The sequence below is a fragment of the Micromys minutus genome (assembly GCF_963924665.1).
Source record: "Micromys minutus genome assembly, chromosome: 14".
Lineage (NCBI taxonomy): Eukaryota > Metazoa > Chordata > Mammalia > Rodentia > Muridae > Micromys > Micromys minutus.
The window spans coordinates 34,188,690-34,332,868 of record NC_137983.1 but is presented as its reverse complement, the minus strand read 5'-3'; the positions used below and the strand labels follow the sequence as shown (position 1 = coordinate 34,332,868).

The window sequence follows — 144,179 nt, the reverse complement described above, 5'->3', positions numbered from 1 at the left end:
AAGGGTGAGCCAAATAGCACTCATTTAAAAAACAAAAACAAAACAAATCACTAGACCGGTGCTTTCATTATGGGAGAAGTGGTCTCAAGTACACTATGACCTGGGAGTGTAGCTTTGTAATAGAGTCAGCTTTGTAGCATGCACAAGGCCTTAAGTTCAATCCTGAGTAGCTAAGTGGTGATGGTAATGGTGATGGTGTTGATGGTGATAGTGATGGTGATGATGGTGATGGTGATAATGATGGTGTTGATCATACAAATTGATCTTTGATATAATTTCTGTAAATGTGTATGAAAATTATATCAATGCTATTGTGGCCAGTCTTGGGTAAGAATATGATGGGCCACCTTTTCTCCTCTCCTTTATGGATTTTTTACACTGTCCAAAAACGTCAGCGGCAGACATAAGAGAATGCTTGCATAGATTGACATGAAGAATTTGAAATAGAAAGTAAAAAATGGGAAATACAAATAGAAGAGTTATGGGAGAGCCTATGAGAGTGACTTGTATACTATTATAGAATAATTGCTTATAAAACAATTTTAAATTATAATCTCATAAATCATATAATTTCAAAATTACATAGAGGTGGCTTGAATGAATCCAAGCTGAACATTACCTGTTTAGAGAGTGTCCAAAGAAAAAGGATAAAGGTTGGTAATGCAGAGGGCAAAATGGAGAAATGTTTGCTAAAATCAGACTCCCAGGACCAGGTGTGGTAGCACACAGTTTTAATTTCAGCACGTGAGAGGCAGAAGTATTTGAATCTTTGTGAGTTTGAGGCCAGCCTTGTCTACATGAACGAATGAATGAACAAACATTTCTTTCACCATCTTCTCTTCCCCCATTCTGTTTGTCCTCCTGTATTAGGAAGCATCCTTGGCTTGCTCACTATCAAATATGTCCTATTTGCCCCGATCCTGTTCTCATAACTACTTGGAGATCATGTTAAATTCAATGCCTGGAGAACTGCATTAGGCTCAGGACTGGTCTCCCCACCAGTCTTTGTCACTTGCCAAAATATTGTATCAGAGATATGCATCTGATAAGATTCATGCCCAAACTTATACTTTTCACATTTAGGTGCCAAGAACTATGCTCAGTAGTGAAAGTGCATTAGTGGACAAAGCAGCTCATGTTCCTGCACTCAGGGAACTTAAATTCTAATAGAAATAAATAATTCAGACCCACACTTGGATGCCTTTTCTAAGTACTGACCTTTTTGCCTTTCCCCATAATGCTTTTACACAACCCATTTGCCAGGTCCCACTGTTTCCTTTCTCGTGCTTTTTGCTCAAATACAGTGCAGCTTTTTGTGGTTGAACTTAGGCACCACTTTTCCTTTTATGGACTTCAAACTGGACTTTGTGACTCTTAACAGTCCTTCCATAGCATCCAGTGCATAGCTTTTGCCTCGGAGTCTTCTGAACTCCGTTAAATGAAAATGTATGTGTGTCTCCTTCGTGAGATGTTAAGTTCATTGGAAATGGAGACATTGTCTTAATGATTTATGTGATTTCAGTGCCCCATGAAATGGAGCTAGGGAACGAAAAGGGAATTAGGATTAGTAGATTCAAACAGTTGGCTGTGTGATACTGGGTTCATCCATCAAAGCTGACAAAGCAGGTGGTACTGGGAGGCTTCCTTGGATGGTTGTGAGTAAGAAGACTATGAAAAGAAAAGCACTTGGGCTAGAGAGATAGATCCATAGGTAGAAGCTAGCCTTGAAGTGTAAGGATTCAAGTTCAATGCCCAGAAACTTCCTAAGAAATAACAAACAAACAGCAGGCATTGGTAATCTCAGCAGGCATTTGTAATGTCAGACATGGGAAGTGAGAGACTGAAACTGGCTAGCCGGTTTTAATGCACATTCTATTAGTATATTAGCATGGGTTGTTTGAGCTCACTGAGAAGCTGGTTACAGAAGCAGGGTATCCTAGCACCCCACAGCTTCATTTTAGACCCAAGAAGGGTAATTTCAACCTGTCTTCCAAGGTCCCTTATCTGGGAATGTAGCTGTTTATATTACGAATGCTAATTATGTTCCCCCTCCCCAAACTGTTTACATGAGAGGCTCTGCATGTGGCTTCAGGGAACCTGCCCTTAATTGGTTCTCAATCTCCCAAGTCAGTTTCTGAAAGATGCCTGATTTGGTGAAGGTATCTCTGCTTGTGTCCATTCTTTGACTTGGGCTTTCATCTAGGCGGGACATTCTGCTATGTTTGAGGCTCTCAGAAAACTCCAGCTGATTGTTTGTAAAAGGGCTCCCCAATCTTCTGTGTGTTTCTAAGCTCCTAATATGATGCTGTCACCTTCTTGCTGTTATTTATTCTTTTACCTGGAAGCTTTTACTCAAGGGGACACTCTGCCCTGTCTAGAGCTCTAGCAGGAACATCAACTGGCTCCTTTAAAGGTGCTTCCTCAGCAGATTTCTGATGGATATTTTGAGTGTCAGGCTCGTTAATGCTTGCTGTCTCTCTAGATGACAATCTACCCATCTATCTACCTCTTATTATTTATTTTTCTCCTTTGGCTTACTCTTGATAAACTCACTCATTGAAAGTGAAAAGTATGGCTATCATAAATCATTCTCTGTACCATACAGAACCCCAGAAAACCAAATTGATGAGTGAGATTTAGGACACTGAGAATTCTTACCTAAGAACCAACCAACAACCACCCACCCACCCACCCACCCACCCACCCACACACCCACCGTGAAGTAAACTGCGCTCAAGTTGAGGTTGTTCTCTAGTCTCTGCAAGTAGTATATACATTTGCATTTTCATGCACCTACACACACAACTCATACACCCACAATATACTCTTACACACATCACATGTGCACACACAGAAAGAGAGAGAGATAGATAGATGGATGGATAGATAGATAGATAGACAGAGGAGGGAAGGTAGGTAAGTGGGAGGGAGAGAAGAGTACATGGGAGGAGGAAGAAAGAAGGAAGGTGCCTTAATAAATAGAGCATGCAGTTGGCATGCATAGTATCTGGAGCTTGTTCATGAAGAATTTTGACTCTTCCTCAAAATTAAGCATATGTATATGATTATGGCAAGGGTGTGATTCTTATAAAGCAAGATATAACTTGTTCTACATAGACAATGCTTTGCAGAAGTTGGATTCTTTATTGTCTTCTTAATCTTTATCACTCAATTCCCAAGTTTCTAATTCCTGTTAAAGTTAAAGGGACTAGGAACCATGAGTGCACTGATCCAGAAATATGACCTGCCCCAAACCAGGATGGGGCACTTCTGCCTAATTTTCTCCTTTTCTTACCTTCTTCACATAATTGGCTGCTAGAACTTTTATTAAGTAATCGGGAAGCATTAAGTTATTAGCTAGGATCAGCATAGACACAAAGGCGATTATACTCAATCCTTAAATGGAGAGACATTAGTAGTAGAGAAACAAGGTATTATTTTAGTGAATGAAGGAAATGGGTAAAAGCATCCAATCAGAATTGCCAGTTAAGCCCTTAACAAAACAGGATCTCTGCTCTCAGAATGATGGCTTTGAATGAGAGGAGGGAACTGAATGAACAAAAGGAAAACCTAAAAGCCACAGTGCAACTACAAAGGTGTGGGGGGGGTTCAGAAAAGGATGGGGTGTCATGTTCTTCTCAACAACAACAGACAGCCCAACCCAAACATGTCCAAACAGTAAAAGTGCCTTTGAGGAAGGATCAGAGGTAAGAAGTGAATTAGTCCGGCAAGGTGAACATTGCGATCAACAGCCTCAGACTTTGAGCGATAATACAGTGTAAACTGACCTCTTGGTACAACTGATAAGTTCCTGCTCAAATGATGGTTCTGGGAAGATAGCTTTCATACGGGAATTTGGGTCCCCCACATAGCTCTATCTAATTCAGTCTTGGGAATCTCCACCGTTCAGCAAGCAGACACAGACACAGACTGGAAGGTCCCTTAGGACTCAGTCAGACTGGAATGGCAGGCAGCACTTTGGCTTACATTCCATTGACTAAGTCTCAGGCTGCATTGACTATTTTCTCCGTGCTGTGATAAAATAAATGGCAAATGTGAGAAAACCCAAGAAAGTTCTTCTTTGGTTTGGACCATACCTTAAGACTGGGCAGAGTGGCTGGGAAGACACAGAAGCTGGAGCAGGGGAATGACTGATGACATAGTATGATCAGTTGGGAAATAAAGATAGAAAAGGTTGTTGCTCACTGGCCTTTCTCACTTTTCCCTTTTACTGTGTACCCCAGGCTGTCCTAGAACCTACTCTGTAGACCACTAGCCTGGCCTTGAACTCACAGAAATCCTCTTGCCTCTGCCTCCCAAGTGTGGGGATTAAAGACCTGCACTACCATCACCTGGCTCCCACTTTGCCCTTTATTATTCAGTCCAAAACTCCTGCCTACGGGATGGTGTCACCACATTCAGTTAAACATATGTAGAACACTCTCACTAAAATGTCCTAGTGTTTACTAATCCAACAAGTTGTGGTGGAGATTAACTACCACAAATTGACTCCTTGTCAACTTGACACCCAAACATATCACTTTAAGCTATAATATTCTCATTCTGAATTCTTTTAGCCTCTGACCATCTCATAATGCAAAAATGTATCCATTCTAGCTTCAACAGTTCCTGTAGTCTTAAATTCTCAACACGGTTCAAAAGGTAGAGTTCAACCTGGGCATGGTGGTGCACGCCTCTAATTTCTGTGCAAATGAGGTGGAAGCGGGCAGATTTCTGTGGGTTCAAGGTCAACCTGGAGTACACAGTGAGTTTCTTTCTTTCTTTTTTTTTTTTACTTTATTTTAAAAAACTATGGAAGGCTTCATGAATTTGCGTGTCATCCTTGTGCAGGGGCCATGCTGATCTTCTCTGTATCGTTCCAATTTTAGTATATGTGCTGCGGAATCGAGCACCACAGTGAGTTTCAAGACAGCCAAAGCTACACAGTAATACCCTGTCTCAAATAAGAATGTTAAGAGTTCAAAGTCTCTTTTGAACATCAAGACAAATTATTGCCTATAAGCTCTCATAAAAGAAATGAAAAAACCATGCATTTATAACATACAACGACACAGAATCAACATTCCTATCTCAAAAGGAAGGAATGCAGGAACTATTAAGGAATACCTGGACCAAAATAAAGCCAAACTGCAGCAGGGAAAGCATCAAATCTTCTGGCTCAAAGGGCAGCATCCGGGATTCATGATGGCATCAGCTGTGCTCCTGTGGGCTTGGTTGGTCCTACCTTTCAAGTTCTGCCACCTGCAACACGTTCTGTACTTGTCTCTTGAGCCAGTTCCTCTTATGCCTATTTGTTCTCTGAAAATAGTGGGTAGTCTTGGCTAGCTTCAGTATCCTGGTGTTTTTACTGAAACTTAGGTACCACCTTCATAGTTTTCACAATGACCTCTAACACAACAAACGGAATGAACCTCTACTTATCTACCTATGGTCTATCTATTATGAATATATACTAGAGTTGCCCACAGCCATGGTTTCAACAAGGGGCGTCTCTCAGTGGAAAGCCCAAGAAGCCAATACTCATTCACTCCATAAGGCTGGATATCCCAGCTGATCTTCAGTAAATAATGAAATCCCAAAAAAGTAGGCTCTAATGCCAGTGAAGAAATGCCTCAGTGGCAGACTAGATGAACTTGTCTGCAAGAGTAAGGACAAGCAGGGAAAAGGCAAAATCTTCCTTCTTTCATGTCATTGGTCTGAAGGCATGAAGTGAATAGCTCTCTTACTTCACACACACCTAACACCCTAAAATTGTGTCTAAGCACATGGAGTGAAGTGATCATAGGAAGAATCCCTTGGAGCTATGAGTCAAAATCTAAGTCTTCTTCCTTAAGCTGTCCATGCTAGGTGTTTGCTCAGAGTGTTGGTGAAAGTAACCAATACAAAAGTGTAGAGAAGAAAAATAACACTTCATCCTATCCTCGGTTCATAGTGAAAAGTGTCTGTAACAGAAGACACATGAACATGAGAAAAGTTTACAAATTTTAAACAACTTTATATGACATGAGAGCCTTCTTAAGGAAATGGAGATGTGAAGAAATGGATGAATTTCTGTGTTTTTTTTTTTAATGCTGTGCTTCATTAAAAGATTGCTAGCCATGGATATCTGTGATTAGACAAAGGAGGTATGACCTAAAGGTAAGGTAATAAACTTGGGGGTGGAGTTTTGGTAAGGCTTGTTGGTTCAGATTCTTCTTGGCATGTTCAGAGTAAAGATCTTTCTTCTCTCTGGGAATAGGGAGGACACCTCTGAAGTAAGTTTTACAGTCTGTATCAAGGAGAAGATCTTGTGCAAGTTAAAATGGTAATCTTGATCCTACCATTTTTCAGATTTCTTCAGCTTAAAATATTTTGGGCTATCCTGAGCCCCACAAAAAGCCACTTGAGCACCTTGAGCACCAGAGCCCCGATACTGAAAAGCAAAACAAAGAAAACAAAAACAACGAACAAAGAACCAAAAATCCAGTACCACCACCACCAACAGAAGCCAAACAACAAAACAAACAAGCAACAACAATAACTAACAAAATACAACAAAGCGCGACACATCACCCTCTAGTTTTTATGCCAATCTACTCAAATCCTCAGTGGTAGAAGTTATGTTTAGCATGCCTAAGGCCATGAGCTCAGTCTCCAACACATGAGAATGGAGAAAAATAAAGGAGAGGAGGAGACTAAATAAATAAATAAATAAATAGTCAATGTTTTGGCGTTATGGTCTCGACTCTATTGTCTTTCTTGCTAGTACAGTCTTCTGAGTTTTTTTTTTTTTTTTTTTTTTTTTTTTTTTTTTTTTGGTTAGAAGTCTAGTTGTGTGGTTCAGGGAAAGATTGCTTATGCAGTATGCACGAGACCTTGGGTTCAATAATCAGTAACACACACACTACACATATGTGTACATAGAGTCCTTGATTTTGTGAAATGTTTATTTATTTAATATTCTCCGTTTCCCAGGGTTTCAATAAATGCTCCTCAGATTGCTACCTTCAGTCATACTTTATGTTTGGGACTGTACGTTCATTAGCCCTGGGAAAGAATGTTCAAGAAATTTGCCACATGAAATTGAAATTGTGAAATCGAGATCATGTTCCCAACCCACCATCTTGTGTTCTAGCCAAACCTGTTCAGTGATGTCGTTCACCTTTGCTAACAGCTTGGCTGGGTGATGACAGCCTAGGGGAAGCAGGACAGGGAAGGGGGAAGGATAAACAGAAGAGAATAGGCATCCAGGACTGGGGAGAGAATAGTGTGCTCTGTTCTCTCCTCCACCTCCTCAGGCAATCTTATCCCTGTTAAATCTGGAAACATAAAGCTCATGACAATGCACCAATTCAACAGACATTTGTTTATTTAGACTTATCATGTTCTGGTTGTGCAAAACATGCCCCACCTCCACCCTGAATATCAAACTGGAAACCATTGAAGTATCATAATATATAATGAATAGTGGATCAACTATTGAATTGCATTAAAAGATGAGAATCTTACACACACACACACACACACACACACACACACACACACACCAGAGAAAGCCCAGAAAGTAGGGTGGTTTGTAGAAGTAACCCAATGCTTGAGAGGTTAAGATAGGAAAATCCTGGGTCTTGCTAGTCAGGCAGTCTAATCAAATTTACTTGAGATACAGGTCAGTAGTAGAGCACTTTCCTAGTATGTATGGACCTATGTCTAACCCCCTAGTATCTCAAGGGACAAGGGGGAGAATTTTTTTTTGGAGGGATATAAAAATTGCATCGATTAATGCATTGAAGACAACCTTAGAGGCGCCAGAGTGAGTGTCTTCACATTAAGGAATGAAAACAGAGTGTTCTTGTAGAGTAATTGCACCTATAGCCCAAATCTCAATTCTTCACTTTTCTCACTGTACCTTCTATCTGTCTGGTTTGTAGCTACTGGCCTGTCTGTACTCATCTATGCGTATCTGATGACTGTTCAGGTTACACATCCGGTCTGCCTGTATCTCTTCTGAACCTGTGCCTGGATTTGGGCCTATCCATAACAAAGGGCTGTTCTGTGTTTATTTAATTAGCAGAGAAAACATGCCACGGGAAAGGGGAGAGAAGCTCTTTACAGAAATCTTTAGTGGATTTTTACAGGGAAAGAAGTCATTTAACCGATCCCAATTGGACTGGCTGATTTTGTGTCAACTTGACACAGCTGGAGTTATCACAGAGAAAGGAAAGGTCTCCATGAGATCCAGCTGTAAGGTATTTTCTCAATTAGTGATCAAGAGGGGAGGGCCCAGCCCAGGATGGGTACTGCCATCCCTGGACTGGTGGGCCTAGGTTCTATAAGAAAGCAAGCTGAGCAAGTCAGGAGAAGCAAGCCAGTAAGCAGCACCCTTTCATACCTCTGCCTCAACTCCTGCCTCCAAGTTCCTGCCATGTGTGAGTTCCTGTCCTCATTTCCTTTGGCGATGAACAGTGTAAGCCGAATAAACTCTTTCCTCCTCAACTTGCTTCTTGGTCATGATGTTTTGTGCAGGAATAGAAACCCTGACTAAGACACCAACTGACCTGGTTGTAAACAGTATCTCAAATAGACATTTTCCAGCTGTATCTATAGATTGCTTCTAGCATTTCTAGGGGATTATTTTTACTGTATAAGGGTTGTTTCCAACATGGCTGCTTTCAGTAAAATGCTTACCACAATGCACATGCGTACACATACATTATGTTGGATCAGGAATGTGGAAGAGTACATAACTTAAGATTAAAACTATACATTAGCTTAGGCTGTTATATGGGAAATCCAAGGCATAAGAAGGGTGGCTACACTGTTCTCTGTAAGGTAGATGAAATTTAAACAGGTTGAGAACACAGTAGGACAGCAGGTTAAGTAGCTAGTCCTAAATGTTCTCAAGAACTACTGTTAACTTTGCTGTGAGATCCATCAAATGTTAAGTCTTTGTGGGTGGGTGATATTTGTATAAAGATGTATCACTATAAGAAATATTCAGGGAACAACTACTCTTCCAATGTGAGATATTTCACCTTCTGAAATCTAGGAAATTGGTGCCAGACTCATGTGTCTGTGTACAGGACTGAATGCAAAGATCAGAACAAAGCACACAGCAGAATTCCTGTTTAAATAGGTATTTATATTTGTGCTGAGGAATAGATTAAATACATCTTTCAGTTTTTAATAGCTACAAGAACTCTCAATGAAGTGTTAGGGTGAAATATACAGTGTGTGAATTAAAAATAAAAATCATAGAGTGTTAAAGGGAGTGAATGTACTTATCATAAGAAAAGCAGAGCTGACATGAAACTAAGGGCAGAAGATTTGACAAAATGATGAGCAGAGATAGGCCAATTTTAGATGCAAGAGTTAACATATGTCCTGATGTGCCTTGTATCAGCATGTCCCATAGGGGAAGCAGAGATTTACCACCATTGACTCTGACTGCTGCAAGCAGACCTCCCACCTCATAATTGCCATTTCATTTCCCCATAGTAATTCTCTCCATTCTAAAGGCTTAGCAGTCTCTCAAGAATGTTTTTTATTGGCCCCGTGGTTTGGATATTGAATGGCAACCAAAGACCAATGCATGATAGGAGTGGCATGGGTGCATTATTGACAAGTGGTAGGGACACTGAGAGGCAGGGTTTTTGTGGAAGGTAAACTTTGGAGGCCAGCACTTGGAGGGGACTGTGGGACTTTAGAGCCTTCCTTTTTTCTTTTTCTTTTCTTTCTTCTCTTTTCTTTTCTTTCTGGCCATTAGATGAGGCTTTTGCTCCATCATGACAGGCTTTCTTACAGATCCAGAGCAACAGGCCAATTGATTATGGACTGGAACCTCCAAATCTATGGGCCCAAAGAGCCCTTTTCATCATAAGTTATCTTGTATACTTTTGTCACAACATTGAGAAGCTGGTTGGGATTACAAGGTCATTGGGTGATTACAGCATTAGTTCACTGAGTGCATAGTTGTCTCATTCATTCAAATATTTACCACGAGACTCTGTGAAAGAAAGTGTTAAGACCAACCAATCAGATCTTACCCAGAAACAGACAGCTGTCACTTTAGCAGGAGCAGACAGATGATGAAGTATATGAAGTGCTAATTTGGTAAGAGATGCTACTAGGACAAGCACAATGCAGTGACAGGGAGGAATGACAGGCAGTGGCACACGACTTGAATCCCAGCACTCGAGAAGTAGAGGTAGCAAGACCTCTGTAAACTCAAGGTCAGTGGAGTCTATATAGCAAGGTCCAGGGCAGTTAGATCTATGTAGTGAGAGCCTCTCTTGAGAGAGATAGAGAGACAGGGAGAGACAGAGAAAGACAGAGATGGAAAGAGATAGAGAAACATAGAGTCATACATACACACAGAGAAAGAAAGAGAGAGTGACACAGAGAGAGTGACAGACAGACATACACACAGACAAACAGACACATACACACAGAGAGAGGGGCAGACAAGGAAGGAGAAATTTACATCTAAAGTTCTTGATTACATCTAATACAAGCTATTTTTGATGAATGCAGCTTTACCTTCAACTCCATTGGTTTGCTTGAATTGCTTAGAACTATCATTCAAACCAGAGAGGCTTAGCAGAAACAACTCTAAGGCCCAGACTAGAGCCACCATTTTCCTGTAATGTCCATATACTGTAGATCCCTCTGTAGCCTACCAATCTCTTTCTTCCCTCAACAACAGTGATTCTAAAATTTGACTGTCTGTCCCACTGTCTCTACTTGTCATCACAGCTTGTACATCAGTGTTCTTATTGATAATGTTAGCAGTTCCAATGATGCATAGAAAAGAGCCATGAGCCAAGTCCTTATTAATTAATGCTCAGCCCAGTGCCTATAGGTGATGATGAAGGGTGGTTACATCGGCAGATTTAAAATCACTGGTAACCACAGAGCTAGAAATTATACAGGGAAGTCCCAGGCAGGCTAGCCAAGGGTGGAGTGGTCAGATTTGGTGTGCAAATCAAACTAACCGTTCCCATCTGCTAATTTGAGTTTCTTGCCCTGGTGGCTTTGGCTGGCATCACAGATTAGGAAGAAATAAGATAACAAAACCGAAAAGAAAAAAAAATTTTGGATTATTTTTTAGAGATATAATATTTACACATGTACATACACGCATATAAATAACATGCCCCAAATATAATGATAGATAGATAGATAGATAGATAGATAGATAGATAGATAGATAGGTAGGTAGGTAGATAGATAGATAGATAGATAGATAGATAGATAGATAGATAGATAGATAGATAGATAGATGAATTATCTTGAGTTCCTAGAATTCCTGGGAGATCTGAAAAAGTTAGGTGCTTAGGTCCTGCCTCTAGAAGTTACATGACTTTAGATGACCTCAGGTATGAATATGGTTTTAAAATCTCTAGGTAATTGCAATGATTAAAAAGATAGATGATCATTAGAGCAATGCTTGACCAAATACCAGAATTACCAAGAGGGATTTACATTTTTTCACTGACTGGCTTCCATTGTTTTGCCTCTGACTTTGCCCCATTGAAATGACGTTCTCCCCAAACTTATTCAAAGCTCTAGACTATATACTCTTTGATTTGTATACATTGGTTTTCTTGTCTCAAACATTAATAGGCATAAGAACCAGTTGTGGATCTTGTTGAAAATGCAGGTTCTAGGTGTATGCCAGAGGCTGGGGACGGGAGATGGAGACTTACCTAACAGGTACCAATTTTCCATTTCTGTATGGTAAAAGTAGTCTTGGAAATGAGCTGCACAGTAATGTGAATGCACTTGAACCTATTTATCTGTCTACTAAAAATGGTATCATGGTAAATTCTACATTGTATATATTTTATTATCATCATTTAAACTAAGGATTCAATGGGTACAGACACAGTCCAGGATTCTACATTTCTTATAAATTGCCAAGTGTGCTAATACCATCATCCAGAGACTACATTGGAAAGCAAGATGTCCTAGAAGCTTGCTTTAAGAACATTCTCCAGCACCCTCTACAAAATCCTGATCTAGCCGAGTGAGGCTTGGCGCAGATGTGGTGGGTACTCTAAATTCCCTGAGTCTAAGTTTTCTGTGAACTTTAATTCCAAAGGTGAGGTGGGTAGATGGATCATTTACAGAGGTGTCCTACTGCTTCTGACCTTTCACTTCTTGCCCAGAGTTCAAAGTTTTTGTATGCTTTGCAGCTCTGCAGATCAGGCCAACATTTCCCAGGTCAGCTCACTAGGAATAGAAAAGATCCTCTATTGAAAGAGAGAGTAGACTCCAGAATCTCATTGAGGCAGGGTTCATTTTGGCAGGCTGTGGGTTCATGGTTATCTTGGATTAGTTTGTGGTACTATAGACCTCAGTATCAGGATTCCGCAGCTGACACATCTAGACTTATACTTCCCAAGCTCCCTGTGTTTGACCAAACCTTCCCTCACCACAGTCTGGTTAGAGCAGTAGCCAGCAAATCCACACTTATGCATGCCAGGTCTCTGGAGTCCCAAAGGCACATTAGACTTTAGCTCTCACATCTTGAGGATTATTCTCTCCCTTTTATGGGTGAAAAATAAAGCACAACAGAAGCTTAGCTGAATTGGAGAACACCATGAAAGACAGATCAGAGCCAACAGATAAAAGAGCCAGCATTTGAAACTTGCTTTGTCTCACAAGGCTGTCCAGGATCTCCTCACTAAGGAGACTATGTTCCAATGGGTAAGAAACCAGGGCCAACAGTGGACTGATGTCCAAGAGCCCAGATTAGCATTTCAACTGTGTCAGTGATTCCTGGAAAGACTCCTTCATTCAAAGCACGATTCCTCAGCATCCACTGTTCCAGACAAGTCATTCTGCAGAAGGATTCACACTTAGAATAACTTGTGCTAATGAGCAAATCAATTCTAGACTTCCTAGGAAGCAATAGAATGTGTTTAAGAATACTGTGTAAGTTTAAATGAGTGCATGGTTACTAGAAGTATAGGAGAAGACCAGTGAAAAGGCTTGAGAAAAAAAGTATAAGAAAGTCATAGAGTCAAGGAGTGGGGTTATTGATGGACTTCATTTTTAGAATCATTTAGATCCTTGGAAAGAAAAGGGATCTTAGATTATTTGGTCTCCTTTTGCTTTGTTTCTAGATCAGTAGTTCTCAACCTTGGGTCTCAACACACAAAAGACCTTCAGAAAACAGGTATTTGTATTACAATTCACAACAACAACAACAAAATTACAGTTGTAAAGTAGCAACAAAATAATTTTATGGTTAGGGTCATCACAACATGAGAAACGGTATTAAAGGGTTGCAGCATTGGGTAGCTTGAGAACCACTGTTCTATATGAATTTCTGTCAAACCAATCTAAATACAAACATGGATGAATGTAACCCAACTACTTTATACATTCTTTTATCATTTGTCTTTCTCATTTACTTGTATTAGAGAGTAATTGGTAATATGATTATTAACACACATACATATATTCAATGTGTATCAAAATACTTATTTACTAAATTCTGGCTGAACACTTAAACTATAAAAACCAATATAAAAGGTTGGACCTTAAAGCACATAGCTCTTATGGGTTTATAACTGTCTGGGTGCTATAGTGGCCCTGGAGGAGCTGTTTTAGCTAAGACCTCAAAGGTGGTCATTTGAAAGTATTTACTAGACTAGGAAGCAGGAACAAGAATCTTCTGGGTACAGGCCAGGCAAAGGCACTCAGAATCCCACATCAAGTGGTTTTCTATAAATCAGTGTGCAAGGAAGAGCAGGGTGAACAGAGAATGGCATTAGGGTTCAAAGGAGATGATCATGGATCAGAGATGAACAGATGGTGTGATCAGGGGCCACATAGCAAGCCAAGCATCAGTTCAGAACAGGAGCTCTGAGGCCTGCAGGGAAAGGAGGCAGTGACTGGTCAGGATAATCCAGAGACTCTGGGTTTGGTGACAGTTCATCATTCATTGTCTTTGTGGATGTCAATTACCTTGTCTTTATTGATGATTTCTAGTCTGGGGTCTTAGAATCAGCATCCATGCCAGAGCAATAGAGAAGAATTATAAAGAAACCCCAGAATCGGATCTCAGGAATAGTAACTAAGTTTAAATATCATAATTTATTTATATAGTTAAATTTTGCAGTGCTAGAGATGGAATACCAGGCCTTTTCTTTGTTAGGTAAGACCTCTATCACCGAGTTACCATCTTGTGCTATAGTTTACTTACTTTTAAAAAGTATTAGTGAATTCACTAATTCACTCTGAAGTGAATGAAACTTGGATATATTTAGTGTGTGCATGGGCATGGCTGTGGTGCCAGGGCATTGCTTATTTGCTGTCTGGTTCATTGGCTCTTTTTGAAATAATATGGCCATTTCTGAAAGTGCTTGATAATGACAGGCAGGGGTTAATTCAACACTCAGACTCTGCTGTATCCTCATCTCTTTCTTAGCACTAACTCATCATGATGCCCTCTCTGTTTCCTCGCAGAGCTGCCAAGAGTGCTGTCTCAGCATTCAGAGGCTCTTCAGGCTTCCTGGCAGTCTCCCTGGACCACGAGGTCACAGTGCCCTGATTCCTGTTTACCCACACTAAAGGGAACACCAAGAAATCCTCAAACAGTTTTTTTAACTGTTGATGTGTAAAGAGTGGAGAGCTCTCGTCGTCCACCCAAAGGTCACCAACCACTTGCTGGTATTATACACACTGAGGTGTTATGATAGCATAACGTAATAACAGGACTTGGAAGCTCTGCCCTGAGATTCTCTTTGCTCTGAGAAGGTTACCTATGCCATATGTAAATTTTCTCAGTCATTTGCCCTCAGGTGATTTACCTGGAAGAGAAGAACCTTTGTTCCCTATGGAGTCAATATTTGATCTAGAAAAGACTTTGGACTCCACTTTGTAGGATATAAAACTAAGGCCAAAGTGAGTTAAGCAAATTGGATTTGGTCTGGTCATGCATCTGGTTTGTAGCAATGTTGAACTGGTTAGTCAAATTTTAATCTGTGGCCAGGGCTTTTCTATTTATGCTTCCTGTCCTGAAAATTATCTTAATTTTGTCTTACATATATGCTGTCTTGCTTACACTATTACAATTAAAATTAGCTTCTTAATTAATCTGGATTGTGGTATATCATAATTAACTGGTTGTTTGGACATGTCAAAAAGGCATTCATCATTTAAACAAGAATGTCTCAACTCTATTTATTTGCACTTCCAGGGGTTCATCCTAAGGAAGCATTTCAAAAGGAAAAAAATGCTAGTCATACAGAGATGTTTATAAATAGCTATACTAAGCAGAAAACAAAAATGAAGAATAATTTGGCAATGATTAAGCTGGTCTCAATTTAATTAGAGTAGTGTATAGTCACTACAAAACATACATAAGGAGGAATTCAAGAAGCAAGCAAGTAAATGGTATGCTTCATAATTATATACTATAGAGTCTTGAAATTGTTTTTATATTACATTATATACCTTGTTTTCACAATAGCCCTGTGCAATTAAAGCACCAGTCTCCACTTACTGTGTCTCATATCACTCATGAAATATTCATCACCTTGACCACAATGACTTAAAACCATAGGCAGAATAATCAAGATTAGAAATGCTGTAAGTTGCAAATATTTTCCCCATTAAAATAAGTGCTGGCTGTATGCACACACATGTACATGTGCTTTTTGTAGAACTCCTGCAAGCCCTGATTACTTTTGAGATTAGTTATCTTAACCATAGAAGCTATATCCTTCAACTTCTTATTAATTATCATAATCTTGGGCTTCTCTATCACATGGGTTCACTTTGCTTTGTGCAACCTCAGAGGAGTCATATTAGGGCTTACATTTCTCTGTAGAAAAGACTACTAGAGGTGGCCAAACTAGCAATTTTGACATCTGGTCTACCTACCATGTTATCAGTTCCAGTAATGTCTTGATCCCAAAGAATCTCATCCTCATTCTGTCTTGGGTGTCATTCATTTGTATAGGTACTAAAAAGTTCCTTTATGAAAAATAAAGGCCATGAGTCTATGGTGGAAAGTTTGAGAAAGATTTTAGGATAGCCCCCTCCCTGTATTAGTCTGAGTGACCTGATAGGTAAGTAGATATAATAAGACTTTGAACTTGTATTCATTATAATGTGACAAATCAGTTTTTCCCAATATTTTGTTGTTTCCTTTTGATCTATTTGAACCTCAATGTCTTTTACAATAAAAAAGCCTTCTACTGTAGAAATGTTGATTCTAATTTGAATAACTCTAAAGTTGGAACTGTTAGAGCATAAAACAAATCATGTGTCTCCTTGTCAACATGGGTATTCATGTTAATGAATGTCCTTCCTCCTCTCATGTAGCCCAAACAGCTTCTGCTCAGAGCTGATCTTTAGAGGATTGCCTCCTGGCTGCACATATAAACAGGGGCTGACAGCTGGAAACAGTATTCATATATGACTGGATACCCAAAGACACAGTGTGTGTGTGTGTGTGTGTGTATGTGTGTGTGTGTGTGTCTGTCTGTCTGTCTGTTTTTGTCTAAGTCAGCCAAATGTGATGATGCACACTTATAATCTCAGCATTTAGAAAGCTAGGTAGAAGGATCTTGAGTTTGAGACCAGGCTACAAAACAAGGTCCTGTCTCACAAAATAAAAAAAAAAATATCCCCCCCCACACACAACCAGACTATCCCAGCTCTTCCAGATGGAGAAAACTTTCAATAGTTTAACCCTGTTCTAATCGGCTCTCTCTGCTCTAGCTCTTTATTTCCCCAGAGCAAACTTCAGTGTGAAAAAGCTTTGGGTACCCATGACCTCCTTTTCTCTCTTTGAAGGATTCTGGCATTGGTCCTACCAAACTGCCCATGCCACTACATGGGAACTGGCCTTCCAGCAGCTCCTTTTGAGACTTCAGTGGAAACAGGCCAGGGCTCAGAATACCATTGTTCAGCTTTCTTTGCTCTCTTGTCTCAATGGGGAGTTGTTCCTGTAGCCTCTCACTGCTGGCTTTTTCATGCACTCATTCTGGAGAAAGCCTTAATAAAAGAATTGCCCACAAATATTCCCACATTCTATCCTCAAGTGGACCAACTCACTCTTCACCTCCTCAGATTTCCTCAGAGATCAAACTCTAGCTGGCCCTAAGGAAAACTTGCTTGACAATCTGCCTTTCCTTGGCTTTTCTATTTTCTTTCACTTTCTTATTTTCTCACCATGTTTTATTGGAATTGTCTCCAGAGTAAACAGTTTATATTCAAATCACCATTTAAAGATGGGATTTTAAAGGGCTCTAAAATAAAACACCAAATTCTTCTCCTAAAAGTTAGTTCTTCTGGAGGTTAGTGAAGCAGGACCATTGGCTGAACACAACCAGAAGACAAGGAAGTTGGTTGATGAAGCTGCATAGTAAACCTGGGACTTGACCTGCAGAAAGAAGCTCCAATGAACAGAAAGTGTGGAAGTAGACATCTGGTCTACCACACTGCTAAGATAAAATGCTCAAAAGCTTTGCAGCATGCCCTAGAAGATATTTTGAACCTCCATGGATTTCTTGATTTTTTTTTTATAATTTATAAACTTAATTTCAAACCAGAAAAAGTTAAACATCTATGTGCATATATTAAAAAGAAGAAATTGTGCTTTTAAATATGTTTCTATTTTTATTGGAATTTTTTTCAGGAAGTATATTCTGATCACAATTTTCCCCTCTTCAAACTCTTACCAGAACCTCCCTACCTCTCTGCCTGTATAACTTCATCTCATTTTGCTTTCTTTAAGAAACAAACAGAAACAAAAACAAGAAGAAAAAAAAAATCAAGAAACACCCCCGATATAGCCAAACACAAAAATGGAAGGAAAAAAGGTATAGGCAAAAAGTTAAAAAAAAAAAAAAAAAAAAAAAAAAAAAAACAACAACAACAACAGAAAACCCAGACTAAGCAAAATGAGACAAAAGGTCTACAGAAATATTGTTGAATTGGTTTAGTGTTGAATGGGCCTGAGGGCTATCCTGAAGTATGGTTAATATGCCCAATGAGACTCCATTTCAAAAACCTGCCTTTTCTCTTGTAAGTGGGGTGTCAATTGAGATTGTTCCTTGACTCAGGGTAGGAGTCGGTCACATCCACTTCTCCCTCCCAGTTCTGGACCATGACTGTCTTGTCCCTCTGCTGGCTCTGTGCATGCTACTACAGTCTCTGTGAGTTCGTTTTGGTCCTGTTGTGTCTGGAAGACACTATTTCTTTGAAGTCATCCATCACCTCTGGCTCTTACAATCTTTCCAGTTCCTCTTAGGCTCACCAAGGAGAGGGGTCTCATGAATACATCCATTTAGGACTGAATGTCCCAAAATATCACTCTACACATTGTCCTGCTGCAGATCTTCCTATTTATTAACATTAACTACAAGAAGAAGCTTCTCTGATGATATCTGAGTGAGATACTACTCTGAGTCTTAACCCTGTGTTGCTGCTTGGAATCCTTAGTAGAAAGTGTTTCTTGCTTTGGGCAACAGAAAGGAATGGAGATGGGCTAGGAAGGAGGGAAGGACGATAGGGTTGGTGAGAAAGAGCTAAGCTGAGTCCATACAAACAGGCAGAGTCCCCAGGGAATGGAGCAGAATCATGCTTTTTAATTAAACAAATCTTTCTGAAAATGACTTATGCAAAATTTGTGGCACAATAACCTAAAATTCCAATTTAATTTTTAATTTTTTTGTTTGTACACGTTTTATTTTGAATCAGGGTGTCCCAAAGCTCATCTGGCCTTGGAGTTGCTGTGTAACCAGGGAGAACCTGGAACTTCTTCCATTCCTTCCATTTCTGCCTCCTGAAATGGACATAACAGATGTGTCTGTACCACCATGCCTGGTTGTATGAAGTGTTGATATTTGAACATGGTTGTATATGCTAGGCAAGCACCCTACTTACTGAGCTATAATCCCAGGCCTCTGGTCAATCATTTATTTATCCATTCCTCTATCTACCTGTTTAATTATTTACTTATTTATGTGTATGGGTGTTTTGTGTGTACATATGTCTGTGTGCCATAGGCATGCCCAAGGAGACCAGAAAAGGGAATTGACTACCCTGGGATTGGAGTGCTTGAGCACCACTATGTGAGTACTGAGAATTGAACCATGGTCTTTTGGAAGAGTAGTCAGTGCTTTTAACCACTGGAGCAATGTCTCCAGCCCATAGTCAATATCTTTAGCCAATAACCCTCTATAAAAATGGCAATACAGTTTACCACACACACAGAAAAACATGAACATTTAGTTTTATAATCAAGATCAATTATAAAACCATGACTTGTTTATGAAAGTTCTGCTAAGATGTTATCAGAATCTCAGCAAGAATGAGGCGGTGATTCTGCTTCTCAAACACTGTAGTCCATCCAGCAACAGGAATACATAGTATGAAAGCCACAGTAGGTCTTTCTTTCCCTGTAATGTTATGATCTTTTAAAGACACATTCCAGAATACTGTAGAATAAGGAGGATTTTGGTGTGATCCAAATAAGTAAATTGAATTTCCTTTATTGTAGTAATGATGCATGGCATAAAATTTACACTTTAACCACACACTGTTGATTGGCACTGCCTGTTCACTTTGGTGTGCAGCTTCACTGTCAATCACTGGAAGTTCTCAAATCAAAACTGCACACCCATTACACATTTCCCCCGTATCCCCTCCCTTTAACACCTAGCAATCACAGTTATACACACCATAGTATCTTCAAGGTTCTTTTATAAAAGCATGTGTTAAATTTCCTTCCCTTTTAATAGTCTATCATACATGTTTGTTATGTTTATATTCATTTATACATATATATGTACACATTATGTGTGTATGTCACATTTTCTCATCCAGTTATCTGTTCATAGACAATTGGGCTATTTCCAGCATTAGGTATTATTCATAATTCTACTATGGAATTTGGTATAGAGAGTATCAATGTGAATTTCCTGAACTTGACTTTTTGTGGAAATTCCATTCCCAACACATCCAATCTGAGCAATAGGACTTTAACCTGACCAAGAGGCTCCAATTCAAAACTGCTTCAAAGAAACCATACAGATAAAATATTTGTTATGTTTTTCAACTATGGCTATAAAATGAGTATAGATAGGGAAAAGGGCTTAATAAAAGAAAGGTCTGTTTTAATGGCAGGCTACAAATATTACACATTTCAGCCACTGCAAATTATGATTTTATCCTTTTACAGATATTTGCTTTAGTTTCCTAGAAGTAACCAAAAAAATTGGGGACTTGGGAATTGTCAAGAGCTCTTCTTGAGTAATTTTTAAGTAGAAATTATTTGATTTAATACCTACTTCAACTTTTCTGACTCATTTTGTGATTTTAAGCAAACTCCTACTTTTTTTTTAACTTAAAAGCAGTTAAAAAAATCTACCTGTGAGTGACATAGTTGTTATGTTCCAGCATCTGGGAACTCTGAAAGGTATTTGCTTTGGCTCTATTTACTGTCAGGTTTCTCCCTCATAACCTGAGTGGTTTTATATCAACACAGCTCATTCACCTTGTCAGAGGCTGAGATGAGAGTCAGTCAATTGAGTGTCAGCCCATATAGCTCCAAAGGTAGTTCTGATTTAAAAACCATACACGTGGGACAATGGTTAGCAGACTGAGTGTGCAGCTCAGTCAAGCTTCTGAACTTCAGCTTTGATCTGAAACTGTTGCTAGGTAACCATTTGAACTGGACACCTAGCAACTATTAGCTGCTATCCTCCATTTTCACTCATCCTATAAACAGCAATCTGCATTCCCCAATCCAGAACAATATCAAAATCCTCAGGGATAGGGACAGAGAAGAGAAGAAATGAGGGAGGTATGCGTGTGCATGTACATGTATGTGTGTGTGTAAGAGAGAGACAGAGACACATATATTCAGATACACACACACACACACACACACACACACACACACTCGGAAAAACAGAGGGGGAAGGGGAGGGAGAAAGAGAAACCCAAGAATCTATTTTTAAAGTGAGAACGCCCATTTATGGATGATTCTTAATATTCTCATCATTTTAGACCCCAAACATACACCTCCCTAAACAAACCAACTATTAGGCTTTACATTAAAATATTTTTTTTTGTCTACAATTACTTGTTTTGTGTGGGTGAAGGTGTGGTGTGTATGTGGATCACCTCTCAGTGCATGTGTGCAGCTCAGAGGACAACTTGTGAGAGCTGTTTCTCTCCTTCCCTATGGAGGTTCCAGGGATGGATTAGTCAGTGATGGAGTAGTCTCCTCTTCTCAGTGAGCATCTCACTGGCCTGCTGCTTTGAATTTTTACAGCTTATACTTCCTGGCATTTCTTTCCAAGTTCAGTAAGTATATAATTTTGAAATAAGTGAAACAAAACCTAAATTTATACCATTGTTCTACTTTACTCCTAAACCACCTGTGAGGAAGGTATGGAAGCTTGTGCCTGTCATCCCAGAACTCAGGAGGCTGAGATAGGAGGGTCACATGACCAACGCCCAGCCTGGGCTACAGAGTAAGACTGTGTGTCAAGTACATAAATCCAAGCTATGGTGAGAGACTGCGTTCAGTACTCTGTTTGGTTCCACTAGAGGTGATCTTCAGTGAGATCCTACTTAATATCCATCCTTGTTACTGTCACTGTTGCTGTGATAGCATCATGACCAAAGCAAACTGGGGAAGAAAGGGTTTGTTTGGCTTACACTTCCATATCCCAGTCTGTCACTGAAGGAAATCAGAACAGGAACTCACACAGAAAAGGCAGGAGCTGATGCAGAGGCCATGGAGGGGTGCTGCTTACTAGCTTGCTTCTCATGGCTTCCCCAACTTGCATTTATATAAAACCCAGGATCACCAGCCCAGGGATGGCACCACCCATAATGGTTTGGGACCTCCCCCATCAATCATTAATTAAGAAAATGTTCTACAAGACTGTGCTCAGCCCAATCATATGAAAGAAGTTTTCAACTGAGATTCCCTCCTCTCTAATGAGACTCTGGCTGACATAAGACTAGCTCATACAAAGCCTCCACTTAGGTGCTTAGGAATCCTTAGAACATTTCACATGTATTCTCATGTTTTGAGGGGTACAAGGAGGATAAAAGGAAGGAAAAGATATAAATGAAATCTGTATTAAGTTCATCTAGATGGGGTAGAAATCCAACGTTAGTGTGAATTAAACAACTTAGGAGGTTCCTTTTGGTTCCGTTGAAATGGTGGCTCCTCATTGAGAGAAGAAAGGGGGCTTCTCTTCTTTCTTGTTGTTCCAACATGGTTCTACCCCAGTTCTACAGTCTATGAATGGTTTCTTTTGTCTTTAGCCTAACCGACTTCACTCTTCTTTAGGTTCCAAGGCTGACACCTTCTCCTAACGCCCCGTTAGCCAGGTTGTTGTCTCAGTTCTACATCCCATTCTCAGAGTGTTCCATCTTTTTACTGACAGAAATTTGCGTGTACTAGTTTCACTCTCTCTGTGCTATAAGTTTAATAGTTTTATCTTACATGATTTCTAATATCAATAGAATTTTTCATTTAAATACTAGTTCAATAAATTATACTTGATAGTCTAATACCAGTTTATAATGCAACAAATATTTTCCCTGGGTTTCCAAAGTTGTTAAATGACAGAAACAGGCTTAGATTCTTGTGGGTGAGTTTCCAAAACCTCTTTGCCATGGTGCTTGCTGTCTAGAACCTTAAATTTTCAAGGGTCAGGGAAAATAGTTCAAGTCTTGGATTTTATTCCCAGCATCAAAAAGTAAATAAAAGAAAATAATAAACTCTTATAGCATACATAAATAAAATCTTTGTATTTTCCTGTGTAGAATTATGTGTTCCATGTTCTTTCCAGATATCTGGTCAACTTTTCTCAAATGTGCATTGATTTGATTTTAAAGAATTGCCATTGAGTAGGAGTACTGATTGACATTTGATTTAATAAAGAGATTTTTTAAAAAAAAGACACTTGATTTAATAAAGAAAGGCATAGACTAGTGGAGTTGTGGACCTCACAAAGGGTGGGGTGGGCCACTTTCTCTCCCACACTTTTTTCTTCCTCTTACATATTAAGTCTTAAGTCAGTCAGTGTCTATGTGCTGACCATCCCTGCTGTGCCCTCTGGCCCGTGCAACTCATGATGAACTCATTAAAGTTTCTCCTCTTGGCCCTGTGAAGGGCGGGTAATGGCTGAGTCATCAGAGCGGGTAGGGAAGGAAGTGAGTATTGTAGCAAAGACTGCATTTCAGGGAAGAAAAAGTCCCGAGACAAAATGTTCCTAGAAACTGAGCTAAAATTCTAAACAAATAGACTGCATTTTTCTCTGCCAAGGCGTGCCCCTGCAGCGCATGCTGTGCAGAGAACACTGACTTTTCTTCTTCATCTCTTAATGAATGGGTGACAGAGTTATCCAGTGATCCCTGGCGTATGGCCATACTGAGTAAAGTCTTTGAGAAACTGCAGTTAATGACCACAGTTGATCAAGCTGCCTTCCATCCACCAACACTGAATTTCATTGCTATTCTGGGTTCTAGAATTGCCCAGCTAAATACATGGGTAGTTGAGAGTGGGAACAAGGTGTGCCCCTGGGAACCAGAGAAAGAACCTAGACTGGTGGAGGTCATGATAGCAAGTCTCAACTCTATGACTGTATGTTACTATGAAAGGATACATGTAGAAATATTAGTCCAGATGTGTACTACTTTGTGTATGTAAATTTCCTTTCATTTCTCTCTGAGGCAAGGACACTATTTGACCTCCAGGACTTCTCTCCAGGAAAAGATCAAGGATCCTTGGACAAAAAAAAAAAAAAAAAAGGATTCTAGGACTGGGGCTGCTAACATATAAGAATGGAGCACACGTAGAAGAGACTAAGGAAGTGCTCTCCTTTTTTTCCAAGGAAATTTGTCAAAAGGCCAAAACAGTTGAAAGATTGTGAAGCTGAAATAAGTACTGGATTATGATTCAATGTAATTTTTTTAAAGTTTGAGTCCTTAGTTATAAGTAAATGACAAAATAAATAGAAATTTTATATAGTTTTTATAAATACCTTGCCTCAAGGAGGTATGCCCAGCTCCTTACAACTTAAGTGTGGGCTACGGAGTGGCTTCCTGTCCAAGAATTAAAACAGAAGATTGACAAACACTCCGTCAGCCAAGTGACCAGAGGTCACTGAGCAGTGTCAGCTCATGTGGATGCTAGGTTACCTTTCTGAGATGGGAAAGCAATGGCATCTTGCCTCTGGGCCTTCCTTAGAGAAATACCAACTATCTAATGAGAAAAACACCAGACAAGGACCACTGAGGGACAACCTTAGAAACTCCTTAAGTCCCTCAAAAAGAAATGTCACCGAAATCTACAAGGTGGCAGGCAATGCTTGTATCCCAGCACTTGATGGCTGCGTCTGAAGGATCAGAGGCAGCCTGGACTACAGAGAGATAGTCTTTAAAGAAGGACCAAAAAAATAAAAAAAATAAAAAAAGGAAAGACTACATCTGTCAGGAGAGATGTGGAAGCATGTGGAAGAATCCTCTATCACAGTTGACAGGATCCTCAGGGGATGCGATGACCATGTGTTTAGGGGTATATTAGTCACTTTATATATTGCTGAGGTGAAACAACTTTAGGAAGTAAGGATTGTTTTGGTTCAGTTTGAGACAGATTGGGGCACCATGGAGCGTTGGGGGTTAATGGCAGCAGGAGCACCAGGCAGCTGGTCACATTGCATAGGCAGTGAGGAAGCAGGGGGGATTTGATCTGGTGCTCAACTCACCTTAGTTTGGGTCCTCTCACCCATATTAACTCAGTGGAGAAACTCCCTCACAGATATACCATCAAATTGGCAATCAAAATGAACCCTTCTAGAGGGGATCCCAGAGCAGAAAAAAAAAAAAGAAAGAAAAAAAAAAAAGGCAAAAGCCAGAGACATAAACATGAAAACCTGCACTGTGAACCACACTGCGTGGTTACTGATGCACCATCACACCATTGCCTTTAATGTCATGGAGGTTCCACTGGATACAGGATATATGGAGACCTTCATACTGTCTGTGCGTTTTCTGTAAAAGTAGACATAACTCTAAGTAAACATTACTTGCAAATTATTATTATCATTAGCGTTATTGTGTGTGCGCGCGTGCATGCATGCGTGTGCAGGGAGGTTATAGGACCATTTTTAAGAGTTCTTTCACTCTTTCCCTCCAATGTGGCAGAGCTAGGGCTTGAACTCATGAGCAGGTCATAAAGCATTCTTACCTGTTTCGGTAAATAGTAAAAGGGAGGACTTACGGTTTTATTAGCCCTCTCACTCCATAGATGCCTCTCTAGTGTGGAGCCGAATGCACAGACTCTCACTCGGCCTGTAAGCTACACTCTCCACGATATTCCTTCCCTAGGCAGTTCACTCTGCCCACCCTGTTACTTCTGTCCCGGGTGGATATGACTGACCCTGGTGTTTGTTTTTTCTTCCACTGCCTGGCATAAATATGACTCTAAAGCCTGACTGGTTTTTTATGTAGGTTTATATACTAAATTCTCAGTCCACAAACCCTGTACACAATAAGATTATATCCAATGGACAAGGATACAAACTGTCCTAAAAGAGATAAAAAGATCTATAGAAACCCTTAAAAATATTCATATCTACCTAATGCCAGTTAAGTCCACCTGGATCCAGACCACCCTTCTTGAGCTCCATCTTTCTTTTCTCCTTTCTCTCTGCTCCCTCTTCTGTTTTCCTACCTTTTCTCCACCTACCTCTCCACCGTCCAATCATGTATCGCCTTAACATCAATCCACACTTACCCACAAGCCACTTCACTCCCCCTCCTCAAACCTTAGACTTAGAAGCTAGAAACACGAAGCCTATCTGGCACATTGCAAATATTCCCTCTGTGAGTGATGGCCTGACGTTTTGTTGCAGGGAACAAAGGGCTTCCCTGCTTCGGGTGTCTCCATAATTGTGTAGTATTTTGGAAACATTTTCAAATTCTCCTGTGGTACGAGTTTCACTCTTCCAAGAGAATATATAATGCATCTGTAGAAATAAAGCAAACAACTTTATAAATGGTCTCAACTGTGCAGCAAATACAAATAAGGATGCCAAAGAGCAGGGAGGAACAGAAACACAAACTCACAGGAGACTCGTTTTCCAGAAGATAACTATGGTGCTGCCTGGCTGGCTGATTAGTCATGAGCCTGCTCTAATGGTGATTACAAAAGCCAAATTGTTTTTATGGGCAACACCCAATGAGCCAGACTAAACAGGAGGAACTGAGGGAGTGCTTAACTAGGGGTGTTGAATGATGACACCAGTCTGGTTGCTTCTAAGAACCTATACCAAGTATAAGCCTGAAGTCAGCAGCCAAGCAGGAGGAAGTGACTCCCCCAAATGGCCTAAGCAATCTAATTAATAGCAAGGAAGAAGAAAGATCTATAGCCAATATAGGAGAGTGGGAACCAGAAAGTCCAAGAAGATAAAGGTTGAATCATGGGGTGTGGCAGTTTCTAGTCTTAACTCTTACATAAGTGGCTTCATTGGCTTTTTCTTTCTTTAAAAAATTTAGATACTATTGTGTTTGTGTGTGTGTGTCTTTTGTGTATGTGTGTGTGTGTGTGTGTGTGTGTGTACGTGTACATGTTTAGAAGTCATATACCAACTTGTGGGCATGAGTTTTCTTCTACCAATGGGGTTTTTGGGCATTGAGCTGAGGATGTTGTTAAGGGCAAGTGTCTTTACCCGATAAGCCATCTTATCTACCCACTGTGCTTTTTCTTACTGACTTCTAAAAAAGTCTTCATTTCTACCTAGTTTTCCATGTTGTCTGGGTTATAGATCACAATTAAGCAAGTAAACCAAATGACAATCAGGTGGGGGAAGTTAATAGGAAATCAGGCTATTTATGGTGGCATCCTTTGTACAGAATCTGGCTCTGTTAAATGACTAACAGTGAGTTGTAGGGCTCTGTGGCTCTGTGGCTCATGAGGATCAGAACAGGGAGCACTCTCAGACATGAAAGATCACGTTATTTGTCAATGAGTGATTGATTGGCAATGAAACCATGTCTATGAAATAAATGTAGACATCTTTGCATGTGTTTTGTTCGGAGTTATTTTGGTGTAATTGATGTCACGCAGATAAGCACCTCTATTCCTTTGCCACTGCCATATCAGAGTTTTGGGTAATAACAAATGCATTTCACAATTTTTATAACTTGTCACATTTTAAGGGCATGTCATTCACCTTATTCTGGGTTTTGTCTGTCACCATGGCATGTCTGTCTATGCCTTGCTTAGCCTAATTTAGCTTGTATCTTAACCTCTAGAAAAGAAATTCTTCTAAGAAATAGCCTGGGGTGAAGTATGACAGGAAGTAGTACTAGTGATGCCACTGGAATGGTTTAAAATATTTAGAATTACAGAGAAATCCTGTAATCATTCTACCTGGATCCTCTGCTTTTGCTTTTCCTCGACTTCATCTTGGGTATTGGGTTGAGATATTCAAGAACTATGTCACTTTTATGGTGTCCTTCTTCTTGGTAGCATTTTACAAAGCTTCACACATCTCAAATCAAATACACGAGCATTTCTGGGGATGCCCCTGGGATTCACTTGGTAAAGTAACCACAGGACTGCAGGCCATAACTGAAGTTTCAAATCACTGTCCCTAAGAACAGAGAGTTCCTGCCAAGTTGTGAAGTCTTGCTGGGGTCACTTCCTTTCCAGCAATGTTAGGAAATCCAAAAATAAAATCAGACTTTAAATACATCTTTTATAGGTAGAGCACAAAGCCTTTCCCTTTTATACAATAGAATATAATCTATTTTTAAATGAAATGAAGGCTCTATATAAAGCTAATGAGCAAACTACTTGAAAACCATACATTTCTGTTGAGGCAGCAACCTTGAGACCCGCTTCATTCAGATGGAGGACTGAGTTCTTGCAGTTTCTGGTGAGTGAGCCACCTGCTGCTTCACCAACCAGCTTTTCTCCTGTGAGGGTATCAAGTTTGGATCTCTATGTAAGTTGTAATGCGCAGAAGAAAGGGCCAACCTACTTAAATACTCCTAGTTTTTCTCTTTACATTTAGTCAGTCCACACATATCACGTTGGTCGACCCTTGTCTTTCTTTACCCAGTTACCCTGAGGGACGGGTGGATATTGTTCCACTCATAAATATTTCATTATGAACTACTGAAAGGTAGAGCCTTTAAAACATCCCCATTGAGTTATTGTTACTACGTGTCTCATGCTTTTTTTCTCTCCTTTTACCTCCCATTCTCCTTCCTTTTCCTTTCCTTCCTCCCCTCCTTTCTCCCTGTCCCCCTTCCTTTCTATACAGCAGGTTGCTTTTGAGACAGGGTCTCATGTACCCTAGGTAGACCAGGACCTGGTTGAGGCTGAGGTCGACCTTGAACTCCCAATCTTCCTGTTCATACCACCTTAGTGGCTGGGATTACAACCTGTGTGTCACTACCCTAACTTAACAGGTTCTAGGGATGGAACCCAAGAGGTTTGGTATGCTATACTGAAACTATATCCGTTGATTTTTTTTTTTTTTTTTAGTTTTTTTTTTTAAGGGTTTTTCAAGACAGGATTTCTGTGTGTAGTCATGGGTGCCCTAGAACAGTCTCTGTGGACCAGGCTAGACTTGAACTCAGAGATCTGCTTGCCTCTGTCTCCAGAGTGCAAGGCTCTTCAGACAAGGTTCTCTAGTGTCCAGGTTGACCTCGACCTTCAGGTCCTCCTACTTCTGCCTTCCAGGTGCTGGGGTCATAAACATGAACCACCAGGTGTATTTCTGACAAAGAGTATAAACCCAGGGATCCCTCCATGCCGAGCAATTTGGTGGAATCTACCAACTGGACTTCATTTCCAGCCCCCTTTTTACCATGTGTAAATATATAACTCCACGGCAGTAGATCCCCCTGTGCCAACATTGCTTGCTACCTCTAGAGGTGGGTACCTCTAGACCTTACCTTTTCATTTTCTCAAACCAAGTCTCTGTGCCCACTAACCATCAACTCCCACTCTACCTTCCTCTCATGGAATATAATGACCACTACTATGCTGTGAGTGTGAACCTGGTACCCCTGGGCAGCTCATATACAAGGAATCATCCCAGTAATTGTTCTTTTATGACTGGCTTACTTCACCTGCCATGGAGTTTTCCAAGGCTAGTCTCTGCTACAGCAGGTTTTGGAATATTCCTTTATTTTATTTTATTTTTGTGAGGTAGGGTCTTATGAAGTAACTCAGACAAGGCTTGTCCTCATTCTCTAACCCTAGCAAGCCCTGAACTTGGAACCCTCTTGGGTCTCCACCTCCAAAGTGCTGGGAATCACAGGTATGTGCCACCACCACATGGATCATAATTTCCTTTATATGTGTTTAGCTCCTTGTTTCCCACCTTGCGTGTGTCTAGACTATTTTTTTATAGTGTTTGCAATTGTCTTGTCTCTGTTTTCATTTGCAGATTCTCTGAATTCTTTTCGGGCAAAGATATGTGGTGCAACACTTTTCAAAACCCAAAAAGCTGTGCAATCCCAGATTCCAACACTGAAATCCAACTTTCTATAGGATGTTGACCAAAGTATTGCTGTTTCCTGTCATTTGTTTGTTTCTTTGTTTTACCCAGAGCTGGGAGAGGAACCCAGGGTTCCACATGGTTTATGCAAACACCACTCTGATGAGCTGCAGCTTCAGCCCATTTAGACTCTTTCTTTTGACCCCTTGGCTGTCTTGACTTCATTTTTTTCTTCACTTTGCGTTGGTCTTGCTAAGTTGCCTAGGCAACCATCCTTGAATCCACTCTGTGTCCCAGCAGGCCTTGAGCACATGCTCCTCCTGCCTCGACCTCCCTAGCAGATTGGTTTGTTAGCCTGTGACGCCAACCTTGGCTCAAGATGAACCACTTAAAATTTATTTTATCTGTATGAATATTCTGCCTTCCTTTCATGCCTAAGTGGCCTTGGAGGCCAGAGAAAGCATTGGATCTCCTGGGGCTGGAATTACAGTTATGTGGGAACTGTTCCCTGGATGCTGAAAAATCAATCCTGGATCTTTTAGAAGAGCAGCCAGTGTCCTTCAATGTGGACCACTTTTAAAATGAGAAAACAACAAACAAACAAACAAACAAACAAACAAAACCAGCTTCCTACCAGGCTGTGTGGTTCCGTGGGTGGAACATCTCTCTTTTTTGAACTTCTCAGCCGAACCTCCAGAAACAGAGAAATGGGCTCTTGCTTGTTGAGACTGGAAAACAGGATGTGGATCGAACACACTGAGTCAGCAAAGACAACATATTTCCTCCCAGGCGCCATTTCTCAATGCTAAAGTAACTCTGTGCTGTGCGCTCCCACTAGTAAGTCCTTCCTGATGTCCTCTCTTGAAAGCATTGGACAGATAGACAGATGTCTGACAGATGGGTGTCAATAGGTATTTTGCATTATTGATGTCAAGCAGGTAGTGGTAGCCTGATCAATCTAAATTCATTATAGTCAAATCACGTACATATTGACAGGCTTGCATCTTGGAAGTATTTTCTTTTTCCTGACTCCCACATCGTCCCAGACTATTCGTTTGTTTGAAACAAAGTCTAGCTATGTATCCTTGGCTGGCCTAGAACTTGCTGTGCAGACTAGGCTGCCCTTTGCCCCCTGAGTGTTAGGATTACAGGCTATACCAACATGCCTTGCTTCCATCTAGTTTAAAAATGATAGACCAAGATAGGTGTTGGAATATTATGGTGACAACACAGACTATAATTGTCTAAGCAGTTTTAAAATGTATTGAGCACAAAACGCAACTATGTTTCATTTCACACCATTGCAAGATTCCTTTCATTGTCATGGAAGAGGTCTGTTTCAGTAGGTTTCTCTATGTTGTGACTGCTGTGTGCCCAGACGTAGAACCCAGCTTTCATAGAAAGCCCTGAGAGTTGCAGAAGGAAGCTTTCCAGTAGGTTTTCCCTTCCTAGCAGTTTTTATTTCACATTGGAGTCCAGCCAGCCATACCAACTCTGAAACCCTTACAGACCCAAAACACGGTATAGCATAAAATTCTCTAATCAAATAAAAGTGCAGCCAAAATACGAAACAAGGCGAGTCACATGATGGCAATGTCAAATGGAAAGTCAAGGCTGAGTAATTCCAATCCATAGTTTCTTGGGTTTGTAAATAGAAAATCCAGTTAAAAGCTTTGGCTCTTTTCTCTTCAGACATGGTCTGTCATTTGGCTCACGGTCTTCTGATGCACATGGTCAGGCTTCAGATGAAGAAGCTGATGTCAGGAGATGTTGGTCAAAGGACACGTCGTACTGGTTAGGCAGGATTGCACAAGAGGTCTGCTGCACTGCACGGGGACTGCACTTACTGACTATATGTTACATTCTTGAAATATGCATTCTTGCCAGAAAAATGACAGCTATGAGGGGGTAATTAGCAAAAATGTAACCCTTCGACCCTGTGTATATACTCCAAGAGATCATGCAGGCCATGATAAGTACATATAATTTCACTGCTAAGCTTGAAAACAATTGTTTTTAAAACAGATATTCATGTCATTTAACTCCTCCTTTTCTAGCGGTTGGGATCGGGAGGTACAGTGGGTAGAGAATGTTCACATGCTACAGAGTAAGGCCAGGTGAGAGCTCACTGCAGTGCAAAGGGATCTTTCATATTGGTTATGAAACTTCTGTGAGTTAGTGGGTTTTTGTTGTTGTTCTGTGTTTAAGTTCTGGGAACCCAATCTCACACATAATACAAGAACTGTCTCTTGAGCTGTGTCCCTAGCCCTAGCTATGAAACTCCTAAGCCGAATCACTTGACTTAAGTGGATTGCTGGGTGAGCCCCCCCTCCATCTTCTGTACCTTTGGTTTTAGATCATGCCTCATATTGTCATCTGTGGGGTCCTCTGTTAGTATGCGTGCACTAACTCTGACAAGGATGGAAGCACTGTGCTCGGTTCAAACAGTAGGTGAGGGCAAGATGGAGTACCCCACAGGCTTCGAGCCCTAAACCCAGGTCACCCCGCCTGCTGTGAGACTTGATTGACCAGTGTGCCTTTGCCTACTTCCCCATGCACATCTCAGCAAAGTGGTGCGGAGGTTCCGGGGCAGCCTGCAGTGGTGAAAACAGGCCTGCTAAAGCAGGCATGTCTAAGCAGACATGGGGCCCAAGAGTCCGACAGGATTAACGTTAAGCAAACCCAGCATTTGGAGAGCTTCATCTGCTTCTATTTTTTCCCTCTCCTCGCTAGAAGCAGGGGTTCTGGAAATGTTTTGTATTGTAATACTAAGCAACTGGATTCCTGACATTGTTGAAATGTATTTAAAAATCCCCAATTTTGTGAGTCCGGGGCAGTTAGCTTGGACAAACTGCACATGTTGGTGAAGGGTTGCTCCGGGGCCAAGGAGGAAGCTGAGATCGTGGTTCCAGGAAGAAAGTGCTTTCCTCGTGAACACATGTGCTCTCCAGCAATCGCAGACTGAAATACGGAATTGTAGCATTCAATGGAACACGTGGTTTTACTTAAACTACGTGTGTTTTGGCTGCATGTATTTCTTTAAAAGTTTTAAACATTTATCTTGTTTTATGTGGGTCAGTGGTTCGCTTGCATGCATGTCTGTAGACCACATTTGTGGAGTACCTGCAGCAAGCCTGAAGTCTGGTAGTTTCAGAAACTGGAGTTACAAATAGTTGGGAGCTGCCATGTGGGTGTTGGGAATTGAACCCGGGTCCCCTGGAAAAGCAGCCGGCGCTCTTAACCACTGAGCCATCACCCCAGACTCACATGCATTTTTTTTTTTTCCAACATGGAAAATGTTAGCCTTTAATTGACCTCTGAAGTGGTTTTAAGCCACCAGAACACAAGCACCTCCAACACCCATTATCTTCTCTTCAGCTCCTCCGCTGATAAATTTGGCCTTCATGATGACAGGTTGCTGAGGGAGCTTTCCCTTCCTAAGAACTCTGTAGTAGCCTGATCAAACAGCATCAGTGATGGGAAAGCTCCAGTCTTGTTTTGTGCTGCATTGACCCGTGTCTGCTAGCTGACCAGCGTCCATAATTTATCCAGGTTGATAGCTGGGGAGAAGCTCTGGTTCCTCTTCAAGTGGTAATGTTTCATACCAACTTTCCCGAAGTCACCTGGATGATACTTGTTGATGTTGATCCTGTGGTGATCCATGCCTCCAGCATCACCGTGGCCTCCTGGGTGCTTTAGGTACTTACCGATGCGACCGTGGCCATGGCTCATGTGGCCCTGGAGTTTCCCGGTCTTCCTCAGTCTGGATGGCATGGGAGTGGCAGAAATGAAAGAGGATGCATGCATTTCTTTTAAGACCAAAATCTATTCTGATTATAGAGTGACTAGTGTGAACACTGGAACATGCCAGAGGAAGAAAATAAAACTGATGGAATTCCAATAAGCAGGAATCAGGTTTGACATTTGACCTGTGGATTCTCGTTCTCTTTTCTATGATATGTAATGGCCCAGGTTCTCATTGTAAATCAAAGTATGGTCACATGGTATATGGAAAACTGCATCTTTTGTATTTTCACCCCATGCTACAGGATAGGTTGTCAAAAAGTTTTATTTTCTTAGATACCTTTTTGTTTGTTTGTTTGTTTTTAGTGTGGTCCTTGGGGTGAAACTTGAGGCTTTCTGCCTGCTCGGCAAGTGCTCTACCATGGACTGACCTACTGACCTATTTCTTCACTGAATGTTGCACGTGGATCCTTGATTATGTTTCTAATGTTAGCATTCTTTCTAGACGTTTTGTTATATGTACATGATGTATATATTGTTTTCTGTGTACCACATGTGTACAGTACTTGGTGGTACCAGGTCCCTTGGAACTGGAGTTTCAAGTGGTTGTGATCCGTCATGTGGTTCTGGGACTTGAACCCAGGTCCTCTACAATACTGGCCAGTACCTTTAACTACTGAGCCATTCGTCCAGCCCTAGTAGGAGGTCTTTATGTCCTCTGAAAGTGCTGTTCTTTAAAAAAAAATTAAGGTAGTTCTTCTTTGATGCTGAATTAGTTCTCTCAAGGGGCTCTTATGACAGAACAGGCCTGCTGGGCTCATGTGACAACCTACATCCCAGCTGCATAGGAGGGTGGGGCAGGATGGGGCCAAGTTCAAGGCCTGCCTGTATAACAGTGACTTCCGAGCATCCTGAACTACCTAGAGAGATCTTATCTCATTTTTGTTTAAATGTAAGACAGATCTTTAATAGACTAATCTGGCCTTGATCTTGCTATAGCTGTGGATGACCTTAAACTTGGTCTTTAACTCCTGATGTTCCTGTTCCTATTTCCTATGTTCTGGGACAACAGACATGTGTCACCACCATGGTTGATGTATGCAGTGTCAGGGATCAATCCTAGGGCTTTGTGCATGTCAGACAGGCATTCTCCGAGCTGAACTCCATCCGTAGATGTCTCAGGATGAACATATTGATATAATAACATACATACACATACACACACACACACACACACACACACACACACGAGTAAGAATATAGCTTAGAGACAGAGACATTGACAAATATGTATGTGTGTGTGAGACCCTGAGTTCAGCCTCTTGTATAATAAAAGAAAAATGAAACAACACAGGAAAGCCCAAAGCCAGCTACTGCTCAGCTGCTCTGACTTCCCGTCTGACATTGAGAGTTAAAGTAAACCTCAGCCATATAGCAAGTTCAAGTGAGAGTCTCAGGACATTCACTCGAGTGACAGGAAGTGGACTGTTGCATCAGTTTGACTAATCCGTGTAGGACATTATGGCTGTGGAGCGGTCAAGGGACAACCAAATGTTGAGTTTACACAAACTCTAGAGGGTTGTACATCACACTGTGTGTTTTTTTATAACATGTTTTATAATCCCTGTCAGACTTAATGTTACAAAGAAACTGAAAAATAAACTAAAGCTGTCCATTTTAAGATTATGCAAGGAAGTATTAGTCAAAATTTGATGCTTTAACCTCTTTCTTCCTTGTATTTATTACTTATTTGTTTTCCTTCTAATGCAGTAACGTTTTCCTACTATAGTATTTGTCTTCTGCAACTTGGTTTGTAGTCAGTCTTTATAAATTTTGGGTATAAATTTCCTGCATGTGTATCACAAGCTGTCAGACATTACAAGAGCCTGCATCTCCAGCAGGCTTGTGGAATGAATGGAATGGAGTGGGGTAGCCACCAGCAGGCCTTGGGGCCCTTGAAGGCATCTGGTTTCTCTCAAACACTCCCATTCCAGTTGCCAGAATTTTACCATTTTCTAGAGTGCCTTTTACTTTAAGATTTTAAGGATCACAGAGCTGGTTCTGGTGGCTACTCTGAGCAGAGTTCCAGAGACTTACACTGCTGCATGTGATCAGACAAACTTCTTAGACACAGACAAATTCCCGGTCTGCTTTCTTCTGACTACTTCTGGTGAGCAAACCTTGGCCTGGAGTCTTTCTGTGCTCCTAACTTTACTTTGTTCCAAGACTGTAAGAACCGACCACACTCTAGCACACTGTGCGTAGTTGGAAGAGGACCCACTTCTCATTGAGTCTGTTGTGGCAGAACCATTTGGTTTGATGGACTGCAACTTGCACTCTCCTTCAGAAAAACTTTGCTAGGCTAAGAAGCTTTTAGCCTCAGAGAACAGAACCCAGTTTAAAAGTAGTCTAGCAAAAATGAGGGGTTTATTGTAATTTTTATTACCTTTTTGTATGTTCACATACTGTGTGTGTGGGTGGGTGGGTGTGTGTGGGTGGGTGTGGGTGTATAAAGTGTGTGTGTTTGTATGTGTGGTATGTGTATGTGTGTGTGTGTGTGGGTGGGTGGGTGGGTGTGTAAAGGGTGGTGGTGGTGACACTATAATGACTTTGTATAGATTAGAAGACAACTTGTGGGAATCTATTCTCTATCTCAGCCACGTGGGTCTCTGGTATTGAAATCACATTATAGGACCCAACAGAAGGAACCTCTACTCTCTGAGCCACCTCTGTGGCCTAGTTCATTGTAATATTTTAGGACATAGAATGTAGTTTGGATATAAGACTACCAGTTAAGAAACAAAAACACTGAAAACCCAAGAAATATGATTTCTTTGTATGATATTTTTGTCTGCTTTTCTATCTATTCTTTATCCGCTTTTCTCCCAGCCCCCAACCCCATGAACTGCCTGCCTGTCCTCCCTTCCTGTCCCTGTTTTAGCCTTCACTGACCTGGAACTTGCAGTGATTACATGCCCTGTCTGCAGTGTGCTGAGGTTACAGCATGTACTGTCCATGACCAGCCCCTGATTTTCTTTCTTGGTAGAGTGCCTCTTCCTCTGCTCTGATGTCATTCTTGTATGCTGATGGTAGCTCCAAATATGCTGTCTAGATGCACAAAAAATCTGTTTTCCTTTATCCCACTTTACATCCAAATGTTTGCCAAAGTCATAAAAGTACAAATCCTCAACACATAAACTTAATATTTTAAGTTAGGTTTTAAAATGTAAATTATATGATATAATAGCATTCAAGAACCAATTAAGACAACACAAGAATAAGAGAAGGGCTGTGTCAAATTGTTCTTTAGGTACCTGCAGAGTATCTGTTGTTTCAACAAAGTAACCAAACTGAGGTATCTGCTAGTTACTATATCTAAAATTCCAATCATCTCAGAGAATCTTGAAATCACCTCTGTGTGTGTGTGTGTGTGTATGTGTGTTGTGGGGGAGGTTAAAGGAGGAGTGAGATGGGAGATTGTTCTGTGTATCTCTAGCTATCCTGGAATTCAGAGATCTGTCTGCCTTTGCCTCCTGAGTTCTGGGAGTAAAGGGTGCACCACCACCAACTTTTAACCTACCACAAGGCCCCAGCTTTTGAAGACTGCCTTGATCAAGAGCAGACAAATGTACTATGAGAGAGAGATGTCTCAGATTGCTGTCATGCAGTCCCCTGATACACGCTGTTGCATACACACTTGCTGGATTAATTAAAATAATAGAAGGGTGACCAGCCATGGTGCTTATCTTACGACACTGTTGTCCCTTATCCTTACAAGCCATTATGCCCGTGTTCTCTCTATGTCACAGGGCTGGGTAGGAAGTAAATAGGGAATCGGGTTTGGTAAATTCCTACCAGAGTAGTATCAGGGATACCAAAATGGCTGTCTTGATTTCCTTGACTTGTATTTGATATATTTTGCTATGGTTTAGATCTAGAATGCTCCATGTATAAAAGGCTCTGTTCTCAGCGTATTGCTTTTGGGAGGCAGTAGAACCTTGAAAAGCAGAGGCTAGTAGGATGCTGGACACAGGATAGTGGGACCCCTGCACTTTGATTTGTACTCTTTTGTCTCAGTGAGAGGTTAAGTAGCTTAATATTCCCTGTGTTTCCACCACAATGGGTCACCAAAAAGCCAAAGCATCAAGGCTACTGGTCACAGACTTAAACCTTCAAAACTATGATCTAAAATAACCCTCAACCTTACAAACTGATAACAGAGGGCACTTAATATGAGAACAGTAACGTCTGGGAGTGAGCTGGCTCTACTACTACTAATAGTGAAAACTGCATTTCTTTGGTAGGGGTTGTCATTTCTGATACAACGCTTCAAGCCTGTGGTGATTTGAATGAAAAAATATTCCCCAGAGGCTTGTGTATTGAACACTTGATCCCCACTTGATGGCAATGTTTGGGGAGTGTGGTGGTTTGAATATGCTTGGCCCACAGGGAGTGGAACTCTTAGGAGGTGTGGCCTTGTTGGAGAAAGTGTGTCACTGTGGGGGTGAGCTTTAGAGGCTTCCTCCTATGTCCAGGCTCTACCCATTGCAGAAAAACGCTTCCCCCTAACTGCCAGAGGATGCCAATCTTCTCCTGGCTACTTTCAGATGAGACATAGAACTCTCAGCCCTTCCATCACCATGTCTGCCTGGATGCTGCCATGCTTCCTACCATGATGAAAAAGGACTTAACCTATGAAACTGTAGAGCCAGCCCAAATTAAATGTTTTTCTTTATATGAGTTGCCATGGACTTAGTATCTCTTCATAGCAATGGAAACCCTACCTTAGGGAGGATATGGAACTGTTAAGATGTGGAGCCTTGCTAGAACAAGTACATCACTGGGGGTGGACTTTGAGAGTTTATGACCCTGATCCACTTTCAGTACCTACCCCCAAGCCTGGCTCCCTGTTAGTGGGTGAGACGTGATATCTCAGCTTCTTAATCCTGCTGCTTAATATCTTACTTCTCTACTACTAAGGTCTCTTATCATCTCTCATAGTTGGCTTTCTATTGTCATACCAGTTACTATGACCAAAACAATGATAACAATTTGGGGAGGAAGGGGTTTATTTGGCTCATAGTGTTTGACTACAGTCCCCCATGTAGGAAGCCAAGGCAGAAATCCAAGCAGTCAGGAACCTGGAATCAAGAACTAAAGCAGAGGCCATGGAGGAATGCTACTTACTGGTATGCTCCCCATGGCCTATGCACCTTGCTTTTTTATACATCTCAGGACTAATTGCCAGTGTGACGCCACTCACAGTGGACTGGACCCACCCACAACAATCATTAATCAACAAAACACCTTATGCATGTTTATAGGCCAATCTGAAGGAGGCATCTTCTCAGTTAAATTTCCCTCTTTTAAGAGGACCCTGTTTGTGTTAAGTTGACCAAAAAGTAACTAGCACATCCCTCTGGAACTTTAAGGCAAAATAATACCTTCCTTATATAAGTTGCTTTGGTTGTGGTATTTTATCGCAGGAAGAGAAAAGTAGTTGATAGACACAACACTGCACTTTAAACATTTTTATAATGAGGGCGGGAGGGATGGCTCAGCAGTTAAGGGTAGTTGGTTGGCTACTTTGTGTGGTCAACTTGAGTACATTTGGAATTAACTAAAACCCAAGGCTATGTGTATACCTGTAAGGCAGTTTCCTTAATTGAATCATTGCAAGTGGGAAGACCCACTTTTAATTTGAATCTTTTGGGGTGGGAAGATTCACCTTTAATCTAGACCACATCTTCCTAAGAAGGACATGGAAGGGTGAGACTTCCCTGCTTGCTCTCTCTAGCTTGAGAGCATCCCTCTTTTGGTATGAGATCCCACTTCTTTGGGATTCCAGCATCTACTGAAGACCTAGTGAGACATCCAGCCTTGTGGACTGAACAACTACTGGACTCTTGGACTTTCCACTGATGGCCATTGTTGATCAGCTGGATCACAGCTTATAAGGCTCTGTAAAAAAAAATCTAATCTATGTATTTTTTTCACTTCAGATGTCTCACAAACTGTCTGCAACTCACTGCGGGTGATCTGATGCTCTTATCTGGCTTCTGTAGGCACTTTTACTCCTGTGTACACTCACTAATTCACACACACACACACACACACAATTAAAATAAGTCTTAAAATTAGAATAACAATGTTCAGAAAAGGAGAGATTTCTATCCTGTGTGGCCCACTTATAAGTTAGTGTGGTGGTTTGAATAGGTATGGCCTTCATAGACTCTTGTGTTTAAGTGCTTGGCTCATAGGAAGTGGCACTATTAGGAGGTGTGTCCTTGTTGGAGGAGGTGTGTCAGAGCAGGCTTTGTGTTCTCCTATGCTCACACTACATCCAGTGACAGTCACTTTCTGCTGCCTGTAGATCCAGATGTAGATCTCTCAGCACCAAGTCTGCCTGCATGCTGCCAGGCTTCCCACTATCATGATGATGAACTAAACCTCTGAAACTGTGAGCCAAAGCCCCAATGAAATGTTTTCCTCTATAAGAGTAGCTGTGATCACAGTTTCTCTTCTTAGCAATAGACATTCTAACAAGACAGGTACATTAATATTTTTTAAGTGGGACATAGTGCAGTTTAAAAACTACTTATAGACGTAAAATCTTAAAGCACCCATTTAGCTCACTGTCAGCAAATGCCATTCTATTTTAGACAGGCCATTAGCCCACTGACAGAAGTGTAGGGTCCCTGTGCCACACACACACACCCTTGGAGAGAGTAATCAGAAGCTGAAGTTGGACAGTGTTCATTGGCTGGTGGAGACTAGGAAGGCTGTGCTTTGCTGTGCCTTGCTGTGCCTTGCTGTGTCTTGCTGTGCCTTGCTGTGCCTTGCCATGTCTTGCCGTGCCTTGCTGTGTCTTGCTGTGCCTTGCCGTGTCTTGCCGTGCCTTGCTGTGCCTTGTTGTGTCTTGCTGTGCCTTGCTGTGCCTTGCCATGTCTTGCCGTGCCTTGCTGTGTCTTGCTGTGTCTTGCTGTGCCTTGCTGTGCCTTGCTGTGTCTTGTTGTGTCTTGCTGTGCCTTGCTGTGCCTTGTACACAGGTACCTTTCCCAAAGCCTGCCATGGAGCACTCCCTGGCATAAAGCAGACTCAGTGTATCTCTTGCCTCCTTTCTCTCCATGCTCCCTCCTTGGTGCATGTCACTTCAAAGTGTCACACAAACTGTCCTCTGCCTCACTTACTGCAACTGTTTCACAGGTCTTTTCCGTTCATTTTTCTCTGGACCAATTCACCTTCTTTTTCTCAGAAAGACACCATCTGCTGCAGGATTGGGTCTGGAACTGGTGGGAAGCCAGTGAATGTGGTGGTTGGTGGGTGGGTTAGTGGGGACACATTTATGCAGCCCCAGAGTAAGTTCTGAGATTTCAGGTGACAACATGATAAATCCTCAGGCCTCCAGGGAAATCAAATGGCCCACAATGAACATCTTCAGCTGGAAGTACTGTCAACAGATGCTAAAAGTACACTGCTATTTACTCTCTTCCACGGGAGTCTATGTGTTCCCACTTGACCAGGAAGCAGAAAGCAAGCCAACGTTCAACTGAATGCTGCCAGTTCCAAAATAAATTTGTTTTCCCTGGACCTGGGGAAAGAACAAACAACAAACATATTGGTGCAATTTGCCTTTGCCCTCTGGAGGAGCTGGCTTCTTGAGCGCCTTGTTCATTCTCCCTGTCGTCTGCAGTCAGGTGACCAGTCTCAGGCTTCTTCCTCGGCGCTGATAGGAACTGGCTTGCATTCGAACCAGATGGTGCATCCAAGGCAGATTTATTAAATTTGGGGGAAAGAAAGGGTGAGATTTAAAAATAAAATAATAACACAAACAAATGGTATCTGATCTTCCCTCTTAAACTCAGCTTGACAAGTGTGTCTTTAGAAAATATCCTTATGAAAATATAGATTATGAGCTGCCTTTTAATTGGGGTGCAGGTCGCATAGACACTGCCATTAAACCTCTTCTATGTAAAATGAAATAACAGCTCGCAGCGAGCTTGTGGTCCTTTCTTGTGGTTACAGGGCCAGATGTCAAGCTCGGAGCCATGGTTTGGGGTGACTGTTGGTTTAAGAGGTTTGTCCCTGCCCGGAACAGTATGTATTCTTTGAATGTATCTACAAGAGCCCAGTACAATGTACCCTAAAGCCAATGCCAGTTCCCCTCTGCACCCGGTGTTACTACTCGTTGGCTTAAAACGCTCAGAGACCCAAGACTGGTCATGTCTACCTTCCGCACACCTTCAAGCATGGTGGCCAGCTGCCTGAGCGTTGCCTTCTGCTGTGCTTTGACTTTGGATCTAACTGCTACTGTCACTTGGCTTTCACTTCTGGGGGGACATTAGAGTCTCCCACTCAGTGAGATTGTGAGGATTAGGTAAAAAAAACCACAGCACTAATTCTTGCAGGGAATTCTTTATACACATCAGTGACTGGCGGTGACTTTCAGACACTGCTGTCATTGGGACTTGGTATCTGTCATCTGGATAACTGGATAACTACCATTTTGCCTTCATTTCTGACTACAAAGTGAGGGCAACAGTGGAAGTTTCTTCTCAAGTAGTTACATGTTGAACACTTCTGCCTTCATCCTGGACCTCAGGGTGGGTCCACAGGCTTCTCTTGTAATTTTAGACCTAGCCAATCACTTTGTAACACTTCTTCTTGTTCAGCTAAAATAGCACAGTTGATCTCAATCTCCAAGATTTTGAATAGACCACCTCCTTTTCAATAGGGCTTTACAGAAATGGGGGCCATTTGAGAAAGAACAAGGTTCTAAAAGGTTCTGAGCATCCAAAGAGATATAGTAGTCAGCCTTCCCAGACTTCGGTGGTAGTTCAAGTTCACCTTACATGTAGTAACCTGGCCCTGATTGTCATCAGCTCTGTACGGTTGCTTGATTAGCAAATTTCCTTTTGGGACCAGACAGGTCCTGTTCACACTAAAGAGTTAGTTACAACTTCCAGCCACGGGTGTCTTCACTTCTGAACTCCAGAACAGCCGAGTGAATGAAATCAGAACTATTTTGAGAGTCGAAAGCAATTGGACCAAATGAAGGAACAGCTTTTCTGGGACACAGTGTTTTCTGGAACTACTAAAGCATAAAAGAAGAGCAAGATAAAACAGCTCCTCTTAAAAAAAAAAAAAAAAGACCCGGAAGGGGAGCAGCTGTTCTCAGTACCCAGGGCTGCCCTGGTTTGATCGCACAATGCCTCTCATTCTGAAGAGCCCCTCAGTTTTGTACGAACTGGCACATTAGGCTACTTCAACAAAAAGGCCAAACTGCTACTGACAAAATTAAAATTCCAAGGTAGAGCATGTCTAGCTGATTTTTAGAACCATGCCTCTTCAATGCAGGTAGAAAATGTAAATAGAAAAGGCCGGTGACTTAGTCTTGACCTAAGAAGCGGTCTGTACCAGCTGGTATTGATGGGTATGTTAATGGAGGATCTTTGTTTAGGATGTCTGGGGTACGTGTCATCTTAGGCACATGCTTACAGTCTTGGTCAGGACAGGGGTCCTGGTCAGTCTTTTCTGCGTTTCAGTCATTTGGTGGCACTTACTCTGATTGCAAACCTGTTCCGTGGGAGGAAATAATTAGTCCTTACGCTGTTCTTTGTGAAAAAAACCAAAACTGTAACATAACACCAGACACCTTAGAGAAAATGAAGAAGCCAGTATCCAAAGGAAGTTTCCCACTTCAGTGCATATTCTAGGGTGAGGAAAAGGTGACGTGCCGTTCGAGAGAGTAAGGCTGATGGCATGGTGGGGATGGAGATGCTGGAGAGGGACAAGTCCATGTGGATGGCAATGAACTTCAGCCTGGGTGTGAGTCAAAGATCTGTCAAGATGGAGGAGAGGTAAGGATGCTGAAGATGGAACACGAACAGGAACGTTCAGTGGGATTTTGTGGCCAGTCTTAGCTAGGGATTAGCACACTGTTCCTCCATTCAGCCTGGTATTGACAGATGAATAAGTGGAACATCCTTATCTGGAATGCCTAGGGACTCCTGTCATCTTAGGCACATGTCTACAGCCTCACTCTTTCTAGTCCTGAAAAGACTGTGTGCCTCAGACTCTAGGCCAAAGCTCCAGGCATGGGATGCCTTTGTACTCACTGAGCGGCTGCTACATGGATGAGGAAGTGTCAGGGGCTACAGTGTCAGAGGAAGAAAGATGAGTTAACAAAAAGCCTGCACTCACAAGGTTTGAGGAAATCTGTGGAAGGAATCCATGACATTGGATAAGGATCCAAGGCAAGAGAACTTCTGATAATCAAAGTCTGTGCTTGCCAAACTAAGCTGGCTGTGTTAGGAAAAGGGAGATAGGAGAAGCTTGCCATTTGTAGGATGTGGGAGTAACTATAGAGGCCAATAGTCTGCATGCATAAATATGTAAACATATTTAGTTCATGCTAACAGATGTGGCTCCTGATTGTCCCAACCACCAGTGAGAAGCCTTGTGGGCACACAACTAGTCGTGCCCCACGTATGATCCTAAGATTGTATATATAATATATATCACATACGTGATATATATATATATATATATATATATATATATATATATATATATATATATATATATATATATATATATAAAATATTCCTTTTGAATGAGCACAAGGAACTACCTCATCCTATTTTTGTTAAACAACTTACAAATAGAAAACCTTGATTTTGGCTCACTCCAGAATCAATTATCATGCTGGGATTGTCAAAGCAGGACATCAGAGAGGGGTGCATATGGGTGGTAGGGTGCTTGTTTCATGCAACCTGTATGTTAAAGAGGAAGTGGAAGGTATGATGCTTCAGTAGTTTCTTTGAGAGCACAATCCCAATGACCTAACTTCCTGTGGTTAGGTCTCTTTTCATAATGTTTTGGCTACTTCCCAGTAGTGACATGCTAGGAACTAAGCCAGTGTGGGGGCCATTGGGGAAACCCCAGACCCAAACTACAGCACTCTCCATCTAGGTTTCAGGTTGCTGACACCTGAAATTTAAGATCATACATAGAATGTTCTAGAGGGTGGGGAAGTATATCCCTTAGGATCATGGGCTCTGGAGGCCAGGATGAGTGTCCACGGCAGAAGTTATATAGACCACAGTTCCTTCCTTCCCTTTTATCTTCTCTTCCTTTCCTTTTCCTTCCCTTCCTTCCTTTTCTCATTTCCTTCCTTCCCCTTCCTTTCCTTCATTCCTTCCTTCCTTCCCCCTCTTTTCCTTCCTTTTTCCATTCCTCCCTTCCTTCCCCTTTTCCTTCCTTTTCTTCCTTCCTTTTTATTTCCTCCCCTACTTCTTTTCTTCTTTCCATCTTTCTTTCATTCCTTTTCTTTTCCATTTTCTTCCTTCTTCCTTTTCCACCCCTTCCTTTCTTTTTCATTCCTTCCATTCCTCCCTCCCTTCCTTTTCCTTCCCTTCATTTTCTCTTCTCCTTTCTTCCTTTTTTCCTTCCTTCCTTTCTTTCTTTTTCTCCTTTCTTCCTTCCATTACTTAAAATATTTCTTCTCTCGATTTAACGTTTTAGTTTTCAGTAGCTCTGCTTTCAAAGATCTCCATGTTCTTCTTTGCTTGAGGAATTTAATTTTACTGACCTCACCGGCCTCATACTTCAAACCCTCTTGCTTCGGTCCCTCAGGTGCTTCGGTGACAGACCTGCGAGGAGCTACAGGGGGCCCTTGAACAGTCTTCTCCCAAGTTTCCTGAGTATGAACTATCCTCCCAGAAGTCACCTTGCCTCACATGCTGGAGACCCTAGGTTCAAACTCCAGAACTGTGGGGATCTCGCAGGATGTTGCAAGCAGAGGACAGTCCCTTGCAGCAAACCCACCCACTCACCTCCATCATACCAGGGTTGACAAGGGGCATGCCTAAAAGCTGACACCCAGACCCCACTCAGCTCTCTTACGCAGATAAACAAAATGATCGATTATCCAATGACAAATGGAAGAGAGTTTTCCGAAGACATTTACAACGGAAGGAGAGTGATTTTCCGATGGCTCCAGAGGGCAACAGTTTATCAAGGGCTATTTAGATCCATCAAAACCACTTTAGGACCGGAGTGGAGCTATTTAAGATGCAGAGGGTGTGCAGCCCTTGCCTGCGTTTCAGATTATTCCATTTATTAAAAGCAGAAGTGTGGAAACATCAGAGCACAAACTCATGAACATTGTGGGGGAAATGTGTTCAAATGCACCAGCCCACCTGTGGAGCCAGCACAGCCCATCTCCTATTTACCGGCAGATTATACATTGCTTACAATCTTCGGGCCCTTCCTATCTCTGTGAAAAAAAAATTAGTCTCCAGGACTCAAAATACACTACAACACACATACACACACACAGACACACACACACAGACACACACACACAGACACACACACACACACCACCTCTAAGAGAATACGAGAATCCTTGAGTGTTTAGTTTCTCAGGAACTCCACACATAAATATGACAGTTAAGTTACAGGTTTTATCTGAGGAACTCCACACATAAATGTGACAGTTAAGTTACAGGTTTTATCTGAGGCGTACAAGACTAACCCTGGGCACATTTTTTTTTTTTTTTTTTTTTAAACCACAGGATGCAATTCCAGGGCTTGGTATCCATCACTGTTTGGATTTCCTGTTGGTTTCTCTCTTTGAAGAGGCAAATACACAGAACATGGATACATGTATGAACTTCTCAAAAAGTAAATACAACGGACTTTAAAAAGGTAATCAAATAGTTTTCTGTCGGGGGGGGGGTTTGAATTGAATTGGTTAATTGTTTATCACACTCTAGCTACATGTATATAGACATTTGAGTACCATACTCACCCTTCAACTCCCTCTACCTCCCCACCCCATTCCCCTCCTAACTCTCTTTTCATTCTCTCCTCTCTCACTCATTTGCTTGCTTGCCTGCAAATTGAGTGTAATTTGTGTTGCCCTTATTTGCAAGGTGCAGGGCCAAAGGCTGCAGCTTTGGCAGCCCATCGGTGGCCACGCCCTCAATGAAAGTGACTGTTCATTTCAACCAGTCCTTGCCTGTCAGTGTTCCTCAGATAAGGTGATTAAGCAACTGGGAAGCAGTGGTAGAGAGATTTCTACGGTCTTGACAGGTTTCAAGGCTTTGATAAATTTGGAGATTACTTCAGTACAGATAGGATCTCAAACCAACTTGCTCTCAATGGAAACGAACCGGAGCTGAACCTGGCTCAGCGAAAATTTGCCTGACACTATTGTCATTTTCCTGAATCCACAGAGGACCAGGAATGTCGGATTCAAGATGTAGAATGTTTCATGCAGCTGTGACGCTGAATGGGATAGCTGGGATAAGACCTCTCGCATTGCCTCCAACCCCTAACCACCCACAGCAGGCCAGAGAGGTGCAGGCTCAAACCAGGGGAGCTGAAAATTAGGCTTCGACTGACCTAGTACAAATAGTCCCCAATAACTACTTACCAAATGGATTAAAAGGTTGTCTACTTTCCCCCATCTGCCTTTTATTTAACCACCCTCTTCTAAGCTCTTTTGACACCCGGGTCCCTAAATTCTGCCGACTCCACGGTGGTGTGGATATAGGGTTCTTGAAAAGAATGAGCAAGAAAGCCAGCTAAATCCTGTGCTTAGGGATGAATAAGAAATCCTTAGAGACTAGAGCCAACAAAGAGCCTGATGCAAGGAACCCAACCCGGAGATCCCGGAGTTCTACACCAGCCTTGAGAACCACATCTGGTGCGCCTGGCACAAGGCAAGGTCCAGGTCCCCAGCTCCGTCGCGGCTGGAGCCCCCAAACCCCCAAGCCTAAACTCGCTTGCAACTCCCGCCCCCGGGGCGGTGCCGGGAACAAGCAGCGCCTCCGCCAGTCACGTGGGGGCCGCTCCACCGGGCGGCGCTGTAGCTTCCCGATCGCGCTCTCCTAGCGCCGGGGACGCGGCGCTCGCGCTCCCGACCGAGCCGCGGGGAAACGGAGACAAGGAGACGCCGCCACCTCCGGCGCCCCGGCCCTGCGCCCGCAGCATGCCCGCCGCGGAGCCGAGCGCTGCCCTCCTCCTGCAGCTCGCGGAGGCGACGCCGCCGGCCTCCGGGCCACCGCTGCGAGGGTAGCGGGGCCGGAGTCGGCTACCGAGGCACGGCTAGGCGGGCGGAGCTGGAGGAGGAGGAGCAGGCATCCTCCGCGGCGCGGCGGGCGGCGGCCCTGCTGCCCGGCGCGCCCATGGCCGGGGAGCAAGGAGAATGCGAGCCGCTTTGCGCGGCCGCAGCCCAGCTCCGAGCCACTTGCCCAGAGCCCCCCAAAGCTGCCTGCGTCGCTGCCGCTTCCCAGCTGCGGGCTCCCTGCCACTGGCTGCGCTAGGACCCACGGCCGCCGGCCGCGCTGGGGTGGTGGCCCGGGAGCAGCGGGAGCTAGAGGGCCCGGGAGCTGGGCGCCAGCCGGAGTCCAAAGCGGCATGCAGCTACGGGCTCCGGTACCGGCGTGAGGGTTGTCGGCGCGGGGCCCCGCCATGGCTGGCAAGGACAGTGGCAACCTGAAGACGGTGAGGCTGTGGCGGGACGCCGCCCTGCGCGCCAGGAAGCTGCGGAGCAACCTGCGCCAGCTCACGCTCAGCTGCCCGGGGGCCGGAGGCGACCCACTCGAGTCCCCCGACGCCCCCCAGCTGGTGCTGCCGGCCAACATCGGGGACATTGAGGTGCTGAATCTGGGAAACAACGGCCTCGAGGATGTGCCTGAAGGTCTGGGATCAGCTCTGGGCAGCCTTCGCGTCTTGGTCTTGCGCAGGAACCGCTTTGCCCGGCTGCCCCCTGCGGTGGCTGAGCTAGGCCACCACCTTACCGAACTGGACGTAAGCCACAACCGGCTGACCATCCTGGGAGCCGAAGTGGTCAGCGCCCTAAGGGAGCTGCGCAAGCTCAACCTGAGCCACAACCAGCTGCCAGCTTTGCCTGCCCAGCTGGGTGCCCTCGCCCACCTGGAGGAGCTGGATGTCAGCTTCAACCGGCTGGCGCATCTGCCAGATTCCTTCTCCTGCCTCAACCACCTGCGTACCCTTGACGTGGACCACAACCAACTCACCGCCTTTCCCCAGCAGCTGCTGCAGCTGGCTGCCCTGGAGGAGCTGGACGTATCCAGCAACCGGCTGCAAGGCCTACCTGAGGATATCAGTGCCCTGCGTGCCCTCAAGATTCTCTGGCTTAGCGGGGCCGAGCTTGGCACCCTGCCCAGCGGCTTCTGTGAGCTGGCCAGTTTGGAGAGCCTCATGTTAGACAACAACGGGCTACAGGCTCTGCCTGAGGAGTTCAGCCGTCTGCAAAGGCTCAAAATGCTCAACCTCTCATCCAACCTCTTTGAGGAGTTCCCTGCTGCGCTGCTGCCCTTGGCTGGCCTGGAGGAGCTCTACCTTAGTCGCAATCAGCTCACCTCAGTGCCCTCTCTTATCGCCGGGCTGGGCCGGCTTCTCACCTTGTGGCTGGATAATAACCGCATCCGCTACCTGCCAGACTCCATTGTGGAGCTGACTGGCCTGGAGGAGCTGGTGCTTCAAGGCAACCAGATCGCTGTTCTGCCTGACAACTTTGGCCAGCTCTCCCGGGTAGGCTTGTGGAAAATCAAGGACAACCCACTGATTCAGCCCCCTTACGAAGTCTGCATGAAGGGGATCCCCTACATCGCAGCCTACCAGAAGGAACTGGCTCATTCTCAGCCCGCGGTGCAGCCTCGTCTCAAGCTGCTCCTGATGGGCCACAAGGCTGCAGGAAAGACCCTGCTTCGACACTGCCTCACGGAGGACAAAGTGGAAGGAGGGCAAGGAGGAGGGGACAAGGAGAAGAGCTACCTACCTTTTCCCCCCCTTGGGAGTAGGGGCATTGAGGTGACTAGCTGGACTGCGGATGCTTCCCGGGGCTTGCGGTTCATTGTGTATGACTTAGCTGGCGACGAAAGCTATGAGGTGATACAACCCTTCTTCCTCTCCCCAGGAGCCCTGTATGTGCTCGTGGTCAACCTGGCCACTTACGAACCTCGCTGCTTTCCTACCACTGTGGGCTCCTTCTTGCATCGGGTGGGGGCTCGTGTGCCTCACGCTGTGGTGTGTATCGTGGGCACACATGCGGACCTGTGTGGGGAGCGGGAGCTTGAGGAGAAGTGTCTGGATATTCACCGACAGATTGCCCTGCAGGAGAAACACGACGCTGAGGGCCTAAGCCATCTAGCTAAGGTGGTTGATGAGGCCCTGGCTCGGGACTTCGAGCTGCGCTCTGCCAGCCCCCATGCAGCCTACTACGGTGTTTCAGACAAGAACCTTCGGAGGCGCAAGGCCCATTTTCAATACCTGCTCAACCATCGGCTGCAGATCCTCTCGCCCGTGTTGCCTGTTAGCTGCAGGGACCCCCTCCAATTGCAGCGCCTTCGAGACAAGTTGCTCTCTGTAGCTGAGCACCGAGAAATCTTTCCCAACTTACACAGAGTCCTGCCTCGATCCTGGCAGGTACTGGAGGAACTACACTTCCAGCCACCTCAGGCACAAAGACTGTGGTTAAGCTGGTGGGACTCTGCCCGCCTGGGCCTGCAGGCAGGTCTGACTGAGGACCGGCTCCAGAGCGCCCTTTCCTATCTGCACGAGAGCGGCAAACTGCTCTACTTTGAGGATAGCCCAGCCCTCAAGGAGCACGTCTTCCACAACCTCACCCGCCTCATTGACATCCTCAATGTCTTTTTCCAGAGAGATGCTTCTTTGCTGCTGCATAAACTGCTCCTGGGGACCAATGGAGAGGGCGAGGGGGAGGGGGAGAGTTTCCCCACTATAGCAGTGCCCACGCCGGGTCAGGACCCACTCCGGGCCACCCAGCTTCATCACTATGTGGAAGGCTTTCTGCTGCACGGGCTTCTGCCAGCCCATGTCATTCGGTTGCTGCTTAAGCCTCATGTTCAGGCCCAGCAGGACTTGCAGCTCCTCCTGGAGCTGTTGGAGAAGATGGGACTCTGTTACTGCCTCAATAAACCCAAAGGCAAGCCTTTGAATGGCTCCACAGCTTGGTACAAGTTCCCATGCTATGTGCAGAATGAGGTGCCCCATGCAGAGGCCTGGATTAATGGCACCAACCTAGCCGGGCAGTCTTTCGTGGCCGAGCAGTTGCAGATCGAATATAGTTTTCCTTTTACCTTTCCACCTGGATTGTTTGCACGCTACAGTGTCCAGATCAACAGCCACGTGGTGCACAGGTCGGATGGGAAGTTTCAGATCTTTGCGTATAGAGGGAAAGTTCCCGTGGTGGTGAGTTACAGACCTGCCAAGGGGGTCCTGCAGCCAGACACCCTGTCCATTGCCAGCCATGCATCATTACCAAATATATGGACTGCATGGCAAGCCATCACCCCTTTGGTAGAGGAACTGAATGTCCTACTTCAGGAATGGCCCGGACTGCACTACACTGTGCACATCCTCTGTTCTAAGTGCCTTAAGAGAGGGTCGCCAAATCCACACGCTTTCCCAGGTAGGCGGAGAGGGGGTTTGGGATTCTTGGATGGCTTGCCTTATGTTGTGTTTTGGAGACTTGTTTCTCGTGTGGCATGGATGTTTCTGTAGTCTCATAGGCTTTCCAGGAAAGCCTTTCAAGGTAAATCAAGGGCGATTGGCCAGGAGAAAGACAGCCAGATTTAAACATATCCCACTCTCCTTTCTTATTCTCTCAAGCCCGAACTCTCAGAAGGCAGGCTCAGGTGATTGCACAGAGACGGGATGAGTGTGACATTAGAGCTGTCCAGGCCTCCGTTCTCACAGGCATCATCAGATGGTGGTCTGGGTTGGTGGTCATGGTCTTTCGTCTAAAGTCCTGTCTAAAGTCCTTGTGTAGCCAGCAAGGCAGAGTTAGGACTGGCTTTTCCTGAGAAATCTGAAGAATGTTCTGTAGTTGGGTAAGTGATGGTTGAATAGTCTGTAATGGCATGCCTGCCTCTTGAGAGGCAGACTTGACCAGCTCCAGAGAGAGAGAGAGAGAGAGAGAGAGAGAGAGAGAGAGAGAGAGAGAGAGAGAGAGAGAGAGAGATTACTTGAAGGGAGTTTTCTATCATTTCCTGGCAGTTTTGAGCTCTGTAGGCATTGTGAGATAGCTTCTCAGTAAATGGGGCTTTCCAATGGTGGTTTTTAAGTGAGGGAAGGGAAAGCAAGAATGGAAAACCCAAGAGCCTCCTAGGGTGTGTTTGCCAATAGTTTTCTTTTTCTTTTTTTCCTTCCCCTTTCTTTCTTTCTTTCTTTCTTTCTTTCTTTCTTTCTTTCTTTCTTTCTTTCCTTCTTCCTTCCTTTCTCTCTCTTTCTTTCCTTCCTTCCTTCCTTTCTCTTTCTTTCTTTCTCTCTGTCTTTCTTTCTTTCCTTCCTTCCTTCTTCCTTCCTTTCTCTTTCTCTCTCTCTCTCTCTTTCTTTCTCTCTTTTCCTTTTGTAAACAGTTACAGGTGAATGAGAGAATTTGAGGACTAAGTTGCTTGAGCTTTAAAACAAGAAAGCAAGCAAGCAAGCAAACAAAAAACCTCTCATTTACAAAGCAGTCTTAAAGGCTCAGCAACAGTGAAGAACAGAAAGTCCCCCTTTCCACCTGTCCCCCTCCTCCAGCCTCCCCACAATCATGGCCTCCCCATCCTCATCCATCATGCTCTGCGCAGGACCAGTCATTGTGCTCCATCCCTCTACCCTCAGGAGCGAACCCTTGCCTGGAATGCCTAGCTCACACCATGATCCCCCTCTGGGTGCTTATTCTTGTGGGTTTGGGCAATTGCGTAATGAATGACACGTGTCCATCAAGGTAATGTTATCTAGGGTAGTTTCACTGCCCTACAAAAAAAGTCTTTTGTGCTCCTTTATCTGTCTCTTCCTATCAGTCTTGGGAACTCCTGGTCTTTTTTACTGTTCTGTCTGAGAGTCCCCACCCCCATCCCCCCTGCCCTGGTTAAGCCTTTAGCTAGGAACTGTTTCCTCCCCCTCCTCCCCCTCCTCCTCCTCTTTTGAGGTTCTTTAACAGCTGATTTGTGTGCAGCCCCCTGGTCGATAGTATCACAAGCATCCTGTAACAGGAGGACCACTGAGCCCTTCTCACCTTGGTCCTCATCACCCAGGGTAAGTTGAGGGGTGATGAATGGGAAGAGTGAATGGACCCTGATCTTTGTCTCTGCCTGAGTGGCAACTGGAATGCAGCTCATAACAGTACCGGATGGAATAGGACACCAACATTTCCGAAGGCAGTATCTTTCTGTTGCCCTAGATCTAGGCTTAATTCTTCAGCTTGTAAAAAGCCACCATATTGGATTACCAGCCAGTGGAGCAAACCATTCTGTGTGATTATCCTGTATCTTGTCACCGGCCCTGACTGGGTGGATGCCTTGGATCTGTTTGCCATTGGATTTAATTCACGGAAGGCAAACACCTTCCTTACTGTGTTACTAAGTTGTATAAAGGGATGGGGAGCTCTGTACTCCCAGGGTGCTCAACCGAAAGAGTTCTCTGAAAGCAGTTCTTGCTTAATGCAGAGACAGAGTGTGAATTAAATTGATGCCAAGCACGTCCACAGGAAGCACATAGGTCACTGAATAAGGACCAGTCGGGGCTGAGGAATTCTGCTAGTCGTACAGTGAGGCTGGTATGGTTTCTGCCCTCTCCTCTTCTCTTAAGTTTTCACCTTCTGTTGTATATGAAGCTGGCACGGAGATGGCTAGACAGTAAGCAGGGGCCAGCTTGTTTCTCCACTTACCATTTCCTGTTGTCACCCCTGGTTGGCAGTCCAGGTTAGAAGGAGGACATGACGTGTCAAAGTTGAGAAAGGAAACAAGAACTTTAAGAACACACACCTACATCGAGAAATAGGCCAGCAGTTATTTTTTTTAAACCATGAATGGAATGTTTCTATCTTACTTATGACAGAAACGTTTTGAAAAATCTGTTTTAGCTTATATTTTTACCCCTAAAGTAAAAGTAGAGTAAAGCAGAGAGATCAGAAGTATTGGGAAGGCTGACAATATTGTGTTTTTCTTTACATTATGACAACAACAAGAACAAGTCTTTTTTTTCTCTCATTTTTTCTGTGGGTCCCATTCTTTATTAGTAATTGTCATAATTCTGAAAGATCCTTTAAGAACCACAAATAATAAAATCTAGACTGTCACGTGGGAGAAATGATAACGTTTGATGTTCAGTTGTGAGAGGATGTACCCTGAGGTGGTTAAAACGTGTCTGTTTGGCAGAAGGCTTTAGTCTATGTGTAGTTTTATGTCTTTCTATGGAGTCTTTCACATTTTAGGGACAGAAAATTGGAGACTTCCTGTTATAAAGTGTCAAGTTCTCGTGTAAACTCACAGTTTTACATACAGTGGTTTAAAAACTGATCTTTAAGGTTTTTGTTTTATTTTTTGCTTTTGTCTTCCTTTGGACATTAAGTACCATTTCCCATGTTGCCTCGGACCATCCAGCAGAAGCATTCCATCCCAATAATACCTTTTAAAAGGTTCTTATATAGAAAACCCATTCTGACCTTGCCCAACTGCATTTTCTGGCAAGAGCTACTACTTAGCATGATGTGGAGCTGGAGTTCTTTGCCAGGAGCCATGGATTTAACATTTCTTGTGGATGAGATCCAATCACACTGTCAGTGAGGTTACAGATTTTGTTTAAGATTTACTTATTATAGATTTTATGTAAGACAATTGGGCTGATATATAAGAGTATCTTAAGTAAAGATTTATTTATTTTATCAGCATGGCTGTTTACTCTGCATGCCTGTATGTCTGTACAGAAGAGGATGTGAGCTATCCTGAGAATGGAGTTTCAGACAGTTGTTAGCGGCCATGTGGGTGCTGGGAATTAAACCCCAGCACTCCAGAAGAGGAATCAGTGCTCTTAACGCCTGGGCCAGCCCTCCAGTCTTCTTTCAGAAACTGAGGGCAGGTCTGTAAGATGCTTAAATGTAGGTGTAATTCTGCAGGTAAAGGCACGTGTCTTGCAATCCTAGAGACCCAGAACCCATGTAAAGGTAGAAGGTCAAAGAGTCTCCACATATGTACTGAATTGTGTGTGTGTGTGTTCACAAACACAATCATTTCTCAGACCATTACTGAATTTCTAATGTTTTCTCTAGGTGCAGACTCCCTGCCTGAGCGCACCACATCCTTCCATTTCTTCCCTGTGATTGGTCCTGGGCTCTCATTCTCAGAGTGCACTGTTCTTCCTATGGGATGTTTATTCACCTTTTTCTTTTCTTCTGCCTGTATCATTTAAACCAGAATGGTCCGCCTCCCGAGGTTGGCTGACCTGAGGGAGTCAGTGGCTACCACATTGGAGCGAAGCAAGATTGCAGTACATGGGTAACGTTTCAGTGGTCAGATCACAGCTTTGTGGTTTTGAGTTGGAAGAATATGTCTTAGTCTAAGTGGCTTTGAATATAAGTTTCCACTCATATTCAAATATTTACCCTCCAAATTATGAGTGGTAATTTTTAACACAGAGAAAGCAATCCAGTAAGCTTAATGATCTGGTTTTAAGTTTGGCCACGCCCGTTCACACAGTTTTTCCATATTTCACAAGTACTCTTTGCGCCTCCATTTCTTTATTTTTTTGCACCTAGTGTGTACCTGTCTAACTGTGTGCACCTGCCTTACTCTGTATGCCTGTCTAATAGTGTGCGCCTGTCTAACAGTATGTACTGTTCTGAATGTGAGTGCTTGTCCCACAATGTGTGCCCACATGACAGTGTGTGTCGGCCTGATAGTGTGTGCCCATCTGACTATGTGTTTGTCTGGCTATGTGTACCTGTCTGACAGTGTGTACACACCCAGCTGTGCGCACCAGTCTGACTGTGTGTCATGTCCTGGTCTGAGTGTGCTTGAGTGTCTGATGGTGCATGTCTGTCTCATGCTTGGCATATTTCTTTGGTTCCAGGAGTGGTCGCATATGCCCTAATACTTTCTTGATTAGACGGTTCACTTGCTTCCTCTAAGCAGAGGCCTGCCTGCCTGAGACTCTGTGGTACCCGGAATCCTCAGGTGCTCCTAGATTGACTGTTGCATTGTATGAAGAATCTCTTTGTTGTCCTGTCTAGATTCCAGGTAGAACCGGATGGTGACCCTGACTTGGCGTGCTTCCCCAGCTCAGATGTCCTAGCTCTCCTGCTGGGCCAGGACCACAGCACTTGCTCTTGAATGGGTCCTTCAATTTGACTACTGGAGTGAAGCAAAGTTCTTGCCTTATTATATCTAAATTTTATAATTACTGGAATCTGAGCATGACCTAGTTGCTTGGATTGAATTAGTCATTGTTTTTTCTTTTTTTAAACTTTCACAAAGCTTATTCAATATCTTTTTAGTTTCACTGTATTAATATTGATGCCCCTGGGTTTTTATTTTTATAAACAGGCCTCATTGAAATTGGTAGGACTTTGTTCTGCATGAAAAGAAAGTCCTTAATAATGTAGTAGGAAAAAGAAATGCTGTGTAGAATACAGTTTAAAGGCTGGGGAGGTCTGTGTAGTGTTCAAATCACTTTAGGACATAGGAGTCTCTGCTTTCAGTTTTGGGGTGTACTTTTAAGGCAGTGCCTGCTCAGGTACCTGAGAACGTCACAGAGAAAGGCTTTTTGTTTGTGACTCACAGTTTATGTGATGGTCTGTTTCCTGTCCCCTCCGCTACCTGGTGAACCTTGCTCATTCTCACTTACTTCATTTGCTATCTAACACATGGATGGGAGCCCTCAGGGATGTCTGTGGAGGACTAGGCAAGGATCTAGAATAATAGTGCTTTCCCTATGGTTGGGAGGAAGGGCTAGTTTTCACCCATTGCATGGGAAGGGGTGTGTGGGAAGGGCCAATTCTGGAATGGATGTTTCTGGTGGTTTCCCCCAATTTGGTCCTTAATTCACATCTTCACGTTGGAACACCTTGATGAAAGACTTTGCAGCCATCTTTGGTGGGCTTCCGTTTGAGTTGTTGAAAACCATGGCAAGTGCTGGCCAAGTCTTTACCCTCTCCTGTGCCAGTCTCTGTGGAAGCACACCAGAAGGTCTTTTTGGGGCAGGCTCAGCCAGCCAGGCCTTAGGTCTCTCAGGCTCAGACTTTCCGGCAGGAAACCAATTGCTTGGGGTTGGAGGGATGTTGTTTTTGTCATTCTCTGGGGTTGGTAGTCTTTCCCTCAGAGGAAATGACAGCACACTGGTACATATGAAATGCACTAGTACATAGCATACTAGGGTTGCTCTGGCCTTAATGAAAACTGGTCTTCTCAAAAGGCCCTATAGGCAGGTATCTCAGACACCCACAGAATGCATGTGGCCAACTCATGAAACTTAGAGACTCCCCCACCCCTTTCTCTGAGGAATGGTATTGTGTTCCAGGGACTCATTTTTTTTTGCCCTCTGATATTTCATGACAGCCATCTGTGCAACACCAGGAATTTCTGAGCAGGTGGGAGGGACTCCACGGTCATTGTTTCTGAGAGGTCAAGACTTTGTGTTATCTCTGATTCCTTGCAAGTGGGTTTTGGGTTGTTTCTGCTGTTCTTTATCTGCAAGTGTTTATGTTGAGGTTTACCATGTGATGTTTGCTTTTTGTTCATGTTCTTCCCCTTGTATACAACAATAACTCTCAGAGAAATAAATGGATAGGGGACAGAAGGTCAGGAATCCATGTTGAACATGTAGGAGCTGACTGCCTACAGCCTTCTGATACCTGACCTTATGTTTAGTCCCCTAGGGCACTGGTGACTCTTCTTCCCAAAGCAGAGCTCTCTTAGCTCTTCCTCCCCTGATTGCCTCATAGCTTCCCCTTAACTTTGACTTCCATGGGACGGGGTGGGTAGGGAGAGGTTCAGTGATAGAGGAAGATGGAGCCATGATTGGTGGAAGTGGAATGGGTACAGGAAGGCAGATTTTTCCCCCCCAGTGGCTTTACCCTCTTCCAGGCAATGTTGCTTCTCAAAATTTCACCCTGGGTTCAGCCTGTTGATTGGAGATCAAGTGAAGACCCTGGTGGAGTAGCTGGCTGCGGTATAGACAAACCCATGTGCACTACATACTTGGCAGCCACATCGATAACAATTCCCAGATATCCTTGCCAGCAGGCTGACTTATTTGTAGAGAATGAGAAGGAAAATTTTGGAGTTATTTTTATTTTTGGCACTAAGTGCTCAAAAACATTTATTTCTTCAGTGTAATGTCCTAGCTGGAAACACCGAGACTTTGTTGGTTTTTGTTTTTTAAGAATAAATAGGGGAGAATTCCCTGAGCAACAGTTTTCTCCCCAACAGGATGCCCACAAAAGGTAGAGAATACAAACACCCAGGACCATAGTGGGGTTTGATGGACAGAGTGGTCAGAGGAGCCAGGCAGCTTTGTTGGGTGCCAGATGTCTACAGACTCTCCCTGCTTGCTTCTGGAAAGTTCCTGCTGTTCCAGACCTTAGCCTTGGGCACCCAGGCTATCCCTACTTCCTCTTACAGTCTGCAGAGGTGCTTGCTAGCAGAGCATGCTTTGGGTGGGGTAGCTAAACGAGTCAAGTGCTTGGTGTGGCTGTCATTGCTGCTCTTTGCATCTTGTGTTTCCTCTTCCCTTCCCTTCTCCTCTTCCCCCTCTTTCTCTCCTTTCCCCCCCATTCCTTTCTTTCCTCCTCCATCTCCTTCTTTCCCTCTCCCCTCCTCCCTTCCTTTCTCTTTCTCTCATCACCCCCCTCTTCTTCTCCCCTCTTCCTCCTCCTCCTTTCAAGGTGAAATTTATCAAATGTAAGATCAACCATTTTTAAAGTGAACAGTTCACTGGTATTTTCTACCTTCACAGAGCTGTGCAAGCAAGACCTTCTAGCCAAGTGCTTGTGTGGGCAGGGAGCACCGTGGCAGGACTGGGCCTCCTCTCCAGGATGGATTTCCTGGGAATTCTTCCATCAGCTCTGGGTGCAAACTTTCTTTGCAGGGCATGGCTTAAGAGTAAGGGGTTGGGTGTTTCCCCATTGACTGGACATCTCTCTCATGGCCATATTGGGATCCTCTTGTAGGACAGGTAGAGTTTACTCTGGTGTGTGTGTGTGTGTGTGTGTGTGTGTGTGTGTGTGTGTGTGTGTGTGTGAGTTTACCCACATATAACCCACATAGGATGACAAAGAACACATGGGAGAGAATGAAATTGTAGAACTACTTTTTTCAGCAGAGAGCTTTTATGACTTTTTTGGGGGGGTACATTTTGAGTGGTATGTCTGGAGCACTTTGTCCTTAGGCCACAGATAGGTAAGCTGGTAAGGGTTGGAAATATTTCAATATTAGGATATTACCACTCAAGACAAGTTATTAGCTTGAGTCTATCACTCAATACCTTTTGAATACCTGCTGTACACAGACATCTGAGCTGGACTGGGAGTTTTAGAAGAATAAAATAAAATGCACTATGTTGGCCATGGAGGTTGGATCTTAACGTGATGATTGGTCCTTCATTTATGGGATCTGACCATCTAGAGGGAAAAATCATCACATGTTTGTGTGATATTTGGCTTCTCATCTTTCTAGGGGGAAAACCAGCTTATTTAGCGAGAAACTGACTCACTTGATGAGGAAGAAAAGGTAGAAAGGATTGCCCCATTCCTGTCTCCCGTTGACTAGGCGTAGGGATTGTTTTGTTGCAGTAAATTCCAGGCAAAGTCTGAGAGAATGATGGTACCACCATCACCACCAGCACCAGCACCAGCGTTGTCACCGGATGTTTCTGAAACCTTTTAAAACTAATTATCCTTTTTGAGGAAAAGAAAGTTCCCTTTGTTCTAAGGCTCACTACATCCTTGGTTATTTATTTGCTCCTTCTTTGGAAGGACCAAGGTCATCAATCACCTCCAGATTCCAAAGTCTATGGACCAACTCCGAAGACAGCGCCAATTAAAGTGGGTGTTGTCAAGCACATTTGACTACTACTTACAGGTTTCTTTGTTGAGGGAGGCTTGGTTGAGATGTTTTTCCTATTATTAGCCTATTAGATGTTGAGAGATTCAAAGAGTTAAACATCTCAGATCCTCCCCACTCCTAACATGCATCATCTCAGATCCTTATTCCCAGGATGAGTCATGTGCCTTTGACATGGTATTAGAACTATATGCTAGCAGCAACGAATTAGGGCTAGTAAGTAGCACAAGCCTTTGTTCCTCCCTTGTTTGAAAAGAGAGAGCTTTAGAATGGTCATGGAAGTGATGGAGAGGTGGCTCAGTGGGTAGCGTGAGGCCCTGGATTAGAATCCCAGTACCCATGTAAACAGCTACTTGTCTTAGCTTGCAGCTGCAATCCCAGCAATGAGAAGGAGGTAGAGAAAGGAAGATCCCTGAGATTCGCTAACCAGCTAGTCTTGCACACACACACACACACACACACACACACACACACACACACTCACACACACACACATCATTGTGTCTATTATCGTAAGGGATATGGTTGGAGGATACCAGGAGACTGAGAGTGTGCCGAGTTCTCAGCGCACTCAGAGCCTTCAAGTGGATGATCTCATTCAGATTCCTGGTAACCCTATGAGGCCGGGATCGCTGGGCTCTCGGTTTCCCAGTGGAGATTAGCTTTAGCCAGTAATTGAGTTCCATAAGAGTACTCTGGGTGTGCACTAGCCTTCTGTTCATCTCTCGGGGAGGGTAGCTCCTTAGCAGGCAGCTTGCAGAGAACGCCTTTCATATCACTAATAGCTGGGCCTGCAGTTTAGAGTCAGCAGAGGTCACGGTCAGGGGTATGAGCTGCAAGAAAAGCATGCTGTGCCAGGGCCTGCAGGGCCACTCTGCAGCTGAGTGTTGAAGACACTTTCCAGGTGACCACAGGAACATTTACATGGGTCTCAGTAGGTGAAGGGGGCTGAAGGCCTAGGTGGGCTTGACATAGATTATGTACGCAAAGCATTTGGCACGTAGGAGTTGTGATAAGGGAGGGAGGTGTTTATTTAAATGACATTTTGAGACTAGATGTCTTTGGCAGTGACTCCTGCTAGCCCTGGCTTTCAACCACTGATGCCCTGTTCCAGCACAGCCTTGGCCACTGGGCAGACAGGGGACAGTCTACTGTGACAATGAAAGGTAGCTTCAGATGTTCTGCATGGGACATGGTGTCCACAAGTGTGACCACTTTCTCCAGGCCAGAGGACAGGGAAGAAAGGGCCACTGGTTATCTCCAGAGCATGATGGCTGCCTGCCTCGGTAATCCATAGGACTAGATGGGAGGCCATTGATTTTCCTCGCTGTAAATCTTACCATAACAGCCCCCGAGAAAAGCAATTTGAATTTCGCAGTTATTGTTTAGCTGGGAGCCCATCTCTGCTCTCTTTATGTATTGCTTGTAAATCTAGAGTAAATGAAAGTACGACTTTAATTAAGTTTGCTTCCCAATAGCCTATTCTGTGCATATATCATTCCTCTGGATGGAACGGACTTCAGGAAGCCAGGGTTTCTTGCATTGATCACTGTGTTACTGCTTGAGTCTTTCCTGTCTTCGCCTCCCACTTTACCCAGATATACTCTGTTGCCCTTTGATTGAAATGCCTACAAGTTCAGGGTATTACTACTACTACTACTACTACTACTACTACTACTACTAATAATAATAATAATAATAATAGGGTTTGTTTTCTTTCTGCTTTGATTGGAAACATAGGATTTATGTTGCTTTTTAAACTTGAAACATTCTGGGTTCATACGATGGCTCAGTGGTAGAGGTGATTTGGCAGGCAAGCTTGAGACCTGAGTTCAATCCCTGGAACCCACATAAAAGTGGAAGGAGAGAATGCACTCCACAAGGTCATCCTTTGATTTCAGTGTTTATGGTGGAGCATGTGCCCAATCTACTACTACTACTACTACCACCACCACCACTACTACTACCACTACTACTACTACTACCACTACTACTACTACTACTACTACGACCACTACTACTACTACTACCACTACCACTACTACTACTACTACCACTACTACTACTACCACTACTACTACTACCACTACTACTACTACCACTACTACTACCACTACTACTGCTACTACTACTCTACTGCTACTACTGGACTCACCTACTCCATACACAGCATAATAATAAAATTAAATTGCAAAAGCAAGGAGATTTTTTTTTTACCAACAGTAAAATTGAAGCATCATAATACTTGGTCATTTGGCTGTGGATAGCAAGGCTTTGCTCTGCGTGCCTTTGGGAGTCACAACAGTTTTTGTCCTGTGGGGTGGTCCCAAGGGATGAGTTATTGCACATGTATTGCTTAGAAGGATGCTCCGTACATGATTAGAACTCTGAAGATTTCAGCTGCTGCCAGGACTGCCATTGTCCCAAAGATATCAAACTTTCAGATGTGTATTTGGAAATCTGATAAGCTTGTGGGTAAAATCCTCCTCCTCTTCCTTCTTCTCCTTTCTTATATATAGTGGGGCATGACATAGTTCAGTCTTACAGAAACGAACTTCCCCCATATTACAACAGAAGTCTGGAGAGAGCACCACTCATAGCTGGCATGTTCCATATCATTCTGCTTCTCTGAGCTCTTCCTTTAAGCTGAGGTTCTTAAAATATGAACTTAGCTCATTGTGTAAATGATTTAAATATTGATCCCCCACCTAAAACTAAGGTATTATCCATTACATTTCAGGGGCCTTCTACCTGCATAGTAACTGTGGGTGTTTACGTAATACTTAGGCCATTTTAGTTGTTTTTTCAACCATGTTTTCTTGGCTCAACCATGTGGACACTTGCCTTTTATTGTTATAGTAATTATGGGTTTTTTTTTTTTTTATGTGTTTTTGAGCCTTTTGCCAGGAGGCCCTCAAGCTTGTAGTAAACCCCCTGCTTTGGCCTTCTGAGCTTGAGGATTGTAGGCCTGAGGTACCACACCTGGCTTGGTTGTATTTCTGGCTTGGTTGTATTTCTTTGTGAAAGCTTTTTGCTTGTTTGTTTCCTTTTCTGTTCGAGGGTCATGAACTTTTATCATCATTCACAGACTTTATAGACAAAAGAACATAGCAGGGTTTCGTGAAAACTGAGTCCAGGGTTGTGCACATCATTGTATTTATACACGAGAGCAGCTCTGTCCTCACATCAGGACCAGCAGGCACTCTGGATGCTCCTTTGTAGACAGCCCTGGGCACAGTTGGAGCAGCCCGTGGAGCAAGGCTGTGGCATTCCTCTAGGAGGGTACCTGGTCTTTGTAGCTGCAGCAGCTGGGCAGGAGCAGGAACTGCAGTGTTGCCGTAGCAGTTTGGGGTCTGTGTCCAACATAATCAAGACCAGGTCTGAAGAAACCAGCAAAACCCGGCCATGTTATTTTGGAAGGCATGTTACTAGAGTTTGGCATCTGGATAGCTGTTCCCGATGTGGGATCATGGAGTGACAGACAGGGAATGTCATGGCCACAAGGATGTTTCTACTGCTTTCCTACTACCTGTCCGATCCCTTGCCCTCTTTAGGCCGTCATGTGAATGGTGTGCAGATATTCAATGGGAAACAGCACCTCGTCGGTGACTCAGAGGTCTAATTCGTGAGGATGTTCACTCGCATGCATGCTGCCTAATTATGTCGCCACTTTTCTGAGTTTTCAGATAATATCTTTTTGGCATCATCTTACTGGCTCTCAGCTTAAAAAAAAAATGACAGTGTTTTACCAGTTTAGATTAACTCTTCACATATCTTTCTGACTTTTTCTCAATTTGTTTGGCTTTTTGATTTTCTAAAAAGTTTTGGTTTCGGTTTAAAATTTTTCACTACAATTGACTTCTTAGAGAACTGTAAATCTATAACGTTATTGTGGAGAAATCACACAACGATTCTTTGCTCCCATGACATTAACAAGAAGAAAGCGTGCATAATAAATTCAGTAGCAAAAGCCACACCCACCGTCATCTACCTCACTCCTTTTGATTTGTACAGTGTTTCTTGTGGCATCTTTCAGGGATGATAAAACATGTGTTTACATGTATTCAACCTGGAAGGAGTCATGTATCCTTGTTCTGCACCTTGTGTTTGAGCACTTAAAATATACTGTGGGCGGGGAGTGTATTTGAGAGATGGCTCAAAAGGAAAGAACATGTACGACTCTGACAGAGGTCCTGAGTTCAATTCCTAGCACCATATGAGGCCACTTACAACCACCGGTCACTCCACCTCTGGGTAGACCCAACATCTCTGGCCTCCACAGACACATGAATTCAAGTGCACATACCTGGACATGTATACTATTAAAAAATTGTCCTTTGGTAAGGCTGCCACAGTGGCAGTTTGTAAACAGGCACGCACACATAGACACATTGCATATATGTTCGTGGTCTAGCTCATAATACTCTGGCCCTTCTCTGTTTCCTCAGCCTGTGCTGACAGACCTTTGTTCTCTCCCAGTGTTCTCTAGTTTGAAGCTAAAGAAGTTTTCTCTCTTTCAGAGGTTTAGCAATGAGCTTTTTTAAAAATCTTTTCCAGTTTTGCAGGCTCTGTGTTCAGAACCCTCTGGAGTCACACTTAGTCAGAATGGTGGGACAGGAAAGAGGCCTGGGAGTTCGGAAAGCTCAGCTTTGTAAGTTAAAAGGAGGCAGTGCCTCTAACTGGCTTCCACGATGTATGTTGGCACGCTATTGCTTTGTGCATAATTACTCTTTTCATAGCTTAATCCATCTATTATTGTGTGGTGCGGTGTTTAGACATAGCCATAATTACAAATCTTGCATGTTTATAAATACGAAGATGACTGATCAAAACAAGACTCTTGTCAGTAAGAACACTGCTTGGTCCGTGTAAGAAATCAATGGAAAATAATTGGTGGTGAGCTATGTTCCACTGACTCAGAATACCGCTCCTGCCTCTCCACTGGCCGCAGAGAGGGGAGTCTGTCCCTCACTTGGCCTTTGGGGTTCTACTCCATCTTATTTTTAGACCCAAGCTTCGGTACGGTATGTACAGAACCAGTACCGGATGTCTGCTTTGGAATGGGTCTCACCTAGTGCACTCAAGTGTATTTGCCATGGAATTAAATTGCATAAATTCTGGTTTTGTTGCTCTTATGTTTCAAAGATCATTGGAAGCCAACAGTGTCAGACTCGGCTTCTTCAAAAATGGTTTAAAAAACACCATATGTTCTTTAAAAATCTTTCTCCTTGCCCTGAACAGAACACAAATCATTGCAGATAGTATGGAGGGCCAGGGTGGCTCACATATTCTCTGAGATGATTATATATATATATATATATATATATATATATATATATATATATATATATACATACATACATACATACATACATACATATATATATATATATATATATATATATATATATATATTTAGTGCAACTCACTACATGCATGAGTGACTTTGATTCAAGTATTGCTCATGAATTGCATGGGAAGTACTAAAAAAAGAAATGTAAATTTTCCAAAATACTTTGGTGCCAAAATTGGCTCCCCTGTCTGCTGAGAGCTTGGCTGCTTTGTGCCCTAGGTTACAGGAACAAATGAAATCAAATCAAATAAAAGGAGCTTTAGAGCCCTTGGTAGCATACATCTGTCCCCCTCCTCTGACCTGGCTGGTACCCAGATGGCTCCTGAGTGGCACAGTCCTGGTTGTCTCCCTTACTATCCCTCTCTTGGGTGAAGCAGGTGTTCTTTTCAACTTCCTTTGCATCTCAAAGCCTCTGCATTTCCTCAAATACAAGCTGGCAGGTCTTGACTTCTTCCTAGTTATTATGTTGCTTCTGTCCCTCTCCTCTTGGTATGAGGAAGGCCAGGGGTACTGGTTTTCTGTTTGGTCATTTCAGGAGTGTGGCTTCTGGCTGAGGTTGTTTCCCTGCAGCCAGCGAGCACTTCCAGCAAAGGTTGGGTCGGCTCACCTCAGCAGCCTCTTCTTGAGCATTGTGGAACCTCCTGCTGGCATGCTTAGCCAGGCAGGAGGGCTGGTTGCACCTTGACTATAAGAACTGTTACAATTCTTTTGCCTAGCCAAAACAAACAAACAAAGCCCCCAAACCCCAAACGGGAACAGGTGACTGTTTCCAGGACCAGATAGATTGCTGTGTCTCCAGCCTCAGGTGTTCTGCAGACAGGAAGCTGCGGGGTCAGGATACTCCAACCGCCCATCTTTTACCCGCCATGAACCTTCTGATTTACAGTGCTGGTTGTGATGCCAGACACGCTTATCCACGGGGGATCCCCATTGAGATTGTAAGTCACTGAAAACCAAAGAGGAAGAATGAGTTAGAATGGTGCCCATTGTTCTTTGTTAGGAAAGGATCCCATTCTTTGGCAGTGGACAAATATTTGCTTTTGAAGAATCTGGTGGCATGTCGGTGGCTTTGTTCGTAGCCGTTCATAAATACATGCTCCGTCGCCTCTGAGGATTCTGAAGCATGTGCTCCGTGGATCATTTTATGCTCGGAGCCTGGCTGTGTGTAATCTGTGCTTTCCTCATCCCCCCTCTGAGCATCTCCCTTCCTCTGACCCAGATGGTTTCTGTACAGGATCTGATCATGGTCCACATGGTTTCCTATTGGAAGTTGACACAGAACAAGCATCTCTCTTACTATGGTCAGAGGTGAGAATTGCTGTACAGCTTTCTTGCTTGGTGCTAAAGCAGCACCAGGGAAAGAGCCCTTCCTCGCTTCCTTTCTGTTCACGTGAAGTCCACAGCCAGGAGCTGGGACCTCTGGGAAGCTACTTGGCATCCCAAAGACTCAGCTTCATCTGAAGAGCAAGAGGAAAATTCTCTTAGTTCCTAAGCTTTCATACCTGTGTCGTAATGTCTTTAGAGGTTGTGAGGATTAAGTAAACGAATAGGCATCCGGGTTCTAGTACAGCTTCTATTGCGTGGTAAACACTCAATAAATGTAGGCTATGATTACCGTGATCTTTGTTCACAGAGAAGTAACACTGACACGTGAGAGGGCTAAACACTATGGGCGTACAGCCGTCGCAGAAGCCAGCCTGTCCCCCGGAGCCTACAATCTCTATTACTTGTGATAGGAAAAACAATAGCTTCCACCTGTCAAAAGTGGGGATTAACTGAAGGAAGAATGAAATGACAAGAAATTCATGCGGTTGTTTCCGTGGAGAGACTGGACTGTGGCAGGAGCTAGGGCTCTGTAATGACAGGCACAGGGCCGGTCATTCGGCATCTGAGGAGAGTAAAGTGGCAGCCCGGGAAGAAGAGCAGGCAGTAAACAGCCACAGGGCTCTGCAACCGATTCCAAGGCCTTCTAAGGCCTTCGGAGACTCGAGAGGCCCTAGGAAAGCATCTATCTGGGGCCAGGTGGGTGGGACAGGGAAAGGCCTCCAGAAAAACGCATGCCTGCAGATTTTCACAGAGCTCCACAGGGAGAGGACCAGGGATGTAGACCTGCTAGAAGCTTAAGGGTTCAGTTACCAACACTTGTTCGATGTAAACTCGGTATGTTATTTATTTGGTTACAAGAGAGCCCTTGGCAGCTCTGTGTGATGTTAAAATAAGACCTGTTGTTCCCTGTGAGTGGAAGTCCTTATTGAACAGCCAGCTGGAACTGCTGGGTTTGCATCTTGTAGATGCTCTGACGGCGGCGGCTGCATGGAAGATGGATTAGAACAGTGAGAATGAAGTCCAGTGGCCACTCGAGCTCATTCAGATGTAATGAATGGAAAAGGCCCCAGAGCATCCTTGGGGACCAGGGTTGCAGAGTCCAGGGATGCATGCATGCAGATTCTCACAGTGCTCTACAGAGAGTGCAGACCCAAGTTCTGAGTCTTCTGACGCTGGGCACTGCCAGGACCCTAACTGTCCTTAACTGTCAAATGCCAGGATCAACTCCAACGGCTGTGAGATGAAAACTGGGCCATTTATTTTAAAAACGGAGAAGCTGAAGCAATCTGATAACATCGGTCTCAGCAGGACTGCTGACCTAATTGGCTTATTTAGGTTTATTAGCCTCCCTGCTCTGATGGATGGCACACAACCTCCGGAAGATTTATGGTCTTAGTTTTGTAAGTGGTCCTATTTCTTAAAATTGGCAGGTTCCTATGGAAATAAGAGACTTTATAAATAGTATCTGGTAACTTCGGCCCCATCTAAAATATGGAAAGGATAAATGATGTGGATGGCTGCTCTCTGAGCATCATGAATTATGTATGTAGCAGGCTACTGCCTTCTCTATGGCTGCCCAGAGCCAGTCTTTTGTTCTAGTAAATTTTCAGCCATGGTGCTTGTAAAAGAAGAGGTCAGATCAAGTGCATGGAAGGTGTCTGTTTGGGGTAGGATCATGAGGTTGCTGTCTAAGTCATGGTGGTGTTGTTTTTGTTTTTGTTTTCCATCATCAGATTTGGAGCAGCTGGGAGGAGGGGCCATGGACTGTTCACAGCTGGGGGTTGGGCTAATGATGGACTCAGAGCTCCTTGGCTCACAGCCCCTTAGGAACTTCTAATTCTCCCCTGTGCCCTGACCAACCTCTGTACCCTGTACACAGAACCAGGTTGGATTGTAACTATCTTCTCACCTAGGAAGTGAAACAGGTTGGAGAAATGATTAGGGATGTGTCCAGGGTCTTCTCTTGCAGCCATTTTTCTCTCCGTGCTGGGCGAAGTCAGAAAGGATTTTAAGATACGGAAGTGCAGAGCCAGTCTGCTTCTCTTTGCTTTACTCTGCTCGCAAAGCGATCTGAATCACCAAAGGCTTAAAGCATTTCCCACACGAAAGTGGCGACGACTGTAAATTGAATCCATTTGTGCCGGTGCTTAGTTTGGTCACTCCCTCTTTCTATAGAGGAAGCTGGCTTCCCAGCTGGCTGCTGCAGGTGTCCTCTGTAATTAATTGGAAAGAGCATCTCACCCTGGGTGTGTCGTTCCATCTTCCATAAAATGATAGATCAAAGATCCAAGCTGTTGAAAGTGACCTCAAATTGAGGGAAGCCCACAACCTATGGGCCACCTCTGTTTAGAAGTATCTGGTCTGATTACCAGGGACTGTTTCTGAGGTGTTTGTCAAAGCAATAGTGTAATAATTCAGCATCGGATTAAAATGTTCTGGCACCACTTTAAAGAGCTCATTTTGGGTGTTTGGTTCTTAATGGGTTAAAAAAAATCTTAGCTAGAATAATTGAGGTAATTTATTGAAGTGATGTATGTAGCAGTCTGCTCCTATAATATAGGAAACGGGATCGAATACAGAGTTTAAATGGGCAGGTTGTAGCTGTCAGGATATTGATTCTTTTAGACGTGTGCTCACTCAGCTAGAGTTTACTGTGGCCTTCTAGCCACCTGCCATTAGCAGGTCCATCTCTGGAACCTGCCCTCAAGGACTTGGGTTCAAGCTGATCAAGGCTGGCAAGGCTGTGACACAGGGCAGGAGGTCAGTAGACCAAGTGCCAAGAGAGTTCCGAGGAATGAGAATCCTTCTGATTGCCGGGGCCCAAGAAACCAACGTTCTGTCGATTACTGGAGAGAGCATGTGGGAATAAATCCTCTTTTCCTCTATAGAAACCATTGAGTCCCTGGGTTATTTTTGATTTATCATTAGCTCATTTAACTTTTGTGCTACATTTAAAATCCTGGGCTTGTTAATAATAAAGGAGTAGAAATACTGGCAATCGAAAATGATTTTCTAAGGGAAGCCTGGTAAGAAGGTGAATGCATGGGTCCTTTGATTTTTGCATCATATCAATAATGCTTACTGTCACTATCCCTGTGTCATTAAAAAAAGCACACTTTCAGGAGTGTGGATTGTATCCTTATAATGTGCTATTAAAATATAGCAGAACGTTGAGATGGAAAAGGATGTACCAGGCCTCTGTACTAGCAGTGTAGTTTTTAGTGGCCATGGGTTTTGTTGAGTTGTCTTCTATTTGAGACCAGCTTTGAAATACTCAGTCCATTTGCTTTGTCATCTCATTTTCTTCAACCCAAAGACGTGCTTTGTCTCTCCTTTCGTATTATGCTAGTGATAGAGGACAGAGCTGAACTAAAGACACTCAAACCAGATCATACCAGATCATTTCTCTATTTTCCTGTGCCACCTTTTCTGTTGATATTATTTACAGATGATGAGACTATGCCTTACAAACTGCCTTGTATATCTGTCCCTGTAGAAGTACATCCTCATCCTTATACAAACTGCCTTGTGTGTTGTCGGTATCTGTAGATATGCATCCTCAGCCTCCAAAGATGGGGACAGCCTCAGCTCCTTGATTCCTGAACTCATACCATGACTATTTACAAACTGCCCCAGGTAATGCTTGTTAGCGGAGCACATAAGAAGAGAAAGATACAAGTAGTGATAGGACATTTTGCATCCCCCCCCCTGCAGTCATGGTGAGTGAGGCAGTTCCTGCTGAGTGAAGATAAGGTGGCTCATTGGTCATTTGGTACCATGGACCTTCTTGCCGGGTGTAAGACTACTTCTTTCTAGGTGGCCGTCCATGTCTCCGAGCCTCTGTTTCACTGTCCAAGCCTTATCTCTGAAACAGCAGTCACCATTAGAGACGGATAGGCATAGTACCTCTGGCAGGACTGACACACAGGTGACTGTGACCATGGGCCAGTGTTACCTAAAGGACATTGAGCCCCCTAGATTTCCTGGACTCTTTTTTTAATATTCTTATGGCTTGGAGGAAATGTGTGTGTGTGTGTGTGTGTGTGTGTGTGCGTGTGTGTGTGTGTGTCTTTAGCTACAACTAAGCCCTCCCTCAAACTGCCTAGGTAGTCCCTTGGGAATAAGAGTTTAACTTTCTTTATCATTGCTGTCTTTTTCAGGTTGACATGGCTGGATGATTTTTTTCCCAGGGCTTTTCTGTCTGGAGAGCCAACTGGCCGACAGGACAAGGAGGGTGGGGGACCTCTATTCTGGAGTAGGAATACTCCCTGCCCTAGTTTTTCTCTCTTCCTGAGTCAAATAATAGAACTCCAATTGTTTTATATAAGCAGCCTTCTGACATTTTGGCCTATGAAAATTAAAATTTCCCAAGACACTAAATATCAGATTTGGGAACACCAAATAGCCAGGCAGTCTGACCGTAGCTGCTAGTTTTCCTAATAATTGCTAGAAATCCCAGAGACACTTCAGGTGGCTCCCCTTAAATAGCTGAGTTCTTTACCAGGAATGTACTATAATCATGTACCTGGTAGTCATCCTCTAAAACTAAGAGTTTCCAGACAGAACTAAATGAACGTTGCGTGTCATGTGTCATAGGTTTTCCTGAGTGACGTTCCGAGTGGGGTCCCTGTGAGTTAGGGCTAGCCTAGCCTTCCTTCTCTTTGCCTCCTGCACTTGTAGATACCAGTCTATTTTTGTCATATCTCAACATCTTCAACCTCGATCCTTTAAGCTTGCTGTCTTAAATTAAGTAAATCTATAGTTTGTTGACCTCTCATTTTAAGAACAAAACCTCTCTTTTTATAGTTTTGGTTTTTATTTTAAGCATAGATGGAATCCTAATTAATTTTTTCAGAAACTGGGTGTCCTTTTTGAATAGCTGGCATGAGATTCCTACATCACAAGGGATCTCAAGTAACCCTTTGGATGAGAAAATGTCAGTGCCACTCCATAAGTATGTATGATGCCACCTCCTCTCAGTCTGTCCGTCTGTCTGCTGTCTGCCCTTCCCTCTCCTTTTCTCTAGCATCTTCTATTAGTTAATTTTCCAATTACTGAGACAAGATAGTTGATAGGAAACAACCTAAGGGGAGAAGCACATAAACCTGTCAGGCAGGTTGCCTCAGCTCGCGGAGAATAACAAGAAAGAAGGCCTACCCCTAGTGACCTACTTCCTCTAGCTAGGGACCAACTTCCTCTCCCCCAACCCCTAGCTAGATCATGTATTTAAACATAGAACCAATGGGAGACAGTTTACATCCAAACCATAGCCAGCTCGTAGGTGAGCTTACAATAGTGACTACCAAGTGACCCAAGCCCAAGGACCTCAGTCCCGAGGTGCAGCTGTTACATATGTTTCAGAACTATCTTTTTGGTTTCTAGAAGCTGTCATAAACATATTTGAGTATTTTAGGACAAAAGAAATTAAAAGAAAATGACTCGTGGTTTGAATGAGAATTGCCTTCATTGGCTCATATGTTTGAGTATTTTGTAGCCAGGGAGTGGAACTATTTGAAAAGATTAGAAGGATTAGGAGATGTGGCCTTGTTGGAGGAAGTATGTCACCGGGGTTTGGGCTTTGTGGTTACGAAAGACCACATTTGGGACCCATTCTCTCATATTCATTCTCCCCTCTCCCCCTCTCTCTGCCTGTGGATCAGGAAGTAGAAGTCTCAGTACTTCCCCAGCACCATGTCTGCCTGGATGCTGCCATGCTCCCCACCAGGATGATAATGGACTAAGTCTCTGAAATTATAAGCCAGTCCCCAGTTAAATTCTTTCTTTTATAGTGTTGCCTGGGTCATTGTGTTTCTTCATGGCAATAGGACAGTGACTAAGACAGAGAAAAATCAGAGTCAGGGACAAGCCAATTTTACTACTTCATGGGCTGGGAAGTAGGTTGCTGTCTTAGTCACAGGCTGTTTTAGTTGGGTTTGAGTTGGCATAGTCTTTGATCATTCATTTCTTTGCCTGTGGGCAAAGTGTCTTGGGTGAGGCCCAACTCCGAGTAACACACAGTCTAGCTTAAGGACCAGAATGCTGGGCAGTTTTCTCAAAGGCAAGTCATAATTATATGCTTCTCTGGTGAAAACAGAAGGTAGAAACCTTTCAGTTATATACATACATACACACATACACACATACACACACACACACACACACACACACACACACACACATATATATGTATATATATATATATATATATATATCCAAAGACTAGAGAGCAAGTACAGATGGGACATGGCTGGAGTAAGAAGAGAGAAATGAGGGTAAGGATATAGATCATAAGAAGAAGAGTTTGCTAAAAATATATGTGATGTCAACTAGATGTGATGTCATGTAAGCCAGAGATAGGTGGAGGCCCTTGACTGCCCACTGGTGTGTAACATAAAGAGAGCAGACAATAATGGAGCAGTCACCTCAGGTGGAAGCCATATTGAAACACCCTCACTGAGAGAGAACGACCTGCTGGAAGTCAGTCTGTAATCAGTAAGTTCTTTTTAAAAACAAGAGTTCCAAATTGGAGACCTCACTACCTGTTTTTACTACTTATTCTGAAGCTATAGTAACCAAGACAGGGCAGTACTGACTCAGCTATAGACAGATAAGCATGAAATATGTAGCCAATAGGATTTGGACAGCATTGCAAGTCTTCTATGAGAATGGCATTTTCAACCTTGTCCCATAGTAACACGAACTTGAGATGGATTACAGATCTTAGTAAAACATCCAAGATAATAAGTCTTCCTAAGAGTACATAGGAGGAACTTTCTGTGATCTCTGCATAGGCAAAACTTACTGTTTTGATTAAAAAACAAGAACAGTGGACCAGAGTTTTTAGAATGATTTCAGATTCACAGTAAAATGGAGTAGAAGGCATAGTAATTTCTTATGTGCTCAGATGCACATAACATGCAGCCTCCAGGATGGAATGATACTCTGAGGAACCTGTACTAAAAGGTCATTGTCACATCAATTTATGGTAGGCATCAGTCCAAATGCATTTACAATGGAAAAATGTACAATAGGTATTCACTGTTTACAGAGTAGTTTTCTGCCCTCGAAACCCTATGAACTCAGCCCATCCCTCCTGCCTAACAGCAACTATTGCTTTTAAGTGTAGAAACTAAGAAAAAAAATGTAGTTATTAAAATGAAATGCTTTTGGCCCCCAAAAGAACTGTAAGAGAATGCACGTGCAGCCTCAGATATGTGTGAAAACTCCTGACTTAAAAGACAAAATCAGAACTATGGCTCTGTTAGAAATAGCAGGAAAGATCTGGAGTCTTGTCCCTGAGTCTGGTTTAGCAGTGGAAAGCTAGTGTACAAAACAATGTCATCCTGAGTCACTGGAGAAACGTGGATTTAGGAGATGCCACTGCATATCATTCTGTGGCTGAGAAGTAGATGAAATATCAGAAAGATGTGTAAGACCTTGGACTTCCCCACTGTGATGCTGAAAGCGGAAAACAGTGTAGCCTCTTTGATGGAATTTGTTAGTTTCCCATAAAGTTCAAACTACATCCACCATATAAGCCAGGAATTCATTCCTAGGTATCTTCCCAAGGGGAGAGCATCTGTTCCAAAGAAGACTTCTATAAACATTCCTGAAAGATCTGTCCGTTTTGTTGTTGTTCTTTATTAAACATATACTGGAAGTGGCTTGCTTGTTAAATGGTGAGACATTGAGTCCATACAGCCATGGAAAGACAGACAGAGCTTAGGAACAGCCCGGATGTAGCTCAGAATCCTGCTCCTCCCAGGCAGAGGCACACGCAGAAAAGGCACATTCTGTGTGCTGTCACCCCTGTGGAATTCTAACAGATGAAAGTAAAGCTACTGTATCGACAGAAGGTACTTCAGGGGCTGATGTAGGGAGAGGATTGTCCGCCAGAGGTACAGGGAACTTTGGGGGCACATGGACACACTACATGCCACGATTGTGTCAGAAATTGTGAGACTAGATAGTTTGTCCAAGCTCTTCAGATTCTACACTTTAAAATTATTGAATTTTTATTACAGGTAAGTTATACCTTATTAAAGTTAATTGAAAAGTTATGGTCTGGTTACTGTATTTTCCTTAGGTATTCTGACATATGCCTCCCTTTCCCCCCAAATCCACTTGGTTTCTGTCTCTGGCTATATAATTTTACTATGTAAAGGTTTATCAATGGGACATTGTTATTAGAGACAAAGCCAGGCTACCCATCTGAGGTTTTGTGACTGTTCTCTTAGGTTTAAGCAAATGTTACTGTTGATGCCCAGTTGCTCCTCAAAAAAGTTATACATTTATTTATTATTATTGTGTACTGATGACATGCATGTTGGAGTGTATGCAGAGGTCAGGCGACAACTTCATAGAGTCATTTCTCTTCTGCACTTCACATGAGAACTCTCAGATAAACAGGCCGGCAGAGCAAACCCTCACTACCTGAAGAGCCTTCTTGCTCTCCAAACTTGCTGACCTAATATTCCACTCAATTTGACCCACAAAAGCAGTAAGTTCAATACTTTTAAACAATGGAAGAGTTTTGTTTCCTTTTTAATTCATTGCAGTGATGACTTGGCAAAGTGAGTACATCTTGTGACTGTAGTAGTTGTTAAATGTTAGAGTTGTTATTATTATTATTTGGTGGTATATACATATATGTATACATATACATGCATACATATACATATGTATGTATATGTATATCTGTGTGTGTCCAGGTATTGAAGAGGCCAAAAGAGGGTATTGAATTACCTGGAGCTAGAACTAGCTATATGTTTCCCAATATAGGTCCTAGGGACCAAACTCAGGTTCTTAGCCAGAACTCTTAACTGTTGAACCATCTCTTTAGCCAAATTTTGGGGGTCTCAAAGACATTGTTTAAGGTGTCAGGTTTTTGTTCCACTTTATACATTTTATTTTGCTTTATTACATTTAATAAATGACTTCAATACATTTTACTCACATGAGCACGCATAAGTACACAGATGTGCACACACACACATAACTCTTAAGGTATTTTACTTGTCCAGCAGATGGATTTGATGTTGTCTCACCCCTAAATTTAGATGATTAAAAGAGCTGTATAGATTTTGCCATTAGTAGTAAGCCATTGTGAAACATATATTTCAGTCACTGTGTGTTTGCTATGCTTGGGAGGGTTGTTTGGGCTTCAGGCTGAAGTAATTAGCAGTTCTGGATTTGCACGCATACATCTGCATAAACATGTATGCACATGAGCCGGAAGAAATGGAAAGAAGATTGATGATTCAGTTTGCATGAAAATTAAAACAGTCTGCCGAGCGTGAGCTTTGCTCTCAGCTTTCCAGAAAAGTCTGTGTGGTCTGTCCTTGTTAGAGGATGACCTCACCTCACTCCTCCTTCAGTTACTGGTGGAACACACTGAGTATTAGTCCTGGGAAATGATTGGGATGACGTCATGCTATCTCATTCGGAGGGAAAGTGATCTTGGGGAATTGGCTGTCACTTCATTCTGAACCTTATTTGCTGAGGTGACGGCAGAGGCTTAACCTGAAATGACTGGAGACATACTCTAGAGAGTTCAGTGTGTCCACACTGGTCAGCTTGATAGGATGTTTTCTTAGATCTTTAATAGAGATCCATCTAGCAAAATGGAAATGAATGGGATGCATGCTTTTACCTCCTCAACAGTGTGGCACATGGTCTTCTATTTTTCTAATAACTACATACAGGACTGGGGACACACACAGGTGGTGCTTACCATCTGTAGGTGTCACAGTCTAGCTTAGGAATCAGGTGACACTGTCCACACACAGTACGTCTTTGGACACCAGCCACAAGAGAGAGTGTATCCAAGAAACGATGAGATTGGTTTCCATTGCTTTGTTCGGATGTTTCAAGGACTGCCTGCGTACTCTCTCTGACAGGACCTTGTTTTTGATTATGGTTTATACTCTGCAGGGGAGCTATTTCGAAAGCCAGTTTATTTTAGAAGGGCACACTCTGAGGCAGACTTTAGGACTAGTTAAATGTGGTTTCAAATCCAATACCCACTACCTAAGGCCTATAATCCTGGGGCAAATTATTTAATCTCTTTGGGTTGCGGCTTTCTTATTTGAAAATAGGAATCGTTTGATTAGAATGTACAAAGCTGTGGTTTTTACCCTTGGCACCACAAAATGAAGCAAAATTCACCAAGAGCTAGTGGTACAGCAGAGAGGCAGTGTGAGTCCCTGGGCCAATTTTAACACTGACCAAACCAAACCAAACTAAACCAGTGTCACCTATAGCTGGACTATTATTTAAATCTTACCATGCTGTAAATTGACCTTTTTTGGTATTTACTTCTGAATTTCAACCCGTGTTTATATTCATGTAACCATTACCACATTTGGGGTACAGAATGATCTTTGATCTCAGGGAGGTTCTGGCCGGCAGTCCTTCTGAAGTCATGTGAGTCTTCTCTGTCTTATATGTACTCAACAGTGGTCTTGGGGTACAAATTATTCTTAATTTATAGTGCATATCACCCCAAATGAAAATAACACACACACACACACACACACACACACACACACACACACACACACACACACACACACACCACTCTCTTTTCTGTGAGATGGGGAGTGGAGGCAGCATCCACTCTCTGTCTTTCCCCTCCCTTACCTTTTGCTCATGAAAACTTGCACCATTCTGTATCTCCATGGAAAAGTCGGAACTGCAGAAAGTCTGATTTAAATGTCCTTCCTTCACACGGCTCTTTCTAATGAAGTCACACAGTCATGAAATTCAGTATAGCTCCTTTGGGTCTGGGGGTGCCTCTCAATGACAGGGTGTTTGCCTGTCACTGATAAGGCCATGGCTCCGGGTTCAGTGTCCAGCACTACAGGAAACAAAGCAACCAACAGTTAGAGCACCAAAAGTCTTCAGCTCCAAGAAATGTGGGAAAACATACAAAAGATTATAAAATAGAAAAATTTGTGTACAAAGTTTTTTCTTCTGAGGCAAAGATATTTCCAATGTAGTTTTTTCTTTTCTTCAGGACCAAGTTTGTGATTGTAGATTCTAGTAAAATGAATCTGTCACTGTTGCCTGTTTTAACTGGGATGTGCTATATGATTAGTTAAATTTTTTATATTTAATAGAGTTTTAAACATTAAATTTAAATGTTCTTTCGCTTAATAGAATTATCAAAGGGTCATAAAAAGAAGTACAAAAACAATAATTTTGTATATTTAGATTTTAATAATACAAGACAGCCAAGTCTACTTTCTTAGTTTTAGAAAGCCAAAGTCTACCCCATAGTGCTAGTATAAGGAGTAAATAAAATTTGTGTAAATATGCATGATGCAATGTTTGCCATGTAGTGAGCATTTAACTCACTGCCTTCCCTTCCTTCCTGGCTTCTTCCTTTATTATTTTTGTTTTATGTGTTTGGCTTTGACTGCACATATGTCTGCCCACCACTTACATGTCTGGAGCCCACAGAGACAAGGCATCAGATTCCCTTGGATGTTGTGGATAGTTGGGAGCTGCGGTGTGAGTGCTGGGAATTGAACCCAGGTCCTCCCTAGCCAGCCTTCCTTCCTGGTTTCTTAACTACCTGCTCCCCTTCTCATCCTCCCGTGCCTCACTTGTGTTCAGTTCGGTCAAGGGCGTTAGACCGGCAGACTCCTCAGACGCACTAGCTTGTGCTAAAATATTTTGTGTTGTGTTTCTGGGAGGCCCAGTCGCCTAGGCTTTTCATAGTGACTTCTGTGAAATGGGTACTCATGAATGGGGATCGAGGTGGGTGCGTGTGCATGCGTGTGTGTGTGTGTGTGTGTGTATGTATATGTGTGCATGCATGTTTGTATGTGTTTGTGTGTGAGTATGTGTTCAGCAGGTAGAACTTGTACATACAGTAAAGTTTGTTTTAAAATTTAGCTGCTTGAAACACTACTTGTAAATGCTTACTTTCTGTTAAATACATAACTAAAAGGAAGTTATATATCGAGTGAATTCAGACAAGACTATTTTTGGACTTAATTTAAAAATTTAAGTTCATCTCAGCAGAGTTCTGTACTCATTTAACAAAAATGTGTACATATACTATACACACACATAAACTATATATACACACACATATATATGTACCATAAACTATATACACACACATACATATACATCAATTTGTACATACAGACTAATGTGGTTGAAGGGATTATATGATTTGTGGCTGAATAAGAGAAAGTCCCTAAGCCCGGGAAGCTGACTCTGTTTTAAAGTAGAAAGAGCTGGCACATTATTGCCTGAAGATGTCTCATTTTGGAGTCAGATATTTGAAATTACTCACAAACCATCCTGTGTTGGTCAGCCAGGGAACACTGTTTTTCTTACAGCAAGATAAGAGGGCCACAGCTGACCTTTAATGGTTGATCTCTTATGAGATTTCTATCCAAACTTCACTCCTTTGAGTCGGTAATGTCTCCCCACCCCTGCATTGTTTAAAATAGGTCGGATTTGTCTGGGGGGCTTTTAAAGGTCTTCTTTAGTATTTGTTATTGCTTTCCAAGATGTTTTTCTTTTATTGGTTTCAAAATTATAAAAAGATTCTCACATATACGCATACATAGGGTGAGCTTTAAAAAAAAAAAAACATATCTGCTCTGAAGTGAATTGTAGTGTTAGGCCCCTGAAAGATGAGAACTCAAGTGTTTTTCTCTTTATCCATTAGAGAACCTGGCTGGCTGGAGAGATGGGGCATAAAGAGAACCACGTGGCTGCAAAGTGTCCCGTGTTCAATAATAAACTACTCTGTGCTGGGAACCCTGGCTCCCAGGGCTGAAGGTCTGTGCACACCATTCACTGGTGTCAATTGGATGTTTGTGGAGTGCTCAGTGTCACAGTGATGCCACATGTGAGGATCAGACTAAAGTTAGTATCTATATGCCCCCAAGCAAGATCCTGTAAGTACAATAGTGTCGAGCTAATTACTCAGTTTAATGTCTTCAGACTCTAAGCTCTGGTACTTATTTCATATTTTGAACCTTGCCTGATGACACTTATAACCATCCCGCCATTCTCTATGCTCTCGGGGTACTCCAGCCGGAAGCAGGTATGCACTACCTCACTCTGGCCTCTTTTCATCCCTGACGCCTTAGGAGAAACCTGCCTTTTAGATAGTGATATCCAAATTGAGGTGGTGTGATTCGGCTCTCTGAGAGGCCCAGGGCTTTCCTGCTCGGCTCTTTCTGTGTCGGGTGTACGGTGCTCCTGTCCCGGCATCCTGACAAAGACTAGTGTGGTCATGGCGGCATAAGCCTCTGCTGCCTTGCTCAGCTCTCATGGCCACTGGTGTGAAGAATAGCTAGAGAACTTCATCTGTGGGGCCCAGATCTTCCCTCAGAGCCATGAACCCACAAAGTACTTGGGGAATCCCTTTCTTCAGCAGCAGTGGTGAAGACTTTATCCCAGTCAGGTACCATCCAGGCCATACTTACCAGCAAGGGTCCTCACAAGTTAAACTTGGCCTTGGTGGCTGGGACAGCAGCTAGAAACCCAATTATTTGCACAGAAATAAATATTATCATTGCCTTTGAAGGGCTCTTGGGATCTCGGCTCCCTGGTGGAGGGACTGTCTGGCTGTATAGATGTGGCTGTCCTAGGGCTGGAAGCCATCTTGCCTAGTAGAAGCTGACCCGTCTTGCCCTGTACTTCCCAAACTAGGCCATGTGTTGCTGTGCAAGCGACCACCTGGCCTTTATTAGTGATCTGCTGAAAGATGTAGAGTTCATTATTGAAGCCTCGCTTTACCCAGAGAAGATACTTCATTATTAATTGTGGGGATGGAGGACACCCTGGATCTTATAAGCTAGGAAGCCTTGATTTATGGAAGGTCGTGAAGCTTCCCATTTTCCCATTTATCTTAGTGAAATATCACCACAAATGTGGTGGGATTAACTTCCAGTATTTGTTTAACCACATTCTCTGGTTAAAGTTTTGGTGATTGGAGGATGAAAAATAAGACAAGAGGAAGGGGTGTGCTATCAGAGAATGGAGCATTGTTTTTAGCTGTATTGCAATGGCCCACATGAACCTTAACTTCCAGTTCCTATTTACCAAGTCCTGAAAATGCAGCTTTATAGTACAATATGGTTTGACACATTTGCTTTGCAGTACAGTAGGGCTCGATACATTTGCTTTATAGTACAACAGGGTTTGATACATTTGCTTTATAGTACAACAGGGTTTGATACATTTGCTTTATAGTACAACAGGGTTTGATACATTTGGCTAAACATCCATCTTGGTTTTCATGTTTAGGTAGCAACTCTTTATCTAAGCTCTGAAGAGCTGTTTATTTGTAGCCATATCTTATGTTTTGTTTGTTTGGATTTTCAGGACTGTAGACTTATTCTATAGTCCAGACTGACCTACATCTCACCTTATAGCCCAAGCTTGCCTCAATCTCCTGACAATCCTTCTGCTTCAACCTTCCGAGTGCTGGAGTTTACAGGAATAAACCACCATGGTCTCTTTTTCTTGAGTATTGTTGTTACATATGTGTGTGTGTGTGTGTGTGTGTGTGTGTGTGTGTGTGTGTGTGTGTGTATAGAATAGAGAGGGGGGAGTTATATATATATACACACATATAAAATGTTATATTATGTATAAATACAACCTGCTGAATTTATTTAGTGCTCTTGAATATGTTTCAAGGCTGACCACTTGATACTGAGTAACCATTTTTGAGCTGATTCTTGAGGAAAGTTAATCGTTCTTGTCACAGGTTGTTAATTGCCTATTTGTCCAGGGATGGGACCCATGAGATCTTCCTCTTCCAAGTTAGCATCCATACTGGCATCCTCATTGTTGAAGTCTTCTTTAGGCAGCCATATTGTTGAGGTTCCATGGCTCTTAGCACCTCTTTTATTTCTAGAGGACATAATCTCAAAGCAGATTTTCTGACTTTTGACATTTTTCTCCCTTGAGACAGGTCTCACTATATAGCCCTGGCTGTTCTGGAACTCACTATATAGATCTGGCTAGCCCAGAACCTACAAAGAACTGGAGATTTAAAGCATAGACCACCATGTCTGCCTTTAAGTAACTATTAAATTGACCTTTACCAACTATTATAGCTAATAGTTTGACTAACCAGTTTTCTATCCTGTAGTTTTAGCTTTGGTAGCTTTATTTGAACAGGACAAAATAGTTCAAATAAAATAAAAAATGTCTTCCCTGGAAAAGATGTAGTATTAACTGTCAGTGTTGTTGGACGTGAAGATTTCAGAGTGTGGGAGACTTAAGTTTTTCATTTTCTTTATCTTCCTGGAAGGTTTCAGCCATCCCAAGAGAAGTCCAGTAGTTTCTGTGAAGATCTAGTCACCCTCTGAGTATTTCACAGAAAGTATATTTTCTCAAGATGAAATTTTCCCAGGGTCACACCAGGCAATGAGGGCTCTAAGCCATGAGGTCTCCCAAGACTTTGGTTGCCCTTGCTAGAAAGTAAAGCTATCTCCCCTTACCTGTCTGCTGTTTCGCCAAAAGGTAACTTTAGACACAAAAGCAATATGAAGCTACCACCCGGGCTGCTTGTTACTGGAGGGTAGTGTCAATGCCAGACTTGGGCTGAATAGCAAGGAAGCTGCAGAGAAATAAATGGGGCCAGAGAAAGAATGTTGCGATAACCCTGCCTTCTTATGGGCATAAAACCCATGCACACACACGCACACCTACGTGTTTGGGCTGGTGAAGGAGAGTCCGTGAACCGTGGGCTAGCAGGGTTAATTACCGCAGAGAACTGTTCTTTCAGCTCTCTACCTTTCTCATGATGCCGGGAGGAAGGGTAAATTCAGCCACTTGGTAATTAAGAGAAAATAGTACAATCATGGAATGGTGGTTGGAGTTCAGAGTAAATCTCTCTCCTACTTTCAGTGGGGTAGACGGGGACCCTGATGATCTGACTCAGCCTGCCCTCTTCTAAGCCAGTATTACAGGAAGCCCTGCCTATTGAGAGCCCTGCTATGGACAGTTGTCCCTTTGTGCTAAGCAGCCTGCCTGCTGGTGCCTTCCTAATGGGCACGCTCTGCTTTTGTTTGCTTTGAAAAGAAAAGTGCTCATGTGAAGACCAAAAGTTTTGCCCCTTTTCTGTTGCATAACTTACTTATTGTTTAAATACAGCCCACATGTCAGTAAGCCAACCTTCACCTCATGGCAGCATTTTAATATTCCCACCGAGGCTAAACAGTGACGTGTTGATGTCCCCATGGGTCCTTTTATGTATTAACACAATTGTCTCTGTATTAATGGTTTTTTGCTTTTCGTCCTTTTAGTGGTGAAGGAAATGGATTGGGGAACCTTTTCTGTTTTTAAATCTTCCTTATTTTGAATTCTAATTGGCTTGCTCATTGTGAAACGGAAAAGTGCCCCTACTTCAAAATGGCTCACGTGGTTCAGCTGTGTGTGAATGAAAGTCATATTCTTTTCTTTGGAGACCAGTGGAAGTGCTATTGTGGTAACTGTGGTAGGCATGATTAAAGGTAAGACTTCTGGAGGGCACACGTGGCAGTTTCAGGTCCTTGGGTTCAGGTGGGACACCCTGTGAGTGGCAGCTGGAAGAAACAGAAGCCGAGGATTAGCCAGCGCAGTCCGGGGCTGCAGTGTGTGGCACAGCGCCTTTCGCAGCAGCTTGTTTCCTGTATCTAGTTCATTTGTTGCTCCTTTTTATATGTTGGCATAGCATGGTGAACCAGAATCAGGAATAGAATGGTATTTGTATGTACATACATTGAACATTAGGTGTCATATCAGGCTTACTGCGTTTACTGATGTCTGCCTCCTTTGGCATAAATATGACAGGCAATTGAGGTCACTCAGCTCTTTGGGCTTCTGCAAGTATCAGTTATTCTACACAGAGTTCTCCACTGATCAGTGGCATGGCTTGTCCTACCAATGGTTAAAGCAGTGGGAAATAGAAGTCTAGCTCTCAGCACTCACAGTAGTGTAGACTTTTAGTCAGTAGTGTTTTTTGAAGGTGTGGAATGTGAACAGAGACCTCATTCGTAGGCAAGGAGACTTCATGAAGATATTAATAGACAATAAGTGTCAGTGTAAGTCATTTGTATTTATCAGTATGTACCCACCAGCTGGCTCAGGTATTGTGGGTCACGTGCTTTTTCTACAGTCTGAGTAAATGCTTTTTACCTCAGAGTCTTTGTCTCTCCAGATAATTCTAACTTGTTTATTGGAAGCAAAACCCTAAAGTTTTGTGTTTCCCTTCCAGGAAGGCCTTATATATCTGTTATTTTTCTGTTGCTACAATAAAATCCCCATGACAAGGCATTCTAGAAGAAAGAGATGGTCTAGGTTTACTCTTCCAGAAGGTTAGAATCGCTCATGACTGAGAGAAGCCATGGAGATGGGAGTGGGAAGCTAAGGGCTCACATCTTGAAGAGCAAGTGCAAAGCAAAGAGAGTCAACTAGAAATTGCACCACATGTTTAAACTCTCAAGCCCACTCTTCATGCCAAGCTTCCTCTAACAAGGTCTCTTCTCCTACACCTCTTCAAATAGTGCCACCAACTGGGGATCAAGTATTCAATTGCCCAAGACTATGGGGACATCATATACACCTGTCAAATAGTGCCAACAGCTGGGAATCAAATATTCAAATGCCCAGGACTCTGGGGACCTCACATTCAAATCACCACACCTGATGGCCAACACGCTTATGTTTAGGCCATGGTGCATTTATTTCGCAGGGATTTGGGGGTGAGTTGCTTCTGAGATCTTCTTGACATGTATTTATAACAGAACTTAAATTGTAAAAAATTATGAACATGAAACATATTTTAGATTTATGTTTTATGAACATTTTGTCCATGTACCATGTGAGCGTAGTACTTATAGAGGTCCAAAGAAAGTATTAGAGCCCGTGGAACTGGACTTGCAGGAGGTTGTGAGCCACCATGTGGGTGCTGGGAATGGAACCTTGGTCCTCTGAGAAAGCTCTAAGCGTTTTTAACCTCTGAGCCATCTCTACAGCTCCCAAAGCAAAGTAAGTTTCTTTCCATTGCATAGAACCCGAAATAAGAAAAAGCCTTTGTCTTTTCATCAGCCATAGATCACTAGTTATTATGTGTTGCAGTCTGTAAACTTCATCTCTATTCTCTTTTATCATTTTATTGGATATTCTCTGTATTTACATTTCAAATATTATTCGCTTTCTCCTACTCCTATCCCCCTTGGGTATTTATACTGGTTTCTCCCTTCCTTCCCTGCCCCCATGACTCAAATGGCTGATGTGGACTCTGTGTCCCACCTAAGTTGTCCTTTACTAAAGAAACACGAGTTTAGGAATGTTTTTAATAGTGGCTAGTAGGCCCTGCCTGATGGCTGTCCTGGAGGAAAATACATTTTTCTAAAATTACCCAACATGTGGCACCCATTCCAGAGGAAGATAACAATCTCCATCATCTCAAGTTGTTCACTATCCAAACTTTGATTAAAATGTAAGTCCCAATAAAAGCCTTTAGTGACCTCTTTTTTACCAGATTAAAATACAATTCCCAATGAAAGCTGTTAGTGACTTCTTTTTACCAGATGTCATGGTCAACTTGTCAACCTGACATACCTGGGAAAGAGGGACCCTTAACGGAGGGATCTCCTCCATTGAATTGACTCTTTTCTTGAGGAATTTTCTTGATTCCTGGTTGCTGTGAGGAGTAGGAAGAGTCCAGCATGGGCAATGCCATCATAGATGTGAGACATCACAGCTAGCCTGAGAACATTTTAAATGGAGTATTTTAAAGGTCCCTGGGTTGTGTAGGGTGAACAGGCAGGGTGAAAGCAGGGAGGCTGTGTAGGAGTTGGGACCCAGCAAGAAGCCATGGCACTTTGGGGCTGATGAACAGCAGCAGAGTAGGTGAGAAGCCATCTTCTAGGCTGGTTTAGAAGATGGAGTTAATGAACATGTTGCTGTATTGGTTCAGGATCAGGCAAGAAAACAAACTAACAAGAGATAAAACTAAAGACAGATAGGTAGGTCTAGGTAGGGCCTTCGAAACCAGAATGAGGGAGTTGCCTTTATTAGTCGGTGCTCTGGGGAGGAGCAGCCAGACAGCGGCACATCTGAAGTTAAGTGCGAGGCCTGTTTGGTTTTTGTTGCAGGATGCATGAAAAGCTAGTATTCTCAGTCATCTCACTGTTTCCATGGAGATAAGGTGTGCTCCGTTATGTAGTCCTAGGGTGGCACTAGATTAAGACAGGGAACTTTTAAGTCAAAGAAAGAAAGATTCAGAGTCAAGGCCAGAAGAGGCAACGTGGGGAGAGTGCATTCCCGCAGCCTGACACCAGCCCGCTGGAAGGCACTGTTGTGAAACTGTGGGTGTCCATGTAAACCTGTTCCCTTTCATTCCTGATCAGGGCAGGAATTGAGCATGTACCCTAGCGTGGCTACCTGGAGCACCGTGTGCTGGTGTTGACCTTTCTAAACAAGAATCTGGACTATTGCTCTGCTTTATAACTGGATCAATCACCATTTTATCAACATTGATTAGTTACTGTGAAAGCTCTTTAAAAAGCTTTCTAATTTTGCTTTGTCTTGGGCACTGGGAATGAAATCTAGGTTCTCATGCATGGTTAAGTGCACAGTCTAGGATTGATCTGTAATGCTGGCTCTTAAGTTTTAATTTGTGTGTGTGTGTGTGTGTGTGTGTGTGTGTGTGTGACTATTTCTGACTATGTGTTTATGTGAAGTTATATAAGTGTGGTCTACTTATGGGAAACATGCCCCTGTGTGTTCGTGTGTATGTGCATGCGTACACATATGAGTGTATACATTCTCGAGTGCATCTGTGTGTTCAGAGTGTATGAGTGCATGCATCCATGCATGTGTGTGTGTGTGTATGCAAGTGCATCTGTGTGTGTCCTCATGTATAAGAGTGTATGTGTGTGTATATGCACGTGTATGTAAGTATGCATCTTGTGCATGTGTGCAAGTGTGTGTTAGTGTGTGCATGCACAAGTGTGTGTGTGTTTGTGTTGGTGCTTACAAGTGAGAACTCACAGGACAATGTTGGGTACCCTACTCTGTCACTACCTGTTTTATTCTCAGGTGACAGGATCTCTTGCTCACTGAACCTGGAACTGGGCAGCCAGCAAGCTCCAGCAGTCCTCTTATCTTTGACCCTCCCGGTACTGGGTGACAGGAGGTGTGTGGCCATGCCAAGCTAGTCATGTGGCTGTTGGGTTTTATGGCTTGTATAGCAAACACTCTCACCCACTACTCTAGCTCCCCAGCTCGTTTTGTTGTTCTTTGTTTGCTGGCTTTGGTGTTGGTGATCTGGAAAATCCCTGTTGGTTCTGCTAATGCATTCTGATAAAGAATGTCAGTTAAAGCCATTTCGAAGAACTCCACATGGTTTTCTCCTTCCAGGTGCCAGCAGGGCCTGTTACATCTATCTCTACCTTTAAGGGAACGAGTATCTTTGTATTCAAATATTGGGAGAAGTACATCTTAGTCTGTTTTATCTGACTTCGTAGTTTCCTTCTTGGGGTAATTAAAATGAGTACTTTTCTTCCTGATTTTTTTCTTTCCCTTATCCATGTTTTCACTCCAAATTTGATTTATTGGGGCAGATCATATTTAGACCTCCTCATAACCCAGCCAGGCACAGTAGCATACACTTTTAAACTCAGTACTTAGGAGGAAGAGGCAGGTGGCTCTCTCTGAGTTGGGGATCAGCCTGGTCTACAGAGTGAGTTCAGGATAGTCAGGGCTCTGTTATGCAGAAAACCCCTGTCTCAAAAACCAACCAACCAAACCAAACCAACAGTAGCAGCAGCAGCAGCAAAAAACAATAACCTGAATTGTTAAGTTAAGTGCATTGGCACTTATACTTGCTTCTTGGCCAGTGGCCGAGCAGCCTTAGTGGCAGGCACAGTGGAAGGGGATGAGGCTGCGTCAGTGACAAATATAGAGGAATGGTTCTGTGCTTTAGGAGTTGGGAATTCAGGGTTTCAAGGAAGGAAGGCTGGTTGGTCATCCAGTATCAGACACGGAGTGTGTTATGAACTTGTGGATATCCAAGGGAGAGTCATGGCATAGAGGTGGTGGAAACACCAGAGAAGGAGGCCCCCAAAGCACACAGCCGTGTTTGCACAGACACCCCAGGTTGGGATGTAAAGGGTGGCCAGAAGCCAGCCCTGCCTCCTCAGAGGTACAGACATGAGTGCTGTGTAGTTCCAGATCTCTGATAAGACGTGAATGCAAAGTCAGGCTAATTTTAAACAATAACGGAAGCTGTGCCAACGCATGTTTATTTGTGTGTTCGCAACGAAACCTGCTGAAGTGTGAATAGAATCGCATTTTAATGAAGAGTGTACTATATTGAACACATGACATGCTTAAAGCTGTCTATCAGCTATGAGCTTTTGCTTTTTGGCTTCCTTAATTTCAAACATGCAATCCTCCTGCTTCAGACATTACTGGGACTTTTCTCCTGGTTTTAAGAGAAATAGTAATAATGAAACAGGGACTGTTCATTTGACTTAGAGTTGGACAGCTTTTAGGGCTGGTAGGAAGATTCTGGGGGTTCTGGCTGATCTCTCCCACCTCCTTGGATGCCAAGACTGAGAGTCCCTGTGAAGGGACAACTGCCATGGGGGAGGCTCTGTGTCCCTGTCATCTAGCATTAGTGTCACCCATGCTGTTAGAACCCTGGAGAGCATAGGCATTTACTTCTGTAACATCAACCCTACCACTGCACAGGAAATAGCTATCTGCTCTTTGGCTTTTTTAGCTCTTTGGGCCGGCAGTTCTGCTTCAGAGATTGTGGAAATGGATGGTTCTTAGAAAATGGAGCTCTGCCCTTCCATTTTGAATTATCCTCACCGATCTTGGTGTGACAGTTAAATTTAGTAGGTATTCCTGTATCTCAATTCAGGCGGGGAATGTATGCATGAGGGAGATGATGTTGGGGGGAAGGTGGGAGAGTGAGCCTCAGCCTTACCTCCCCCTTGCCTCTGTCTTGCTATGTCACCTTTTACCCTAAGGCGCCCACACTGTAGTTCTCTCTTTGGAATAGAACCTCTCTCCCCTGCTTTCTTCTCTTATTTGTTGGTGCACATCAGACACCTGCTTTCTGCAGTCGTTTGTTTGTCTCTTACCCCCCACCCCCCAAATTAGTCAAACCTGGTAATTTGTCGATGAGAAGTACATAGAAGGAAATGGAAAGATGATGTGGAAGGCATCTTTGTGCCCCAGAGCACTGGGTGAGAAAGGGTGTCAGCCACAGCCCCAGGATTGCTTAGGGATGGGTTAAGGGGTTACTAAGGGTGGCGAGCACTTCTCAGACATTACTGTGCTAGGAGAGGAAGAGGAGTCGGGGAGACAGTTCAGCGCACAAGAGCACTTGCTGCACACACCTGAGTTCATATCACGTGAAAGAAAATAACTAAAAGCAGCCAGGTGTAGTTGCTTGTGTACCTGTGACCTCCAGCTGGGGAGGACAGAGCTTGCTAGCTGCTAGCCTTGCTTCATATTCAGTGAGAGACCTCATCACAAAGGAATGAGTCACGGAGGGAGGCAGGGCATCCTCCTCTGGCCTCTCTATGGACACACAGACATCATGCATACCTATAGTCTACTGTGTGTGTGTGCGACCCATATATGTTACACACACACACACACACACACACACACACCCTGCAGAAAACAACCCCCAAACTTTTACTGTCCTCACCTAGTTCCCTCAGATGGAGGTTCTGAATGGAGAGTGGGGGAGATGTGCAGGGGTGGGTAGAGGGGAGAGTAAGAACAGGACCAGGGCAGCAGTTCCAGGACTGAGTTTCTGAGCAGCTCCAGGTGAAAGTATCTGAGCCTGCCATGCAAACATCCAGTAGGATTTACATCTGCCTTCCAGTCACTTTGAAGCTATGATTCACGGCTCACAGAGGAAGTGATAGCACCTAAAATTAGATTCTTCGATTGTAGCCACTCCAGAAGTGAGGGTGGGGTACACTTCCCCTTTCGGGGCTTCCCTTGAAGACTTACACTGGGCAGTCCCATGGCTCAGATCAGTTTTGCTTTGGAGGCAAAGCCTGGTTATTTTTAGCCTCACGCCTTACTGAGACTGGGGTGGGGCTAATTTCTAGTACTGGTGCAGAACACACATCTGTCTTAAGAAATGCATGAAACCTCATATGGAGTTGTCAGAATAGGATGGCATGTTTTATAAAAATATGAGTCGGTATGAGGAGAGGTTTATACCGGGTAAGTGCCGGGGGATTGTCTTCTGTTCAGCACATAGGGAGTCCTGGGCACTGTGGTCTAAGTGAGGGTTCACTGGGGCTGTGAAGTGAGGCCTGCCTCCTCTGAGGTTTCTGCAGCCTGGGGGACTCTCTAGAGCCTTGGCATTAGCATTTCTGAGTGAGCAGGTCCATTTGACTAACTGACAAGGTGCTGCCTTAACTTTCTGCTTGCTTCAGGATTCTTTCCACCATAGAAAAGATATGATCACAGTTTGTATTAAAGAAAGGCTACAACACAACACAGCACAACACAACACAACACAACACAACAAGCAATATCAGTAAAATGGACTTTTGTGGTTTGTCTGAACTGAATTCTTTCTTACTTAAAAGAAAAAGCATCACAGTGCAGCGCCCACCCCCAGCTGTTTTTTCCCCTCTTGTTTGTGTGACGTGGGGGCTGGAGCCCAGATACACATGTTAGATACACATGTTAAGCTTGTGCTGAGCCGAGAGAGCGGCACTGCTAGCTGGCTTTGGTGTTTTCAACACATACATGTTAGGAGACATGGCATATTTAACTTGCTGGTCTTTATTAGGGAGCTTTGCTTTGTGATTGCCGGTCAGCCAGTTGCTTTCTAGTGATCCGGGGTTAAATGGAGACATTTAACATGTCATGTACAATATAGCTCTTTAATATCCGAGTTTACATGTAATATTACAGGCTCAGTTGTTTGTTTTTCAAATGAAGATGTTTATATGTTTGAACACAGTCTTTGGACTCCAGACCATCTTGGATATACTCCGAAATCATACACTTCTTGAAGCATATCCAGTGAAAATATGCTTGTATAGGATGTAGATCATTTTACAGAGTTTTCTAATATGTTCTTTATAAGTAGAGAGAGCTTTTACAGCCTCTTTTGGTTACACAGGGCAGGGCTTCTAGGAAGCTGTATACATGTAGAAATATCGTGGGTGGAATTCGAGGGGTGGGCAGGAATTCTAAGTACCAGTTCTTAGATTCTACCATTTTCCTAAAGGAATGTTTTAAAAGACCGTGTTCATAAGAATTGAGAGAGTCATCGCTCTTGTGTCTAAGGTAAATTTGGTGATGGTGTCATCGAAGGGCCCACAAGTGCCTGGTAAACTCATGGCTGCCAGAGTCCTTAAGTCTAAAACACCATGATGCAGGTGTTAAGCTTACTGCACCCACTGAGTCTTCTTGCTAAAGGGGCTTAAGTATTGTGTGATAAGTGGCAGCCCTCTACAAGTATTGAGCTACATCATGCAAACACGTATATATTATTTTTATCAATATACTGTTTCCAAGAGAAAAATGAATCCAGACACTAGCAAGGCTAAGTAAAGCTTTTCCTTCCTTAATGCTTATTTTGAGCTGACATCAAAGTTACCCAGAAGATCTGGGAAAGACCATATGTAGACATTAACACTACCAGGTCTCTATTAACACTGAGTAAGATATTCTTTGTTTCTTAGTAGTAGTTGGCTTCCATGAGGTGGCTGTTATTCCTTGGACTTATGATAAAAGGACATCATCACAGGAGTTTTTCACTGAGATTTATAACAAGCATGGATGAAGTGATTCAAGCCAAATTCAGTAGGCATCAGCAACACTGCCTTTAGTTGACAGGTCCGAGCTGATATGCACAATATTTTCCTGCATCATCACTAGAGACCCAGAGAAAGCCTTTGAGATGCTTGGGCATGGGCTGTCAGACATGAGGGTCTGTGGAAAGCGGTTGACATGCTTGAAGGGACTCAGTTCATAGTCTGGGAAGCTGGATTCAACCTAGGGCACCTGCTTTCTACCCTTTCTACCTAGCAAAGGGTCCTGTCCGTTCTTTTTTGTCATGGCAGTATGGCTTAATAACGGTGATTTCCAAAACAGATAGTTCCTTCAGGAAATGGTATCATATATACTCTTTCTTTCTTTAGGCTGTGTATGTTGCAGGGATGGGGCCACTCTTGCCACGGTGTGTGTGGAGATCAGAGAGTGGGCCAGGCGTTCATTCATCCCTCCCACCTGGGGATCCTGGGGTCTGAATGAAGGTTGTCAGACTTGCTGGTGTTTACTCTGAGTCATTTATCTCACCAGACCAAGGTATCATTCATCTTAGTGCTGTCATTTGCCAATATTATTCTGGTTTCTTAATAGCATTTGCTTGGGAGGGGCTGGGGGTATGATTCAGTTGTAGTGTGAGTGATGACTTGGTGTGTTCAAGGCTCTAGGTTTGATTTCCAGGGCTGAAAAGGCCAGCAACAAAACAACCGCATTTGTCTGGATTCTTAATTAATTAATCAAGGACATGGTCTCATTCTGTAGCCTAGGCTTATCTGGACCATACAATGTAGCTCAGGCTTGTAGCCATCCTCCTGCCTCAGCTAGTGTCTTTATAAATGACATCTTGTTTGACAGACAAGATCTCACTGTGCCTTAAGTAGCAATTTGTAATTGGCTTAAAGTCTGCCTTAAGCATCAAGCATGTCCTCTGTGTATCATAAAGTGCCCCATTCTTTGACTCAGTTCACATTTGTATTCCACCAGAGAACAAGGAAGACTTCTAATGGATGGAAACAGCAGGGACTCAGAAAGGAAGAGGAGAAAATGGATATTGTGTGGAATTTTGGTTAGTTTTTTTTTTAACAAGTTGATTTTTACTTTTGACTTCAAAGCCAAAAAGAATAACTGAAATTGTCCCTGTTATATAATTGATTTTACATTATAATATATTAATATAATTTAGGATAAAATAATCTCCAACTACATATAGAGTTTGAGGATCAGCTGGTTACACGAGGCACCATCTTAGAAATCAAGAGAGAACTGCACAATGATATAGCATTTAGTGGATAAATGTTAATATATGTACAATAGCTCATATTTCAAATTCCAAGTAAATATTTCTATTGTACATATGCCTAACGTAGCTGTTTTGAACAATTGCAGGAAGCTGTGGGAAGTTGCATCTCCGCACATGGCTCATGAGCCCTGAATCCCCCAAGTTCTTCTATGAGGTATTATTGGGCCCCAAATATTCTTAGAGGGCTGAGGGACCTTTTCAGTTCTTTATGTGAAGTCTTCCTTGGTGGGTTCTGTCCCGAGGGAATGTGGGAGGGGAGCTTTATTAATAGTTTAAAAATGTTTAGAACTAAATTGCCAGTGTGAAATGTGTTTTCATAAAAAGGTTAGTGTACAGCAAGTTTAGAATCCATTCTCAGACTCTCCGTTTCTTCTTCATGTTCACCGAGAGGAGAATTAAAGAATGAATGAGCAATGCTTCTCTGGCTGGGCTTACATACTGCAGTCGCTGTGGTGTGGTCGTCACGGTTCCTGCTTCTTGGCTGCTCCTACCCTGGAACGATTTGAAGGCCTATGGAGAGGGCTTCTTGGGAGTTATTTTATTTTACAGATAAGCTCATTGGTTTTATGTGTGTATTGTTAACTCCCCCCTACTTTGAATTCTCATTCTCTCCCACTTTGAACCAACCCTCTTTTGAAGAAGAGGAGTTAAAATTTTTCAGTTAACTTTTTTCCTTTCTGAATGTTCTTTTCGTCTCATCTCGAGACTAAGCTTTTCACCTTGAGTATTCTTCTAGAAGTTGTGCCTTTAGGTTTAGGGTATACCTCAAGGTCAGTTAATTTGATTTTGTGCCTATGACACACGTTTTGAGGTTTGGCTTTGCTCTATATATTTCAGCCATGCTTTGAAGAAAACAAACAAACTTTACCTTTTGAATTACCCAAACCCCATTATCAAACATCAGCCAATGAACCGTTCTTGTATTTGTGTTTGGCTCAGTTGTGTTTGTCTCTTTGAACACATGACTAGTCACTTTAGCTTCATAGTAAAGTCTGAATTCAGGTAGTATTCTACAGAGAGCATATTTTAATTTTGTTCCTTTAGTCAAATGGCTTCTTCAAAAGCACTTCTGCTTCTCAAGTTAGAAGTGTATTCATTTTGCTGTGCTGTGGTGTGAACCCCTGTGTGTCCCCTCGGAGCCCTCACCTCCAACGTGACTGAGTGTGGATGGCCTGTCACAAGGCGAGTGAAGCTTGGTGAGGTCCTAAGAGGCTGAGAATTCCTAAGAGGCTGCACACAGCAGAAAAGAAGCTGGAGTAGCTTTCTCATTTCTGCCTGTGCAGAAATAAGTTTCTGTTGTTTAAGATACCCAGCCTGTGAAATTCTGTCACAGTAGCTCTATGTCTCAGACATATGTCAGAAGCCACCTTTCAAGTGGACAAATGTACTAAGAACACAAGACAGGAGATCTTGCCTCAGGACTAGGGATTCTAAAGTTTCCCTTCCTTTGCAATGAAAAGATTGCACGAGGATACTCACTGGTAATGTCTTGTACAAGTCTTACAACTAGATCTGATGGAACATGTTTCTATTAGTCTTAACTATCATTGAAACACAGCCTAAGTTATCAGAGAGACCTGTGGGTATGTCTGTGGGGGATTATATTGATTGTTAATAGATACAGGAGGGCACAGACTACTGTGGGCAGCTTCATTCCCTAGGCTGGTGGTCCTGGGCTGTATAAGGAAGCTAGCAGCTTAGATTATGATTAGATCTTAGATTATGAGCCAACCAGTTACCAATGTCTTCTATGGTTCCGGCTGTCCTTTCTTGTCTGTGGAATTAGTTTCTTACTCAGAGGTAATATGGGTGGAATGGTAAGCAGGCCTGCTTTGAAGTGTCTGCCTGACTTCTCTCGGCGATGGATCATGATCTGAAATTGTAAACTGAATAAATATCCATTCCTTCCCTAAATTGCTAAGGTTTGTTTGTTTGTTTTATTTGTTTGTTTGAAACAGGGTTTCTCTATGTCACCCTGGCTGTCCTGGAACTCAGGCTGCTCTTGAACTCAGAGATTTGCCTGCCTCTGTCCCCCTGCCCCCATGCAGAGATCAAAGGCATGTGCTACCAAGGGCAACTTGGCAATACATTTTTTAAAATCACAGTAACAGAAGTGAAACTAGAACAGACAGCCATAAATCATTTTGCTTTTGCTTTAATTCAGACTTTAAAATAGCCAATCCAAACCTTGTGGTGGTGGTATATGCCTTTAACCCCAGTACTTGGGAACCAGAGGCAGATAGATCTCCAGTATGGTCTACAGAGCTAGTTCCAGGATAGCCAAGGATATGCATGGAAGCCCTGTCCTGAAAAACAAACAAAAACAAACAAACAAACAAACAAAAATGTTCCCAATCAAAAATAATACTGGAAAAAATGTGCAAAGACATCAGTAGGTGGTTATCAGTTTATATTGTCCAAAGGCTTCAGGAAGTCCTGATGCAGACTCAGCTTCTCTAGTTTACTGTGGGGTACGTCCATGGCTCTTTCTTCCTTAAGCCTTTCACTTGGTCTTTCTGACATGTTACTCTGCAGAAACTTGACACTTGGTTGGTTCATGGTTTTCCAAACCAAAGGCATCTGGCCACCTTCCCTAGGTGTGGAAAGATTTCAAGCGTGAGGAGAAATGGAGCTGATTTACCTATCGCCTGTCTTCTGGGGTCCAGGACTCACCCAACAAACCACACGAACACTAATCTCAGTCAGACAAAGATAGTTTATTAAATATTTGCCCCAGGGCTACATCAAGACCACAGACCAAATTCCAGAGCTGCCTGCATCCAATAACTGTGCCAAGTTATTCTGCCAATCAGGATTTAGGGATAGGGGATTTCCTTAGGAACGTGCCTTTGTTCTACATTTATCCTGTCCTCATTGGTTGGGATATTTAACTGTGGTTGGGGACTTGTCTTTCCTGGCATTCAGTTTTTAACTTGACAACCAGGATGTCAGCTATGTATGTGACACTTTCCGCCAAGTAGGATATCAGTTCTCTTGGAAACTTAAACTTTACTGATATCTACTCAAAATGTAAGACTTGTTCCAAATGGCTTCTTATATCGGTGCAGGTGTATCTCTTGTGCTGGGCTCCCTCCCAGGTACAGGAAGTGCCGCCGGGTGGTTGGTTCGGGTCCAAACTTATTGTGGCTAATTATACAACTGATTTCTATTGTGATTGGTTTCCAAGAATACCAAAGCACAGAATGTAACAGACTATGTAATCATCTTGGACATGAGGACGTTTCCTTACAACATTAGTAACAGTACACAATGGCTGGTCAGACAGGCCGTAGCACTGTCCATGAAGAGGTGGTCCCTGGACCAGCCTCTCAGCATCTCTTGGAAGCATATGATAAAAGGCAAAATCCTAGGCCCATCAGGTCCGATGTTCCTATTTCAGGGTCCTCAAGTTGAACATGGAGACCCTCTGTCAGGTTTTCTCAGCATCTGGCTCCCATACACCTCAGCAGGTGACTCCGTTAAAGGCCACGTGTTCTGTTGGTGGTTTGCTCTGTTCAGATTTTGTTTTTCCATTGTGATCTGTAGTCTGTTTTCCTAGAGTCTCCAGTCTTAGTTGCAGCCATTAATTCATACTGCTAAGGCGCCTGGCATTGGGAGAGTGGGAAGTAAATGACACACTCTTGCTTTCGGGACACTCCTGGTCTAATGCTGAAACAGACGGAGGGGAGGAGGAGGAAGGAGGAGAAGAAGTCATCTTATTGTCATTGTCTTTGTCCTCATCCCCCATGTCAGCATAACTATGTCCATGTGCTGAGATGAGAGGAAAGGGAGGTGACAGACCCATGGTTGGGTCCTAGGGAAACCTCCAGGAAGAGCTGCAGATGTATGGAGGTGTATATTCTTGACAGGAATCTAGGACAAGGGAGCTCTGGAATATGGCAAAAAAAGGGTAGACAATCAGACCCAGGGAGGAGCTTTGTCCCGGCCTTGGGAAGTTTTCTGTGCTTGGAGGCAATGGAAGGTTTGCTTCCATTAAAGTTTTAGGGCTACCAAAGTGTGCAGGGACAGCCACTAACCTACTGAACATCATTCAAGGAATGAAACTTAACCTAGGGGCAGAGAGGACTGCCCTTGAGGAAGATGGCAGCTAACTGGGGTGAAGAAGCTGGAAGATGTACCCAGAGGAGCCAAGGAGCCCTCTTTCCACATTGTGGGGTAGAACTACTGCAGCTTTGCTCCTGGACCCGCATGGGTCTTCCTCAGAAAACTCGGGAGACAATGCTGCCCCCCAGATTCTTCACATTTGTTCAACTCTAGTTTCTTAGCATCCAGTGATCTCCCCTCTTCTGAGTGGGGTGCAAATGAGGAAGACATGAGCTTTGTTTAGGTTTAGCATCAGCGCAGCACTGGGAGTTTGAGTGCTCTTCTATAATGGCATTGCAATACATTTATCCTTTGCTTTCCTCCTTGGGGAAATCTCTTTAAATATGCCTCCTAAGCAGCAGTATCTAGAGCAGAGTGTATGGTCCAGGCAACGGTCTCAGCCCTGTAGAGTAGGACCGGGGCTTGTCCTGTCTTTAGTTTGAGATGCTTTAAGAGGAGGCTGGGCATGGTGGTTGCATACCTGTAATGCCACACTCAAGAGCCTCAGATCAGGCAGTCTCTGTGGTGATTTCTCTATGTTGAGTTCTGGGACTGCTTCTTTTAAAGACAAGTACTGGTCAAAGCTACTGGTAAAATCTTGAGGCAGATTTTCTTTACTATGCTATACCTGATGACTTTGATCCAATGCTCCAGTACATGAGGTTTAAGTGACTCCTTCTAGGTAGCAGCTTGCAAAGACCTTTCCTGTTTCTCTAGTCTTTTGAGGCCTTTGTTTTCAGTGTTTGTTTTTACCCTGTTGATTCTATTCTCTCGATTAGAAGACACAAATGACACGGAAGCTCCCATGTATAGTTTTGTAGTCATGACCTGGAAAGGCCACAGAGATGGGACCTGAGTCAGGCCCTCTCAGAGGTCTGCCATTCACCCTGCCCTCAGAGGGTGGGGAGAGAAACCCCTGTGGTAAAGGTGGCTGAAGCAGTTGAGCAGCTACTGGAAAAAAGAAAGTGTTCCCTCCTTAGATTACAATAACTGTATCTGCCTGAAAGGCTTAGACTTACTGACTGTAAGTAAACCTTACATACAGCTTGGAACATAGGTAGGGGTACCTTCCTGCCTGAGTCTAACAAACCCACAGACCTTATAAAGGAAAGAAAGGTCACATGAAAGTTTAAAGGTTTCGTTTGGAGAAAATTTTTGTGAATGAAATCAAATAAAATTTGGGGGCAGGAAGATTGTCCTGCATGTATGTCAGAGGGCCAGTTGCTTTTGCTTAGAAATAAATGCTAGGAATCAACAGGAATCATCACCTAAGTGGGCAGACATCTTTCTAGAAGTAAAGAGGAGGAAACATAGTAAACCTCGCTGTTTTAAGAGGAGCAGTGAGGGCCTGTGGGACAGCTCAGTGCGCAAAGCGGGCCAAACCTAGTGGATACAATGTATCTGTTCCAGTAGTTGTTCTATCAGTAACAAAAGCACAGAATGCGTTTGAGAGTCTTAGCAGAGAAGGGAAGCACTCGTGTGCACGCAGCGCAGAGCTGCCAGTTCAAAAGAGCACCGCTTTCTCCTCTGTCATATTCCTCAGGAAAGATTCACAGTGTTGGTGAAAAGGCTGACCTGGGCTTTATGGCATGGGTATTAAAGAAGAATTTTAGAAGATGGTAGAAGGTAGTAGCTGTAAAAAGAAAACAGTGCCGTTAAAGTTACGTTAGCATGAAAATGTCCTTATGTAACTCAGCATTATGTACAATGAAAAAAAACTGAGCAGAATGAGAAAAAAGAAAAGCAAGCCAGAAGGGAGCATAGTTTCCTCGTGAATCAGAAATTCATGTCACTGCCAGGCACGGTTGTTGCTGTCCCTGTGCTGTCTCTGACTTGCCTGCTATATTTCTGTTCTGCAGTGCAGATTTCATGGGCCTCAGTCCTCATGGCAACCAGATGTTTACATTCTACCAGATCTCACATCTGTACTTCCAAGCAGGAAAAAGGTTCGGGGGTGGGGGGAGGGAGTAGCCAGATGGGTACGTCTTATATCAAGAAGCAGGAAAGTATTGGGAAGTTCCTAGCTGCCTTGTACTTAGGTTTCATTGGCTAGAATTACCCCAGGGCTCCCCAGATCTGTAAGGGAATCTCTGAGAGCAAACGTTTTACTTAAGCTTGTGTTCTGTCTTCATGCACAATCCAAGGCTCAGCGACCATGGAAGAGGAAGATGGGAGGGAATGCTGGGTAGGCGGTCAGGCCTGGAGTCTAAGGAGCCTTACACCTGTGTCTATTGATGCTCCCCATGGAAGGAGCCTGAGAAATGGATCGGCAGTTACCTTTGCAGAATGGCTGCCAGTCAAGAGGAAGATAATTATTTGTTGCTTTATATTGTTCTTTTCTACTGAGATTACAAAACAAACCACTAACACCAACAATGAATATGTGTTAGCTTTAAAGGAAGGAAGTTGGTAGGAAGTTGACATCAGTCCATTAACCAGAACCTGTAGGGTGCAGCTGTTCTGCCAGCTCTTCCAAGCAGGGTCATGGACCGTGTATCTTTAGCCTTGGCTGGCCAATGAGAGGTTCGCTTCAGTCTGTCTGTGGTTTCTTCTACTTAGAGCTGCCTCCAACTAAGCGCACAGTCCCAGGGGCCAAGGAAAGGGAAGACTCAGTCTCTTCTGTCAGAAAAGAACTTTAGCAGCCTGAATGGCTCCGTAATCTGTATGCTGGGTTCCTTTGTGTCCCCTCCAAATGATGAAGATGTGGCCCCAGTTCTGAAGACCATGGTTGCATCTGGGGAAGGATATCTTTGAGGAAGTAACAAAGGCTAGGATGGCCCGTCATCCAGTAAGGCTGCTCTCATATAACTGGAGATGGAATACACTGTACACCAAGAAAGCCTCCCCAGACACACAGAAAGAGAAGTTGCTGCTTTCCAACTAGCAAGAGGGGCTTAGGGAATTTGGTCCTCCTAAGTATTCTTCCCAGTGAGATACTAAACATCCATTAGGCCCTGTGGCCTGCAGATTTTCATAACAGCCAGGCACAAGAGCTCAGACTGTTAGCCCTTCTTGCTTTAGGGAGGGTGGTTCTTCATGATCGTTTCTGCTTTGTGGTGTATTGTTTGGAAACATAGGGGTAGGTGTGAGGATGGGACATGGCTTAGCATGGGTAGATAAGTGTTGTACCATGGAGCATCTCAAACCCAGGAGGGGCAGTTCTATGTTTAACTGGCTCTCCAAGGCAGCACTAACCCAGGCTGTTGCCACTGTCCCTTTCCTGATGTTCACAGGGAGTCTAGCCTATGTATTACTGACTGTGGTCTAGGAGCAGGAAAGCAAGCAAGCAGTTAGTGGGAGGTCGGCAAAGCCTTTCTTCAGGGCCTGGATGCTGGCTACCTGACTCCCTGGCTCCTCTAGCCTATCTGCCTGTACTCTGCCTCACCATCGTTGCCTAGCTTCAGAATGCATGGCTGCCCTCTCGAGTTCCGGAGTCCTTGCCTGGCTTCTGACTGTTAATTCTGTCCTGATCAGGGATGCTTTGTCTTTTAGTTGTGGTTTATATCTCTGGAGTGGGTAAGATATGAGAGCAGGACCCTCCATTGTATGAGTTACCCTGGAGCTGCACCAGGGTCTTGTGTGTGTTAGGCAAGTCCTCAGCCACTGAGCCATAATCCCTGTCCCCCAGAGTTTCCTCATAACACAGTGCCAGGAAGCATCTTCTCTCCCCTACCTGCTTCCCTTCCTTTGAACCCAAAGGTTTTATACACGCTATTTAAGTGCTCTACTTGGACTCACTATGTAGCCCAGGCTGGCCTCAAACTTTCAATTCTTCTACCTTAGCCTCCGGAGTAGCTGGGATTCCAAGTGTATTCTAATAGTGTAGAAAGGTGCTTGTGTATGGAGGTGCACAGTGTGTGTGAGTGGGTGGGTGTATAACAAAGTGCCATGGCCCTTCAAACCCTCACTCCAGCAGACTGGTTTGAGCTGGGCTCTAACCAAGGTCAGAGGACCCTGACACAGCTGGTGGGGTTCTAAATTAAAGGAGACTGGTGTCTTCTGTGGGGCTAACGAAGGCTTCTCAGGGGCATCTTGTGCACTGAGGAGAACCAGCCAGCATTGCATGCCCAGCAAAGGAAACTAAAGATGAATGGAGTGTGGAATTTGAGCATTCGGCTTCCTCTGGGAGGTAGCCTTCCTCCTCAGCCTGTCTACTGTTTACTTCCCCAGGAAGTGGAGCTGGAGCAAGGACGGGGCATCCTGGCTGGTGGGGAGTGAGAGCAGAGCAGCACTGATGTAAATAATTAGGTCTGGCTCAAAGGTATAGAGTGGTGAGCTCCGAGAGGGTCCTGTTTTGCTAAATGGGGAATGAAAAGGACTTACACAGAGGAGCTCACACTTATAATTCCAACACTCAGTAGATCAAGGCAAGATGATTGCTGAACTTGGGCTACAGACAGACAAACAGACAAACAAACTGTTTTTATTTGTGTGAATACTTAAATGTCACCTTTTCCTGGTGGGGATTGGGTGTGGCTTGCCACTGTTTGCTTCCCTCTGGGGGTATTCTGCTGTGATGAAGGAGGTGGTATGCCTTCTGTGTGAGCACTCAGCTCGGGCAGTAAGTACCATGTGGTACTTACTCCTGTAGCAAAGTGATAAGCATCCCTGGTGTTCTGCTTTTTAGATTTTTCTTTCTCTTGTTTTTCTTTTTCTTTCTCACCTGGTTATAGCCATTGTGGGTCTGCTGAAATGGCCATGTTGGGATGCTGGATGGCAAAAGATGCGGATGGAGACTTAGGGGAGTGGCAGGTCGGTGGCTCAGGAGAGCAAGGGTATGTTTGTGTGCTCCAGTTGGAGGTTGCTCTACTTCACACGGAATTTGCACTGATTTGAACTTGAGACACCTAGAAAATTAGGTAGCAAATCTCCCTGCATGGTATTTTAAGCCACCACTGACTATTTAAAGCTAAATGACCCTCGAGATAAACCAGTTCAGTCTCTTCCTTTTAAAGCTGACGACCGAGGCCCAGGATGCCTGTTTTGCCAGCGAGGAGTAGCAGACCGGCACCAAAGCCCCGTTTCTTCCCTTTCCTCCCAGGCTTTCATATCAGGATTCTCAAGGTAGAAAAACAAACAAACAAACCGTAAAAAAAAAATTCATGCTCAACATAAAGCCAGGGGGTTCTCATCATACTCAAAATACGAGGTATAAAACTTAGCAACTGCTTCTTTGAGGAATTTCCCATTTGACATTTTTGGATTGCAAATAAAGGAGGAGAAACTGGAGCTGCTGTAAGTAGGGTGGTGCTGTGAGAAATGACTGTCTTTGGCATTTAGGTGATCCTAAGAAGCCTGAATTGGGGATCTGCCTCGTACCCACCAATGGATTTCTCCAGTTTGAGGCAGAGGAGTGCTCCTCTGCTATAGTTGAAGGCCCAGAGACATACCTAAGGAAGTTTTAAACCATTGCTACTGTCTGGTGGGATTTTAAAAAGTTACGCCCCTTATTAAAAAATAAATGTAGGGCTCTGGCATGATTTATCAGTGGTGACTGATTTGTATTCCCCCAGCCTCAGATATCCAGAGGGGCTTCACACTGCCCTAAAGGCCACAAGTCTGTCTGGGATGTGAGCATTTCTTCACCAGCCTTCTTGCCTAGAGAGTACTTGCCTTCTGCAAATCTGCCCTTGTTGAAATCCAAGAACCAGAAAACGCAGGGTGGAAATAGGTTTAGTGTAAGTGCCTTTCCATTTCCCCCACCCCTCCTTATTAAGATTCTCAGATCTGTTCCCAGACAGCCTTAGAGGCATCTGTAAGCTTCCACAGAAGCCACTAATCCCCCCACCTCCACCCTACTATCATTCTGTCTCCATCTGGCATCTGCCCTGCATACCCAAGGGATGGGCAGGGAGTGGCTGCTGGGCCTGCACACCCCAGCAGGTGGAGAGTGTGCCCCTCTTACTGTGGCCAGCTACTGTCACTGCTCTGACTGACTCTCTGATGCCTGCCAGCTCTGAGAGGCAGGAGAGGAAGAAAGGACAAGGAAACTAGAAGCATCTACATGCTTGCAAGCTTTTTTTTCTACTAAAAGTGCTGTTTTGTCTTAATCCGTTTTGTTGGCTTCTTAGTTCTTCTCTCTTCACCTCCCTTGCAGCTCCCCTTTTCCTCTGGGGACCTGGAAGTCCTGCCTGTAACTTCTGTCCAAAAATAGGCCCATGGCTTTCTTTACTGACAGGTCAAGAACCTATTAGAGAACTGGACCTTTGCATCAGAACTACCCCTACACAGAACGCAAGAAGGAGGGCCTGGAGAGGACCATAGCACTGTCCTGGGAATTTGAGGATTTGGCTCCATAGAGGTGTGAGGCTGTTGATTAGGAAGTTGGGGGAGGGAGCAACATAGGGTTGGGGGACACTACAGCATCATGTATGTACAATTGTTTGTGTGAATGGCTGGAGGGATACATTGAGATTAGGCAATAGAAGCCCTTAATAATAAATATAGTTCATTAACAGCAGTGTGTCAGATTCAGAAACAAAAGTTGTTAGAGCAGGGGCATATGAGGAAGAGAGAGTATGTTAATGAAATATCATTTTGAGAATAAAGCAAAGACGAGTAATGAAGGGTACATACACATCAGGCAAATTTATGAAGAGGGAAAAAAGGAGAACTGAATAGATCCTTTAATAAAAAGTTGCTTATATATGTATTAAAACTAGCACACATGAATAGACCTTTATGATAAATTATTTAGAAGCCAAGCAACAGGGCTGGAGAGAAAGCTCAGCAGCTAAGAGCACTGCAGCTATTCCAGAGGCCATGGGTTCAATTTCCAGCATTCACTCAGTGGCTCATAACTCTATGTAACTCCAGTTCCTGGGAATCCATTGCATTCTTCTGGCCTCTGTGGATACTGGTCAGGATTGGGGTACACAGATATTCATGTAGGCAAAACACCCATACCATATACATAAAATAAAAATATAAATGAGATGTAAGCCAAGTCAGTTATATTAGTTACTTTCCCATGTTTATGACCATAATGCCTGACAGAAACAGGCTAAAGGGAGAAAGGTATATATTAGCTTTAGTCTTAGGGGATTTCAGTCTGTTATCGTGGGGAAGACATGGTGGAACATATGGGGGGCGCATATATTTGTAACACAGTGGACCAGGAAGCAAAGAACACGGCTGAAACCAGGGCCAGGGATAAGTTTAAAGTCACCCCTTGATGACCTGTCGCTGTCTTCATCAGAGGGCATCAGATCCCATTACAGATGGTTGTGAGCCACCATGTGTTTGCTAGGATTTGAACTCAGGACCTCTGGAAGAGCAGTCGGTGCTCTTAACTGCTGAGCCATGTCTCCAACCCTCAAAGTTGGATTTTTACATTTTACTTGTATTAGAATCTAAGGAAGGATTTATCACACTGTTGTTCTGTGCCAGGATCTAGAATTAGGTCAGTGCCAAGTCTAGGATTAGGTCAGTGCTAATGTTGTCATTTAAATTCCTTTAGCATTCCCATTAGATATGCATTAGGCACTTTCTGCTCACAGTTTGCAATTGGGAAACCCAAGGTTTAAAGGACCCAATAAGTCCCCTGAGTATCACAGTGGGTAGTTCTTCTCAACAGACAAACAGACAAAACACACACATACATACCTCACCCCAACTAGAAATTTCTGAACATTTTCCATTAGGAAAATATCTGAGGATTCATTGAATAATGACATAGTATAAAAATCAGTTTCATCAAACATCGTCATGTGACTCTGTGGCTTCATGTCTTACAGATCCCTTTTAATAGGTTTGTGCAGTATTCAGAAGTGACTTTATGTGGGATCATATGCTACACCTTTAACATAAAGGGGCTGCATTCTTAACAATTCTTGGTCCACCGACTCTAAAACAGAAGATACAGTCCCGGGACAACCTTGTCTCTGTTTCAACCTCCAGGCTAGTCTAAAAAGCCCATGGTGTTCTGAAAGATATTGATGGCCACAATTCCTTCAATCCCTCAGTCCCCAGCAGAATACAAGAGAGGATAGAGCTTCAGCAAGGAGAAAGAGGACAGACACGCTCTCCCATGTATGCACAGGAGCAGAACCTGTGGGCACTGAGGCTGCAACAACATTGAGCTGGGGCCCGTGATGCCAGGCCACAGGTGCCCCATTTAGGTGGCATTGTTAGAGGCCACAGAGATAGACTTGCTGAGGAGAACACGATTACTCACTGAAAATCGAGCATCTGTTGGTGACGGCCTGTACACTTTCATTTGGATAGCTTCATTAGATTGACCATCTCTGAGACAGGCAGGCTCTCCTTAAAGAGTGTAATTTGGCAGTTTCTCAGCTTAAGAAACAAAGTGCTTTTTATTTTATTATTATTTTTGCTTCCATAAAAGCCAGGGAAAGTTCTCCCCTAGATAATAGAGACTATTATGGAAGTTTATCCATTTTTTCAGTGCAATTTCTCAAAAATGGAAAACTTTTTTTTTTTTTTTTTTTTTTTTTTTTTTTTTAGAACAGATGGGGAGAGAAAATGGTGCCCATCTGAAATAATTTTGTTAGGTTAACGCTATCTCCTCATGTGCTTTGATAAGATGGGAGCCAATGTCCTCACCTCACATCACCCGCCTGCTCTCCTGGAAGGGGTGTGGTAGAGTATGGCTCACATTTAAGTTACAGTACCTTCAACCTTGTAAAAGGCAGGATGTTAAAGAGAGAATAAAGGGAGAAAAAGTCAGGCTTCCCCGAATTGATTCGAGCTAGGCGAGCTGTTTACCCTAAATAGCACCTCTGGCCATATTTGCCCTCAGCAGGCGCCATTAGATAGTGTCTGTACTACTGCTTCCTCCCTGGAACTTACAACCATCAATTATCCTTAACTCTTTGGACCTTTAATAGCCATTGTCGATGGTAGTGTCCCTTTGTTATTGGATATTAGGTTGTTGATATTAGAACCACTTATGCGACTGTACAGCTCTGACTTGGGTTTGATTCAGCAGGGTTTTCTTTGTCGAACCATCACAGTGAGTTCTAAATGAAATGGCCATAAATAGATGTTAGCAGAAGAATCTCGGGGGGTGGGGGGGAAGATATGTACTTGTATGGCATCCCTGCCTTCCCACAAATGCGATCCAGGAGATGCCCCAGCTCCATAGTGCAGAACTTCTGGGAAAGGGTGGACACAATGTGTTCCTCTTGTAATCTGTCAAGCGTTTGATGTTCTGAAAGATGGAACCTGCTATGTTCTGATTATTGGTGTCTCCTTGAGTCTCTGTGCTTGGATCAAAGTTCACACTGCTATGAAACTGCAAGGCTGAATTATTCAGAAATGGTTAAGCCGCAGGGCTCTGCCCTCGTGGTCAGAATGAGCACCACCATTAAAAAGCTTGAGCAAGCTGGGGCCCCACCCCTCTTCAGCCAGGGGAGGGCACAGCGATACAGAACACAGAGTTCTGATCTGACTGGAGTCCCTACCAGCAGGTGGCCTCTTATCCTCTATGAAGTCAGGCCCCTTTGGTGACCTCCGCACTGTTTTCGTGATTGCCATTTTCCTTTATATGTATGGCTTTGGGGTTCAGTCTGGATGCCTATAGCCTGTTTGCTCCTTGATATAAACCCAAGAAATAAAGAGCCATGCATGGTGAAACACATCTACGACAGTACTGAGGAGCCAAAAACAGGGAGATCACTAGTTCTAGGGCTATCCTGGGCTACGTAGTGAAGCAAACATAAAGAGAACTCACTCTTGTCCACAGCTTCAGCCATCAGCTGCCAAAGCTGAGTCTTGGGAGAACTGGGATGTGTCCCTTCTCAGCCTGTTTACACATGAGGGTGAAGGTTCCCTTTGGGCTGAAGCTCTGTGTCTATGTGGGTTTTTTTCTGTCTTCCAACCCCTTAATAGCCCCCCTACCCCAGCTCCAAGTTTCACTTCTCTCCCTTCCTCTCTTCTGGGGAAGGAGGGGTGAAGTTAAGTCTCTCTGATTCCTTGTTAGGAGAAGTGAATGCATGTCTCTGACCAGCCAGCCGCCCCCTTCCTATTGCAAAACCAGAAGGATGCTGATAAGACCCACAGGCCAGTTGTTCAGATTGCAGGCCATAAAATTTCCTTTTACTTTCCACTGAAAGCTAAAGAGCGAATTTTAAGAGTGCCCGAACTCCTCTGTGCAGGCTGCATGCATCAAAGTCTCTCTTGGAGAGCCTGGAACCTTTCCCAGAAGTAGGTGACAGGCTATGTAAATGAAGAGTCACCTTTGAAAGCACTTCAGCCCAGCAGAGCAGACTTTTTATGATCTTGCTTGAGTGTGAGACTGGAAGGCTGAGGGGCCTGTGGAAGGCTCTGCTCTTCCCTCCCCAGACCCAGCCCCACGGCACACTTTGATCTGTGTGGCCTGTCTAATCCTCAGCCAAGTGCTCTGGAACTTTAGCCAGAGCAGGAAAAAGAGAAATAGTTTTCCTTTCTTGGGTGGATTTGTATTTATATAAACCCTTAGCCCTGAAAATGAGCCAAGTGGCAGGCGCACGCTCGGAGGGAAGGTGCGTGGGATTGAGTGAATGGCGGGAAGAGGCAGGGGTCCTCTACTCCATCTCCCCCAGATGGATGGACTAGGGTCAGATGGTGTCTGGGCCTTTCAAGAGCCAGGAAAGAGCAGGGCTCTTGGTTCTGTGATATTGCCCCTGTGTGTTGCACACTTGCTGCTGTGGATGTGTGTGCACACTTGCTGCTGTGGATGGTGGGCAGCATCTATGAAGAAGCAGCTCCCTGCACACTGTGGAAAGCAATGTCATAGAAGCCTTGGGTGTCGTCAGATTTCAATCACCATGTTGATTTAGTTGTGTGAACTTGTGGGTTTTATCAGCGTTGTTGTTATAATAATAATTACTATTATTATTATAATTATTATAGCTACTATTATAATATCAGCCCTTCCTCTTCCTTGGACAGAGTGAGGTTGTTGCTTACATTTGCTATTGGTTGTCAAAGATTTCTTCTCTGCTCTCTCCTGCTTTCCTTGCTCTAGGATATAAGGTAACTTACTTTTAGACTCCAGAGAGTTCTCTTGTGGAATCTAAAGAGCGCCTTCATTCCTCAAGCCATATCATTTGTACAGTCTGGCCTAGTCTGGGCCCAGGGAAGAGGCTGGGGATAGCTAGTTGAAAGTGTTTGCACTTCCTTGATGTTTCCTACTTTTGAACACTTCCTCATGGGTGACTCAGCTTCTGACAACCTCCCTTGAGGCCCGCTTTCTCTGGCCCACTCATAGCTCGAAATGATTGAGCCCTGCCCATCTGCTGTCCTGAGACGTTCATTCCTGCCCAAGCACTGTTATTTTGCATGAGTTAGTTAGAGCCTCGTTCTTCAAAGTGGAATCCTCCTGAAGTCTCCACCTGGAACTCCTCCCTGGGCATTCAGGATGCTCAAACATGAACCTTTGTTGCCTGTGAAGGAAAGGGAAGTTTATCTCACCAAGCACAGGGAAGTTCTGGGGTTTGGAAGCAAAAGTAGGAAAGAAGACATTATGAAAAGGGGTAGGTTTGATGTGAGAGGCTAACATTGGGTGGAGTTTGGAAAGAAACTCTGTTAGTGCCTTTGCCCTTAGTTCTTTAGAGTAAAGTATGGCCACACATTTTATGAGCACTCTGTCTGTCTGTCTATCTATCTACCTATCTGTCTGTCTTTTAGAATATTTACATACAATATTTACATTAAACTATATTTACCCCAAATACTCATAGTTGAACATATACTGTTGTAAGTACCTCTATAGTAGGTTATGTTAATTCTGACAGGCTTTGGAATCATTTTATATTTTCAACTTCATCTTCTAATTTTTATTTTCATTAAAAGTAGAAAGCAGATTTTTAGGCAGGTACGATGGCTCACACAATAATACTAGCTCTTAAAAGGCTGAGCTAGGAGGACTATTGTGAGTCTAAGCCAGGCTGGACTACATAGTGATTTTCTGTAAGATGATGTCTCTATGCAGGAAGGCAGGTACTGGATAAAATGAGGTCTGCCATCAGATGAGAAGGAAGGATGGGTGGGAATAAGGAATAAGAAAGAGAGAAGGGGCTATAGTGCAAGAGGAAGGAGCTGGGACCAACATGGAGGGAGATGTAAAGATTCTTGTCTGCATAGATACAGGTTGTTATGAATAATTTTAAGGCATGGGTAGGTACAGGATTTTGTGCTGTCTAGATGGGAAAATTATATTCTATCAATTGGATCAGAGGTTATTGTGTGGTGTTTTCTTTCATGTGGCGACTTAGTTGAGTTCAAGAGAAGGTGCAGTGGCGGGACACACCAAGCCCACCCCTGAATTGAGATGTGCAGAACTGGCATGGTAACAACCCACCAAGGATATAGTGAGGGAAAGCAGGATATGGTGAGGTGCAGCCGGAACTGCTCTCGGACTGCCCAAGCCAGAGAGTATCCTGGGGGCCAGTGTGGAGCTGCTGAAATAAATTAGTGTAAGTTCCCATGACAGAGTGGGACCTAGGGTGGGCGTGGCCACCCCAGTCAGAGGGAGCTGGGGCTGATAGCACAGAGTTGTGTACACAAGAGCTGGTCGCGGATATTTAAATTTTTACTGCAAAAATTTTACTTCAGCCTGGGCGATGGAGTAAGTCCCTGTTTCAAAAAATAAAAAAATCTGTTTTATTTATGAGAGAAAGTTTTCCTTTTTCTCTTTTCTTTTTATCGTCTTTTAATAGAATCATTTCTGTAGTCTAGGTATCATTTGGAGGGCACCTGCACCAAACCATCAATAGTTGATCATCCTCCCCCTGAGCTGGCTTGTGATATGCTGACATCGGATGATGATTCACAAAATGTCATGTAGACGATGACACAGTTAATGGCAAACCCATCTGACCACAAAGTTTGTATCACTGTCCCACGTTCATTCAGAAACATGGAGTTGGGCACATATACCTGATGCATGAGGGTAGATGCATTTTTTCATACACAAATGGAGCATTTGTTTAGCCTAGGCTAGCCCTGCCTACAGATCTCTATCCTACTTCCCACTAGCTCTTCTCTGTGTCCTCCACGTGACATTTTCTTATTTGTCCCTTCACACCTTTCCTGAAGATAAAAGGGAAACATTTACAGTTGGTCTGAGCCTTCCTGAAGTCACCCCTTGTTAATCTAGAAGATCCCTGGGTAATTACTCCAGGGACTCCAGCAACCAAATGGAGCTCTTCTTGGATTAGTGTACCCAAGATATTTAGTGTCCCTTTCTCCTTATCTCTCGAGGGAGGGAGAAAACCTTGTGTAGTAAGTAGTGAGCAAGTGTGGGGAAAGCTGAGCTCCTTTGCCCAGATGGGACATCTGATACAGAAGGGCCAGCAAAAGGTGGCAGCCACTTGTTCCTGAGACATTGATGTCCAGTGAGACCGAAGGGTGGGGATACTGCCTGAGTCACCCAAGAGGCCATGATTCTGATCTTTGCTTCTCCTCCTACCTGTGACTGTCACCTGTCAGCACTTTGGAATATGTTTCAAAGCAGGTGAAAAGCTAGTTCGGTGCTTCCTGATGACTCAATCGTAAATGCTCACTAGAGACAGAACCGTTCACAATCATAATAGACAGGAGGGTAATGACTTTGTTTTGTTGTTGTTGTTGCTTGGCTGGCTTTTGTTTCATTGTTTTTAAATTTCTTTTATTTAATTATTTGAGATAGCATCTCACTGTGTAGACCAGGCTGGCCCCAAACTCAGAATCTCTCTGCCTCCCGCTGAATGTTAGGATTGCAGAGAAGTGCTCCCACACTTAGCTAGATGCTAACCATTTTACCACACTGTAAAGTCTTGCAGTTGCCTTTCAAATTCACGTTGTGGAATGTGTCCAGCCATCAAGTGGCCCTGTCTTACTTGAGTAATTTCAAAGGCAGCCATCTGAGATGACCCTGTGACCAGGAACAGCATAACCCCTTGCAGGTTTAGGGTCTGCTCTCTGAGTCCCAGAACTTTTTAAGAGGATAGGTGGCCTATGAATTAACTAAGGGCCAGCAGGTCTCCGTTGGTTCTGTATGTGACCTTTTCCAAGGACTCTGTTTGTTACCCCATTGAGATTCCCCATAGTCCCACAGCATGCTCCCTGTCTGTCTGGATTACTTTCCTGTCACTGTGACATACGACTTGCCAAAAGCAACTAAAAGGAGAAAGAACTTGCCTTATGGTTTAGGCAGTGTATAACCCATCAAGGTGTGATGGCATGGTCACCTTCTGACCAATGCAGACTTAGGGTAATGCAGCAAGTCACTCTGTGCAGCAGACAGAAAGGAGAGAGAGAGGGGAGGGGGACCTGGCCCCAAACAGGGATAGACTGAAACCCCCAGAGGCTGGCCCCTCAAGGCCCCAGTCTGCTCTACTTCTCAAAATTAGACCACATCCCACAGCCTGTCTAAATAGTGCCATCTGCTGGGAACCACATGCTCAAACATAGGAGCCTGTGAGGAGTATTTTACCTTTAATGGGTAATACTCCTCAACTTGTTCCCACACCCACAATACCAGCCTGCTAGTTGGTCAGCTGACCATGGATCATTCTGATCAGGTAAATACAGAAGCCAAAGTCCATTAGCCCACACTGTCTAACGAGGCCAGAATCCCAGCCTCTTGGGGCGCCACCCTTGGTGCCACGTTTCTTCCCCTGAGTATGTCTTCAGCCTCTAATGTTCTCTCTTGTTCTCCTCAGCTGTTAAATCCTGCATGTCGATAACAGTTGAGAAGCTTTTAGATTCTGCTAGCACGTTTGGTCCCCAGCCACAAAGAGGCAATGGTACCTACTGCTCCAGGTTCTTTCCTTCTACAATAACCATGTTGAAAACACTGAGGTTGGCAACCGAGGCAGACCTGCGCTTCTTCTCTCCAGGTCTTGCTCTGTAACAGGAATGCCCCGTACTCAGCATTAGGCACTCTCTGCCATGGGTCTAGACACCCTACTTCATGGGAAAACCTTGTTTGGCATTCCTACCAGATTCCTACCCCTCCACTCATCACCCAGAACATAACTAGCTACCTGCGTGGCCACGAGCTTCTCACAGAAAGTAGGAAGGTTTTGTTCACAGTCCATTTCAATGAGTCTCTGACAGCCAACTATGGAGGAGATGATCAGCTTCTTCTCAATGCAGCTGACCGACTAGGACAATTGTTCTCAACCTGTGGGGCCGCTTTGGGATTGAAAAGCCCTATTACAGGGGTGGTTTAAGACCATCCAAAACCAGATATTTTCAATATGATTCATAATAGTAGCAGATTGACAGTTATAAAGTAGCAACAGAAATAATTTTACGGTCGAGGGTCACCACAACACGAGGAACTGCATTAAAGGGTCACAGCATTAGGAAGGTTAAGAACCACCAGTCTAGCTGATGTCATGGAAAAGAGCTATGGGCTACCTTTGAAGTAAAGAGAGGCTTGTTTTAGGCTTATAATTTTGGAGTCAAACCTAAGACCAGGCAGCTCATTATGGTAGGCCTTACACAAGATCTGTATGTACATCATGGGAGAGAAAGCACTCCGATGTCCAGCCAAGACACTGGGAGAGAGAATACTTGGGCCCACAATCCCACAGGCATGTCTCAAAGTCTCAGCTTTGAAGTCCAGCAGCACCTGCCTACCAGACCTGTCTCCCTGGGGACCACATTCTGACCTCTGAGGGGCCCCCAGCTCTAAACAAAACCATCTACTTGGTTCTATCAAGAGGGCCGTAAAGCTGCTGTTTTTATAGAAGTTGGTAGCCAAGGCTTAAAAATATTCGAATTATTTTCCATTCTGTCTTGCAGAAACTGGCCTGGTGCTCACCAAAGGCTACAGTATCACCAACAATAAAACAGCTGTGTGTGGCTCCTGCTGGGGACCTGTGCGAGGGCTAGGGTTTGGCACCAATCCTTATCTGGGTCCTCAGGCAGCCCTGAACAGATGAAGCTGAGGACAGTACGTCAGTCTACCAGAAGAGAATTTCCAGGGGGGAAATAGGGATGCCCAGGCTGTGCTCAGGCTTTAGGGGTGGTCTTAGGATTTTAAATGAAAAAATTATGCCTCCCTCCCATATATGTAGCAGATGTTGAGTTTGGTCTTCATGGGGGTCCTCCAACACCTGGAGCAGGGGCTGTCCCTTTATTTGTTGCCTGCCTGTAGATACTGTTCCCCTAACTGGGCCACTTTAGCCTCAGTGAGAGAGGATGAACCTAGTCCTGTAGAGATTGACATAGAGAGGGGGATTATACCTGGTCTCCTTCATCTGAGAAGGGGAGGGGAGAATGGGAGGAGGAGCTTCGAGAGGGAGGACTGGGAGGAGGAGCTGTGAGAGGGAGGACTGCAAGGAGGGGGGCCTGATATTGGAATGTAAAGTGAATAAATAAATAACTTAATTGTAAAAAGAAAAAAATAGCAAAGAGGAGGCAGGAGGTGGGGTGGGTAGGACCAGCTGAAAGCACTCTGTCCTTCAGGCCCTGGTAATACTGTGAGTCGCTGTGGGCTGCTTGGATTCCCCAGACCCACAACTCTTAGCAACTCTGTTAAAACCCAGACATCTGGCTTAATCAGGGACGCTAGACTGGATGGCTTCCAGGTGTCAGCCAGCTCCCACTTGCTCTTCCTTGGGTCCGTTATGTTCCTTTGACACCATTTAATGTTTCCATTTGTAGCCGGCATCTTTCTGCTTCTGATCATCTCCTAGCTGGTGTTGGAGGGCACACGGTTCTGTCACATAGGTACCCACCAGACCAGCTAATGGCACTAAATTAATGTTTGCAATAGTTTGATATTTGCAGTAATTTGGTGAGCAGACTAAAATTAGATTCTGTTCTTATTATACAAAGATGCAGGAAAATGTTCTGCTCAGGGAATTAATGTGCCTCTAAAAGTATGAATACATCAGTGATTAAATTCATTTTGAAATAGTGATGTTAGACAGATCCTCCAGGAAATACGCATCCTGCTTAGAGAAGAGTCCCCTGCCTTGGGGAGGTACTGAAGTATGGTAGCAGAGGGTTTCCCCATGTCCACCACTAGTTAAACCCTATTGCTGGGTACATCTCATAACTTTCCTGAGCTGGGTGGTTTTGTTTGTTTAACCCAAGCCATAGTCATTCTGGAAGAGAAAACCTCAACTGGGAAGAAAAATGTCTGGGCAAGCCTGTGGTACATTGTATTGATTGATGATTGATGTACAAGACCTGGCGCTGTGGGCAGTACTATCTCTGGCCTGGTGGTCTTGAGGGATGTACAGAGTAGGCTGATAAGCAATGCCCATAAGCCCAAGCCCATAAGCAAGGCTCCTCCATAGCCTCTGAGTCATTTCCTTCCTCCAGGTTCCTTCCCTGTTTGAGTTCCTGCCCTGAAGTCCCTTAGCAATGGATCTGTAATAAACCCTTTTCTCTCGGACTTGTCTATGGTCATGGTGTTTATCACAGTAATAGAAACCCTAAGCGAGATGGCAGATTCTCCATTTGCAAAATGAGGATGGGCTGTTTGCTCAGTGGTCAACACTGACAGTGTGCAGACTGAGATTCTGACTTCATGTGAGCACATGTTCCATTATTGTGAGCTCAGCTGAACGGAGGTGTTTGGAAATACAGAATTTTAAATGTGTGTGTGTGTGTGTGTGTGTGTGTGTGTGTGTGTGTGTGTGTGTGTGTGGTGTGTTGTGCACACCATGTGGGTATATGAAAACAGAGGACAACCTTGTGGAGTGGGCTCTTGAGATTGAATCCAGGACATCAGGCTTTCACTGAAAGTATGTAAAACACAGAGGAGCCACCTTGCTGGTCCACACTGCAGGATCTTAAGCAAAAGGACTTTCTGCCATTCTATGTCAGCAGAGACTTCGGAGTCTCTAGAACTTCAAGTGACCATCAAAACTGATGGATTTCGGTAGGGTCTCTCCCCGATTTGGCATGCTTTCTGTATCCTTGGTTTGAGTGGCTCACTTCCAGGACTAAGCAGGGCTGTCAGGCAGAAACAGGACTTTCATGAGCCAGATCCTGTCAACTGAGTACTCTAAGTAGCAAAGCCTGTGGGGCTGGGCCTGAGGACCTAAGGAGGAAGGACAGGTTCCCAGTTGAAGGGCCTACAAAGAGGAAGCTAAGGAGTGGAAGTTGCTGCTCCTCCCGAGGAGTTAATGGTCTCACTGCAGAAAGTTGATGTGAGATGCCTGATTTCCTGTAGGTATCAATTTACTAAGTTAGTCACCTGTTTGTACTAGGTCCACATTAGTCATGAGATAATCCTGTGTGCTTTAGAATCAGCACTTGGGAAATTCTCAGCTCCAGGATGCTGGACTGTGGTCCTGCTGTTTACTATGTAAACACCTTGAGCCTGCCACACATCCTGATTGTTTGCACAGAGCTTTGTTTTGAGCTTGCTAGCTCTGTTGAAAACCCATATGCCTACGTTTTAATTATGAGCCCCTCATGGTAGCCCTGCCTGGCTGATCTCAGGAACCAGTCTGAAAAGAAAGGTGAGGTAGGTGAGCAGGGTTGTGGTAAGTGCTTCCTTTGTCTGAAGGGTTCACCTTTTCACCATCACCATCAGGACATAAGAACCCTGTCTGTGGTGATGTGCTCAGCATCCCAGTAGCTGAAATTTACAGCTCTACTCTCCAGCCGTTCTGGCTACGTTTTGGTTTCCATGTCGGAAGACTTCCTCACTACATACCTTATTCCTCCGAAAGTGCTATGTTTCTCCGTGTAAATTAGTCCGCTCTTTGGGGCCTATTTCCTAATTTTTTTTTCTTCTCTTCTTTGCAGGGGAGTTGCTGAGCCAGCCCAGGCCAGAAGGGGTGGCAGAGATCATCTGCCCCAAGAATGGCAGCGAGCGAGTGAATGTGGCTTTGGTTTACCCACCTACACCGACTGTGATCAGCCCTTGTTCCAAGTGAGTTCCCATGGTCCTTGGCTCCTTGCTGCAGATTCTGGCTCTGCTGTGATAACCCAAAGCCTAGTCCAGCGGTGTGTGCATGAACCTTGAGAAGTCAGTTATCTGAAGCAGCAAACCAGAGACTTATTTTCCTCTTTTGGCGGGAGATATTTTACTTTGCTAATAAAAGAAATTAAAGCTTTGCAGATGTATAATTTATAAACCACATAGTTTACTCATTTAAAAATGTAATATATAGATTCTCGGTTTCTAGTCTGTTTTCAGGTATTTATGACCAAAAGAATGTATGTTCCTCTCCCAGTAGCATTAATGCAGAGCTTTGTTGAAAAGTTATTAGGGTCCAGCTGAACCCTGTTCTTGTCCCAAGTGAGTTCTTAACCATCATTGTAGAATTAAGTGGGCTTTACTTCAAAGGACAGCAAGGGACCATTAAATCAGAGAAGCCTGCAGAACATCTATAATGATCTGATTTCGTGGAGGGTTCTGATTCTCTAATCAAAGCAAAGACTGTGAGCTGGCTACAACCTTCTCCCCATATGGACTGACAGGGAATGCACTCGTGCAAATAAATGTTCACACAGGAGGTATGCTACATATTCTAGAGGAATATATCCTGTTGGCTTGAGGGGTCTATTTATATGCTTTTATCCTACTAGCATAGGGGCTGCTTCTAAACTGAGATGAAATGACCCTAAGTTGGTAAAGCAGCAGCCACAGACCATTCTGGCCTGAAGCTCATTGTCTTGGTGATAGCGCCAGTCTCATATCTGCCAGGTGGCCAGAGTCATGCAACAGGATTTACTTTTACTTCCTGGTTTGTTGGCCATATAGTATCTGTTTCATCTCTACACACACAAACACACACACACACACACACAAACAGAGAGAGAGACACACACACATACAGAGACAAAGATACATACACAAAGAGAGACACAGACATACATACATGTGCACACACAGACACACACACACAGATACACACACACATTCACAGAGACAGATTCACACACACAGACACACACACATGCACACAGAGTAACAGAGAGAGACACAGACAGACACACACACATACACACACACACCAAGTTACTATAGAGCTTTTGATGGTTTGCACTTGAGAACTATGACCTCTCTACCATCCATACAGTCAATGTAGGTATGAGGACAAACCTGGACTGTCTTCACCAGGAACTTGATGTCTGGCCACATGCCAGAGCTTTGTGGTAGGACTGTCATCCATTCAGGGGCAGCTCCCCTCCTGTGGGGTGTGCTTCCTGAACAGCTGGGTCTCTGTGATGTGGTAACACGTCAGCAGTAGAAGGGAAAGCCCCCATTTCCTCCAAACTGGGCATTTAGCAAAAGCTATTCAATATACCTGTGCTGGAGGCTAACCCAACACCCTGAGGGAAATGCCTCTGTAACACTAGATTCTGGATACTCTTTTATATAGCATGCACCCAGGATAATCTATCACTGAGGTCACCCTAAGAAATTGAGGTCATGAAATGCTTCTCAGGTTTCACGATAGAACCACACAAGCTCTTGTTAACTTGCATCTCCACTGCCCTGAACTTGTCAAAACCCAGGCATTGTCCTGCCTTGTAATTTCTTTGAGTCTGTGCCTACTGCGCCTTGCCTTTCAGATACACCAGGGCAGGGATAAAGAGGTGCTATAGAAGTAGGGTACAGAACACAGTACATACTTTGTATTGATGTAAATGTGCCTGAGTCACTAGAGACACTAATTGATTGTTTTCATAAGGATTCGTGCTGTTTAGTAGACAAGACAGATACAAAAAGTTAAATATCTGCTTGTGCCAGATGCCCTGGTGGCACAGAGCCAGTTATCAGCCATTCCCATGGGTGGTTTCTTTTCTACCACAGTAAGACCCACTTTACCAGTCTAGAGAAAAAAACATATTATCAGCCTCTCCCTGATAGTTTATTGAATCTAAATGAACAACCAGCTTTGAATTTGGGTGTCATCAAAATTGGCTTAGACCTCTCTAGTTGTGGGAGGGAAATACCACTGGGGACTTAGTCCCTGTTGTCATAGCAATGATAGCATCTTGGCTGTATATTTCTCAGCTCTAGATGAAGAACAGCTCTCTAAATATGAAAGTTTGACATCTTTGGTAAGACTTATTTTTTAGAATGGAGACAGGGAGAAATGATGTCTCTCATGACCATCAGGATAAAATCTAATTTCTGCAATCCAATTAGATACTCATGCCCTGAAGCATCTACAACTCATAGTCATGAGCACTAAACAAAAACAAACATGTTGGCTAGGCCAGGCCCCACTAGAATGTCCAAGTCACAAATAGCAGGCAAAGGGGTTAGCCATTGAGTCATATGGTTTTGGCCCAAGGCTGAAGCTTGTTTGTCCAGGCTGGACCAGCAATCCAAAACACTACCTTTAAGCCCCAGTGACCTAACTTAAGTCTTTCTCTATGAAGTGATCCCTACCTCTATAGCAGGCCATACAATGTAGGCAGATGAGAAAGACAGGACTTCCTTCATAGAGCACACGCATCAGAATGTACAGAGACAAAGTAGCTATGTATGCATCTTTGAAGAGACACAGAAGTCACTTGGCTGGTTCTAAAGTACGTGCATTGGACTTTAGCTCCCTGACCCCTAACCCTCTAAGGGTGACCTCTCAGCCAGGACAACTGCCCTTCCCTATTAGACCAGTATAAAGTCAACTGTAAAGCAGAACCTGGGACATGTAATAGCACGGTCAGATGCTCCTGTCTCTTCCACACTTGACTAGGATGATATTCTGTTCACTGTTCATATCAAGACAGGATGAGAAATCCCAGGAATCCTGTTCATCACTGTGCTGGAACAGCAGGTGCTAACCACAACAGTCCCAGGTACCAGAATATGTGCCCACTCTATGTCATTGACATCGGTCTTTTAATGCTTGGGAGGGGGGGTTCTCCAAGTCGTCATTTGTCCAGTTTCCTGTCCCTTCAGGTATCAGAGACATGAATGACATTTAATGAATTGGCTATAGCCATATGAGAAATAATGTGGTAGAGTTTATATACAAAAGAAGAGTCAATGGTCGTTACTCGGTACTCACTTATGAATCCCCAACTTTTCTATTTCACATTTGAAAAAAGTTTCCAGGTATAAAGTTTTAAAAGCAACAAAAAGGTGTGTATGTGGGAAGAAAGTAGAGTTGACTCTGCAATTAAGAATGCCAACTGCTCTTCGAGAAGATCTGAGTTTGGTCCCCAGCACCCATATGGGACAGCTCACAACAGTTTGTAACTCCAGCTTAAGGAACTACTCTGGCCTTTGCACCCGTACACACACACACACACACACACACACACACACACACACACACACAATTAAAAGTAAAAATTAAAGTACAAAAATTTCCAGATGTTTCTTCCCTATGAAGAGAGGTGCTAAGTAAGGAGTAAGTAGTAGGTCTTCAGGTTGAGGTTCATAGTAGGTCTTCCATAAGGGCTCTTTCTCCATGTGACTTATAGCTGTAACTTGTCCTGGTGGTGGATGGAAGAGCTCTCTCCCAGAATTCCATTGAGAAGGTGTTCCTGGAATGAAATGCTGTCCTTCTGAAATGCCTGCCCTTTTTGAACCAGGGGAGAAGCAGATGCCTAGAGGCACCTTATGCACTTTGCTATTCTATTCGAGTGAGGGTTATTTCTGCACTTTGTATGATTGTGAAGGATTTGGCATGGGATCACCATGCATTTGACAGCAGAGTTGTTCAGAAACAAAAGGTCCTTGACATGGATAATGTCACACATGGTCCTAAAGCTCTGTTGATGTCTAGTGTACACCGTTCTTGATGGTTCTCAGTGTATGTTGAGTGGTGTAGCTTCTCCACTCCTTGCCCCATCTTATTTTAAAACATCTTCATCACCCCAAGAAGAAATAGGATTCTAATTGCCGTTACTTGTTTCTAATCTAATGTGGCACCTAGTTTTTGTCACCAGTGTGCTTAGTGTCTTCTTCCAGAATGGTTTTGGTGACTGGTGTGTTGCTGTTAAGCAGATTGTTTATTTTGAAATGAGTTCTCATAAATCCTTTGTTATTGGCACAATTCAGTCCAAATGTAATGACTTAACTCAGTACCATGTGTCAGTTGTAGCCCCTTGTTTCCTGGGTGATGAAGAAGAAGTAGGGTGCCATGGAGGGAGGCAAGGAGCTTCCTTCAGAACTTCCTAGTTGTAGCCTTTTGATATCTCAGCAGCCAAGCATGCTAATCCATGGATGTGAGGGATTGGTAACTATTTAGGAATCATAGCAAAGCCCATCCTCTCTTGGACACCTGAAGCAGAAAACACTCAAGTGTTTGTATAAAATGGCATGAGATGGACCTGTGGTACTTGCTTGTAATCCTGATACTAAGAAGGATGTTAAGTTCTAAATCAGCCAGAGCTACATAGTAAGATCCTGCCTGGGGTGGGGGAACAAGCAAATGAATTTGTTAATTAGATAAAAGGACAGGTGTGCACACACTCCTGTATACTTTAAATCACTCTAGAGTACTTTGACACTTAGTAGAAGAACTCTAGTTGCTACATTCTATCATTTGGAGAATAATCACAAGAGAAAGTAAAGGTCAGTACAGATACACTAGCTCCATGCAACAATGTCTTCAGTCTGCAGTTGGTTTGAATCTAAGGATGCAGAATCTCAAGATGGAGGTGCAGGAGGAGGCTGACTAGACTCTTCCAGGGAACAGTAGAGAAAAAATAGAGGAATTTTTTTTTCACTTTAAGAGCTATCTAGTAACATTTAATAATTTTACAGGCATATTTTGATCATCTCCCACTCCTCCCCCTTCATTTTTTTTCTTCAGATCCATCCTCCCAACTTCAGGCCCTCTCTTTTGTTTGTTTATTTGTTTGAAACAACACACTAAGTCTACTTTATGCTGCTGTATAGGTGAAACCATCTGACAAGATCAACCCCTTAAGGAAAACTAATTCTCCCACTGAAGCTATCAACTGTCAGTAGCTCCTCAGATAGGGGTACAGGACTGTGAGTTTAATGGAAATTCCCCTAAGCAAGGGATATTGTTCTTCTCAAAAGCCATGGGCTGCCAAGACGAAAAAACAAACAAAACAAAACAACAACCCAGTACCAGATAAAGGGTATCTCCCCTTGAGTTGTTGGTTGAAGTATCTTTATGATACCTCAAACAATAAAGTCTATTGCTATTTGCCCTTGGTTATTTACCTGAACCTGATGTTATAACCCTCTTGCTGAAGCCACTATATACTTTAATCAAACAATGTGGAAGGATCAAGTTGGTACTAATCAGACAGCTTCTTACTGCTGCCCAGCCTACAGTAGTTCCAGAAGGTGCTATGTAGTCTTCTGGAGAAGAAAAGTTACCAAGAGTCTCACCCACTGATGAACTCTGTGAGCTGCATTTAACAACCAGCATGGCAGGATAGGTTTATGGAAGCAACAGTGGCACAACTGTTAGAGGTGTAACCAACTTCTTTCTGATGAAATTTAAGGCCCACGCCACAGGAGGAAACATATTCCTGGTACTATCAGAATCTGCTAAGAACTCATGGTTGGGGAGCTCTTTGACCATAGGGGTGAGCACACTGATACTGCTTTGTAAGTAGACATAACAGTAAGCTACACATTAAATTCATGTTTCTAGACCTGCCGGTTGGTGTAGTTCTTAGGTGTCATCAGAGAAGGATCTCAAAGTGGAAGATGGATGTTAATGCAGAGTTTCACATCTGGTTAAAGTGCAGAGTATAAATACAAGTTGACTGCTCCCTTGCAAATGGGACTTCTGTTTCATACTCCTGCCCACAGAACTTAGGGGCCATCTTGGAAAGGGGTCAGAATGATTTTAAGAGCCAGAGACTGGAGCGAACCAAAGCAAAACAATACCTTCCGGATGATAGAGGGCCACTTCACTCATGAACTCACAACTGGTGTGATTACCTGCACAATAGCAAGCTATTCAACATTAAAAAAAATCTTTTACATGTTTGTTTGGGAGTTCCTGGCTCTGTGCAGTCTCTCTTCAGGTTGAGACACTTACTGTTTTAGTCCACAGGGTGTGTGAGTTTCTGGGAAAAGGCAGGTGGCCAGCAGCACTTTATTTCTAGGTGGCCTGTACCTGAAAGTTGTTTCTTTTTTCTTTTTAAATAAATTCTGACTGGTGTCCTTCTTCACTAACTAAACCGTGTGTACTCTCTTAGAAACTGCCTGCTAACCAACTTGGCTACTGAGTCTCCTGTGATGACCAGAAAGAATTCAACAGACTAGCCCAAAACAAACAACAAAACCAAACGAAACATTTTACCTCCCAGTGTGTACTGACACACCACCCATGTTCATTTATACAGTTCTTTCTATGGGCTGACCCTGAACCGTACAGGACAGAGGAATGTCTAATTTTTATGTCCTAAGAGTTGACCTTTCTCTTAGGTAGTCCCTCCACGTCTCTGTGATCCATCATGTAAGAATAGGAGCAAATTCACAGAGAAGAACGTTAATTCTAACTTTGGCAGATGGTATGTTAATAGAATCAACAATAAAAGCATTCTAAACAAAAGCCAACATTTTCTGGCTTAGAAATGTTGAGCTAAGCATTTTCACGTTAACAACAGATGGCAGAACTGAGATTTGCCTTCAAAACTTTTTTTTTTTTGAAAAGCATTGATGATTGCCCATGTACAGTAGAGTTCACCGTCAGGCAAGAAACCTTACCAGTTTCTTGCTATTGTAAGTATTCTAAAAACTATGGTGATAGCTTCACACAAGAAATTCTGCAGTGACATTGTCATGGCCTAAGGATACTTAAGACCCACTGAAATATACTTTTATGTATAAAAGTAGGGTGAAGATTGTGGCCTTCAGCTCACCAAATAATTAGGCTAAAATGTCAAAGCCCTCCTGCATTAGTTAGTATGGGTTTGGAAACATTTTAAGGAGAAATGGAATTACTTGAAGTTGGCTTTATCATAGTGGACCGTATTTGTTGACTACAGAATCTTAAAACAGAAGAAGTGTGTGTGTTGGGGGAGGTGTACCTGGTATTTATGGCTAAGTGTGGAGTAGCCTGTTTGGAAGCTTCCATCTATTTGATTTATTCATTTTGTCCTGGCAAAGAAGGACCATAACTATCCCACTACCCCGGCTGCTTTTCCCAGCGGAGAGGAATTGTGTGTCTTGAGTCCTGTATTCTCCCATCAGCTACATTGATACTGGACTTCTCCCTCTCTGCTCAGGTATCTCCATACTTTCTTGGAAAATTAAGTCGAAAGGATAGTGCTTCTTCCCCTCTGCCACCATTTTTACTGTACCCAATCTGTGACTTTAGGAGCACCAAGTTTTAAGGGTAAGTCTCTGGGAACCAGAGAGTCTCTTGAACAGGTGTGGTGCTAAAACCCTGGAAAACTAAGGGATGGCACAGGGTGGATTGGGAATGAAGGGAGTCCATAGGGCAGAGAGCCAGCCCAAGCACTCTCTTTTTTCCTTGGGGTAGAGTGTTTCATGCTTGGGGTAGAAAGAGAAACAGCAAAATGCTTCATTCTTCGCTTAAATTAGGGTAGTGTGATGAGCCAAGTAATCTTAGATCTGTGGTAGGCAAAACCATCTAAAAATAACAGCGGGGGAGACAGGCAACTTCAAACATAGTATTTAATAATTACGTAGGACAAATAAGTGCTCAATAAATGTGCCTTCTGTTGTTTCTATTAGGACTATATGCAGTATATACCAGATGGTCTAGAGAGTAAAAACCATAAACAAAATATTTCTACAGTGTGGGTACTATGGTAAAAGCCTACCCACTGGTTTATTTAGATGCTTATTAATTAATTATAATTAATTAATTATATTACCTATAGAAGGTAAATGTATATGCTGGGTATATGAGAATAGTGGTTTTCCTTTTCCCATCTCCAAGGGAGAATAAATAAGAAAACTGTTTAATGAGTGTCCTCTATGCTTACTCTAGTTTTCATAAAAAGGAGATGTTGGTGCGTTATGTTATCTTTCATGCTGGACTCACTAATAGTTATAACCCCTAGACGGAAACCCCTCAGAGTAAAGGCCCCTGACACGTTGATCTAGCTAATAATCCTGTAAGTTATACAAAGCAGAGAACACCGCGTCCCACACTGCAGCTACTGGTGGCACAGGTTTGCCCTTTACCTCAGAGCTCGAGGCTTCAGTGCTGTTTCACAGTGCCATATGCTCTCATTCCTGTCTCTATTTTAAAACAAAGTAGCTCCCTACTTTGAAGGATAATAAGGCTAAAAGGCCAGTACACAGCCGACACCATCTGCAGAGAGCGGGCAGGCTGCACAGCGGAAGCATGAGGTTGCTCCTGAGACCAGGCAGCAGGAGCTGTGACATCAGCTTTGATTGTGGTTCATAAGGCAAAGCAGGCATATAAGTTTAAGATTGGCTGGTGTGGATGCAGAATTCTTTGTCACCGGGTCCTGGTGGGATTAGTGGGGTACGGAGTGGGTGGACTCTTCATCTTGACCTGGCTGGTTTTGGTATAGAAGACAGCACTCTCAGGCAAGTCTGTTATGCTTTTTAGGAACTGAGCTCCTCCAAGATGACCAGTCCCTCCAGGATCACCACCTTCTGCACACATCTCAAAATCCAAAATACAGAAAATTAAAAAATACAATTAATACATGCTATGGTTTTCCTTTCAGCCCAGATAGCCAAATATTTTGAGCTGTCATTTCTTTTCACATCCAGAATTGGGGCGAGTGTTCTAACCTGGGAAGGTTCTAGGTCTAAGCCTCAGAACCTTCTCAGCTCCTTACCTCATGTAACTGCATCCCATCTGCCAGCCCCTTGAAAGCCCTTTGGGCTTCATGGTGGAGAACTGTGTTTTCTTCTCCTAGAATTCCCCACTGCTCCATTTCTGTCCCAGGCGATGGTGAAATTGTGTGCCTGTCTGTCTGAGCTAGGAATCTGTCAGGTTAATTAGCTTCCACCCATACAGTCTGCCAGCAGAGTATTAGCCCATCATATCAGTGGGCCTTGACATAAAGCCTTTTCTTTAGCTCTGTGATTTCCTCTAACTCTGTATCCACTAAGATTTCTGTAATTGAAACTCCTTAACTGATACAGTCATCTTATCCTTCCAACTGGTAACACTTGTCAAGATTTATTTATTTTCTTTTATGTGTATGTGTGCTTTGCCTGAACATGTATCTGTGCACCACGTGTGCCTAAGTGCCCTTTGAGGCCAGAAGAGGCTATTGGATTCCCTAAAACTGAAAATACACACAGCTGAGACCCATCATACAGGTGACAGGAATCAAACCAGGGTCTTCTAAAAAAGCCCCCAGTGCTCTTAACCTCTGAGGCATCTCTTTCTAGTCCCCTCTCCAATACTTATATTGTGATGTCAGTGCCTGTCACATTGATCCTTTTTAAGAGCCTTGAGTAACTTCCTGGTGACTGTAGGCTTAAGTTCAAAACCCTAGGTGTGACTCAAAAGACCCTTTATAGGCACCTTCTCTGCTAATCTAAGAGATAGCCTGTCAGCTGAGGGGCAGTTGAGCACAGTGGCACCTGGCAAGCTCTCTGTCCTCAGCTGACCCCTGACTCCCTTACCAATGAAAGGATTTGCTCCCTTACAATCCATTGCCCATGAAGCCAGGGATGTGTGTCTTCTTTTTATGGAAGCCAAGATGGCTAACTCTAACCAATTATTTTTCCTGGCACACTTCCTTGATGTTTTTAGACTGTTTGCTACTATACTCTTATAGGAAAGAACTCACAGTATCCCAATCACTTTCAATCTGTAGCTTTTCTTTCCATCTTATTGCTTATTTGTGTAGCTTTGTTGAGTGTGTGCACTCTGGTGGGCATTGTGGCAGATATTGAGGATGCAGAAGTAACCTGCCCACAAGAATCAGAGTGGAGATCAAAGACGTAGCCAAATAAGAAAGGCATGCCAGGTTCAAATAGAAATTTGATGGCTGGTTGTGAATAGCACTGCAAACAATAGTTAGAAATACCAGGTAAAGGTGCAGGAAGTGGTATTCAGTGGCTCGCTGAGATGGAAAAGCAGTAGAGAAGGTTGGAGATTTGATGGGTGAAGGGATTGGTGTGACTTAGTGTCTTTTCCTGTTGTTGTGATACAATTATGTGATTAAAAGCAGCTTAAGAGAGAAAGGGTTTATTGTGTCCCATGGTTCAAGATACAGTTCATCATAGAGGGGTTAAGGGAGTAAGCTCTGAAAAATGCTAGCCAAGCACAAGCAAAATTTCAGCACTGGCTGTGGCTCAGTTCTCTACTTACGTTGGCCAGAATCTCAGCCAGGGAATGGCCCCACCCACAGTGGGCAGGTCTTCCTCTCTGCTAAGGTCGTCAAGATAATCTCCCCCAGGCTCTCTCTCTCTCTTGGTGGTTCCAGAATGGAACCTGCAGAGTGGACACTTGACAATGTTACAAGCGATGATGGTGGAAAGTCCCCTGTAGCAGCCTCCGTTAGACGATCTTGTGTTTCTCAGAGCCATGTGTGGCTCAGGGGAGCAGACAGCAGACATAACTGTCTGCATTTCTGAAAGTTCATTATATCAGCCGAGGAAAAGCAGTGACTGCCACATGGACCGAGCTGGCAGCCACACCGCGCCGCGCCACCATTAACTGCCTGAACGAGGTGTTTGCTTGTAAATGGCCATTCTCTTCACCTAGATGTATCGTATTATTACTGGGATTTGAGACGGTTTCAAAACCTTTGTTGCCAGGAGTTTATTATACTGCTAGGTTTTCATACATTTCCATATGGCTCAGTGCCAAAGAAATATGAAACTCTTAAGAGCCCCCAAAAGCTAATCTCTACTGTATCTCTCCATGAAACACACTTTGGAGTCTTGCTTGCCCTATGACAAGGCCCAGCTATGCTATAACCCTTGGGCATCTTCCCCCCCCCCCCAAGGACCCGATAGTATTGATAAGACATTGAAAAAAAACGAGCTACACTGTATTACAAGGGAAAGTTCCATTTCTGGTATTTACACAGCAGACTGAGCTTCTTGTTTGGTGGATAGTAAGTCGCTGGCCTCTGTGATAACACAGGGTTGAGAAAGATGGATTGGGGGCAGAGTAAGCCATAGTCCTTTAGTGTTATAAAAAGCCAAAATAAAAGCCTGAGCTGTCTGACCTTCTCCACTCCATTTTGTTTCAGGCAAATGCCATTATTTAGTTAGCTGAGAAGGCTGAAGTATATTCAGGCCACGCTCAGACACCCTTGGGCTTAGACCCTTGCTTGGAACACTAAATAAAAGCATGCTTAGTGGTGGTGGGCAGATAACCTCAGGCTGAGGCATGTGTTTCTGAGCCTGGGGTCGGGGATGGTTATTCAGATGTCCATGTGTGTTTAGAGGAAGTGAGTCTGTTTAGAGGCTGTGCTTGCTCATTATGAAGCTAGTTCTTTTGTGAAGTTCCAGTCTGGTAAGTGGTCATAGCGATTAGTGGTGGTCCGCACTCACAGCTGACCTATGCTTAGCATCCCAAACAAACATTTGACTAATCTAACTGCTAAGAGAATTGCTTACTCCTCGGTGGGTCATTGGGAACCTGACATCCATGTTTATAGAGAATTTTAGAAGTAGGCATGGGAATCGGTACAGATGACTGTTGGGTGTCACCCCTCTTTTTCCTTATAACTGAGACTACTGTCATTATTTCTTCTCATCCCGTCTAGGAAGAACGTTGGTGAGAAGCACAGGAACCAGTGACATTCGTGGCTGTGGGATTTTCATGCAGTTAACAGAGCATGGGACTGACCGACTGGGACATCTCCTGCCCTGGCGAGCCTGCCATGCTCCCAAGCGCCTCCTGGGGCCCAGAGTGAAACCACGCACCGGGGTGCTTGCAGAGGACCCTTGGAGGGATTGGAGGGGGCTGGGAAGATGGGAACAAACATGGAGCAAATGTTTCACAACCTGAACCTCAGAACTGTGATCCTCCAAGGAGAGAGCTACTTGAAAGAAAAGAGAGAGAAAAAAAAAGTTAACAGGCTTCTCAGGGATTGTGTTTTCTGTGTACACATGAGCCATAGCTCCAGGCCAGACGGCAGTATTTAGAGCACTCAGATTTCAGTTCTGTTCAATGTGAAGGAGGGATCAACTGATGTTCATTGCTGTTCCGTACCTAGTGTAAGATATGTATATGTTAATCTTTATTTTTATAATATGCAAAGACATTTAAATTTATACAGTTTGACACTTCTAGCATTGGTTGACACTGGGTGCAATATTCTGCATGAGAACTGTGCCAAGATGGGGCTGATGTCTTTTAGTGTCAGACCTTTGGTTCTTTTTTAGCCCACCTGCTCAACTGAAAAGGACAGGGAAAGCCAGCCTCTCTCTCCAGTCCATGGGTAGATACAAGGTCGGGTTCTAGAACTCTAATAACCACCAGGAGCATTCAGCCCACTGAGACAGAGGCCCTGCCCATCTTTTCATTGCACCTTCCCCCTACAAGTGTCACTGGACATGGTGGTAGAATGACTATTCTGTCCCTACACAACACCACTGCTGGGGCAGAGGGGCGTATTCCTAGAGGCCAAAGGAGGTGAAGAATCTCTGAAAACCTGAATCTTGGAACAACTTGAGATCATCTGAGTTCAGTTCTAAATCTTGCAGCCATTCTACTGCTATGCAACCCCCTCTCCCTGACCCCCAGTACAGTGTGCATGATATAGCAGAGCCCTGTGTGGTGGACCTCTACATCTGACTCTTGGCCTTCCTGTAGGGGCATCCTTTGACAGAGCTCCATCCCTCATAGGCTGTCTATTCATACAGAGCCACTTGGAGGAAGTCTGCTGCCAAGGTCCTAGTAGAACCCTTGTTTTGAAATCTCTAGGAGGTAAACACTTAAAAACAAACTCCACAAACTGCTCTCCAGTGTCCTCCTAGTTAGGACCAAACAGCATATGCTGCAGTAGAAACACATTCTCTAAAGAATGTAAAGGACTCTGTTTACATCCGCCTCCTCCATGTGTTGACAGGAAGCATGTAAAACTGGTCCCCACAAGGAAAGTGTGTCAGCTGGCCTTACTCTGTGGCCTGTATTCTGAAGTATTGACTCTTAGAACACACAGCACATGCAGCCACAGGTCTTCAAGAGTAATTCGAGCATGCACTCTGAAGAAATTATAAATTGATTTGTGTTGAGTCTGTTCAATTGACTTCACTGACCCCAGAGCCCATTCCGTGGAGGCAGTTTCTCAGCGATCAGAATCTACTCGGGAATGTCTTTATGTTTTGAATACTTGAACATGACATGTCCAGTTTAGAGTTTCTTTTTCCTTTTAGAACACGGTTGCAGGATGGGTGAGGATCTGGTTGATCTCTCTGTCATTGTTCTCATGTGTCTGTGTGCAAGTGTAAACTGAAGGGTTAGCATTTCCGTTGCTTTATAAACCACTTAATTATAGGTTTTTTTTTTTTTTTAAATTGGCACCAGACAGTTCTGAAACTGTCAAGTCAGCAAAGTTCAAGCAGTTTTATAATGTCCTACATGACTTTGGGCTTACTCCCCAGAGAGCCATGTCAAATAAAAAGAAGGTTCCTTGGGTGAGTATACCCTGAAAATGGTTGCTATTTTCATAAACACAGATGCCCATGTTCTGAATATCTGCTACTTTCTGACAAGTGATGTTATGTGTTGTCATCTGAACCCTAGAGAAGCATCATAGATGAGGGAACCTTGGTGGACATATGTGTTGTGGCCAGGGTTGGCACGGTCAGAGGGTCATGTGCCTGAAAAAGCTCCAGCAAAGCATGAGAACTTGCCTCAGTGTGTGTGTGTGTGTGTGTGTGTGTGTGTGTGTGTGTGTGTGTGTGTGTGGTGGGGGAGAGCTGAGATACAGAAACCATTCTACCCAAGAAGAATTTCAGCATCTGTATAGGGAACCCTGTTTCCTTATTTCACACCTGGGAAGATGCGGCGGCCAGCAGCCGAAGGGCCATCTACTAAGCACAAGAGGAGTTCGTTCTACCTAAGGAGCCCCGTGCCTCTCAAATGTGCTCCAAGTTTGTTACAGTTTCTATTCTTACAACTAGTGGTTTCAAAACCACTTCCTGGGGTTGTCAAAGTGCTGCCAGAGTAAATGTTTCCCCCCTTCTACAGAAAAACAGAAATACACACACACACACACACACACACACACACACACACACACACACACAACAAAAACAAACAAAAAAACCCCGACAGTGCTCATATTTGGTGTGTGCACTGGACTGTTTTGAATGAGTAAAGAGGAAGGGGGTGACGGAAGGTCCCAGTGGAGTGTGTGTTTTTCATGCTGCAGTCTGTGAATTGTAATTGTGGTTTTCCAGTTCATTGTCCTAACAGGAAAGAAATTAAAAAAAAAAAAAATCAATAAAAACAATGAAATGGTTAAGCCGTGGCAACTCCAGAGTTTAATTATTTCTGGGTGGGTTTGGTTACTATTTCAGTTTTGATCAGTTAAAAGGAATCACAGTTTTGTATTTTTAGTTCAGGTTTGAGATGGGGGAAGAAGGGTCAGCTGCTTTCAGCTGTTGGGGTGTAAGAGCCGCTGTTTGGGGTTTTTATTCCATTTTATTTGTAAATGTCTGTACATGTCAAACTACACATTCAAGGTTGCCAAAGGTCAACTTGAAAGAGTGGGTTCTCAATCTATCATCTGGTCCTAGGGATGAAACTTAGGAGGGCCACCTTGGTGCCTTCACCTACTGAGCCATCTCCCTGCCCCAAGTCTCTCTCTACATTCTGCTTCTGAATCACTGGTTCTGCCTTTTGGGACTGGGGGCTGAACCCAGAGTTTTGCAAATGTCAGGCAAATGCCCCGCCCTCAGCTGCCCTGAGCCCAATACAATCTGTCCAATAAGTCAGATTCTTTGTGCACTGAGCTATTGTACTTCTAAATTGGAGCTCATCGATGGGTGATGGCTTTGGAAGTTCCCATTCTCCAGGCTTTCTTTTTAAGGTTCATCATGGGAGTCCTGCCACAGCTGATAAAGCCTGTCTAGGAATACCCCAGAACGCTGAAATTACAGCTTCCTGAGGGAACTGCTCAGAAGCTCTGTTCCTGTCACTTTCTTGCTTGTTTTTTTTAAAGGAAGATAAGACAAGGAGAGAAAAAAATGCATGAAAACCAGACAAATCCAAGCCCTGCACAAAGCATCTGGGACATAGGGACAGGGCCAGCTTAGACCAAAATGTTCTCCTCTAAAATGTTCCAAAACGAAACTTTTCCTTTGACTATTTATGGGGTACCCTGGTTCAAAGTGCCTTTATCGTAAAATATCTGAAACCACCTGCCTTGAAAACAGTGGTGTGCTTCTGGTGCAGTGGCTTGCTTTCACAGCAGAACCAGGCAAGTTCTGAGAGCCGTCCTTACTGCTGCCTGCTTCTGCTCAGAACAGTTTGAACATGTGTCAACAATTCACGCCTGGATTTTATCAAGATACTTTAGAATTCTTTAAACTTGCTCAGCAGATCACACAGCAAAGTAAGTGTCAGTGGTGACAATTAGACGTGTGTCAGTTCTCACAGGATTCGGTCTTTCCCTGGGCTGCTTCCTCACCCCCACCCCAGTGGCGGCTTTCTGAAGTAGGGACCAAGTTTACAGAACTTCAAAGCCATCTTACCTACCATATGCAAGGAGACAATGTCTGCTGGATCCCAGTGCCAAGGATACCTTTGCCCATGACTTTACCCAGTGATGTCACCCAGGGTAGTAGGCAATATGAGAACTTGCTATTATATTTAAGAAGGGGGTCTGTGTATACATGCATGTGTACGTGTGTGTGTGAGTGTGTGTGCATGTAGGTGTGCACTGGGGGTGGTTTGGAAGGCAAAAGAACTTATCTACATTAGGCAACATGAGAAAGTGCATGTGGTAATAGGACCTCTTTTAACTATTTGTAACCACTTTGAGGAAGGAAGTATCTTTTATTTTTATATGCAAACAATAGTTTTTAGTGAAATGAATGTCATGTTAAACCCTGAACCTAAATGAGTGTTTCCCAAGCTCTTCTTAGAATGACTGACTTCCTCATTGCCAACACATACCGACAGGGGGCTCCAGGATATTTAAGAAATAAAGTGTTAAGTAAAGCAAACCAATCTTCCTTGCAGGCCTCTGAGAACCTTCTAGACACTGTTATAAAGTATCAGTTTTTATAGACCAGCTATGTGCATGTGTTTGAGTGTGGAAAGAAGCCTTCTCCAGTGGTGTAGGGAGCTATATTCATCAATGGTCTCTGGGACAATGAAAATATAAAATTAAATATGAGTTAGGGTGGGTTTGTTAGATTGACTTACATTATAGGGGCTAGGAGTCCAAATGTCTGTCTGCACTCTGGAGAGACTGAATGCCTAGCTAGCCCATGAAGTTAGATGTGTCTGCTTTGGGGCAAAAAGCCTGTGCAATTCCTGGAGAATTACTTGTCTCCAGTTCACATCAAAAGGCAGAAGAATGCATACATGGGTGTGTGCATGTGTGCATGCAAGTGTGTGTGTGCACGTACGTGTCAGTGAAAGATAAACACATCAGAAAGAAGCAAACGCTTGCAAATAAGTGGCCTTTTTGTTTGACCCTCTTGATATCAGGGCGACTGATAGAAAGCGTCCACTGGGGTTGGGGACAGCAGATGGTGTCCCCTTTCAGTTAATTTCTCCCGAAAAATGGCTTCACAGACAACTAAAAGTCTTAAGGAGGATGTCCTAAGTGTCGCCATCTCAGAATGTTTGCCTGCACTGAAACTGAAGAGACGAACTCACACGATAGACTCAGACATGGAAACAAAATCTTAAGCATCGATTTGGTGCCATGAAAAACGACACCAAATTGGATTTATCTCATGCTCAGTGGTCAGGGAACCACAGGAGGAAATCAAACTTCTTGCACACTGCCTCTGCATACATGGACACAGGCATCTGCACCTGTGTATGTCCTGGGACTGTCTGATGCGCTAGGAGTTGGCAGCGTATTGGCTAGCACCTCTCCCACCTACAGTGGTCCTGGACGGCAGAGGAAAGTCTCACTCCCACATGTGGCTGACAAGGAAAACTTGTTTTCAAAGAAAAAGCAGAAACAGTCCCTTAGATTCTTCGGGAGTTTTCCTAATGACATTGGGAATGTGGGGAAACTGTCACAGAGGAAAATGTAGATCAGGTCCTTCCTAGTCCCACGGCTTGCATCCTTGGATTTAACAGTGGCGCTTGTAAGAAAGTTGAGCATAGCAAACATTCATGGACTCACGTTTTCATCATTACCCTCTAAACCATGCGGTGTAACAGCTCTTTACGTAGCAGGTACATAGTATCAGGTATGAGTGATCTGAGGTGATTTCAAGCACACAGGAGTATGCGGGCAGGTTATGTGCAAGCACTAAGATGTTTTACGTGAGGATTATACATTAGCATGTTTAAGCAGTTTTGGATTTGACAAGCAAGGAGAAGCCTAGAACTCTTCCCTGGAATACTGAAGGACCGTTGTAGTAAATATTAGTAAAAATGACCAGTATTGATAGCATTTGCTAATGCTCTGACCCCCGTCACCTCACTTGTCCCTTAGCTTCAAGCTCCCTAAACACACACCCCAGGCCTATTTGTAATTGGATTCTGGAAGGCTGAGAAATTGACTTGTGACTTTGTCTCTCATCTCTTCTACTGTGGGCCAAGAACAAAAGTCTTGTAAAATGTTCCCTTGGTGCTGATTTTTATTAACTCTATCATTTCTGGAAGGGGAAAAACAGTTTGTGGAGAACTGGTAATACATAGATTTATTTAATGATTTTTAATCTTTCTGCAAAGCAAAGACCCAGACAGGAGGCTTCACTAATGATTCTAAGAGAACCAAATATTAAGAGAACTACATGCTGATTGGTTTATGCTAATTTGACACAAACTACATACAGCTGGAATGGGCAAAAGTCAGTTTTAGAAAATGCCTCTATTGGATCCCATTTCGGCTGGTGCCATCCCTGGCCTAGTGATTCTGGGTTCTATAAGAAAGCAGGCTGAGCAAGCCATGGGGAGCAAGCCAGTAAGCAGCATCCCTGCAAGCCTCTGCATCGGGTCCTTCCTCCAGGTCCCTGACCTACCCAGACTGCCTTCTACGATACGGGGCTGTGAAGTGGAACCCGCTAAACCCTTTTCTCTCCAAGTTGCTTTGATCATTGTGGTTTTGTTACAGCAATAGAAACCCGAAGTAAGATTCAATTTCTTTCAAGCTGCTGTGTAAGAAAAACATACAAGTAAGCAAGCAAGCAAGCAATTAACAGCAACAACAGACTCTATTTCTCTTTTGTTCTCATTGCCCAAAGACCAGCACAGATCTGAGAATCATTCTTCCACTTAAGAGGCAGGCAACTGTTCTTACAGCTTGTCTACTGGGTGTCCCCTGCTCAACTCACTTCCTCCACTTTCTCCTGGGGCAGCACCAGACCCCAGAGGTGCACCCAGTCCCCGAGTCTGTAGCACCTCACTTGCCATCACAAGCCCCAGGTAGTTTTCTGCATGACACAAGCTGTAAGTCGGGGTTTCCAGGGGCTGCCTTCAAGGGCAAAGTCTTATATCAACGGAGTATCCAATTGCCCAACCCTTTATCTTCAATTAAAATTCTATGACATGACAGAGCCTACCCTTTGGCTCTTATCCTCCATATTAACCTTTCAATTTTTTCATACAGTGTATTTTAATCATATTCTTTCCTTTCTCCCAGCTTCTCCCAGAACATTTCTCTATTCCCTATCCAATCCACGTTCTTTCTCTTGCTTAAAAAACAAATAAAAAAAACCCCAAACAACAACAACAACACACCACACACACACACACACACACACACACACACACACACACACACGAGAATCTACTTTGTGTTGGTTAATTCCTCCTGAGTATGGAGCCCTCCTCAGAGTGTGGTTGATATGCCCAGTATTACTGCATTGAAGAAAACTGATTTTCCCGCTCTCAGCAACCACCACTTAAATATATATATATTTTTTTTGGTTAGGGATGAGACTCTGTGCCTACTTTCCCTTCTCTGTTCTGGGTTATTTGTCTGACTTAAACATACATAGGTTTTTGCATACTATCAGAACTTGTGAGTTCATGGTCATTAGTCCTGATACTGTTTCTTTGGAGTCTTCTGTCACCTCTGGTCTCTACAATCTTCCCACCCTGTCTTCTGCATAATTCCCAGGGCTGTGATAGACATCTCTTTTAGAGCTGAATGCTTCAAAGTTTCTCACCCTCTGCACACTGCTGGTTGTCAGTCTCTGTGTTAATTACCATCCACTGCAAGAAGAGGTTTCTCTGATGAGAGGTCATATGGGCATAGCAATATGTCATTAGGAAGGATTTTATTGCTATGTTCATCAAGCAGAATAATGAGGTTTTCTTCGTAAAACAGTATTATTTACTATCATTATTTCAGTGTGCATGTGTATGTGTGTGTGTGTGTGCTCGAGTGCACGTTCGTTCGCGAAAGGGCGCGTGTGCACATATGTGTTAGTGTCCATGGCTAGAGGTGTATGATTTCCGTTGTATTAATTAGGATCTACTGTTGCTGTGATGAACACTATGACCAACTCAATGTGGGGAGAAAATGGTTTATTCAGCTTATGCTTCCACATCACAATCAATCACTAAAGGAAGCCAGGACAGGAACTCAAACAAGGCAAGAACCTGGAGGCGGGCCCTGATGCAGAGGCCATGGAGGGATGCTGCTTACTGGCTTGCTCCCCATGGCTTGCTCAGCCTGCTTTCTTACAGAACCCAGAATAGACGAGCCCAGAGATGGTACCACCCACAATGAACTGGACTCTGTCCCATCAATCACTAACTAAGAAAATGCCTTACAGCTGGGTCTTATGAAAGCATTTTCTCAGCTGAGATTCTCTTCTCTCTAATGACTCTAGTTTGTGTCAAGTTGACATTAAAACTATATAGTTCAACCCTGAAGCTTGGAGTTATTAGCAACTGTGAGCTAAACAATGTGATTGCTGGGAACTACACTTAGGTCCTCTACTAGAGCATCATGTGCTCTTAACTGCAGAGCCATCTCTCTAGCCCCAATATCTTGATTTTTAAAAGAACAATACTACAAAAGATACAGGAGAAGCACATCAGGGAGTGCGTGCTGAACTTCTATGTGCTGAGTCTTAGCTCTCTAAAGAAAACTTTCTGGAAATATACTGAGCTCTGTTCTGTCTTTTTGGAGCTCTATAAATACTTCATTGCATAAAAATCATTGTAAAATCCAGTATCAATATCTTGGGAGAAGGAACTTGGAGAATCCTGTCAATGTCAGCATTCTTGACCTCTCTTAAATAACTAAATCATAGAAGAGAAATTGTCACCCTGCCACAGTCTTGTACTGTCTAGTCTGTCTAATGGAGCCTGTTGGAATGGGAAAGGTTTTAGACAAGGGAAGGTCATAGAATTTGTTTAGATCAACCACCAAGAAAGGCAGGTAGAATGAGCAGAAAGTTTTCATTACTTGCTTTAGGGAAGAAATTCTAAAGTCTCTGTCTCTGTATCTCTCTCTCTCTCATACACACACACGCGCACACACACACACACACACACATACACACACACACACACCATAACATCATATTTTCACAACTCTCTAACACAAAAGGCATAAAGATTTTGAATATGACAAGAAAATCAAATCCAACAAAACACAAAATGTCTATATTTGACCAAACTAAGTTTATCACAGAGCGCACAGGAGGCCTAAATGTGAAATTCATAATTATCACATCTCAGCCTCTTGGCTAAGACCAAGTATACTATCTGTTGTTATTGGTTTAATACTGAGTGCATCCTCAGTCTGAACATGGTATGTTAAATGGATTTGGTGAACAGAGGGTAACATTGCTCAGTTCATTCCATACATTCACCTGATACTCCAGAGCCTCTAGGAATGTTATAGCTTCTCGGAAGACGTTAAACCCAATGCATATAATATATGGTGTCAATGAACTGAAACAAAAACATAATTATCCCAGTAAATTTCAAAAACAGCTGATATCCATTTGTGATACAAACACAATTGAACATTGGCATGCAATTTTAAGAGACTAGAAAGGGATAAAATTTGATTTTAAAAAAACTATAAAAGTCCAAGGCAGGTGTCATCTTTGATGGTAAAATGCTGAAAATTTCCAAGTTTGGGCATAATACAAGGGCATTTGTGTAGATTGTCCTGAAGCTATTCTTATTTTAAAGTTAATTCCACTTCCCCAAGAGGGGTTGCCTAGTCTCTTACTCAAAAGGTGACTTCATCTGAACCTTCTCATTTTAATTAGTAAAATAAAGGAGAACCTGTGACTGTGTGGGGCAAAGAAGGTGGAGAGAGAAGGTCAGAGGTCAGAGGACAGGGGGGGATGGAGGGGAGTTCCAAGATGGAGGTCCAGAAGAATGAATTAGATCCATGTGGGCTTTATTGGCATTAAGTAGCTATGAAAATTAAAGAATTTTATAGGTCTAATATCTTATATAGAAGGCCAGTTTGTACCTTTTTCCATTTGATGTAATTTTGTTGTGTAGAGAGATTGTGAATTGAGAATTGAATTATAAATCTGAATGAAAAGCTATTGGATGCTAGAGTTGTGATTGTGTTGGAATTTAAGGTAAAGAAACACCCTGGGGCAAAGGCAATAAACAGGCAGTGTAAAACCACCAGGGAATAGAGTCTCAAAAAGTAAGACCGTAGGGGAGGCCTGCACCGAGCATCAGAGGTGCACATGGTTCTGAACTAGAATCGGGCCCTTGGAGTGGGACTACGGGGCTGATAAAGAGATAAATCAATTTTTATTTTTTTAATATTTTCTGCAATACATTTGTTCTCTTGAACTGCCACTGTGTAACAAAGATTCTAGTATGTTAATGATTTCAGAAAAGTTGTACAGACAAGATCAGAAAACTCAGCAGTGAATATTTCAAAAGTTAAATTATGAAAATTATATTTTGTAAGGCATCTCTGCTACATATTGAGTAGGAAATGTCCTCACAGGCTCAGAACAATATTTTGGGAGATAATGGAAACAGATGATGAAGGCTATCTGAAGGAACCGGGTCATTCAGATGTGTCTTTGAAGGAACCTCAGCCCTGCTCCCTCATACACTCTGTTTTCTGTAGGATGATGTCATTATGCAGCTAGGTGGGTCCAACCTATCATTGGATGAGAAGAAAGGGTAGGTGGGGAAAAAGGCTAGGAGAGAGAGAGGAGCAGGAGAAGCAGAAGAATCAAGATGGAAGACAAAGATGACCCATCTCCATCCATGTGGCTCTGAGTAGCCATAAGTAGTTATGTATATTTTCTAAGGAATGGATTTCTATAGGTGAATTCATCTTACCTAGGTGGGCAGTTTAGGTCGTTGACAACTGGTTGTAAGCTTATTGTGTGGATGGATTGTAGATTGAGCATTTAACATATAAATCTGATAGATAAATTATTAATCATTGAGTCATGATTTTACGGGGCTGTGAGGAATGTGAGCAAAGTTCTTGGCTGGTAGAGAAGCAGCTGGGGTGAGTGGTCCCAGCACAGTGGGTGATTCATTTTTATTTTTATCACAACAGTTTTCTATCCAGCATTAGGCGAAATATCACTTCCATTACAAACCACTCCCCTGTGATGAGCTGGTCAAGTGCCTGGGGCTGAACTGAAACATCAAAAACCATGAGTCAAAATAGTCCTTTTCTTCTCCTCAAGTTACTTGTGTGGGGCATTTTGTTACAGTAATGAACTAGCAGAAAAAGTCTATACTTCTTCTGGCTTGTCATTGTATACCTTATAGAGCAGTTAAGGAGCCCCTGGAATTGCTTTGTAGAATGGATCTGAGAACATCTGGAGATAATACAGGCTGGAGAGGCCCTGGCAAGCTAGAGGCAAAGCTTGGTGATTGGGAAGCTCCAATCAGCAGTAAGAATGTGAGAACAGTTGTCCCATGTGGTATAGATACAAGATTCCATCAAGAAGTAGACTAAGCTCCATTTGTCATGCAATGGCCAAGAACATTGTCTAGGCCCTAAAGGCTTTATGGGATGCAACGGTTGAAGGTGGCCCACTAATTAACCTGCATCTGGTCATTTCAAGGGAACCCAGCATTTGGGTTTTGGCATGGGTGTGGTTAGTGGGTTTTAGAAAAGTTTATGGTAGAATTAGGGGTAAAAAGGTAGGGAAGAAAGACTGTTAAAACTGTGTGGTTTCTTTGGGTCTGTTGAGTGTAGCATAGTTGTATTTTATGACTAATACCCACTCATCAATGAGTGCATTTCATTCATGTCCTTTGGGGACTGAGTTACCTCACTCAGGATGATATTCTCAAGTTCCATACATTTGCCTGCAAAATTTGCTGTGTCTTGGTTTTTTTAATAGCTGAATAGTATTTCATTGTGAAAACTGAAGCATATTTTTAAAAAAATCTATTCTTCAGTTGAAGGACATCTAGGCTGTTTTTAGTTTCTGGCTATTTTGACTAAAGTGGCTATCTATGAGCATAGTGAATGAACAAGAAGGAAGCCCTAGTGAGGATGCTTGAATCTCACTTAGGAGGATGAATAAAGTAGTCACAAGAGACAGATAGAGGGAGGGCACTGGGTGGGGAAGGGGATGGGGGTGGGGAGGGATTCTAGGTGTGGGGAGTGACAGGAGAGATGGCCAGGTGGCCATGAGAATGAACCAAAATCTGCAACTCAAGGGCGGGACACCCCCAGGTTGTGACAGGCTTGAGATAAGGGAGGAGCCCAAGAATCAATGGGGTTAACCTTAGCTGTGACTCACAGCATTGGGGATATGGAAACTGAAGAGGCCACCTTCTGTAGCCAGGCAGGATCCCCAGTGGAATGTTAGGGACACCAACTCACCCACACAACCTTAAACCCAAATTTATTCAGTCCTCAAGAAATGCGGGGACAAGGAATGGAGCAGAGTCTGAGAGAATGGCCAACCAATAACCTGCCTAAGTTGAGACCCATCCCATGGGCAAGCACCAAACCCTGCAGAGTATTAATGACACTCTGTTATGTTTACAGACGGAAGTCTAGCATGGCTGTCTTCTAAGAGGCTCTACCCAGCAGCTGACTCAGATGGATGCAGCCACCCACAGTGAAACAGCAGATGGAGTTTGGGGACTCTTATGGAAGAGCTGGGGGTGAGGAGAATTGCAGGCCCTGGAGGTGATAGGAACTCCACATGAAGATGATCAGAATCACTAACCTGGATCTTTCCAGATCTCAAAGGCAGAAATACCAACCAAAGATCATGCCCGGGCTGGTCCTAGGCCTCCCTGCACATATATAGCAGATGTGTAGCTTGGTCTTCATGTGGGTCTGGAACAACTGGAGCAGGGGGCTGTCCCAAAAGCTGTTGCCTGTCTGTGGGATGTGTTCTTCTAGCTGGGCTGCCTTGTCTGGCCTCAGTGGGAGAGGAAGCACCAATCACTGCAGAGACTTGAAGTGCCAGGGTGAAAGAGACCTGGGGTGGGAGGTGGGGGTTGGGGAGTTACCTGCTCAGAGAAGGGGAGGAGGGGGAAGGGGAAAGATTGTGGGAGGGGGTGACCTGGAATGGGGTAGAGAGCAGGATGTAAAGTTGTAAAGTGAATACATTTTTTTAAAAAAAGAAATAAAACAAAACAATAAAAGAAGTTACGGTTTGGTCAAGAAAACCTCTATCAACTGGGGCTAAGAATGACATGACTTCTGGTGGTGACAGCATGATTAAAATGAAGCCAAGATGAACTGTGTGACACCTGACCCCAAGCAGCCGGGGCCGGGGAGGGGCAGGGCAGAGTAGAAACTTTGAAGCCAGAGAAATTTCTACATCATCTAGAACTACATAGTGAGACTCTATACCAAAAGCAAACAAACAAACAAAGAAGTGAAATCCCCCCACTGCAAACTGAGAAAAACCGTCTAAACCAACTAATTAAACAAAAAACAGAAAGCCTAGGTCTTGCATCATGACAATAGAAAAGTTGCTCTAAGGGCATGCCAGACTCCACCCCACTGATTATAGGCTTAAAGCTGTGAAAGGATAAACTAATATGAGAGGTTTGCTCAAGAAGAGAGCCCTTCTGGGGCACTCTACTTGTATAAGACTATCTAGAAGGTGTTTTTCCCAAATGTTTTTTGCTATGTTCTTTGTTCAGGCATTCAGAGGCCAATGTGGCCATAGTCCAAATGAATTCACCTACCAGTTAAGCTATTGGTAGAAATAGGTGTCCCCCACACGGTGTTGGTTTAGCATTGTGGGACCCTGTGTAAGAAAGCTGTGAGCTAACTATGAATTGTGCATTCTGCAAGGTGCAGAATGTTCTTTCCACAAGGGGGTCTTCTAGAAAGAATTGCATCAACTCTGATAAGTGAATGGAGCCAGTCAGCCATGCACAGAAACACCAGAAACACTATAACATAATCTATCCTCCTTTAAATTGTTTTCTATGGGAATTTGTCACAGTGAGAAAAGCTAACTAACACACACCCAGATACATGTGCTGACCTCCCACCTCATACAAAGTGTAACTCAAATTGTACTACAGGATTACATAGAAAACATAATATTTCAGAAAATACAGTAGTCATTCCCCATTGCCCAATGGTTAGCCAGTGAATGTCTTCTTAAGATCCAAAATTGAAAGCACAAGAAGAATCAAAAAGTAGATAAGACTGCATCAAAATTCTATCTATATCTGATGCTGTCAGGTAAGTGAAAAGCAACTCAAAGAATCAGAGGTGATGTTTGCAAACGACTTGATAAGAGAGTCCTCTCTGGAACTCGTGAACAACTCATAATTTGATAAAAAGACAATGAAATGAATAAGCAATGGCTTTGAAGAGACATTTCTCCAAGAAGATAAATAAAATGACCAATAATCACAAAAGAAGATAATCAAAGTCATTATGCATCAGGGTAATATAAGCCAAAACCACACTGAGATACAACTTTGCCCTCAAGGTAATCATGAAAGCATCACCAGAATAAAAAAAGATAACAGAACCAACAAATTACAATACTTAGTGTCACACGGTGTCACAAATCCCGGGGCTATGCCATTCTGTTTTTCCACTCCAATGAGAACATATGTCGATTTAAAGACTTGTCCAGAAACATTCACAGAAGTGTCAGTCATACCATTCTCACAGTCAAAACACACAAAATATAGACCTATGGGTTAATGGATAAATAAACATGGCAGGTCTTAGTAATTGAATATCACTTGGCATTAAAGAAAACGCAGCACCGGTGCCTGCTGTCACCTGGACGACCCAGCCTGAGCCAGGTGGAAAGCCACCACAGAAAAGTCGGTGTCCTAAGACTCTTAAGTAAAATACCCAAAACAGGTAAATAGAGGTATTTTAGTTCCAGTTGCCTGGTGATGAAGGGGGATGGGATAGAGAGTGGTTGCTCGTGGATTTCTTTAGAAAAAACAAAAAGAGTTCCAGCCTTAGGTTGTATTGATGGTTGGGTGACTGTGTTATCTTCTAAGCTGATGGGTGATATGGTCAATGCAATAAAGATGTCCTAACAATGGTGCGAGAGTATGAAGATCACTGTCTAACTGTCTAAAAAGGTACGCCGTGTACAGTGTTTAGCTTCTCATCCATTAGTGGCAGCAGACTGTGTTATAAATACTGGCTTAAGAGTTCCTGTTTGCAGGGTCATGAGAAAAAATAGTAAATTCTGCTTTGGAGAATTAATCGACTCAGAGGGTATGCATTTACTCTCTGGAGGGCAACTTCTTTGAACTTAGTTCTGAAGTTGCTTCCAGTGTGCACATTGCTGGAAGGAGGTGGGTAAACACAGCTCTTCACTTTTCATTATGAACAATGAAGAGGTTGAGACACAGCTTGGTGTCAGGGAACTGCTGAAGCAAGTACCACACAAGTACATGAGATATAGGGAATATAGATTACCACAAATGCCAATGCATGAGCTATGGGAGTATGGGTAACCACATGCGCCAATGCTTGGGTCATGGGAGTATGAGTAACCACACGTGCCAATGCTTGGATTATGGGAGTATGAGTAACCACATGTGCCAATGCTTGGACTCTGGGTGTGTGGGTAACCAACCACATGTGCCAATGCATGAGCTAAGGAAGTAAAAAGAGATAGAGTTGCCTGGGAGCTGAGTGCAGAGGTTCTAACATGCTAATGCCCATGTACTGCTCTGAGTGTACTAGGATTCTTCACTGGCTTCAGCCTCCCAATAACAGCAGGCATGGAATATTACTCTGTTCAGGCCACCATAACAAAAGCCCACAGTTGGTTTGACCTCAACAACAGAAATCCATTTTCTCCAAGTCTGGAGGCTCTAAGCCTGCCCTTGATGTATGGGTGGTGTAGGTCTCTTCTGAGGGTGGGAGGGAATGATCCCCTTGGGTTTTCCTCTCCTATTATCAGACCTCAGGACACGTGTGCATCTAAGTTTCTTCCTTTTGTTCTAGTGACGGTTGGAACAGGGACCACCTCAATGACTTTATTTAAATGTAACTATCCCTTAAAAGACATGTCTCCATACAAAGCCCTATTCCAGAGGACCGGGGATGAAGACCTAGACACAGGTTTTGTAGAGGCTGGGGGCACAGGCTGTACAGGTATTCTTCTCACTGATCACAGGCACTGATGAAGCGTAGCACACAGTTGATATGATGTACTTGTGTTTCACGAGACCCATGTGTCGAGCACATGATTCCTATCTTGTCACTCTGTTTTTGGGAAGTGGTGGCACTCTGGAGGACATGGTACTTAGCTGCTAGACATAGGTCACTGAGAGAAGATCATTAAGGGTTATGTCCAACTGATTCTAGTCTTACATGTCTTTAAGGTCTACTTCCCTCCCCTTCCTATTAGTCACCCCTCCCCCTCCTCTTCCTCTTCTTTTTTCAGCCTGTTGCTCACCCTGGCTGCTGTGCATTCAGCAGCCGAGCTTGTTCCATCATCTCTGACCCCAGCAGAGGCTCAGAAACAATGCAGTCAGCAGAGCAAAGAAGCCGCCTGGAGCTTCCCTATTTCGAGCTGATTTCATCAGATACTTTGTCATCTTAGCGATGGAACACTAACACATCAAATCACCTAAAGTACAGTGAGATGGTAACTTGTAATTCAGACCTGCTGAGCTTCCCCCTTAACTCTCTAAATTACCACCAGCATGAGGGCAAAGTAGTCATTTTGGGGCTTTGGCACAATGGTCAGCCAGTATTCCACAGAGAGGCTGGAAAGGATAATAAAAGCCTCCAGGTGCGAAACTGTTGTTAGAGTTCTGTGGAAATGAGCTACCGTGAGGGTATTGCCAAGGGGTGAGGATGTTTGGGGGATGGGGCCCAGGAAATGATAGTTCTCTACCCACAGAGTTTGTTAGGGGTTGTTTTAAATCTCATTGGAAAAGCTTTGGAGTCATCCCTTCATTCATAAGGAGCCAGGGGAATGAATTGAATAAATCTTCAGCAAGTTCTATAGCCACCTAAGAAGAGGAATATGAAAGGGAATAGACATTTAGAATGCATGGAAAATTCCATGAGGAATTTTAAGGCAGCAGCATAAGAATAGAAGGAAGAGTTTCTACATGGCTAAGACCCTCTTTCAACCTGTTTGGCTAAGTCTCATGGGCTCTGTAAAGCCCCTTGGACATGGGCTAGGAAGACAGGTAATGTAAAGTTAGAAAAGAACGTTGAACTTGGTAATCAGCAGACCCCATTAAAGACCCAGATAGCCTTTAAGGAGCCTGGGCTCTTCAGCACATTTCTGGACTTCCTCGGGCCTTTGGTTGCTAGTACATCCTCCACCATTGCCCTTTCATAGTTTGGAATTGAATCCATGCCAGTTCATTAGGCTGTTGTCCCAAATTTGTGAGATTACTGGAACTGACCCATCAACATTAAGGTCACTTTCTAATTATGCTGATTCACAGCCATATCCTGGCCTGATTCTTTGCATGATTCACCCTGCATCTGTCACATGTTGGCCTGTGGTAATGAGACTGGGCCAAGCCCGTGACACTGTCCCCCCCCATCCGCGCAGTATTAAGGGCATGGTTTCTAAGATGGCAGCCTCTCGCATCCCGTACTCTACCAGGCAGCTAACAAACCAGTCCCTGTATTCTGCAAGGATTTCAAGTGGAAAGGTTGGATATCTGATAGATCTTCTGGGATGACAAAATAGCTGGTGAAAATGAAGGCATTCCACATAGCTAAAGGAAAACCATAAATTCCGCCTCAACCAAAATGTTCATGTTCCAAGAAACCGGCCTCCTTGCTGCTCTCGAAAACCATCATATTGAAAACCGAAATGACAAGGGCTTTCCTCTGAG

The 144,179-nt window shown here is 43.5% G+C and overlaps 1 protein-coding gene and 1 pseudogene across 2 annotated transcripts; one reads left to right on the top strand and one right to left on the bottom strand.

Moving 5' to 3' along the window:
* Nucleotides 1-32,835: 32,835 nt before the first annotated feature.
* Nucleotides 32,836-33,281, bottom strand: LOC308429792 (large ribosomal subunit protein uL15-like; annotated as a pseudogene). The gene has a single exon. The product of its transcript is annotated as a large ribosomal subunit protein uL15-like (transcript).
* A 14,113-nt stretch (nt 33,282-47,394) lies between these two features.
* MFHAS1 (multifunctional ROCO family signaling regulator 1) lies at nt 47,395-129,144 on the top strand. The gene is made up of 3 exons (XM_080928284.1): nt 47,395-50,721; nt 114,718-114,844; nt 126,556-129,144. Exons 1-3 carry the CDS (start codon nt 47,736-47,738, stop codon nt 126,587-126,589), a joined length of 3,147 nt encoding a protein of 1,048 aa, XP_080784410.1. The 5' UTR covers nt 47,395-47,735; the 3' UTR covers nt 126,590-129,144.
* Nucleotides 129,145-144,179: the final 15,035 nt, after the last annotated feature.

Bases quoted from the DNA above. Each gene is read 5' to 3' on its own strand.
- MFHAS1 (XM_080928284.1), top strand. From the start codon at position 47,736: ATGGCTGGCAAGGACAGTGGCAACCTGAAGACGGTGAGGCTGTGGCGG. The intron at 50,722-114,717 runs GTAGGCGGAGAG...TCTTCTTTGCAG, and splicing joins AAATCCACACGCTTTCCCAG to GGGAGTTGCTGAGCCAGCCC. The intron at 114,845-126,555 runs GTGAGTTCCCAT...CATCCCGTCTAG, and splicing joins GTGATCAGCCCTTGTTCCAA to GAAGAACGTTGGTGAGAAGC.